Source organism: Hylobates moloch, unplaced genomic scaffold (genome assembly GCF_009828535.3).
Source record: "Hylobates moloch isolate HMO894 unplaced genomic scaffold, HMol_V3 SCAFFOLD_15, whole genome shotgun sequence".
Lineage (NCBI taxonomy): Eukaryota > Metazoa > Chordata > Mammalia > Primates > Hylobatidae > Hylobates > Hylobates moloch.
This window is the reverse complement of record NW_026652290.1, coordinates 48,612,200-48,751,162: the sequence shown is the minus strand read 5'-3', so window position 1 is coordinate 48,751,162 and position 138,963 is coordinate 48,612,200. Positions and strand designations below refer to the sequence as shown.

The 138,963-nt window shown below is 44.0% G+C and overlaps 2 protein-coding genes and 2 pseudogenes across 3 annotated transcripts; 3 read left to right on the top strand and 1 right to left on the bottom strand.

Annotated features, from left to right (window-relative positions):
* Nucleotides 1-2,025: 2,025 nt before the first annotated feature.
* Nucleotides 2,026-14,080, top strand: LOC116484240 (carbonic anhydrase 4-like; annotated as a pseudogene).
* Nucleotides 14,081-25,104: 11,024 nt separating this feature from the next.
* ULK2 (unc-51 like autophagy activating kinase 2) lies at nucleotides 25,105-128,442 on the bottom strand. Of its 2 annotated transcripts, XM_032176777.2 has the most exons (27): nucleotides 128,136-128,434; nucleotides 126,568-126,660; nucleotides 125,637-125,678; nucleotides 107,847-107,879; nucleotides 107,479-107,515; nucleotides 101,004-101,177; nucleotides 99,586-99,659; nucleotides 97,400-97,501; nucleotides 95,814-95,872; nucleotides 92,811-92,893; nucleotides 79,868-79,915; nucleotides 78,972-79,060; nucleotides 69,745-69,916; nucleotides 63,107-63,167; nucleotides 57,424-57,561; nucleotides 54,484-54,629; nucleotides 52,187-52,267; nucleotides 50,134-50,420; nucleotides 48,834-49,021; nucleotides 48,363-48,466; nucleotides 38,715-38,864; nucleotides 34,877-35,085; nucleotides 33,079-33,257; nucleotides 32,203-32,321; nucleotides 31,691-31,848; nucleotides 28,507-28,642; nucleotides 25,105-27,360 (listed from the first exon to the last, which is right to left on the bottom strand). In XM_032176777.2, exons 1-27 carry the CDS (start codon nucleotides 128,223-128,225, stop codon nucleotides 27,302-27,304), a joined length of 3,111 nt encoding a protein of 1,036 aa, XP_032032668.1. In that variant the 5' UTR covers nucleotides 128,226-128,434; the 3' UTR covers nucleotides 25,105-27,301. The 2 variants fall into 2 exon arrangements, 1 of the variants encoding a protein (XP_032032668.1); XR_009209971.1 differs by lacking the exons at nucleotides 25,105-27,360; nucleotides 33,079-33,257 and having other exon boundaries at nucleotides 28,516-28,642; nucleotides 128,136-128,442.
* LOC116483082 (NADH dehydrogenase [ubiquinone] 1 beta subcomplex subunit 4-like) lies at nucleotides 94,356-94,832 on the top strand. The gene has a single exon (XM_032753629.2). It carries the CDS (start codon nucleotides 94,439-94,441, stop codon nucleotides 94,826-94,828), a length of 390 nt encoding a protein of 129 aa, XP_032609520.1. The 5' UTR covers nucleotides 94,356-94,438; the 3' UTR covers nucleotides 94,829-94,832.
* LOC116484351 (U6 spliceosomal RNA) lies at nucleotides 102,344-102,399 on the top strand (annotated as a pseudogene).
* Nucleotides 128,443-138,963: the final 10,521 nt, after the last annotated feature.

Genomic DNA, 138,963 nt, shown 5'->3' with positions numbered 1-138,963 from the left:
CCCAGTAGATCTGCATTTTACATAAGATAAGGTGAACTTCTGAAGGAAAAAAAGGGAGTAAAGGAAGAATTAATTGTGCAGGCGTCTCCGGGTAGGTGGATGAATGATTAATCTCATCTTCGCTTTGTTCTGCACCTGGAAAGATAAGCTTGGAATCAACATTATCTGTGTAGAAAGGAACAACGTTGGTTTTAGGAGCTAGATTTAGATTGCAGACCTAAAGTTACAATCAACATGCCCTCATTTTATGGGCGGATATACATCTTGGAAGTTTTTGAGGCAGCAAAATATTTAAGTGTGACTGATTTGTGGAGCAAACATCTGGAGCTGCCTGAGGCCTTTTGCAACCTGTGGGGGTCTGGCTAATGCTTCATGCTTCCACAGAAGGTTGTGAAGTAGCAGCTTGGCACTTGGCAAAAGCATGGCAGTGTTGTGTGGCACAACCTCTATGCTTAACTTTCCCTTTGGCATAAGGAGTTTGGGGATCCTGAGATTCTTTTTATTTTCCCTTATAAGTTTTACTTTTTTAAAACCTAAGCTTAACATTACATATTTAAACAACTGTCAAAACTTACTAAGTTGCCAGCCAGCATTCATACATAACTAGAAAACATGCTTAATTTTTTTAAGCCAGAAATATATTACCATTCATATCTTTCAGTACTAAATACTGGGGAAAAAAGCAATTATTTCTGTAGAAGATTCATCCTGACAATGTTAACTCGTCAGCAGGCTGACATCACTTGCGTCACATCTCAAGCAAAATTGAAAATCAGATACATTGGTAGTGTACAATCTTGTACACTACCAAAGAATCATAGCTGTATGGGTGCAGTGGCTTCCACCTGTATTCCCAGCACTTTGGGAGGCTGAGGCGGGAGGCTTCCGTGACAGTTAAACTCTACCCGTTGAAAAAAATAAACCGGGGATGGTGGCAAAGTCACGCCTGTAATCCCAACACTGTGAGAGGCTGATTGAGTCCAGGAGTTTGAGACCAGCCTGGGCAACATGGAGAAACCCTGTCTCTACAGAAAATACAAAAATTAGCTAGGCCTGGTGGTGCATGCCTGTAGTCCCAGCTACTCGGGAGGCCTCGGTGGGTGGGAAGATTGCTTGAGCCTGGGAGGTTGAGGCTGCAGTGAGCCAAGATCGAGCCACAGCCTGGGTGACAAAGTGAGACCCTGTCTCAAATAAATAAATAAATAAATAAATAAATAAATAAGTCACAGCTTACTTTGGATTATGTTTAATTAAGAAAAGCAAAGTGCATACAGAGATTTATAACTTTAAAGACAAAAAAAGTCTTATTATGTGATCCAAAGAATAAACTCAAAAGTCCATGACAAATAGAAGTTCTAAACAATTGTTTACAAACACTTTAGGTATAATTACAGTAAAAGTCAAGTTCATCTTAAATCACCAAAAAAAAGTTTCTGGTTGGGCACAGTGGCTCACCACCTGTAATCCCAGCATTTAGGGATTTTCTTACAATAAAAGGCATACAGGTTGATTATTATCAAACTGTTCCTATTTTAAATGACATGATTGCCCCTATATAAAATTTTAAGGACTCTAAAAACAAAAAACAGCTTCCAAAACTAGTGAGTTTAGAAGCGCACAGGATGCAATATACATATATGAAAACCGATTGTATTTCTATATAGTAATAAAAAACAAGTAGACACAAATTAAAACTGCTATGTTGTTTATAATCACTCGAAAAATTAAATACTTAGCTATAAATCTCACAAAACATGGACAGAACTCATAAGCTGAAACCTACACAGTGCTGAGGAAAACAAGTTCCTGGCTCATCCTGCAGCCTGGAGGGGACGGCCTCGGAGGCCTGGCTGACTCTCACGCCCTGGGGCTTTCAGGGTGGAGCGTGAACAGGCCTCCGGGAAACATCTTCCATCAGCCAAACCCTCCTGCTGCCTCATTGAAGAAGTCCCTCTTCCAGCTTTTCTGCTCACATCTCTGAATCTCTCCTTGGTAAAGGCTCACGTGGGCTCCGGCACCGGCGTCATGCGGAGGACAATGAAGGGCAGCCGGGCGTCTGGGGGTGATTCCTGGAGCCCCGCCTGCACCCAGACCCGCTCTTCCTGCGCAGTGGCCCTGCCTGAGGCTACTTTCCACCAGCGGGAATCGAAACTGATCTGGATGAGAACACGTATGTGGAGGGAGGAGGCTTGGCTAGAAAGGAGAAAGAGCAAGAACACCTTTATGAGGCAGAGAAGGGACAGTGACGAGGATTAGGGTTCAGGGCTGCAGGCTGCCCCCCAGCCCAGGCCCCTCCCCACCCCTCCCTCTAGCCGAACTCTCATCAGCAGGACCAGGCAGCACAGGGCTTGGCCCAAAAAGGACAAATCGAAGTTATTCAGAGAGTTCAGGAAACCCCTCTTAGAGGCATCAACTGGCTTCCAGGAAAAGAGAGAGGTTAATAGCTGACCCCACCACTGCAGTGACTCTCTTTTGAGCCCTAAAGCAGATAGAAAAATCACTGGGGTAGGGAAGAAACATTTAGCATAGTGGTGCTCAGACTTTGGTAAGACAAGAATCTTCCAAGATTTGGGTGCTTGGGAGCAGGGCTAGAAATGTGCATTCTCTTTTTTTTTTTTTTTGAGACAGGATCTCGGTCTGTCGCCCAGGCTGGAGTGCAGTGGCGTGGTCTCTGCTCACTGCAAGCTCCGCCTCCCGGGTCCACGCCATTCTCCTGCCTCAGCCTCCCAAGTAGCTGGGACCACAGGCGCCCGCCACCACGCCTGGCTAATTTTTTCTATCTTTAGTAGAGACGGGCTTTCACCGTGTTCGCCAGGATGGTCTCGATCTCCTGACCTCGTGATCCACCCGCCTCGGCCTCCCAAAGTGCTGGGATTACAGGCGTGAGCCACCGTGCCTGGCCTATATTTTCTCTCTTAGCATAAACAAGTTTCAGTCTTACTGATGTGTGCTAAACTATTCCCCCATTTATACTTCAGCTGTTCGTGGTTTTTAATAATGTAGATACAAATGTAAGGAATATTTATATGTACATAACTTTTCACTTTTAAAACATTGTGATAGGCCAAGCGCGGTGGCTCATGCCTATAATCCTAGCACTTTGGGAGACTGAGGCGGGCTCATTGCCTGAGCTAAGGAGTTCAAGACCAGCCTGGGCAACAGTGAAACCCCGTCTCTACTAAAATACAAAAAAAATTAGCCAGGTGTGGCGGCGTCCACATGTAGTCCAGCTACTCAGGAGGCTGAGGCAAAAGAATTGCTTGAACCCGGGAGGCGGAGGTTGCAGTGAGCCAAGACCGCACCAACGCGCTTCGGCCTGGGAGACAGAGTGAGACTCTGTCTCTTAAAAAACAAAACAAAACAAACAAACAAACAAAAAACTGTGATAAGGTCGGGTGTGGTGCTCATGCCTGTAATCCCAGCACTTTGGGAGGCTGAGGCAGCCAGATCACCTGAGTTCAGAAGTTTCAAACCAGCCTGGCCAACACGGTGAAACGCTGTCTCCACTAAGAAAAATACAAAAATCAGGGGCTGGGCGCGGTGGCTCACGGCTGTAATCCCAGCACTTTGGGAGGCCGAGGTGGGTGGATCACGAGGTCAGGAGATCGAGACCATCCTGGCTAACACGGTGAAACCCTGTTCTACTAAAAATACAAAAACTTAGCCGGGGATGGTTGCGGGCGCCTGTAGTCCCAGCTACTCGGGAGGCTGAGGCAGGAGAATGGCGTGAACCGAGGCGGAGCTTGCAGTGAGCGGAGATCGTGCCACTGCACTCCAGCCTGGGCGACGAGCGAGACTCTTGTCTCAAAAAAAAAAAAAAAAAAACGAAAAAAGAAAAAGTAAAATACAAAAATTAGCCAGGCGTGATGACAAGTGCCTGTAGTACCAGCTACTCGGGAGGCTGACGCACCAGAATAGCTTGAATCTGGGAGGCGGAGCTTGTAGTGAGCCGAGATCGCACCACTGCACTCCAGCTTGAGGGAAAAAGTGAGACTCATTATCATCAAAAAAAAAAAAAAAGGAAAAAAAGATAGGAAGCAAGCTGGGTGTGTGCGTTTAGAGGTGCTGTACATTTTCAGCATTATAAATGAATAGAGATGAGTGGCAATAGTTACTTTGGTCCACAGATTTTTGGTATCTTAACTAGTTTTGGATCTCTTCCACTAAAGGGATTGTCTGTTGACCGTTGTTAGGAATGTAAGTACTGAAGGCAAACTGCCTGGGTTTGAAATTTCTTCTGTCCTTTGCACCCTGCCTGGGTTCAAATCCTAGCTCTGCTTATTAAGTTCTTTTAAGGGGATCATCTTTGAGCAAATGTCTTAGCTCCTGTTTTCCCAAGTAAATGGACACAATAGTTGCTACCTTGTGAAAGATTCACGTAATTGGCCAGCATTTACCAAGTAGCATCGGTGTTCAGTTTCAGTCATTGGTGATTCTGCAGCTGGACTGTGAGGGGGTGTTGGGGTGGGGGTGGTGTGTGTGTGTGGCATTTAATTGCATGCGGAAAGGAAAAGATACTTTTTATAATCGAGAGGCAGCTTTTCTCTGTTTTGTGTCAAAAGGGAAGAAGGGAGTTTGGAGAGGGAAATGAATTCTGTTCAATACTAAGCTCTCTTCCTCAGAATCAGAGGTACATAGAATGTGTAATAATTTACAGAATTTCTACACTTCAACAATCTGAATTTTTTAAAATGTATTTTTATTTTTTCAGGTTGAGACTGAGCTAAAGTTAATCTGTGGAGACGTGCTGGATGCACTGGACAAACACCTCATTCCAGCAGCTAACACCGGCAAGTCCAAGGTTTTCTATTATGAAATGTAGGTTCTATACTAGAAAGGAAAATGTAAGATTAAAAGTTGGCCTTTTTAGAATCATGACTTCCTTCTATGTAGGTTTCCAACTTTTATTTAAAAATAAGTGTTTAATATTAGAAGCATAGTCAATGTTTGAATAAAAAGATGGTCAGGCTATTATAAAAATGCATTAGCTTTTGCTTTACTTATTTATATTCTTTTGCTTTCATGGGACCTATCTCATTCCACTCCCCTAAACGGCCACACATTTCACAGTGCTGGCTGAATGTTTCATCTAGAAATTTTATTTTATGATTAATATACTTGTGCCATTTCTTGGAACCACTTGCTTGTTTAATTCTAGTCTTTCAAGTGATAATTTTGTTGCTATCTAGAGGCTCCTCAGTTAATTTCTGTAGGATTTTTGGTTATGTTTAATAAGGAAAATAATAGGAAATATCTAAGAAAAAAACAAAGCCAATTATTCCTGAGCATGTTTAAAATTATTGAAGTACATTTGTTAATTTTTAGTATAGAACCTACATTTCATAATAGAAAACCTTGGACTTGCCAGTGTTAGCTGCTGGAATGAGGTGTTTGTCCAGTGCATCCAGCACGTCGCTACAGATTAACTTTAGCTCAGTCTCAGCCTGAAAAAATAAAAATACATTTAAAAAAATCAGATTGTCTCAGTCTAGAAATTCTGTAAATTATTGCACATTCTATCTACCTCTGATTTTGAGGAAGAGAGCTTAGTATTAAAGAGAACTGGTTTCCCTCTCCAAACTCCCTTCTTCCTTTTTGACACAAAAGCAGAGAAAAGCTGCCTCTCGGTTATAAAAAGTATCTTTTCCTTTCTGCGTGCAATTAAATGCTACACACACACACCACCCGCACCCCAGCACCCCCTCACAGTCCAACTGCAGAATCACCAATGACGGAAACTGAACACCGATGCTACTTGGTAAATGCTGGTCAATTACGTGAATCTTTCACAAGGTAGCAACTACTGTGTCCATTTACTTGGGAAAACAGAAGCTAAGACATTTGCTCAAAGATGATCCCCTTAAAAGAACTTAATAAGCAGAGCTAGGATTTGAACCCAGGCAGGGTGCAAAGGACAGAAGAAAATTCAAACCCAGGCAGTTTGCCTTCAGTACTTACATTCCTAACAATGTTCAACAGGCACTTCCTTTAGTGGAAGAGATCCAAAACTGGTTAAGATACCAAAAATCTATGGACCAAAGTAACTATTGCCACTCATCTCTATTCATTTATAATGCTGAAAACGTACAACACCTCTGAAGGCACATACCAAGTTTACTTCCTTTTTTCTTTTTTCTTTTTTTTTTTTTTTTGAGAGGGGGTCTCGCTTTGTTGCCCAGGCTGGAGTGTAGTGGCGTGATCTCAGCTCACTGCAGTCTCCACCTCCTGGGTTCATGCCATTCTCCTGCCTCAGCCTCTCCGAGTAGCTGGGACTACAGGCGCCCACCACCACGGCCAGCTAATTTTTTGTATTTTTAGTAGAGATGGGGTTTCACTGTGTTAGCCAGGATGGTCTCGATCTCCTGACCTTGTGATCTGCCCGCCTCGGGCTCCCAAAGTGCTGGGATTACAGGCATGAGCCACCGCTCCTGGCCTATTTTTTGTTTTTTAGACAGTCTTGCCCTGTCACCCAGGCTGGAGTGCAGTGGCCCTGTCTCGGCTCACTGCAGCCTCTGCCTTCCAGGTTCAAGCAGTTCTCATGCCTCAGCCCCATGAGTAGCTGGGATTACAGGGGCATGCCACCGTATCTGGTTAATTTTTGTATTTTTAGTAGAGGTGGGGTTTCACCACATTGGCTATGCTGGTCTTGAATTCCTGGCCTCAAGAGATCCACCTACCTCGGCCTCCCAAACTGCTGGATTATGGGTGTGGGCCATGGCCCAACTCTACTATTTCAGTGAAGCTCCTGTACCCTAGGTCATCATTGACTTCCCCGTTGCTGAATCCAGTTGTCTTTACTGAATTTGTTCTTAATTTAACTTTCTTTTGCATTGAAGCTACTGACCACAGCATTTTGAAACTCTATTCCTTTCATTACTGTGATTCTACTTTCCTTATTTTTCATCTTAACTCTTAGTCTGTGGCTTCTCAGACTTCCTCACAATTGATTGCTTATTTTAAAAATTCAAAAATCTAAACCTCCTGAGCAGTTCAAAAATAATATACTTTTGAAATTTTTTAAAACTTTTCAAAGAGTTCCAAGAATAGTTCGGTGATCACTAGTTAATACCATTTTGCCATATTTTCTTTGTCTGCATGTCCCTCCGTTTCTACCTGCACCCACATATATGTATATCTATGAAAATATTCACGTTTTTTTCTTTTTTCTTTTTTTTTTTTTTTTTTTGTTGAGACGGAGTTTGGCTCTGTCACCCAGGCTGGAGTGCAGTGGCACAATCTCGGCTCACTGCAATTTCCACCTCCCAGTTTCAAGCGATTCTCCTGCTGCAGCCTCCCCAGTAGCTGGGATTACAGGTGTCTGCAACCACACCTGGCTAATTTTGTATTTTTAGTGGAGATGGGATTTCACCATGTTGGCCAGGCTGATCTTGAACTCCTGACCTCAGGTAATCCGCCTGCCTTGGCCTCCCAAAGTGCTGGAATTACAAGCGTGAGCCACCGTGCCCAGCCTCTAGTTTTTTTTGTAGGTGTCATCTATCAGGTCAAGTAAATAAATTCCCTTCTACTCCTAGTCTGCTAAGAATTTTTATCATAAGTGGATATTGAATTTTGACAAATCTTTTTCTGCCTTTATTAAAAAATCATACAATTTTTCTTATTTAGCCTGTTGATGTGGTGAAATTTTCTTTTGTCTTTTTTTTTGGAGACAGAGTCTCCCCCTGTTGGCCCAGGCTGGAGTGCAGTGTTGCGATCTTGGCTCACTGCAATCTCTGCCTCCCAGGTTCAAGTGATTCTCATGTCTCAGCCTCCTGAGTAGCTGGGATTACAGGCCCCTGCCACCATGCCTGGCTAATTTTTTGTATTTTTAGTACACACGGGGTTTCACCATGCTGTCCAGGCTGGTCTTGAACCCCTGACCTCAAGTGATCCACCAGCCTCGGTCTCCCAAACTGCTGGGATTACAGGCGTGAGCCACCGTGCCGCCCACTAATTTATTTTTTATAGAGATGGGGTCTTGCTTTGTTGCCCAGGCTGCTCTTGAACTCCTGGCCTCAAGCTGTCCCCTCATCTTGGCATCCCAAAATGTTAGGATTACAGGTGTGAGCCACCACATCCAGCTTATTTCTTAAAGGAGTGATTAAATGTATGTCTCTTTCACTATACTGAATGTCAACAGGGACAATTTTGATTTTGTTTATTTTATTTTGTTTTGTTGTGTTGTACTGTATTGCATTGCATTGCATTGCATTGTATTGTATGACGGTGTCTCACCTTGTCGCCTCGGCTGGAGTGCAGTGGCATGATCTTGGCTCACTGCAACCTCCGCCTCCTTGGTTCAACTGATTCTCCTGCTTCAGCCTCCCGAATAGCTGGGGTTACAGGTGTGTGCCATCATGCCCAGCTAATTTTTGTATTTTTATTAGAGATGAGGTTTCTCCACGTTGGCCAGGCTGGTCTCAAACTCCTGGCCTCAAGTGATCCACCCGCCTCGGCCTCCCAAAGTGCTGGGATTACAGGCATGAGCCACCGAGCCCAGCTTTACTTTTATTTTTATATTTTTGAGATGGAGTCTCACTTTGTCACCCAAGCTGGAGGGCAGTGGCGTGATTTTGGCTCACTGCAACCTCTGCCTCCTGGGTTCAAGCGATTCTCCTGTCTCAGCTTCCCAAGTAGCTGGGATTATGGGCATGTGCCACCACTCCTGGCTAAGTTTTGTATTTTTAGTAGAGACGGGCTTTTGCTATGTTGGTCAGGCTGGTCTCAACTCCTAATGTCAGGTGATCTGCCCACCTCAGTCTCCCAAAGTGCTAGGATTACAGGCATGAGCTGCTGTGCCCAGCCTGGCTTTGTTTATTACTGTACCTAATGCCTAATACAGTTTTTTTTGGCATATATTAAGTGGCCAATAAATACTTATGGAATAAACGAATGAATGGACACTTTTTAAACCTCATCCTGCTTGACATTTTTGCAGCATTCTACACTATAGGTTGTTCCCACCTCCTGGAATCTTTCTTCCCTAAACTTTCATATTCTACTGATTTCCCCACTTCTGTAGACTTTCTTTACAGGCAAGCTGCTACTTCTTTATGAATCTTACAGCTTCAGATACTGCTGTGAAAACGGGGACACCTACATAGTCACCCACATAGGCACAAGTACAGACTTAGAGAATAATAAATGCTCCGTCACCATTTCCTCATCTGAGAAGAGAGTGGATACTGTCATCCCTTAGTATCTCTGGGAATTGGTTCCAGGACCCCATGTGGACACCAAAATCCATGGATGCTCAGGTCCCTTATATACAATGATGCGGTATTTGCATATAATCTATGCACATGCATATGCTTTAAATCAGATTACTTAAAATACTTCATAAAATGCAATTCCTGCCCTGCATGCACTTTCCCCTCTTATTAGCATCTTGCATCCATGTGGGACATTTGAGGTGCAGCCTTTTTTTCAGAGATGCCGGGTTCTACTGCCCTAAGGCAGAGCTCTCAGCCTGGCCCCAAAGACCAGGACTGTGCGGTTGAGGGGCAGGGGAGAAAGCCTGGCTGCCTTCCCCGCAGCGGGTGCTGTGAGACACTAGCCAAGAAGGGATCTTAGTAACACAGGGCAAGGCATTCTGGGGAGGGGCCGCCTAATCTCCTCCCTCATCTGGGATCTGGGAAGGCTGTCCGGCTGAACCTGACTCTATTGTCCCAGGATCGGAGGCTGGGCCAAGTCCTCCTCTTCCCCTCTCACCAGAGTCTCCCTTCCAGGTTTGGGGTGTGGGAGGTAAGCGCGGAGGAGGCAGCTGGTGACCAAGGAATGGAGTATCCAGGCCAGCCCCAAGTTAGAGATGAGGGGCCTAAGAGGGGTTCCCTGGAGGGCCGGTGGCTGCTTGGCCTGGCCCTGCCTGGGGAACAGAGCCCTACGCCAGCTGACCTGTTGATCAGCCCCTGCTTAGTTTTCGATTGAGTCTCTTTCCCTGGGCCCTCAATCCTACTGCCAGGAACACTCCATCCCAGCCCAAGAGGGGTTCCAACCCCAGGGGTAAGCCCAGGCTCTGATCCTCCTGTGTGTGTGAGCAACAAGACACACGCACGCACACTTCACACCCTTCCTCTCTGCTCCAGAGTCACACTGGTGCTACAAGGTTCAAGCCGAGTCCTCCAACTACACCTGCTTAGGTGAGTACAGCCAGTCCAGGGGACTGCTCTTTCTGCATGGTGGGCACCACACAGGCCGAAATGGAGACCCCGGAAGGGTGGGAAGGCGAGGAGTGATGGTGGCCTCCCAGGCAGATATCAGTTCCCAGCATACACACACACACATATACACACACACACAGATATACAAACACCCACACACTCACACAACACACACAAGCACACACTCAAACACACTCACACACATGCACACATTCTCACACACACACAAACACACACTCACACTCTCCTGTCCTGGTGCTTAGGGACCAGGGAGTGTAGAGCGACCTGAGTCTTCACTGGCACCTGCTGTCACCGAGAGGGCATGTTCCCTGTGGAATGAATCGGCAGCAGCGTTAAAGGAAGAAAGGTGCCTTGCTGTTTCCCATAACAGAACGGGAAGTTGTTTCTATCCCAGTGACACCCCTTGCAGGGGGCCTGAGTGATGGTCCTTTATGCTTTTATTCGAATGCTGACAAATTTGAATGCAAACCCTGCAGTCTGCTGTGTTGTGGTGACTGAGCAGTGCTGCCCGCTCCTGACCCTGGCCCACCTGCTGTTGGGGTCACCAGGGTTCGGGGAACTAGCTCCTCCAGGGTTACTCCTCTCCCTCCCATTCCTCAGATGATGCTCAGCGTCCTTCATCAGCAGCTCCCCAGGGGGTCCCACTTCACTGCTTCCAAAGCCCTCTCCATCCGCCTCCTTTAAACTCTCTGACATCCCAGGGAAGCGGATTATCTCTGCAGTTCCCACTTTACATCTGGGAAACCCAGGACTTGGAGAGGCCGTGTGCCCCACCTCATGAAGTTGTCTCCACCCCGGAGCTCACAGTCAACAGGTGGCAACCCTGTTCCCACCCTGTCCCACACTGGGGCTAGACTCCCCAGCCTTGCATGTGTGTGTCTGTGGAGGAGGAGGAGGGTCCAGGGAGGGTGAGGGCGGAGTTCTGAGCTGAGCAGCCCTCCAACACAGCCTTCAGGCCACCCCAAAGCATTGCCGTGTGGGAACTGAGTGGGTGGGCCTGACTTCAGTGGGGCGGTGGGGGCTACCCCTTGGTGCCAGGCGCCCCTGACTCTCAGCCCACCCTCTGTCCCTGCTGAGTGCCAGTCAAGTGGGGTGGAAACTGCCAGAAGGACCACCAGTCACCACCATATCGTCACCACCAAGGCAAAGGTGGATAAAAAAACTGGGACGCTTCTTCTTCTCTGGCTACGATAAGAAGCAAACATGGGCCATCCAAAATAACAGGCACTCAGGTGGGCTGGAAGGAGGCCCCAGGCATGCCTGGGCACCTGAGCTCCCCGAGGACTGAGAGGATGGGGCTTCTCCCAGGAGGGTGTGCCAGGCCCAGGCCCATCTGTGCTGCGAGGGGGCTGAAAATCCCATGGGGGAGGACAGCTTCCAGGAGGAGGGAACACTCTAGTGTGTTTTCGGTACTTTCATCAGACCAGTCTGGGATGGGGGGAAGGAAACGTTGCAGGAAGAAGGACATGTGCAAAGGCGCGGAGGCATGGAACAGCTCGGCCCGTCCAGAGAACTGCCAGGAGCTCTGTGTGGATGAAGGACAGAGAGTGAAGCCAGGCGGAGCCCAAGCAAGGCCCAGGGGCAGATCACCCAGGCCAGAGGAGTTTGGACATTACCCCGAGGACACCAGGGCACCACAGAGGAGGTGGACGCAGAGGAGACACCAGGGCAGAGCTGCAGTTTGGGGCAGTGGAGGGTGCAGGAGAGGGGGAGGCAGGCAGGGAGGCCAAGGAGGAGACCAGGGAAAGGTCCAGGACTGTCCCGCCCTGCCCCACCCCTGCAGGCCAGGACCAGAGCCCATGAAGGGTGGGAGGCAGGAGACAATGTCTCATCTGGGTGAAGCTGGGCTGAGGGGCTGGAGGAGGCTGAGGGAGAGTGGTTCGAGAACTCTGCCCCTTCTGCCGCCAGCGATGATGTTGCTGGAGAACAAGCATTTCTGGAGGAGGACTGCCTGCCCGGTACCAGGCCACACAGTTGCACCTGCACTGGTCCAACTTGCTAGATAAGGGCTCGGAGCACAGCCTCGGTGGAGAACACTTTGTCATGGAGGTGAGGGCCCCTTCCCGACTGGGACCTCGTCTGGGCTCTCGGCATGCACCTGCCTTGGGCAAGCAGGGTAGTCCAGGCCCTTCATAGATCCCCTTTTCACCCCTCCACCCCCACCAGGTGCACATAGTACATGAGAAAGAGAAGGGGACATCGAGAACGTGAAAGAGGCCCAGGACCCTGAAGATGAAATCACGGTGCTGGCCTTTCTGGTGGAGGTGGGACTCCCATCCCCCACTTCCCAGGGAACCCGGGGCTGAGGGCTGCTTCTTAGGATCCAGAGACCTCGGACTCCAGCGAGGCAGGAGGGGGCAAGGAGACTCCAGCTTCCGCCTCTGTTTCTGGGGTTGCATGCCCCTGCGCCAGGTGGGGAGCCCAGAGCCTCAATCCCAGAAGCTGCCTGGCCTTCCGTCCCCAGATCGGGAGAATGAACTGGCCACCACCGCTAGCTCCCTGCAGACTTTCTCAAGACCCTTCCCTCCCTTTCCAGGCTGGACCCCAGGTGAAGGAGGGCTTCCAGCTGCTGCTGGTGGCACTGTCTAATATCCCCAAACCTGGTGAATCAGGATGGGGGAGAAGGGCGCGGGCTGAGGAGGGTGATTCCTCCCACAAAGGAAGGGGTGGGTGTGAGGGGAGCTGGGCTTTCAGAGTGCAGGGGAAGAGGGGCTCCTTCTCCCACCCTCACTGACAGTGTCCTCTGCCTCTACCTCAGAGATGAGCACTATGACGGCAGAGAGCAGCCTGCTGGACCTGCTCCCCAAGGAGGAGAAACTGAGGCACTGCTTCCGCTACCTGTGCTCACTCACCACACCGACCTGTGATGACACGGTTGTCTGGACTGTGTTCCAGAAGCCCATTCAGCTTCGCAGAGAACAGGTGCACAGGGCCCAGGGCAGGGCACGAGCTCCCATTGCCTGGCTCCCCAGAAATTATCCCTCTGTCTGCCCTCAGAGGTCCCTCGGGATGCGGGTGGGGAGCCCACGTACCTTAATTCCATTGTTAATCATGGACATTCACTGAAGACAGGCAAGAAAGGCCTGAGTCGTTCCATCCCCGGATTGGGGGCTGGATGGGAGGCAGGGGAAGGTGGAGTCATTCAGCAAATAGTGCTGGGGTTTCTACAATGAACGAGGCTCTGGGGAGACAGCAGTGAGCCCAAAGGACCCAAATCCCTGCCCTTGCACTACTTTCATTCCAAAACAGTGGTTCTCAAAGTGCGGCCCCTGGACCAGTGGGGTCAACATCATCACTGGGGGAATTTGCTAGAAATGCTAATCCTCAGAGCTACTGAATCAGGAACTCTGGGGGTGGAGCCCAGGCATCTGGGGCCCAACAACCCCACCCCCCAGCTGAAGCTAATGCATGCTCAAGTTTGAGAGCCACTGTCCTGTAGTAAGAGTGACAAGAGAAGCAGGCATTGCGGTCCCCCTGGGGTGTGAGTGAAAGGAAGCCAATGGGCGCTTAGTCCTCACCCATGCCATGCACCTCATTTACATCCCCTATTCTTATCATCTTCACAACCACCTTGAGAGCCAGGGGTTTGGAGCCCCTCTTTCCTAATGAGGGCTCCCAGGTCAGGACGAGGTGCCTGCCTGAGGTCAAACGGCAGGGAGTGCAGCTCCCCCTGTCCCCACCCGCTGAGCCCCGTCGCTTCTGCAGATCCTGGCATTCTCTCAGAAGCTGTACTATGACAAGAACCAGAAACTGAGCATGAGAAACAATGCTCAGGCCCCTGCAGCAGCTGGGACAGTGAACGGTGATCAAGTCTGGGGCCCCGGGGTCGGCCGCTGCCCTGGGCCCTGCCTGCCCTGCTGGGCCCCACGCTGGCCTGCCTGCTGGGCGGCTTCCTGCGATGATGGCTCACTTCTGCACGCAGCCTCTTTGGTGCCTCAGCTCTCCAAGTTCCCGGCTTCCAGTCCTTAGTCTTCCCAAATGGGACTTTAGGCATGATTAAAATACGGACATATTTTTGGAGAAACCTTTCTCAAGTGTGTTTTTAGCCTCCCACAACTATCCCACCCTGTCCCCCTCCACCCACCCCTGTTCCAGGGCGGGGGCTTTAAGGCCAGATTTGTCCCAAGCAGGTACCACCAGGTGTCCCCACTCCCGTTCTGTGTGAATGCTGTGTCTATACCCCACTCCCTTCTACCGGGACCTGGACCTTGGAGAGGTGCTGAAGGCATCTTGGAGCTTCATCACAGTGGAAGCTAGAGGAGTTCCAATCTAATCTCTTCATCATATAGAGGGGGAAACTGAGGCTGAGAAAGAAGAGGCTGGGGCTGGGCATGGTGATTCACCCCTGTAATCCCCGCACGTTTCGAGGCAGAGGCAGGTGAATCACTTGAGCCCTGCAGTTCAAGACCAGCCTAGGCAACATGGTGAAGCCGTCTCTATAAAAAATACAAAAATTAACCAGGTGTGGTGGTGCACACCTGTAGCCCCAGCTACTCAGGAGGCTGAGGCAGGAGGATTGCTTGAACCCAGGAGACCAAGGTTGCAGTGAGCTGAGATTGCACCACTGCATTCCAGCCTGGGCAACTGAGTGAGAGAGAAGAGGCTGCTTGGCTGGCTGGAGGCCACATACTGAGGCTAGGGCAGAGCTGACTGCATGACGGCAACCCCAGCCCTGTGCGTTCTCCCCTGTGCTGGGGTGAAAGGGTGTTCTGTGTGGGGACGGCCCAGGCAAGGTGGGCGACAGGAAGTTCATTTGTTTGCTCAAACATTTGTTGAGCATTTATGCTCCAGGCATTGGACATATGGCAGAGAATAAAAGACAAAAATGCCTGCCCTCCTGGAGTTCACAGGAGGAACTCCAGTGGAGAGACAGCCCATAAATGAAGCAGGCACATTGTCTAATAGATCGGGAGGCAGTGAGTGCATGGGAGAAAGAGAATTCAGAGCAGGGAGCCGGGCGCAGTGGCTCATGCCTGTAATTCCAGCACTTTGGGAAGCCGAGGCGGGCAGATCACCTGAGGTCAGGGGTTTGAGACCAGCCTGGCCAACATGGCAAAACCCTGTTTCTACTAAAAATACAAAAATTAGCAGGGCCTGGTGGCAGGTACCCATAATTCAGCTACTCAGAAGGCTGAGGCAGGAGAATTCAGGCAGAGGTTGCAGTAAGCCAAGATTGAACCACCACACTCCAACCTGGGTGACAGAGAGAGACTCCGTCTCAAAAAGAAAAAAAAAAGAAAAAAAGAGAATTCAGGGCAGGGAAGGTGGGAAGCCCTGGGGGAAGGGGCAGCTGGGAGAAGGCCAGGGACGGAGGTCTCTGGAGACTGCAAGTGTTGAGGTATGGAGGGGAGGGTGCCTTTTGGAGAAACAGCAGGGAGGAGTAGAGGGAGGGAGGGAGGAAGCAGGGGCAGGGGAGGCAGGAGAGTGAGGTGGGGGGCATTGGTTTGGAGTGGGGAGGGGAGCTGTAGAGGTGAGGGCAGAATGCAGGGACAGTTTGGAGGCTGCCGCAGTGCCCAGGAGCTGATCTGCTGATGGGTTTGCAGTGAGATATGAGGGAGGGCTCATGGGGGTGTCCAAGGGTATGGGGCCTGGTCCCTTGGGACTTGTCAGGAAAGTCCCCACTACCGCAGTGATTATATCTCTAATGGGTTGTTTTCCCTGCTGTGGCCCAAGGGAAGTGGAGGGAGAGAGACTGGGAGGAGGCTGGTGAGAGGGGGTCCAGGACACCAGAATGAGAAGGAAAGAAGGGGACCCATGCAGTCCCCAAGTCAGGTCAGGCCCCAGGTGCCAGGAACTGAGGGCCCGCAGCTCTTAGACATCATCGTTGGGAGTAGGACTGGATTTTGGAATTCGTGAGCCTTGGAGTGGGGTTGGCTGAGTGAACGGGGGACCCAGGTTTCCCTGGCTGGGTATGCGGAACCCTCTGGCAGGCTGAGAGTCCGGAGGTAGAGAGCTGCCTCACAGGAAGGCGTGCCCACCAGGAAGGCACTGAGGGATTCCATCACCTGGTTCTAGAATCCCTCGATGGCTGTGGGAGGGGAGCTGGTGGGAGGAGGTGGTTTCTAAGCCTTCTCCCACCCTGTGCCCTCCATGCCCCTGACCACCCCCAGTCAGCCCAGGGAGAAGAGAAATGGCTGCTCCCCTCTCTCATCCCTTTCCCTCCATCTTCCCTTTTGTGACCAAAAATAAGTCCCCCCGCCCTTCCCTGATGACCACGCAGCTGTGGGGGAGGGGTGGTATTGCTGTTGCCATGGCAACTGCAGGCCACCTGTCAGCGGGGGGTGTGTGGACTCAGAACCTGGAATCTGTTCTTTGGTTCCCACACAGACTGCAGGGCGTCTAAGCTGCCTCCCCAAGGCTCAGGACTCTGAGGTCAGAATGGCCCCTCCCTGCTTCCCAGTGGCACCCCATCCCCACCCCCATCACTGCCCTCCAGGCAACCTTAGTGAATAATGTGGCAGCAGGACCCGGAAGTCCTGGCCTTTCCAACCCAAGACAGAAGGTGTTCGACCCTCCGGTCCCCCTGGTCCCCACATCATAAGCCTGGCCAGCAGGAGCCAGAACGGGCACAGCTTGTCCAGGGCCTGGGGCTCTGGCCACCTCCCATGTCCTGCCTGCCCTCCCTGTGGCCCAGAGGCCAGAGCAGGTGCTGCCAGCACTCAACTCCCAGCCAAGTCACCAGGGCCAGCCACCGCAGAAGTGGGCAGCTCACCCCGGGCACTGGCCCCCACCTCCAGAGGCCTCCACTGATGGCATTCCTTCTTGTGAACATGCATGTGTTCATGAAGAGCTTCCTGTTTTTAGTAAATTCACTCCCTCTGTGTGGCCTCCGCCACCCCCAGCATACCCCCACCCTGGGGATGGTGGCTCTGAGTTCCCTGTGCCCAGTCTGGCCTGGCTTCCGAGACAGTTGCCTCTGAGGGCAAGGGAGGAGAACCCCCTTATTCACAAAGAGGGTCCAGCCTGGCCCCTGAGCCCTCCTTTCATTCATTTCTGATGCCCCGTGGGTGACCGCATGGGGTGTGTGCATGCACGTGCTCACACACACACACACACACACACACACTGGCCTTCAATCCTTCACTGTAGCTGGCCAGGCCTGGGGAAGGCTCACGGGCTGATGGTTTTGCCCACAACCTGACTTCTCTGAGGGTCACTGGCTGGCACCCAGCACAGCATGAAGCACATTTTTGGGTGCCTACCATGTGCCAGGTGGGGTCGTGCTGCAATCCCATCGGGGTGGCGTTATCCGTCCCACGGCACGGATAAGGAAGCCGAGGCACAGAGAGGGAAGGGGCACTTGTCAGAACATGGGGCCACTCCCCTGCAACTCCTTGGCTCCCCTGGCCAGCTCTCTCCTTCGGCTGAGCCATCTGTGTCCAGGGGCAGGGTGGGGGCCGCAGCACCCCGTCCCACCTGTCTCTGCCGGTTGCTCTCTATCCCCAATGGGCCATCTCTTTGGCCCCCTGTTTAGATTCAGCATCCGGGTGGGAGCCAGGGGCTAAAAATACTCCCGATGTGTTTAGATGGTTCTTGGAAAATAAACTTCCCCATCTTGGCTCTTGGTTTGCACACTTGCTGGCCCTGCTTCCTGTGACTCTGATCTGACAATGTGGGGGTGGAGGAGGAAGGTGGGGTGGAGGAGGGTCTACAGGGGGCCCAGAGTCATGGGGGCGGTGTGGATGTCTCCTCATGGTTCGTGCAGGCTGCCGTGTCTCAAAACTCCAGGGGGCGCCTATACCGACATGGCCTTGTGAACGGTGCCCCCCACGTGGTGCAACCCCGAGGCTCTGAGCTTGTGTGTGTGTTGGGGTGGGAAGAGGCAAGGAAGCTGGTGGCTCCATGGGCACGGAGGCATGCTCCCTGCTCTGGGCCTTGGTTCATCCATCTGCAGAAGGGGCTACCCTTTGTCCCCCCATCTAATTGGGCCTGGCTGTCCCAGGCTCCTGCTGTCCCCAGTGACCTCGGAAGGAAGGCCAGGCCTCTCTGAGGTTGGGGAACTGTTCCTGCACCTCGCACTACACATGTCCTAGCTGCTCTGTTTGTTTATCTGAGAAGGGACAAAGGCATTCTTTCCCCCAGGGACGAAGGACGATGCCAAGGCCCAGGGAGGGGCTTCCTTTGGAGAAGAGCTGCGGGACAGAAGTCAGTTCCTTCCGCAGATGGCTGGACACGTGGGAGGTTTTTCAGGTTGTTCCAAGTGTCAGCTGTCGCAAGGTCCGGAGGACAGGAAGAGGGCAGCGGAGCAGGACACAGGGAAGGGATGTGGGTGCATTCTGGAACAAGATTTAATCCTCCATCAAGATTTAGTCTTTTCAGCCAGGCGCAGTGGCTCACGCCTGCAATCCCAGCACTTTGGGAGGTCAAGGCGGGAGGATCACTTGAGCCTGGGAGTTTAAGGTCAGCCTGAGTAACTTAGGGAGATCCTGTCTCTATGAGGGGGGAAAAAAAAGCCAGATGTGGTGGCACACCTGTGGTCCCAGTTACCTGAGAGGTGGAGGTGGGAGGCTGGCTTAAGCCCAGGAGTTCAGGCACCATTGCACTCCTGCCTGGGCAACAGAGAGAGACCCTGTCTCAAAAAAGAAAAAGAAAAAATTAATCTTTCTTTTCTTCCTTCCTTCCTTCCCTCCCTCCTTTCTTCCTTCCTTCCTTCCTTTTCTTTCCTTCCTTCCTTCCTTCCTTCCTTCCTTCCTTGCTTCCTTCCTTCCTTCCTTTCTTCCTTCCTCCCTCCCTCCCTTCCTTTTTTCTGTATAGAGAAAAACAGCATACATACATGGTTTGGCAGTTTCCAAGGTTTCAGACATCCACTGGGGGGTCTTGGAGCATAACCTCATGAATAAGGTGGGACTCCTGCAGTTGTGACAGAGACCAGACGGTCTTCAAAACCTAAAATATTTGTATTTTTCTACAGGAAAAGCTTGCCAACCCCTGGTCTACACACCTGGTATCTTGGACCATCCTGCCCCAGACTTCCTCTGTAACAACCCATATAATGTTTCTATGACCATAGATGTAAAAGGAAACTGTGACCTTTACCAAAATAAGCAACTTATTTTTCATAAATTACTTATGTAATAAGCATCCTGTTTCCAAAACAGACCTCAGTTTTCATGTCTGTTTTGAACTGACATTTGTCACACTGCTGACTCCTTTGTTACTGAGAGAACGATATATTCTTGAGATCAACTTTTCTAAGAAATGTTATTTTAGCGCATGTTCCATGGAAAGGAGGGTTTATGTTTCCAAAATACAGATGTGACAAAGAGGAAGCACATCTGATGGCCAAAAAGGAGAAACAACAGAGTGGATCCTGAGGCCTCCTGTGTCCTTTCAGCCTCCCTCTGCTACTCCCGCTGCTGGCCACGCCAGCCTCAGGCAGGGACTGCCATGCACACTTTCCATGGCAGCTCATTTAACTCTTGCAGGAAACCCGAGAGGCATGGTATGTTTCTGTCTCTGCTTTACTGACAAGGACAGGGAAGCCCAGGGAGCGAGGCGTCTCACCCAGGTCAGTGTGGGCGCACACAGGAGGCAACCAGGGCATGTGGCAGGGCCCCACAGGACACCAGGGCTTCTCAAACCCGCTACCCTTTCAGGTCCTTCTGCTGCTCACCATTGGTGAGGTGGGGCTGTCAGGAGCAAAGAGAATTTCTGGATTTTCTCCTAACATTTTCCCCTACTTTAACCTCCCTTCATCTGTTGAATTTATTGCAAATCTTTCCTAGTCTTTTAGTTTTCCCATACTTAAAAAAACCTTGTTTTTAAAAATTACATAATTAGGCTGGGCACAGTGGCTCATGCCTATAATCCCAGCACTTTGGGAGGCCGAGGTGGGTGGATCACCTGAGGTCAGGAGTTCGAGACGAGCCTGGCCAACATGGTGAAACCCTGTCTCTACTAAAAATACAAAAATTAGCTGGGTGTGGTGGCACGCGCCTATAATTCCAGCTACTCAGGAGGCTGAGGCAGGAGAATCACTTGAACCCGGGAGGTGGAGGTTGCAGTGAGACCATTGCACTCTAGCCTAGGCGACAGAGTGAGACTCCATCTCAAAAAAATACAAAAAAAAAAAAAAAAAAAGTTAGCCAGCCGTGCTGGCACACACCTGTAATCCCAGTTAGTTGGGAGGCTTAGCTAGGAGAATAGCTTGAACCCAGTAAGCAGAGGTTGCAGTGAGCTGAGATCGTGCCACTGCACTCCAGCCTGGGTAACAGAGTGACACTCTGTCTCAAAAAAAAATTTTTTTTTAAATTATATAAACTCATGGCGAAAAATATCAGCATTATGGAATATAAAATTAAATGTCTCCTGTAATCCTAGCACTTTGGGAGGCCGAGGCGGTGGATCATCTAAGGCCAGAAGTTTGAGACCAGCCTGGCCAACATGCTGAAACCCCATCCCTACTAAAAACACAAAAAAAATTAGCCAGGCAGGCACCTGTAATCCCAGCTACTTGGGAGGCTGAGGCAGGAGAATCACTTGAACTTGGGAGGCGGAGGTCGCAGTGAACTGAGATCGCACCACTGCACTCCAGCCTGGGTGACTGAACAAGACTCAGCCTCAAACAAACAAACAAGTCTCACCCACCTTCTAAAATAATTCCCATTTTCCAGATCCATCAGACACTACAGATAGGGAAGGAAAACTTATTCCATTGGACACCCACAGATATATCTTTATCATCTTATAAACACTTAAAACGTATTCAAACCTTTTGTGCATACTTTCATCATATTGTAGGAAAGTTCTCCCCAAGAGACAGGCGTATGGGGGTGCTGTTTTCTTTCTCCGAATGTAAAAGGGATTTATGGAAACAAAACTGTTCGTGCTCAAAATATTCTGGGTTTCTACTAGAAACTAAATCCATTTTCCAACCACAAGGCATTCCATATCGAATCAGCAGCCTGCACTTTCTGCTCCTCATGAGAATTCCTAAATCAGCCATCTTTGGTTTAGCTCCAAAGTTTATCAGCTCATCTTCATCTTCACTGAAATTTTCCAGAGGAAGTGGAGCAATAACCTGTAGCCACCCAGGGCCCCTCAGAAGCCCTGGCTGTAGGTTTCCCATCACTGCTTCCTGAAGGGAATCCATGTGCTAGACAGGAAGTCACTTTATTGCCCGTGAGACTTGGGAGAGGCCTTCCAGAGATCTGGCCAGGCTCAGCCACTATCTTCTTCCCCAGCCTCTCCCTGTAGTAGCAGGTGGGGGTGCCAGTGTAAACAAGGGCCCTCATGTGGGCTGAGATGGGAACAATAGGACAGAAGGTAGGAGAAGGCAGCAACTGGGTGGACTTGGTGGCTAGAGACGGGGTTCTACATACCATCCTCCTCCTGCATAAGCCAAAGGGGACTGGCACTGAACGCTAGGCTGGGCAGGCCAAGGTGAGAACGGGAGCGCACACAGCCTCAGCAGCGCAGCCTCTAAAGAGCGTTCCTGGAGAAAGGGGCTATGTCTACTGCCATCAGTGAAGGAACTGGCCCCAGTAGGCAGCCGGGCCTGTGGCGGGGGAGGGTCCTCTGGGCACATCTAGACTTGAGGGTCCTCCCACTTCCCACTGAAGCAATTCCCTGCTCCTCAATCTCACTGCCATACGCAAAAACAAGCAAACAGGAACACTTAAAAGTGGGCTGATCAAATGCTTGAGTTTATTAACATGTCTCCGAAGTCTTTTTTACTGGGAGTTTCAGGGTGGTCTCTGAAATCCATTGCTGTTGAGCTCCAACTCCAGGCCCCATGGGGTTGCACCAAGCTGCTCAACCTCACCTGTTTCTTGAAATTTTGCTGCCTTCCACTAGGCAGAAGATGGGTCCAGCCAGAGACATTGAAGCACCAAATGGAAAAGCTCTTCCTTCTTTCCCCTCTTCCTGTACATCAGAAAGAATGCATTAGAAAGAAAAGGAGTGAGAATTTGGGCTTTCTAAGGGTGAGACAGTGTGGGGCTCCTGTGGGGAGGTGGGTACTCCTGCACCCAGTGTGGCCTCCTGCTCCCACCGCTTTCCAGCCGTGGGGCTTTTCCTCGTGGAAATTACTTTCCAAGTTTGATTTTTCCATCTGTAAAAGGAGGCAAGTAAGGGTTGGTATGAGGATCAAATGAATTAACAATTATCAGACTGACACAAACATTCCACTTAAACAGCCAAATTGACTTAAAAGGGCAACATAGATGTCTGAAGCCAGACTGCCTGGTGGGCAAGCTGGAGAAAGCAACTTCTATGCAAGAACTGTGTCCTTTCAGAAGCTCCAGCCAGAGCACATGTGGTTCGAGAGAGCCCTGAAGACAGGCCTTGCCCCATACAAACACAGAACAAATTGTTCTCCACCCCCTCCCAACACAAAACAAGAGCAGTGAAGAGCCACAGAGTGATGACCACTACAATGGATACAGTATTGCTGAGCCTTCCATGGGCCAGGGCTGGGCAAAGAATTTCATATTCATTAACTTATTTCTCACCTCAACTCTGTGAGACATGCACTCTTCCCCCACTGACAGATTCAGAGGAGGGGAGGAACTTGCCAAAGAACATGCAACTGCACATGGTGTAGCTGGAGGTTGAGACCAAGTGGACCACTAAGCTACCTGCCAAATTGAGTTGCAGAAACCCCAAAGGAGGCATAGAACATGGTTTCCAATAAACAAGAGCTCATGTGGGCACTTCCTAATGATAGAAGCTAACTGTCCGAGAGCACGACTGTCTTGGGACAGGAGGTCATGCAGCAGAGCCCAGGGAGGTCCGCCCTGCGCAGAGAGGGAGTGCAGACCTAAGGAGAGCCACACTGTGAAAAGAGGAAAAACCTACAGATTGATCCCACCTGTTCAGAGCAACAGGCACAGCTTCACTCGGGACCACATGTGCCCAGGGGCTCTGCAGGGCTGGGTCCTGGCTCTGGCCATCTCTGCACAGCCTCTGCTGGGCTACTCTGTGAGAGGTCACGCTGGCAGCAGGATCTCAGCCTCTGCTCCTTTCCCTAGTACAGTTTGATCTCTGAATTCACTTTGATCTTTTACCAGTTCAGCTTCACCTCTTGCACCAAGGCTGTGATTTCTCAGGGCAAGTTGTCAGTTTTCCTGCAGTGTTCTTCTAGGTGGATTGTTTCTGATGTGGTTTCCTCTGATGCAGGTGAGGGAAGTAACATCTTGACTCCTCCCCCAATAAAATTATTCTCACAGGGCTTTACTAAACATGAGACTTGGGAGGGACCCAAGAGCTTGCTTGGCTGCAGATTCAAGGGTCCAGGACTCAGAAGAAAGTGGTCTGAGGCCGTCTAGAAATAGGCACAGATACTTCCAGGATGCATGTAACAATACCAAGTTCTCTGAGCAGTAGCTACTCCCTGCCAAGTAATCCTCCTTGAGAAATATTGATCAACCTTGCTTTATTCCAGAAAGAATTTAAGACTGCTTATAGAAAATATGAGGGAGCATAGTTAAAAAAGTGTTAAGTCCTCCTCCAAAACATGTGCTAACCACTAATATCAACATTAAGGACAGCCCGTGGGAGGTGGCTCACGCCTGTAATCCCAGCACTTTGGGAGGCCGAGGAGGGTGGATCACGAGGTCAGGAGATCGAGACCATCCTGACTAACAGGGTGAAACCCCGCCTCTACTAAAAAATACAAAAAATCAGCCGGGCGTGGTGGCAGGTGCCTGTAGTCCCAGCTACTCGGGAGGCTGAGGCAGGAGAATGGCGTGAGCCCCAGACGCGGAGCTTGCAGTGAGCCAAGATTGTGCCACTGCATTCCAGCCTGGGTGACAGAGCGAGACTCCATCTCAAAACAACAACAACAAAAAAAACATTAAGGATTTCAGCCGGGCACGGTGGCTCACCCTTGTAATCCCAGCACTTTGGGAGGCCAAGGCTGGTGTTCAAGACCAGCCTGACCAACATGGTGAAACCCCATCTCTACTAAAAATACAAAAAATAGCTGAGCGTGGTGGCGCATGCCTGTAATCCGAGCTACCTGGGAGGCTGGGGCAGAAGAATCACTTGAACCTGCAAGGCAGAGGTTGCAGTGAGCCAAGATTGCGCCAATGCACTCCAGCCTGGGCAACAGGGTCAGACTCCGTCTCAAACAAAAAAATAATATGGATTCTTCAGGTATCTGAGTACAGGTCCTCATGTCCACTGTGTCCAACTCATTACTGTGCAGACTGAGGCAGTCCAGCCCTAAAAATCCCCTCAAGCTCCTAGACGGGACTCTAGTGAGGGCAGAACTGCTGGGCTGGTAATTCTTCTTAGTGGAGACAAAGGAACATGGGACTATGGGCACTAAGTTACTTACCAGTCTTCACTAGAGGGTGTTTCTCTCAACTAAAGTTATCAAAATTGGGTGTTATAATTTTTAACTTGATATTCCCAGACAAGTGCCAGGAGAGCTGTTGCAAATAGCTAGCTGAGTGGAGAGGAGAAAGCCTCAGCAGAGAGGCGAGCTGGAGGGAGGGACGGATGCTATCCTTCTCTGGACTGAAGCAGTCATAGGATGGCTGCACAGAGAACTCCTGGCATGCAGAAGGGGGCGTGGGGATTCACTCTAAGATGCGTGGGTTTGGGGTACCCATTCCAGGCCTCATGTCCACTGTATCCAACTCAATTTCCTCCTAATTACTGTGGAGACTGAGGCAGCCCGACCCTAACAGTCCCCTCCTCCCAGCTCCTATTCACCACTCCAGTGAGGGAGAACAACTTTTGCTTTGGTTACTTCTCTCAATGGAAGGAGGGGACAGGGACTGTGGGAAACCAACTATATAGAGCACAGGCTCTCTCTCTGTATATAGTCCAGTGGAGGGTATAATTAAAGCAAACCCTTAGAGTAGGAATAGCTGGTCAGCAATTTTCCAGGTTATGGCTTGAATACAGGTGTCAACCCATGAATGTATGAACTGGTACATTTCCACTCTATGAAACACGATATGAAATTTTAAAATACTCAGGGAAACATAAAGCATTTGTTTATTATTGCTATACTCCAGGCAAAATCTCTTAAAACAATTAGGCTTGATAATGGAAGTATAACCAGAACCATTATTCATGAATTTACATTTTGTTCTTTTCTGCTGTTGAGACTTCACTGTTTCACACACACCATCTACCCACGACCTTTAACATACAAGAACAAGAAGAATTAACTTGAAAGTCACAAAGCATGGCTTGACCACTTGCCTAGTTCCTGACTTTAGGCCAATCACTTCCCCTCTCTGAACCTGTTTCATCCTGTGTTAAAAAAGAAATGGGAGAGGAAGAGGAGAGGATAGAATAAGGCTACAACTGAGATAACACAGGTGATAACTGAAAGAATATGAATGAAATTTCACTGTGAATAAAAAATATTATATAAAATAAAGTATCACTAATAACAAATAGGGTTGTGGAGGTAAACAATCTATGTTCCTGGAAGCCTGAATGACAGTAGCCGAGATCTAAATCCTGGGGCAGGACAAAGGATATTCACAGCCAAGTCTCTAAACTCACTAAGGAAGTACCTGGCTCAACAAGCCACTTAATATGTACCCAGCTACACCCTAGAAACACTTTGTCAGTTTTATTTTACCTTAATATACATTTGTGCAGGCAATAATAAAAGGCTATTACACAACAATTCAGTGAGTTTTACCTAGTTTCAAGAATAATGCATGCAGTTACAAATGAGAGGTAGAAACACTGTATTAAAGACCTAAAAATACAAACGTCATATAAATAAACGTTCAAATTAACTACTGGAATTTCATACAGATAAATAAGGTAAAAATTACATTACTTTGTCAAAGTAAAGGAAAACCATGTTTATTTTTATCAGTACATTAAAATTAGATTAATGCCAAAGAGCTCTGTGCAATTTGTCAAAGAGTTCAGATTATTTTATTTAAAAGGATTAAAATAAAAGGATTAAAATTGGTGAATGGTTTATTCAAGTATTCAAGCAGGTAAGTAAAAGAAACCAAATAATACACAACGTAGGAGCCATTCCTGGAGGGATATTAACTGCCTGCATTCTCCATGACTAGCTATTTGGTGAACTGTCAGGATTAACATTGAAAAATAGACATTAGGCAGAAAACAGCTGCCCATTTTCCTAAGAGAAAACGAACTTCATTTTCCACTCACTGCATGTAGGAACTCCACATCACTAACAAGCCTTTAGGTCACCAACTTTGTTTTGGCCCTATTCAAATGATCAAGAGTATCTCTTGATCCATGATTTTGTTTCTAATGCTGCCCAAATAAATCTAGCCTTTAATAAACCTAAGGTCACAGGCATCAATGTACATTCTGCATGCACAATAAAAAATGGAACCAAAAGCTAACAAAAAACATTACTGAGAAAATCTGTAGGTGTAGATGAAGAAGTTAAAAAAAAAAAAATGTGCAAAGGTTCACATGAATACAAATTTTAACCACTTAAAAGTTCACTGGAGATTACATGTGAATTCTGGAAAGGGTATATGTATACAATCAAGTAAAATATTTTAAACAAGTCCATTGTGCCTTAGTTAAATTACAAAATCCAATACACAGTTGTTTTAATAAATTAGCGCAATATGAAAGATTTTGGAAGATTAACATGTGTCCATATTAGGATCAAACTGAAGATTTCAAAATTTCTTCCAAGATCCATGTTTCACTTCTTCTTAAGCTATTTCTTCCTGAGCTGTTTAAAGATGCATGCTCAGATTTAAACAAACTTACTCCAAATATCAAACTGCCTGGATGAGGGGTGAATACTTTTACCTTTTTATACCTCAGCAAACACATGGAATTTCACACACTGCTCTGATGAACCCAGTGACAAGCACTCACTTTGTTTCATTTTTAATTATCTTTAAGAATAACTGTACCGATTATCCTAGTTCTAAGGTACATTTATTCACTAAGTCCAAACTGGGAGCCAAACATTCTTGCTCCTGCTTCTACAGGAAAAAGGGAAACGGTGACTTTCTCCAGTAAGGCAGATTTCCTACAAATATTTAGTTTTTGGATTGTTTTTCCTTTTTCAAATCACTGCTTGTTCTTTGGTAGTCACCAGTTAAGAAGCTAGTTTCCTGGGGATGGGGTGACAAAACTCAAGCTGTAATCCCAAAGGCATCACCTCACGTTCCCACCATCGGTCCATGGGATGAGGCTGCTGCTCACACGGTTGCGGTGCTATGGCAGAGCGCTGACAGTCTTCTCTCAATACTACATTTATCTAGAAATAAAATAACAAAAATGAAGAACTAATGAAAAAAATCACTATACTGTCATCTCTATTCTATCTTTGCCCCAAATTTAACAGTTCTGAATATGTTTTCTTCTTTCTGCTTGGTAATAGTTATGACTTCTAGCTTAGTGCTGCAAAGTGGTAAAATTTAGGTAAGCACGTCGGCTAGCTTGCTCATAACTGCAAATAATCTTAGAACTGCCATCCTCTTGTGGCTACTCAAAATGTAGCAGGACCACATACACTCCAACCAGTCCACCATCTCTGCCTAAAAAACCAGATTATTGGGCTTGTATGTGATAATAACATCCTGGTATCCCATTAATCTCCACTCTGCTATCTATACCAAGTCTGTAGTACACAGAAGTTTAACAGGACTCTTCAGTCACTAAGCCCATGAGGCTTAAAACAGTTACATTTAATAATAAAAATAAAGTCCTCCTACATATACAAACACTTGCCAACAAAGTAACACAGTGTAGAAATCTAAAGATGAATTACGCAGTCACCAGTGCTTTTCATGTATCACCTGTAACCCTCACAACAACCCTGCAAGGCAGGCACTGCTGTATCTATCTAGCTATGCATCTATTTATCTATCTATGTATCTATCTATGTATCTATGTATGTATGTATGTATCTATCTATCTACCTACTTACCTACCTAACTACCTAGAATGGAGTCTTGCTTTGTCGCCCAGGCTGGAGTGCAGTGGCGCAATCTCAGCTCACTGCAACCTCCACCTCCTGGGTTCAAGCGATTCTCCTGCCTCATCCTCCCGAGAAGTGGAGCTTACAGGTATGCGCCATGATGCCCAGCTAATTTTTGTATTTTTAAGACAGGGTTTTGCCATGTTGGCAGGGCTGGTCTCGCACTCCTGAGCTCAGGTGATCCGCCCACGTTGGCCTCCCAAAATGCTGGGATTACAGGCATGAGCCACTGTGCCTGGCCCTACTCCTATTTTATGAAAAAGAAGCTGAGGCCACACAAAGGCTCAGTGATTTGCTCAAGGCTGGAAAGCCACGATTCAAACCAAGGCAGGATTCCAAACTCGAAGCTCTTTGTACAATGCCTGTGATAGACAACTAAAATGAAGTAAAAAAAAAAATACACTACTTTGTAAGTCAACTTACATTTATGTACATTTTCAATATCTCCAGGGTCCTGTAGAATCTTACTTAGGCCTTCCAAAAGAAGGGCTGCCTTATGATAGCGATAAACAATATCTTCGGTCTGCTGAAACATCTCATCCAGGGCTGCAGACTGAACCTGGAACCGGTCAGCAAAAACACAATTCTCTCAATTTTTCCAAGAAAATACAAATTCATCTGGGCAATGAAGCTTTAAATGGAATCCACCTAAAATTAACGCATTTTGGTAAAGTGATACAGTCTGCAAAACTACATAAAATTGAAAGATTCTTTGGGATGAGGAATATATAAGAGCAACTTCATAAAAAGTCACTCTGTTTTCAAACACAGCCTTCTGGTATTCAGAGGTATGCTTCATAAATTTCATACTAGAACCCTTCTAAACTGGCTCTTTTATGACTTCATTATAAATTGATTTTAAACACACACTTCCATACAAGGGTAACCTGAAATTTCATTAAAGTAGATTTTGTTTCAATAATATAATTAAATGATGCTAATAGTCACTTACTGGCTTTATTGGCTTCTTTTTCTAGCCAAATAATTTTTGGGTGTAGTCATTCATTCATTCAAAGATACTTATTGAGCACCTACAAAGTGCCAGGCACTGTGCCTACAATGAAGGAGAGCTTGCAGTCTGGAGGAAGATACAGTCCTGCAAAAAATGCAATTCTAATGCCAAGGGAGACACATGGTATTACAGGAGGAAGCACTGGATGGTGCGGAATACATAGGGGATGCCTCTAACCTATATTACGGAAGGCGAAGATGATTAAGGGAAGCTTCCAGGAGGTGCTGTTTGTGCTGAATCATAAAGCAACAACAGCAGAAGTGAATCAGGTGAGGAAAAATGTGGGAAGGGGCTCTCCAGAAAGAGGGGATGGTAGCATTATTCACAAGGGTTTCCCCATCGACATTCTGATTTTCTCTTTGATCATTAAGTACCAGAACTCTCAGTAATCCAGTATCCAAATTTACTTGTTAATATGCTATATCTTGTTTTTGTTTTTAATTTTTAAAATGTATTTATGTATTCTTATACAGATGGGGTCTTGCTCTGTTGCCTAGACTGATCTTGAACTCCTGAGCTCAAGCAATCCTCTCGCCTCAGCCTCCTGAGTAGCTGGGATTACAGGTGCATGCCACTGCACCTGGCTATTCTCTCTCCTTCAAAAAAATAATTTCAAGCAGCTAACAATAAAGCAAATAAAATGGATACAGAAGATCAAGCCAGGACAAGGAAAAAGAAAAAAATAACTAAGTGTTAATGCCTCTAAGCTCACTAAGCAGCCAGGATGAAAAGAGGAATTTATTAAGTTATAGGGCTCTTTATTCTGAGAAGGAAAAACAGCATTATAATTCTTTATGGAGGACATTTTTCTGGTGCAAAATTCTAAAAATAATTTATCATATGAAGTCTCAACTCAGCATACAGTGATGCAGTGCATATTATTCATCTCAATAGTTTATAGCAATACGATATATACTATTTTTGTCAAGAATTTATATTCCAAAGTTATTTTCCTATGGTTATTTTAATAAATTTCAAAATAAGGCCATGGATGTAACATAACAGCATAGTTCACAGTAGACAAATAGAAAATGGAAAGGGAGATCTATTATGTTAATGTGTTAGAAATACAATTGGTGTGCCGGGCACGGTGGCCCACACCTATAATCCCAGCACTTTGGGAGGCTGAGGCGGGTGGATCACCTGAGGTCAAGAGTTCAAGACCAGCCTGGCCAACATGGTAAAATCCTTTCTCTACTAAAAACACAAAAATTAGCTGGGCGTGGTGGCAGGTGCCTGTAATCCCAGCTACATGGGAGGCTAAGGCAGCAGAATCGCTTGAACCTGGGAAGGGGAGGTTGCAGTGAGCCAAGATCATGCTGCTGCATGTCAGCCTGGATGACAGAACAAAACTCCATCTCAAAAAAAAAAAAAAAAAAGAAAAAAATATGATTGGCTAACTAATGAATTTTCCCCCACTTAACTACTTTTTCAACAGCCTCTATTTTTATTTATACTTCAGAGCAATTTTTCCCCGAGAGAGGCAGAAAACAAATTATTTCCAATATTAAAATCAGAAAATAGGAAAAGGAGGTTTTACTTTGTGTCTATACTACAATATCAGTAAGTGTGACCTGAGCACATAAATTTGTATGGATTAATAAAGCAGTGTTTTTCCTAAGAGTTTTATCAAGCCTAACTTTCTTTTTTTTTTTTTTGAGACGGAGTCTTGCTCTGTCGCCCAGGCTGGAGTGCAGTGGCGCGATCTCGGCTCACTGCAAGCTCCGCCTCCCGGGTTCACGCCATTCTCCTGCCTCAGCCTCCCGAGTAGCTGGGACTACAGGCGCCCGCCAACACGCCCGGCTAATTTTTTGTATTTTTAGTAGAGACGGGGTTTCACCGTGTTAGCCAGGATGGTCTCAATCTCCTGACCTCGTGATCCGCCCGCCTCGGCCTCCCAAAGTGCTGGGATTACAGGCTTGAGCCACCGCGCCCGGCTGAAGCCTAACTTTCTTAAACAACAGAAAATGCAGAAACAGATCCTGCTAATGCTTTTAGATGCACACTATAAAAAGATTAGATCGGCTGGGCACAGTGGCTCACACCTGTAATCCCAGCACTTTGGGAGGCTGAGGAAGGTGGATCACCTGAGGCCAGGAGTTGGAGACCACCCTGGCTAACATGGCGAAACCCCATCTCTACTAAAAATACAAAAATTCGCTGGGCATGGTGGCAGGTGCCTGTAATCCCAGCTACTCAGGAAGCTGAGGCAGGAGAATCGCTTGAATCTGGGAAGCAGAAGTTGCAGTGAGCTGAGATCGTGCCACTGTACTCCAGCCTGGGCAACAGAGTGACTCCGTCTCAAAAAAAAAAAAAAAAAAGATTAGATCATGCCTAATGCCAGCAATGTTTAATAAGAGCTGTAATAAACTGCTAGCTAATGTGGTAAACGGATTTGTAATTACATAAAATACATTCAGTAAATTACATTAAGAGTTGCTTAAATCCAATTACTTCTTTAGTAGAAGGCAATCCATAATACTTGGGACTTGAGACATTATCTTTTAAAAGGATAGCTGTCATATAGATATTCAATTAAAAAGACACTTAAAAGGTAAGTAGTACTATATAATATTAAACCTTAGAAAGGGTTACCATTTCTACAGCACAATTATAGATGAGTTTCTCTGCAGTCACACTGTTGATTTCATCAATAAACCTCTGTTTGTCAGAGAAGAATCGATTCAGCTTTTCTGTAAGTTTCTTGCACATGGTGATGCAGAATTTGTATCGTCCATTCAGATTCTTGACAACTGAAAAAAAATTGAGATGGGAACTAATTTTAATTTTCCTCCAGAAATAAAGACACAGTTATATGTATCTTTCCTGCTGATATATAGGGGAGGTGTCACTATGTGATCATTCAAAAAAAGAACCAGAAATAGGATTCTTTCATATGTTATCTCTTTCAATATGAAAAGATTGAGAATAATGCACTTCTGACTTCTATCGATTGAACTGCAAAAAGCTAATAACACAGCATCTTTTCCCTTTAAGAATATTGAAAAATAAAAACAACAATGGGTACTCATCAGACGCTCTCTCACAGTGTGATGGGAAACAGCAACTTAAGAACTCCTGGAGTCACACACTGCCTTCTCCCATACCTTGTTTCACAGCTGTGGATGGGCTCAGTTTCCCGGACTTGATCTGGGCTTTGGCAAGATGCAGAGAAGCCGCAAGCAGCTGTGCTGCTTTCATGTACAATACCAGCTGCTCCACCTGCCTGCACCCAAAAGACAGTAGCAGAGGGTTATCTTGTGAACTAATATAAGATGTGGCACTCTACACAACAGGTCACCATTAAAATTGGCTTTCTATAAAGGAATAGCATCCTTTTTGATTTCTTTTTTTTCTGACAGAGTCTTGCTCTGTCCCCCAGGCCGAAGTGTAGGGGTTTGATCTTGGCTTACTGCAACCTCTACTTCCTGGGCTCAAGGGATCCTCCCACCTCAGCCTCCCGAATATTAATAGTTGGGACCACAGGGACGCACCATCATGCCCGGCTAATTTTTTAATTTTTTGTAGAGACAGGGATTCATCATATTGTCCAGGCTGGTCTTGAACCCATGGGCTCAAGCAATCCTTCTGCCTCACCCTCCCAAAGTGCTGGAATTACATATAGGCGTGAGCCATTGCGACCAGCCCTCCTTAATTTCTTAATGCACAAGTAAACTCTCGAGGGACAAGGCACAGTTAAAGATGTGTGTACTGTGAAAACAACGGATACACTCAGATAAAAATCAATACAATCTATTTACATAAAAGATCTTCAACAGTATAATTTACAAGGAAAGGCAACACTGAGGTTGCATAATCTCCAGGTCTTGGCTCATATAGTGAAATGTAGTACAAAGAAATAATTGAGACTCCTAGCTTTTAATAATGAGATATGATCTTCAGTGGATGACAATACCTACAACTTCGACACAAGTTTAGACAAAGCATGAAAAGTCTGGAAATGAATGACGGGGGGCACCCACCCCCAGTCTTTGCTCAGCTGACTGATCTGGTCCACCACCACACTCTCCTGGATCTGGTACAAGGACACAGCAGATGTGTACAGCTCAGGGTTTCCTCCCCTCATGGCTGTCAGGTCCAGCACACACTCAGTGAACATCAGCATCACATTCAGATGGTGTAAGGTGTCTGTGTGTTCCCGCTGCAGCAAAGTCAATTTGTCTTAGAAAATTTCAGGTTAAAAATAGGTACATACTCATTTCTGTACATAAACCATGGCCACTGATCATGTTTTCTATACTTATGAGTATCAGAATGACAAAAGGAGATTGAAATTTTTAAATTCCAGAAAGCTGGTAAGAAAATGAACACAAATGAAACCAAATGTAGGTATATGCGTATGTTTGTGTATATGTATCAGAGTACCCACATAAGTAAACTCAGGATGGGTCGCTGTGCTTTTACCAGAAAAAGAAAAGAAAGCTGAACGATTAAATCAATATACATGAGACAAAAACGTGACAAGTTAGACACCAAGATTATAAGGATACTATAGGTGCTAAATCACACTTCTTGATACTGTATTGAATTCTGCTGACTTCTTATAATTTCAGAGTTGCTTTATTTAATTTCTGGTCGTTTTTCAGTTAACAGTGATTACTAATACCAAAGCTCTAACTTTCTGTGATCTTTTCAGTTAGTTAAAGAGGGGAGTGTGGGTAGACATAACAGCATTCAGAGGGCTGTCATTTAAAAATGGGCATTCTAGGCCGGGCATGGTGGCTCCCACCTGTAATCCAAGCACGTTGGGAGGCCGAGGCGGGTGGATCACCTGAGGTCAGGAGTTTGAGACCAGCCTGGCCAACATGGCGAAATCCCGTCTCTACTAAAAATACAAAAATCAGCCGGGCATGGTGGCATGTGCCTGTAGTCCCAGCTCCTCAGGAAGCTGAGGCAGGAGAGTGGCTTGAACCCAGGAGGTGGAGGTTAGAGTGAGCTGAGATCGTGCCACTGCATTCCAACCTGGGTGACAGAACGAGACTCCGTCTCAAATAAATAAACAAATAAATAAATAAATAAATGGGTATTCTAGATTGTTGTTTTGAGATTTGTTTTTAGTTATAAATGCATTCTGAAATCTCAAATAAGCCTAAAAGTTTCCCACTCTTTTATGGTTAAAGAAAGATGAGAATCATTTTCCTAGTGACAGGAAAATAAGCCAATTGACTTCTAAAAGTGTCTCTGCTCTGTGACAGCATATTGCACTATATGTTTCAATACACTGGAACATGTAATAGAATGTACTAGAATGCTCATGCCTGTAATCCTAGCACTTTGGGAGGCAGAGGTGGGCGGATCACGAGGTCAGGAGTTCGAGACCAGCCTGGCCAACAAGTTGAAACCCCGTCTCTACTAAAAACACAAAAATTAGCCAGGCATGGTGGCGTGTGCCTATAATCCCAGCTACTTGGGGGACTGAGGTAGGAGAATTGCCTGAACTCAGGAGGCGGAGGTTGCAGTGAGCCGAGATTGCGCCACTGCACTCCAGCCTGGGTGACAGAGCAAGACTCTGTCTCAAAAAAAAAAAAGAAAGAAAAACACAGAATCTATGTGTTTCTTCCTATAAACCAAAGCTTATTATGGATGAGTGTCACTGTCAACATTAATCTAAAAAGACATCAGCAATACTTTTCAAACAGAAAAAGAACGTTAAAGAGAACATAACTTCCTAACTATTTAACTTATTTTGTTCTTGTCATCACTAGAATGTTCTCATATCAAATCAACACTACATTCACACCACTATAGTCTCTTCTCTACCTCCATCAGCGTCTCCTCCGGCAGTTCGGGGGCTTCAAAGGTGATGAGCCCCTCTAGGCTGGGGGGTGAAGCACCATAAGGCACATATCTCAGGCTGGGAGCTGCCTCTGCTCCTGGAGGGGAAGCGCCGAAGCCTGGGCCAGGCGGGGACCCCACGCACACGCGGCCACTCATGGCACACAGAGAGCCCCCGGAGTTGCTGAGCCCCACTACAAGGAAACAGAGGATACATGGCAGTGTCCAGAGTTAGGGCTTTCCCACTCACTCCTACTCTTATTTGCTGAACGAACCTGCTGAAGTGATAAAGGAAACATTAAAAGAAACTCACTGACCCCCATGTACTATTTGAGGATATTAATAGTTTTTACTTATCCATGTTGATTGTTATTCCTTATCTATATATTTTATATTAAACATCATCAGAGCTAGTTTTTTTATACTCTTTTTTTATTTTTTATTTTCTTTTTTTATTATTTTTTTTGCACACAAAACAATAAACATTTTCTAAAAATACATACAAACAAAAAGATGCATATCAAACATATTAGGAAGGTTGCACATGGGAAGACGGGGAATAGAAATGGGGGGTGGGAATTAAAGAAAATAAATGAGAGAGGGACTTTGTATGGATCAATGATAATAACTCAATCCTCTATTTGACAAAGAAGGAGGAGAAGGAAGAGGAAGAAAAAGAAAGTGGGATAAAGGATCAGAAAGGGAGGAAAATAGAAAAAATTAGAGTATGACTCCAGGGTAGACCTGTTTTGTTGTCGCTTGGTTGGTTGGTTGGTTTGTCAGTTGTATTTTTCATATGTTTCGCCATATTGGCCAGGCTGGTCTCGAACTCCTAGCCTCAAGTGATCAACTCGCCTCGGCCTCCCAGAGTACTGGGACTACAGGCGTGAGCCACCACGTCCAGCCCCCACATTGCTTCTGGCCTCTGTGGTAGACCTCCCAGACGGGGCGGCCAGGCAGAGGCGCTCCCCACATCCCAGATGGGGCGGCCAGGCAGAGGTGCTCCTCACTTCCCAGACGGGGTGGCCGGGCAGAGACGCTCCTCACTTCCTAGACGGGGTGGCGGCCGGGCAGAGGGGCTCCTCACTTCCCGGACGGGGCGGCTGGGCAGAGGCGCTCCTCACATCCCAGACAATGGGTGGCCGGGCAGAGGCGCTCCTCACTTCCCAGACGGGGCAACCAGGCAGAGGCGCTCCTCACTTCCCAGACGGGGCGGCCGGGCAGAGGCGCTCCTCACTTCTTCCCAGACGGGGTGGCGGGCGGGCAGAGGCCCTCCTCACATCCCAGACGATGGGCGGCTGGGCAGAGGCGCTCCTCACATCCCAGATAATGGGCGGCCAGGCAGAGACGCTCCTCACTTCCTAGACGGGGTGGCGGCTGGGCAGAGGCGCTCCTCACCTCCCAGACGGGGCGGCCGGGCAGAGGAGCTCCTCATAACCCAGACGATGGGCGGCCAGGCAGAGACGCTCCCCACCTCCCAGACGGGGCGGCGGCCGGGCAGAGGCTGCAATCCCAGCACCCTGAGAGGCCAAGGCAGGCAGCTGGGAGGCGGAGGCTGCAGCGAGCCAAGACCACGCCACCGCACTGCAGCCGGGGCAACACCGAGCCCCGAGTAAGCGAGCCTCCGTCTGCAGTCCCAGCACCTCTAGAGGCCGAGGCGGGCAGACCACTCGAGGTCAGGAGCTGGAGACCAGCCTGGCCGACACGGCGAAACCGCGCCTCCAGCCAAAGGAGAAAAACCAGGGAGGGGTGGTGGCGCGCGCCGGCAATCCCAGGCAGCCCGCAGGCCAGGGCAGGAGAATCACGGGAGCCAAACGCAGGGAGTCTGCAGCGAGCCAAGTGTACTCCAGCCTGGGCCACAGAGGGAAGAAAAGAAAAAGAAGAAAAGAAAGAAAGAAAGAAAAGAAAGAAAAGAAAAGAAAGAAAGAAGGAAGGAAGGAAGGAAGGAAGGAAGGAAGGAAGGAAGGAAGGAAGGAAGGAAGGAAGGAAGGAAGGAAGGAAGGAAGGAAGGAAGGAAGGAAGGAAGGAAGGAAGACTCTGTTTTAAGCAAATTTAGATCATATTCATTTCTCCTTGTTGCTCCACAGGGCCTCATAATTATAAAACTCAATGGATGCATAGTGATTCATTAAGTTTATATATATTATATAATGTTTATCTGGAGTCATTTATACTATTTCTGATTTTATTCATATTACAAATAGCACTGTAATGAAATGCAGACAGTTGTTCCTTCTTTTGAGTAATTTCTTTGTGATAAATGCTCTGAAGTGGTATAAGAAGGAATGGAATTAGCATAGATCAATACATATGTTTACAGCTCTTCCTAAGAACTGTTATAGTACTCTCTAACGCAGCCCTGAGTAAGCACATAGATCCTACTAAACCTCCTCAGTAACACTGGACATGATACTTTTTTTTTTTTTTTTTTTGAGTCAGGGTCTTGCTGTTGCCCAGGCTGAATTGCAATGGTGTGATCACGGCTCACTGCAGCCTTGATTTTCTGGGCTCAGGTAATTCTTTCACCTCAGCCTCACAAGTAGCTGGGACTATAGGCGTATGCCACCATGTCTGGCTAATTTCTATATTTTTTTGGTAGAGATGGGGTTTCACCATGTTGCCCAGGCTGGTCTCGAACTCCTGACCTCAAGTGATCCTCCCACCTCGGCCTCCCAAAGTGCTGGGATTACAGGCGTGAACCACCATGCCCAGTCTTGGGCACTGTACTTTTTAAGATATAGGTATAGTTAACAGATATAAAATGTTACTTTCTTAAAATGGTATTTTCTTCTTATTCAAGGTTTTTAATTGTCTTAAAAACATAATTTTAGATCTATTTTCTCTTATTATCTATTTCTATCCTTTGCTTATTAATCTGGTGTCTTGATTAGCAACTTATTTAGAATAAGATAACTTGACTCATGATACAACAGGTAAGACATCAAATTATTGATTTCAAGTCCAATCTAAATACTTTAATTTTTGGTATTAACCTATTTACAGATTATAAATGATAAAACAAATCTATTAGCCTTCTAACCATATATAGGATTAAGTGCAAAGATTGAGACCCAAAGTACAAAAAATTAAAAAATAAAATAAAACAAGTTTCTTTCTTTTTGAGACAGAGTTTCACTTGTTACCCAGGCTGGAGTGCAGTGGCGCGATCTTGGCTCACTGCAACCTCCACTTCCCAGGTTCAAGTGATTCTCCTGCCTCAGCCTCCTGAGTAGCTGGGATTACAGGTACCTGCCACGACACCTGGCTAAATTTTTGTATTTTTAGTAGAGACGGGGTTTCACCATGTTGGCCAGGCTGGTTTCGAGTTCCTGGCTTCAAGTGATCTGCCTGCCTCAGCCTCCCAAAGTAAGTGCTGGGATTACAGGCATGAGCCACCTCACCTGGCCAAATCAAGTTTCTTTAAAAAAGAAAAGAAAAAAAAAAACCTATACTTTTCAAATAATTTATTGGATCTACTAAAGTAACCCTTTAATATATAACCTGAGAAGAACCATATATGACTTGCTTCTTCATGAAGAAGTCATATTTATACTATATGTCATTTTGTAAAATATTATATACAACATATATTTATAATATTTTAATATATAATATAGCACTTTACAAAGTTTTTTCCCCTCAAATGATGCCTCATTTACTTCTTATAACCCATTAAGATAAAGAAAATAGTAATCTCCATTTCACTGGTAAAGAAATTGAAGCCCAGAGAAGTGACTTGTCCAAGTTACAACACTGAGTCATTTGTCAAAACGCTACATTCCAAATACTAGCCAAAGACTGTAATATAACAAATGCTCCTTACCTGAGGTTGTTCTTGTTTGAAGGAACATGTGGGTACAAGTGGGAGCCGCTGCACTGTGTGGAGGAGACCCTACAGTGAAGAGGACAGCCCTGGAACTTGCTGCTGTACCTGCAGGAGGTGCCAGAACACCACCACAGGCTGCTGCCGGAGCTACAACAAAAAGTTTATAGAAGGTCATATTACTTTGGTAGTGTTTATATCCGGCAGATGGGATTGCAGGGGGATACTGACTTTTATATCAGGAGTCTAGTGGCTTTTTTTTTTCCTCTTCTTACAAAAAGTACTTATTGCTCTTAAAATCAGAAAATGTAATACAATATTTTCATTAAAATAATTCATAGTAATCTCAAGTGTGAATCTTCTTCACACCGAAATCTAGCATTCAGAGTTACGTTTGTATACTTCTAAAATACATGAACCGTAAGTTATACATGCTGAAGACAGTCCTAAAAAGTGAACGCCAAGAACTGGGAATAAAAACAGGTTAAACTAGGGTGGGTGTGGTGGCTCATGCCTGTAATCCCAGCACTTTGGGAGGCCAAGGCGGGTGGATCACCTGAGGTCAGGAGTTCGACACCAGCCTGGCCAACATGGTAAAACCCTGTTTCTACTAAAAATACAAAAATTTGCTGGGCATGGTGATGCGTGCCTGTAATCCCAGCTACTCAAGAGCCTGAGTCAGGAGAATCTCTTGAACCCAGGAGGCAGAGGTTGCAGTGAGCCGAGATCCTGCCATTGCACTCCAGCCTGAGCGAGGCTCCATCTCAAAAAAAAAAAAAAGAGAAAGAAAAGAAATCAAAATAAAGACATTCCCAAATAAACAATAGCTGAGAGAATTTACTGCCAGCAGACCTGTCTTACAAGAAATACAAAGGATAGTTCTTCAGACCAAAAGTAATTAACTCCAAATAGTAATCCCAATCTGTAAAGATAATTATAAAACACAAACTGTGTATTTCTTCTGTTAACCGATTTTAAAAAGCAACTGTATAAAACATGTATACAGTTGCATTGTCAGGTCTATAGCATATAGAAATGTAATGTTCATTTATTTACTTTTTTTCTTTTTTGGAGACGGAATCTCACTGTCACCAGGCTGGAGTGCATTGGCACGATCTCGGCTCACTGCAACCTCCGCCTCCTGATTCTCCTGCCTCAGCCTCCCGAGTAGCTGGGATTACAGGCACGTGCCACCACACCCAGCTAATTTTTGTATTTTTAGTAGAGACAGGGTTTCACCATGTTGGCCAGGATGATCTCGATCTCTTGACCTTGTGATCTGCCCGCCTTGGCCTCTCAAACTGCTGGGATTACAGGCGTGAGCCACTGCGCCCAGCCTTACTTTTTATTTTTTTAGAGACAGGGTCTCCACCTGTCACCCAGGCTGAAGGGCAGTGGTGTGACCATAGCTCACTGCAGCCTACAACTCCTGAGCTCAAGTGATCCTCCTGCCTCGGCCTTCCACAGTGTTGGGATTACAGGCGTGAGCCACTGCCCCCAGCCAGAAATATATTTGATAATAAGAACATAAAGGAGTCAGATGGGAGTAAAACTGTATTAGAGTAAGGATGTGACACCAGATGGTAACTCAAATCCACAAAAACACACCAAGATAACCAGAAATGATAAATAAGAAAGTTAATATAACAAACTATAAATACATACTTGCTTTCTTATCTCAGCTTCTTTTCAAAGACATAAAATTACAAACCAGAGTAAGATGGCAAAATAGAAGGCTCCATCAATTGTACAACCCACCTCCCAAAAATTTGCACACAATAAAGCACCTTTATAAGAACCAAAAATCAGGTGAGTAATCACAGTACCTGGTTTTAACTTCGTATCACTGAAAGAGGCACTGAAGAGGGTAGAAAAGGCAGTCTTGAATCACCAGCACCACCCTCCGCCCCTCCCCTGGCAGCAGCTGTGTGTGGCAAGGAAATAATCTGTGTACTTCGGGGAGGGAGAGTGCAGCAATTTGGGGATTGCACATTGAACTCAGTGCTGCCCTGTCACAGTGCAAAGGAAAACCATGCTGAACTCAGCTGGTGTCCACCCACGGAGGGAGCATTTGGACCAGCTGTAGCCAGAGGGAAAGTGCCCGTCTGAGTGGCCAGAATGTGAGTTTCCACAAGCCTCACCACCACAAGCTAAAGCGCACTGGGTCCAAAGTGAACTTGAAAGGCAGTCTAGGACACAAGGACTGCAATTCCTAGCCAAATCCTGGTGCCGTGCTGGGCTTAAAGCCAGTGGATTGGGGCATGACCTAGAGAGACATCAGACAGGGCTTCTAAAGGAGTGTTTGTGCCACTCCTCCTCCCAAACCCAGGCAGCGTAGCTCACAGCAACAAAATGACTCCTTCCTTCTGCTTGAGGACAAGAGAGAAAGGTAAAAAGGGCTTTCTCTTATGTCTTGAATACTAGGCTCAGCCACAGTAGGACGAGCCCCGGGCAGAGTCGTGAGACCCCCATCCCAGGCCCTAGTTCCTGCTGACATTTCTAAACATACCCTGAGCCAGAAGTGAACTTACTGGCTTAAAAAAAAAGACCCAGTCTTGGCAGGATTCATCACCTGTTGACTGAAGAGTCCTCGGGCCCTGAATAACCAATAACACTACCCAGGGAGCATGCTTGGGCCTTGGGTGAGACTCTGAGACATGCTGGCTTCAGGTAGCAGCTTGATCCCAGTGGGATAGAGCACCAAGCAGGCTCTTGGGGTTCCTAAGTCTAGGCCTAGGCTCTTGGACATTTCTGGACCTGTCCTGAAGGGTGGGTCCTAGGCCTAGCAGCACTCAGCACATGCTGACTGAAGAGCCCTTGGGCCTTAAGTTAACATCAGTGGTGGCCTGGCAGAACTCCTTGTGGGCCAGTGGTGGTTATGGCCACAGGGATAGGTTCCTCTGCCTGTGGAAGGGGCAGGAAAGACCGGGAAGGACTTTGTCTTGCGGTTTGAGTGGCAGCTTAGCTGCAGTAGGATACAATACCAGGTAGATTTCTAAGGTTTTTTATTCCAACCCCTGACTCCTAGATAGCAACTCTGGACATGCCTGGTGCCTAGGGAACTTGTTGCCCTGAAAGGAAGGACACAAACCTGGCTGGTTTCGCCATCTGCTGATTGTTAAGTCCTGGGGCTTGAGCGAACATAGGTAGTAGCCAGGCAATGGTTAAAGAGGGCCTTGGGCAAGACCCAGGGCTGTGCTGGCTTCAGGTCTAACCCAGGCAGTTCCAGTGGTGGTGGCCACAGGGGTGTTTGCATCACCCCACCCCCACCTCCAAGCAGCTCAGCATAGAAAGAGAGACACGCCATTAGTTGTTCACCTTTTGATAAAAAGTTAGGGAAGAGAACAAAAGTCTCTAGCTGGTAATCCATAGAATTCTTCTGGATCTTATCCAAGTCTACGAGTCTGCAAGAACTACAGCATTACTGGGCTTGGAGCCCAAGTCTTGTCAAATACCTGGAAAGTCTCCCCAAGAAGGACAGGTACAGATTGCAAAGCCCAGATTGTGAAGACAACAATAAATACCTAACATGTCAGTGCTCAGACACGGACAAAAATCTACATCAAGACCAGCCAGGAAAACATGAACTTACCAAGTGAACTAAATAAGCCACCAGGGACCAATCATGGAGAAACAGAAATATATAACCTTTCAGACACAGAATTCAAAATAGCTGTTTTGAGGAAACTCAAGGAAATTTAAGATAACATAGAGAAGAAATTCAGAATTCTATCAGATAAATCTAACACAGACTGAAATAATTAAAAGAATCAAGTAAAAATTCCAGAGGTGAAAAATGCAACTGACACACTGAAGAATGCACTGGAGTCTCTTAATAGCAGAATTGATCAAGCAGAAGAAAGAATTAGTGAGCTTTGAAAATAGGCTATTTGAAAATACAGAGGAAACAGAAGAAAAAATGAAAAAGAAAGAAGCAAGCCTACAAGATCTAAAAAATAGCTGCAAAAAAAAAATTCTAAGGGTTATTGGCTTTAAGTAGAAAGACTAAACGACGACCCAATCAAAAGTAATAACTACAACTTTTCAAGACGTAGACAGTACAATAACATATAAAGAGAAACAACAAAAAGTTAAGAAGCAAGGAGATAAAGTTAGAGTATTTTTAGTTTTCTTATTACTTATTTATGCCACAGTGTTGTCATCACTTTAAAATAATGGATAGGGCCGGAGTGGTGGCTCATGCCTGTAATCCTAGCAATTTGGGAGGCCAAGACAGGTGAATCACCTGTGGTCAGGAGTTCGAGACTATCCTGGCCAACATGGTGAAACTCCGTCTCTACTAAAAATACAAAAATTTGCCGGGTGTGGTGGCAGGCACCTGTAATCCCAGCTACTTGGGAGGCTGAGGCAGGATAATCGCTTGAACTCAGGAGGCAGAGGTTGCAATGAGCCAAGATCGTGCCATTGCACTCCAGCCTGGGTGACAAAAGCGAAACTCCGTCTCAAAAATAAAAAAAATTAAATTAAATTGAATTAATGGATAGTATTTACAAGCCTCATGGTAACCTCAAATAAAAAAACATATACTGGATACACAAAAAATAGAAAGCAAGAAAATCAGTGGTACCACCAGAGAAAATCACCTTCACTAAAAGCAAGAAAGAGGGAGGGAAGAAGGAAGGAAGGAAAAAGATGACGAGAAAACAAATAACAAAATGGCAGATTAAGTCCTTACTTGCCAATACAAACATTGAATATAAATGAACTAAACTCTTCAGTCATGAGTTAAAAGACCTTGAGTGGCTGAATGGATTAAAAAAATAAGCCCCACCTATCTGGTACCTATAAGAAACATACTTCACCTATAGAGACACACATAGACTGATAATAAAGGGATGGAAAAAGATATTCCACGCAACGGAAACTAAAAAAGAGCAGGAGTAGCTATACTTACAACAGACAAGATATATTTCAAGACAAAAACCATACAAAGAGACAAAGGTCATTATATAATGACAAAGGGGTCAATTCAGCAAGAGGATGTGACAACTGTAGATACATACGCACCCAACACTGGAGCATACAGATATATAAAGCAAATATTGTTAGAGCTAAAGACAGAGATAGACCCTAATACAATAGCTGGAAACTTCAACACCCCACTTTCACCCTTGGATAGATCATCCAGACAGAAAATCAACAAAGAAACATCAGACTTAATCTGCACTGTAGGACCTAACTGATATTTACAGAACGTTTCATCCAATGGCTGCACAATATACATTGCTCTCAGCATATGGATCATTCTCACATGTTAGGTCACAAAACAAGTCATAAAACATTAAACAACAACAACGGCCAGGTGTAGTGGCTCATACCTGTAGCTGCAGCACTTTGGGAGGCCAAGGCGGGCAGATTACTTGAGGCCAGGAGTTCGAGACCAGCCTAGCCAACATGACAAAACCCTGTCTCTACTAAAATTACAAAAATTAGGTGGGTGCAGTGGCCCACGCCTATAATCCCAGGACTCTGGGAGGCCAAGACGGGCAAATCACATGAGGCCAGGAGTTCCAGACCAGCCTGGCCAACATGGCGAAACCCTGTCTCTACTAAAAATACAAAAATTAGCTGGGTATGGTGGCACACACCTGTGGTTCCAGCTACTCAAGAGGCTGAGGCAGGAGAATCACTTGAACCCAGGAGGAGGTGGTTACAGTGAGCCAAGATTGCACTAATGTACTCCAGCCTGGGAAACAGAGTAAAACTCTGTCTAAAAAGAAAAAAAAAAATTATAAAAATTAGCCAGGCAAGGTGGTACACACCTGTAATCCCAGCAACGAGGGCGGCTGAAGCACAAGAATTGCTTGAACCTGGGAGGTGGAGATTGCAGTGCACCAAGATCGTGCCACTGCACTCCAGCAACACCCTGTTTACAAAAAAAAAAAAAAAAAATTTTGAAATAATATCAAGGATCTTCTCTGACTACCATGAAATAAAACTAGAAATTAATAAGAGGTATTTTGGAAACTATATAAATACATGGAAATTAAACAATATGCTCCAGAATGACCAGTGGGTCAATGAAGAAAGGAAATTGAAAAATTTCTTGAAACAAATAATAATGGAAACACAACATACTAAACCTATATATATAGGATTACAGTGAAAGCAGTACTAAGAGGGAAATTTATAGCTAAAAGTGCCTACACATCAAAAAAGAAGAAATCTTCAAATAACCTAACAATGCATCTTAAAGAACTACAAAGGAAGAGCAAACCAAACCTAACATTACTAGAAGAAAAAAAATAATAAAAATGAGGGCACAAATAAACGAAATTGAAACTAAGAAAACAATATACAAAATCAAAGAAATGAAAGCTAGTTTATTGAAAAGATAAATGCAATTGACAAACCTTTGACCAGACTAAGAAAAGAGGAAACAAGACCCAAAAGCCCTTATGAATGGATTAATGCCATTATAAAAGGGCTTGAGGTCAAAGGACAAGCCCTCTTCTGCCCTTCTGCCTTCCACTATGTGATGATGCAGCAAGACCCTCACCAGATCAAGTGCCTTGATCTTGGACTTTCAGCCTCCAGAATGGTAAGAAAGTAAATTTCTGCTCATTATAAATTATGCAGTCTCAGATGTTCTGTTATAGCAGCACAAAATGGACTAAGACAGATTTCGATATTCACTAAAGTGATCTAATAATGCAATCTCCACCAAAAACCCGGCCAGTCTCTCGGAGCTTGCAGTGAGCCAAGATGGCACCACTGCACTCCAGCCTGGGCAACAGAGCGAGACTCCATCTCAAAAAACAAAAAAAAAACAAAAAAACCCAGCCAGTCTCTCTACAGAAACTGACAAGATGATGCAAAAATTCATATGGAAACTCAAGGCACCCCTAATAACCAAAACAATCTTGAAAAAGAACAAAAAAGAAAAACTCCTATTTCCTGATTTCAAAACTTAAGACAAAGCTAAAGTAATCAAGGCAGTATAGTACCAGCATAAATTGGCATATAGATCAATGAAATAGTTAAGAGTCCAGAAATAAACATATTTATAGTTGTATTAGTTCGTTTTCATACTGTTATAAATAACTGCCCGAGACTGGGAAATTTATAAAGGAAAGAGGTTTAATTGACTCACAGTTAAGCATGGCTGGGGAGGCTTCAGGAAACTTACGATTACGGTGGAAGGCAAAGGGGAAGCAAGGCACTTTCTTGACAAGGCAGCAGGAAGGAGAAATGCTGAGCAAAGGGGGGAAGAGCCCCTTATAAAACCATCATATCTGGTGAGAACTCACTATCACGAGAACATCATGGGGGAAACTGCCCCCATGATTCAATTACCTCCACCTGGTCTCTCCCCTGACACATGGAACTTATGGGAAATACAATTCAAGATGAGATTTGGGTAGGGACACAAAACCTAACCCTATCAATGGTCAACAGATTTTTGACAAGGCTAGCAAAACAACACAACAGGGAAAGAATAGTCTTCAATGGTGCCACGACCACCGAATAGCCCATCCAAAAGAGTAAAGCTGGATCCCTTCACCACATCATCCATATAAATTAAGTCAAACTGGACCACAGACGTAAGTGTAAGAGCTACATCTTACACTTTTAAAATTAGAATTATAAAACTCTCGGAAAAAAATACAGAGTTAGGCAAGGTCCAGATGCAATTTAAGAAGGAGTGTATAGGGAAACCTAAAGACAATAGGAGAGACAAAAACAAGGATACCAGAGAAAATTTTAGCCTCTGATACCTACAGCTACAGCAAACACTAAATAAAGCTTAACTCCTGGCCAGATAAACAAAAAACCTCACACTAAAGGCCTATTTAACTCAGTTTTTAAACAAAGTACATCATACCCAGCCTCAATTAAAAGGCATGCTAAAAGGCAAAAGAACAGTTTGAAAAGAGAGCAAATCAAACATCAGAACCAGACTCACATATGGCAGAGATACTGGAATTGTTTAATACCACACTGGGAATTTAAAGTAATGATAATTAATATACTAAGGGCTCTAATGGAAAAAGTGGACAACATGCAAGAATAGATAGGTAATACAGACAGAGGGATGGAAACTAAGAGTCAAAAAGAAATGCTAAAAATCAAAATCACAGTAACAGAAACAAAGAATGCCTTTGATGGGCTCATCAGTAGACTGGACTTTGCCAAGGAAAGAATCAGTGAGATTGAAGATATGTCAATATCTTCCTGAACTAAAAAGCAAAGAGAAAGAAGAATGAAAAGAAGAAAAAAAAAAGAACAGACTAAGAACAGTGGAGCCAGTGCCCAGCTAGCTCAGTCAGTAGAGCATGAGACTTTTAAGAACAATGGGCCAACTATAAGAGTGGAACATATACTTAATGGGAATACCAGAACAATGAGAGAGAGAAGCAGAAGAAACATTCAAAGTAGTAATGGCTGAAAAACTTCCAAAATTAATGACAGAACCAAACCACGGACCTAGGAAACAGAAAACACCAAGCAGAATGAATATGAAAAAATCTGCATCTAAGCATATCATATTCAAACTTCAGAGAATCAAAGACAAAGAGAAAATTTTGAAAGAAGCCAAAGACAAAAACACACCTCACCTATAGAGAACAAGGGTAAGAATTACGTCAGATTTCTCTTTAGAAACTGTGGGGAAGAAGATAGTACAGTGAAATATTAAATCCTACAGTATTCTCTTTGGATTAGAAAGAAACCATGCTGGCTCAGATATTCTCTCCTTTGCATGCTCATGGGGAAAAGTAAAAAATCATAGAGAAAAAAAACCAAGGAGATTACAATAGTGATTCTCAAATCTGGGTGTCCACAATAATCACCTCAGAGTGTATGACACATACTGATTCCTGAAAACCCCCAGAACACTTTGGGAGGCCGAGATGGGCGGATCATGAGGTCAGGAGATCAAGACCATCCTGGCTAACACGGTGAAACCCCGTCTCTACTAAAAATACAAAAAAATTAGCCAGGTGTAGTGGCGGGCGCCTATAGTCCCAACTACTTGGGAGGCTGAGGCAGGAGAATGGTGTGAACCCAGGAGGCGGAGCTTGCAGTGAGCCAAGATTGCACCACTGCCCTCCAACCTGGGCAACTGAGTGAGACTTCACCTCCCAAAGAAAAAAAAAAAACCCAGAAAATTTAAGCAAGCAAGTCTGGAATATGGAATTAGAGTCTAGAATCTGCATTTTGTTTTTGTTTTTTTGACACGCAGGCCAAGTAATCTAGATATATATGGGTGGTCACGAACATACAGTCTCTGGAGCAACTCCGAAAGGTTCAGGGGTCTCAGTGACATATGGGTCTTTATAAAATCCAGTTGCTGTAAAGTAAATGCTCAGGAGTACATGTAGGTTTAAGCCAACTTCGACCAGTATTATCCTACTGATGAAAAAAAAAAGAAAAAAAATCTTGGTCAGAACTCCTTCCATTAATAATTCACAGGCTGCTGCTCATCAAGATACTGAATAAGCTCCTATTCTAAATGGGATACTGAGAAGGAAGATGAGAGAATAGGGATGGCATCCAGAACTATAAAATAATACATTTGTGTTGTTTTATGCCACCAAGCATGAGATGATTTGTTACAACAGCAGTAAGAAACTAATGCATATGCTAGCAAATTACCTGCCTAAAAAGAAACTACACTTTTCTTACCTATATCCATTGGTCGTTCTGTACTTAAACTGTCTGTGCTGCCCTGATGTCGACATATAGGAGTCTTTCCTTGTTGATCTGATAACTTCCCAGTACTGACAGATCTAAAAAGAATGGTGATGTTTTTAATAAAGGAAAAGTACACTTTTTAAAACTAGAAGGGTTAATAGGAAGTTAGAGAATGAGGAAACAAGAAATAGATACCAAACAATTCAGGGTCGAGATAAACTTCAATAATACAAATAAAGGACAGAAATAGAATATTCAAAAAGTTCAGGAAGAACTATGTACCTACACAGTTACAAGAAGCATCTGTGGTTTTCAGAGATTCTAAATGTATGCAGTACATATCAATAACCACATGGCATAAATCACCCACTACACTAATGTAGTCTTGCTGCTTTTATAACAGAAATCTGTTTTACTATTACAGTTTTCATGTTTAATGCTAGAATGGAAACAGTCTTTTACCTGCCAAACACTGCCTTGCTCTGCTGCTCGGCCCGCTGCCTCTCACTTCCTTGCACTAAGAGGCAATGGGCACATTCCCGTGGCTCATTCCCATCTTTGGACTGTTCTTCAGCAGGCCCATGACGAGTAACCAAGGCTAACAGGTTGGAAGATGCTTGCGTTTTAGGGATTTTGAAAGGAGCTGTGGTCTAAAGAGACATATATATGTAAACTAGTTAATACGATGCATGAACTATTCAGTACTGGCAGGCTTGTGTGACCCAATAGTCAGGAGTATGTAGGAGATAGGTCGGGGTGGTGGGAAAAATTGTAGAAAGATGCAAACCTTCCTGGAAGGCCGGGAGGTTTTACAAAAATTAGGATTTGGCTGAAGGCAGCCAGATTCTCTTATCTGGTGCCTGAAAGCTTAGGTTAGATAACAAGCGGATGTTAAAAAACTGATCTAGATAATTTAGTTTACTTAGGCCTTGGAACCTGGCCTTTAATCATCCATGTACAATTATGTACAAGTATGTTGACTCAAGGCCTTTGTCATTAACTCTGTACTAAATAAATGCCTGCAGCACCAGCAGGTCAGGGCTGTGGCTGCTACAACTCTTTCTGTGAATGGCCCAGTCCCCTAGCCCATTCCTTCACTGGATATCTGTTTCGGAGTGCATTTTTTCATCCATTGCTTGGTCAGGGTCTGCGGGTCAGACCTGGCAGGAGTATAGACTCTGGAGTCAGTTGAACCCAGATTCAAACACTGGCAGCTCTATTTACAGCTTGTGTGACCTTGCACAATTCATTTAAACTCTCTAAGCCTCAATTTCCTTTTTTCAGGATTAAATGGGATCATACACAAAAAGCATTCTGCAAGTAAAGTACTTACGCTGCGTCTGGTACATAGAAAGTGCTCATTATATTATAGCTATTATTGTCCAGGAGCAGTGGCTCATACCTGTAATTCCAGTATTTTGGGAGAATGAGGCAGGCGGATCACTTGAGGTTAGGAGTTAAAGACCAGCCTGGCCAACATGGTGAAATCCTGTCCCTACTAAAAATACAAAAAAAATTAGCTGGGCATGGTGGCACATGCCTGTAATCCCAGCTACTCAGGAGGCTGAGATACCAGAATTGTTTGAACCTGGGAGGTGGAGGTTGTGGTGAGCTGAGGTTGCGCCACTGCACTCCAGCCTGGGCGACAAAGCAAGACTATCTCAAAAAATAAAATAAATAAATTATAGCTATTCTCATAATGAATCCTTTCCATAAAGTACTATACCAGTTCCTGACCTACAAAAGGGTTTAATAAACAAACCTTAGTAGGAGAGCCAATGATTGTTGGCAAAGGAGTTTTAAAGAACCAGTCAGAACTCCGTGGAGAGGACCCCAAGTGCTTGGTGGGAGAAGTTCCAAGGCTGCCAGGCCGACTGGGCTGAGGCGAGTAGCTGTACCCAGCCCCAGTATGGGATGGGCACACGGGGTCAGAGTGCTGTTTTCTGAGCTTCTGCTTGTTCTGATAGATGTCAGTGAGGGTGGGGGCGCTCTGCAGTCTAGCACCCAATAAGAGAGACTGTGGTGACTGAGCTTGTGGCACTGGAGAACCTAACAAGAAAACAAATCTAACATTAACCTGAAGTGAAGAAGTGCAGTGCAAAAATGTAAAAATTAAGAAGACAATTTTTAAAATCAGAATTCTGATATTTTTCATAAGACATTCTAAAAGTGATTTACTTGGCAAGAGACTATTTTTCTGTCATCCTTTGCAAAACAAGTCCATTGTTCATATTCTCAGGAGACAGAATTTAATGATTATGGGTTATTAGCTGTTTTTAATCAGTAGGTAGCAAATACCTCAGATTAATGCAAGGTCTGATTAGCACCAAAGAGAACAATATTGTTAATGATTAAAGTTAATGAATACAACAAAAGCCTACATTGAACAGGATGATTTTTACTCTGGATAAATATATGTAATTATTCTCTTTTCTCACACAGCAACTAAAAGAAAACTTAAACTAACCCAAAATAACTCCTTATTCAAAAAAAACAAAATAAACAAATATATATAACGTGTAGGAAAGAAGATAACAGACCTTTCTGAGATTTTACTTTGTGTAAAAATAACAAGCATGTGGATTTTCTGTACTTTGTCCATTAAATTACACACTTAAAACCAAAAGCATCCATATTCTCACAAAGAAAATACTTGCCTGCAGATATCCTTGCCTCTTCAGGGGACACCAAATCAAGAGCCTAGGAGGTCCCCTTTCCCTTGCTACAAACCTTGTTGTTTCCAACCCAAGGTCCACTAATCCTTGACTCCAGTTACACAATCTTTGGAGTTTCTTAGAAGCCAAACTATCAAGAATAACATAAAGGGCATGCAAATATTCTTAGTGACCTAACCATCATTCTTCTAAAAACAGAAACCAACAGAAGCTTTGCTATTGACCACTCCTGGCTTCATCTCTTTCCAAACCTGATATTTAACTTTACTGCCCTTTATAAAAATAAATTTGTGTTAAAATCTTATGGTCTGAATAAAGTTATTTAAGCTTTGTTAAAGAGTGCTTTTCTAAGTAACACAGGAGTCCTTTAACTGGCCAACTCCTTAAATATCCATACAATAGAATTTAACTTATAAAGCCACGATTCATACATATCTTTTCAGGCAAATATATATTATATAATTTTAAAAATCTGTATTATTTTATCTGATGCTGACTCATGGCTCTTACCAAAAATGGTATTAATCAGCTGGGCATGGTGGCTCACACCTGTAATCCCAGCACTTTGGGAGGCCGAGGCAGGTGGATCACAAGGTCAGGAGTTCGAGACTAGCCTGGCCAATATGGTGAAACCCCATCTCTACTAAAAATACAAAAATTAGCCGGGCATGGTAGTGCTCACCTGTAGTCCCAGCTACTTGGGAGGCTGAGGCAGAAGAATTGCTTGAGCCCAGGAGGCGGAGGTTGCAGTGAGCCAAGATCGTGCCACTACACTCCAGCCTGGGCGACAGAGCGAGACTCCATTTCAAAAAAAAAAAAAAAAGTATTATTAATCAATAGTATTAAAGTAATAAAATTTCACTCCATAAATAATTTTCATTATCTATGTGAAAATAACCAAAACTTAGCCAAGTTATTTAATTCCTAAGACTTACTTTCATTAAGGAATCTCATATCCAAAAGGAGGTATTAGATTAGCTTTATGACATATTAAACCACATTAGACCAAGATTCTAAAAATCAGGATGGCAGAGGAGATATTTCATATCAATTCTGTTCTTTGATAAGACTAGAAAAACATAACTCAAATCCATTTATAATACAATTCAAATTATTAATAAACCAAATACATTCTCCTACCTGAGGAGTTTCTACTCCTGGAGTCATGGCCCTGAGGATGCCCACAGCAGCACTGACTGAATTGCTCAGGAATGGTACCAACTACAACAACAAAAAAAAAAGATGGGGAAAGGAAGAAAAATATCAAAAACCAATAAAAGATGGCAACAGGCAACACATGCACAAATTGCACAGTAAATTACTGGTTAGAAAATTTTAAGTAACAAACGTTTAGTTCAACTAACATTTACCGGACAACGAATCTGCTGGGTGCTGCACACTAAGATAAAAAGTATCATATAATCTGCCTTGAAATAAGAACATTACGGGAAGAAAAACCACATAAACAAATAAATGCTCCTAACAGGTATGTCCATAAGACAGGTAAGTACAAAGAGTTTGTACAAAGTGTCCGGGCTTGTGGAGCTGCAGAGCACAGCTAACAGACAGCCCCAGCTGCAGTCCCTCTGGATCTACTACACTGGTGCCAAGGCTAGGCTTCCCCCAGGGCTGTTCCCAGCCAATGACTGCATATGGTGGGGCACTAATTCAGGCTTGTTGAAGCGGGTCAGGGAATTCCTCTAACAAGACAATCCAGTGCTTGGGGCTACTCCTTCAGTCTGGCTGAAACCTTCTTAGACCTATACCACAGTCTGAGACTCTTCCTGACCAGCTCTTCCTCCTTCCTGCCCTCCTTTTCCAGGTGTTGGACCTATGTCTTGGTCTGAGGGCCCTCCCTGCTTCCTCCTGCTCCTCCCCTTTATTCTTCACAGAAGTTTCCCCAAGTCACTCTCTTGTATATCTAATATGTTCTATGCATCCATTTCTCTGAGAATTAAAACTAGCACAGAGAGAGAGAGTTAGGGAAGGCTTCAGGGAGTTTAAGCAGATGAGAAACATATGTCTATATCAAGAGGGCTCATTCCAAGGGATCAGGCAGCGGGCAGAGATCAGATCCTTAGGGAAGGGCTTTATCCTTGTGTGCAAGGATGAGATTTGGACCTTGTCTTTGGAGACCTTGAAGTACCTCAGGGGCTGCTACAGGGGTGAGAAAGAGCCAAAATTTTATTTAAAGATTTTTCATCTAAAAACAGCTTTGAAACCATTGCAACAGGTAATGTGGCAATTTAAACTTTTTTCTTTTTCTTAACACTATCATTGTGTGTTTTGTCTTGTTTTAAATAGGGCTCCTGAGGAAAGCCCTTCTCTTTTTGTCTCTGGAGACTTCTTCTCGTTCCATCTTAGTGTTACTTCAGCAGTTCTGACTGAAGGTGGGGCCCTCTCCTGGGGCCCCTTTTTTGCAGTTTTGAGATTTGCCACCCCCAGGCCCTATCTGCACCACCTGTTCTTCCCACCACCTCAATGCTGCCTCTCATACAGCTGCTGTAGTCTCAATGGCTTTGGCTCTCTCACACATATTTCTGGAGTTTGAGCTTTTATTTCTGTCTCCTGGTTTCAACGAAGATATGGTACATGGTTTGTTTTTCCTTTTGGTAGGGTTTTTCTTGTTTCTGGTGTTTTGTTTGTATTGGTATTCTCCTTATTACAGTACCAGGAGAAGTGGGAAGATCTATAACGAAGCTGCCACCACATGCCTACCAAAACTGGAAGGTTTCTGGTAATTGTGACCCAGAGCTGCTATACAGTAATCCTTATGAGTGATAAGTAGAAAAGGCATTTTATGCACTTCAACCTAGGGTTTCTGACTTTGCATTTAGAGCCCAATCCCAAAGGAGATGTTTTTTATACATAAGTTACATTTATATTATTGTATTTCCAGTAGAGATCCTAACAAATTTATACAGAGATTCTCAAAAAGAAGTTGGGGCTGGGCGCAGTGGATCACACATATAATCCCAGCACTTTGGAAGCCCAAGGCGAGTGGATGCTTGAGCCCAGGAGCTCGAGACCAGCCTGGGTAACATAGTGAAACTTTGTCTCTATAAAAATAAAAAAATTAAAAAAATTAGCTGGGTGTGGTGGCATGCGCCTGTAGTTCCAGCTACTTGGGAGACTGAGGTGAAAAGATCCTTTAAACCCGGGAAGCAGAGGCTGCAGTGAGCCGAGATCATGCCCCTGCACTCCAGCCTGGGCGACAGAGTGAGACCTTGTCTCAAATAAAGAAAGAAAAAGAAAAAGAAAAAAAGAAAAGAAAAGAGGGAGTTGGGATTGGGGTAAAGATGGAGGGACGGGATATGGCCTCCAATCAGCAAAGAATCACTGCCATCATGAGCCAAATGTCCTAAAGAAAATGTGTCATGTCAGATTTATTACAGTGAAAAAAAGGTTGAAAACAACTGTTTTTAAACTCTACTTACCCAAAGGGGAAGGTGAGTAAGGCCTAGAAGACCCAGTGGAGAGCCTTCGTCCAACTGTCTGTGCTGTGTCTGCTGGCACCGGGGAACATGATCCCAGCCGGAGGAAGCCCATGGGGCTGGTGTTGGACCTTCGTACCACTGCAGATCTGAAAAGTAAATTATTCCTTCTATAAAAGGTTCTAGAACTCTCTTTTTATTCCTGCATTTTCTGAAACTTCCTAACAATATGCCACGGAGTAGTTTTCAAAAATATGTAATACAGTCACATGGAACAATTATAAGATGCATAGAAAGAGTGAGGTCTACCTCTCATTTTTCTATTCTATCTGCCTAATTCCCAACACTTCCCCAATTCTGTTCAAAAGGTTACCATGATTCTTAGTTTCCAGTGCATCCTTCCAGAGTTCTTTAATGCATATACAAAACAAACTAAATATATACTCCTTTTCACCACGTTTTAACACCAAAGGTGATATATTACATACCAACCATTTTGAATCCTTTTGGTCTTAGGTCCTCTTTATACTCTTAAAAATTACTAAAGACCCCAGAGAGTTCTGTTTATGTAACTTATATCTATTGATATTTACTGTATTCAAAATTAAGCTGAGAATTTTTAAGAATTAACTCATTAATAAGCTTATTCCATGTAATATAAGATTATGAAAAATAAGCATATTTTCCAAAACAAAATAAATTAGTAAGAAGCATGGCATTATTTTATATTTTTATAAATTTCTAATGGCTCACAGAAGACATTTGGATTCTCATAATTGCTTCTGCATTCAATCTGTTGTAAGATACGTTATTTTGAGTGAAGAATATGAAGAGGATCCAGCCTTCCACAGATGTGCAACTGTGAAAGGAAGGAATATTTTGGTAGCCTTTTCAGGTTAACTGTGACATGTTTCTTTGACACTACACCAAAACTCATCAAGTGGTCGTTGCTAAAAGGTTGGCTGCAATGTGGATCTGAAACCAGATTAATGAACTCATACTCCATTATGTGAGACTCCATTCTTTTGCAAAGAATCTTGCACTTTGAATGAAACTTTAACCTGTGCATTTTTTTTAACCATTCAGTAATTTGGAAAACGTTGGTTCACTGAGTTACGCAGATATTCCAATACTGATACATTAAACAATATCAAAAAGTCATATTCATAACAAAATATCACCCTCAATTTTAAAAGAAACACGTGTCAAAATATAACAGAAGCTGTCAAACTTGTATTCACCACTGAATTTTTCCAACATTCTAATTTTTGCTTAAAAGCTCAAGTTTTATCATTGACATTTATCATCACTTGTTTTCTTCAAAGTGGAAAGACTTACCATTTTTGACAGAATGGCTGCTTGATACCTATAACCATGGTTTATCAGCCATTTTTTAAGGTAAAAAGGGTACTCTATGACAAAGCAGCTAGTTCAACTTGGAACTGGAACAATCATACAATGCTTTTCCTAAGATAACTACTCTAATATGCAGCAAAAGTGCTTTATGTGTACATCTCACTCAAAGATTGAGATTTTCAAAGAAAAATATTAATTTTTACTGCCTCATTACGGACATTCCTTTGTACTGCAAGTGTGTAGTGGAGAAGAATACAAAGACTAATAGTACTGTTTGGGTACCACCACCCTGATTCAGGCAAAGGTACCAATAGCTTTATCCATCTTTGCTTTTTGTACTATCAGTGCATGTATCAATATAATGAAAAAAACAAATAACGTCTAATTTTTATTACGAAAATAGTTTTGACCTCATGGACCCTCTGAAGGGATCCACAGACTAAACTTTGAGAACTACTGCACGATATACTGTTAATCACTTTACTTTTTTCATTTTATAGTATAACTTGGAAATCTTTCTATCTTGGCACAGAGGGAACTCCTTCACTCTTTGTGGAATGGAAGGTGTGTAATATTCCATTATCAGAGATGGATCATAATAAATTAGTTCATTACTGGTGGCCACTTGGCTTATTTTTCATCCTTTGGTATCGTAACAGTTAACAACTTTGTGTAAATGCAATTTCATACACAGGAGAGGCCTGTATATGTAGAGTATATCCATGACATACATATATGTAGACTTAGTTACCAGAAGTCAAAGTGCTATTTCCTCCCTCCACTCTATCGAGTTCTCTGAGATTTAGGTCTCTTTGAGGGTACTGTGGGGCACAGTGATTCTCCTTATGTCAGAATCCCTGATTATATGCATACTTACATCTGCCATGCTAAATCAAGTACCATTCTTCTATCCCCTTCTGTTTTCCAGAAATTTACTGAACTCTCTCTCTCACTGAATAGAATAAGAATAATCTATGCTTGGCCAGGCGTGGTGGCTCATGCCTGTAATCCCAGCACTTTGGGAGGCTGAGACGGGAGAATCACTTGAGGCCAGGAGTTCAAGACCAGCCTGGTCAATGTAGTGAGACCCCGTCTCTAAAGCGCAAAAAAAAAAGGAAAAGAAAAAGAAAAAAAAAAAGAATAATCTATTCTTATTTCAGTTGTTTTTGTGGACTTGTACCTTTGTTATTCCTTTAATATGATCTTAGTAAGGTCTCAGGATGGGGGAAAAGTAAACAATATGTAAATAATCTGCTACAACTGGTGGGATTTCATTTTTTAATAAGTTCTTCCTCAATTCTTAAAAGTATACTTTTTAAGTATATGTATCTATACACATGTATACTTAACATATATAAATAAATACACAAATATATACATATCATACTATATTATCAAGCTAAGCTTAAATATCATTTAAATTGATCAATTATAAAACTTTATTATTCAATTTTGTGCATTTCCATTATACACACATGTAAGAGACTAATAACTATGCCACAGAAAGTAACATATCTTCCAATAGCAATAAAATTTTTTTTAAAGGAGAAGAAAAAGAATTAAGCAAGAAAAAAGCTACTAACTTACCTTGGAGAACCATGTACATTTGTGCCTGAGCTGGCAGTAGATGTAAGATTCTGCTCTATGCGCTGATAATTCCTTATTTGAGTAGGAACTGGAATTGGTGCTGTTTCGCTGTGAGGTGACACAGTAGGCTGACACTGCCTGCAATCATAATTTATTGAAAAAGGAAAGAAACAGTGGTAGGACTGTTTTTCTTTCATTTGACCCATTAGTTATATTTAGAGAAAATTCCAGAAAGAGCCAAATGGTCACTCCACTACCTTAATAAGAAATGATCTTGTTAAAAAAATACATAAAGCCAAAAAAATCACATTTATTATCTAAAAAACTCCTGGCATTCATATGCCTATTGAGCACTAAGAATTATAATAACCTGGAAAAAAGTTCCTTTATAACAACAGGAAAAGTCCACAGGTCAGCAAAACTGTTTCATCCACTCACATTCTGCTATTCATTACTATGTGAGAGAAAAAATATCCAGGAAAATATGCTGGATAAAAGAACAGGAAGTTCAACAACAAAGATGACTGGAATGTTTGCAAAAGTCATGAATGCTGTAAGCATTCCCAAAGAGCTCTGAGTTTATGAAGGAGAACACCTTGCACAAACTCTCAAAGCATGCAACTCATCTGACGTCCACATTTTGTAGTGTCAGTATTTGGTTTCTTTAATAGCCTCTTTCCTCACTTTTCATAAATTCAGAATGTCCTTATATCACTTTCAATTCACTTTACAACATATCCTAAAACATATCAGAGATAACACTGAGCCCGAAGAGAGATGACTTATTTCAAAGTAAAAAGAAATATAAAACACTTTTGTAGTGGAGATGTTAGCTGCTTTCCCAATATCCATTCAGCCTTTATGTCTTACTAAAAAATAACTTAAATTTTATTAGTGGCAATAATATGCCCAATTAATTGCAGCATATCCCAGACTCCCTTGCAGCCAAGGATAACCATATGTCTTTCTTGGTCAGTGAGATATAAGCAGAAGTATTCTACTCATTCTTCCTGCTCAAAATGTGAGCATACTTGCTGGAGCTTCAGCAGATACCTTTGAACCACAAAAAAAAGGCCAAAAGCCCTGAAGACACGTAACCTCCTTGAGCCACAGAAACCAAGGAAACAACTGTTTATCGTGACTTTTCTTCATGTGAGAAAACCTTTAAGTGTTCAACCACGCTATAGTTAGGACCCTGTGGTCCTAATGATACACCATTTAGTGTGCTTCTATGAGTTCTCTATATACATTTTTATTTAGGTATTTCCATTTAGTATCTTTAAATACAATAATGAATGTTTTTAATATCTACACATCGGATTCTTCAGTTTATCTACATCCTAAAAACAAACAAACAAAATCCCAAAAACACAAACCCTCTACTATCACTTAAAACAGCTTAACAGTACTTCACTAATCAGCTCTGGTGTCTGCAAGCCAGTGCACTCACAGGTCTGACAACTCAAGTTCCTTAACAACAGAATAACCAACACAGTCATCAATTAGCAGAATGTGAATGAATAAATGCCATTTTTTTATTGTTTCAATTTAGTAAGTAAACAGAGTTTTTGAAGCATTCATTCCCTGCTAAAGTACATCAGGGAATTTTTTTTTAAATACACATTATCAAGCTCTAAAATTTTTCCTGTACTGGTTAATCTCTGAAGGGAAGAAGCTAAATAAAGGTACCCAAAGAAGTAAACTTAGCAACCTCATAATTCTAAGCGCCTCTCTCAGGTAATCTCAGCTGCCTTCTCTAACACCTCTGGTTCCTCCCCCTACCAGCATGAGGACATGAACAGCCATGGACGGTGTTCTGCAAACGTTATCTCAGATAGTCTCTGGACAGGACCTGCAAGCAGACTTGCTCAGAGTCTAGAAAGTCTTCCCTGGACAAATTCCAGATCTCCAGCTAGCTAAGACAACTGCAGCCATTTTCCTGTACAACTTAATATTAACACCAATATTTAACCATCACTCAACTCCCTGAGTCCAAGGTAAGGAGAGGGAAAGTCTGTGTATGTCCTGAGTCTCCAGCATATCTTCCTCACCTCCACTAGGGCCTACAATTCACAACATTCTCTGTGTGGACCGTCATCTTGGACCCATATGAAATACTTGAAAGATGAGGCAGCCTGGCCACACAGTAGCACAATCACATGTTACTCTACTTGTGCTGACAGGAAAGCACAAATGCAAATGGATAAATAAAGACTAGGTGACAGTATGACAACTTCTTCAAATTCACAATCTTCACACCAGGAGATCCCCAGTTGCCTCTTTGTTTTAGAAGACTCCATGAGTAAATCCTAAAAGGCTGACAAGTAATCAGGAAAGCAAGGGTTCAGCTGGAAGTAATGCCAAGGGACAGAGGGAAAGAAGAAGGAAGGATCTGTGCATAAGAGCTCCTGTGAAACGCAATCTAGTAGACTAATGCTAAGCCACAGTTGTGAGCTCATGCTCATGAGGCTGGGTAAGCGATGGGGAGCCAAATGGAGATAACCTGCTCATCACCCAGGGACCCAAGCAGCATCAGAGAAGGGCCTAGTCTGGCACACAGGCACACAGCTTGCAAGGTTCTAGTGAGAAAGGGGTTACTGCATGTAAAGGCAAGCAATCAGAAAGGTAGAAATCCACTCAGATGGTGCACTCTAATGCACCATGGGCTGTGTATGCAGCTGACCTCCATCAATGCCTGGCAACAACCAGTCTTAGAATTCTGATATCCTAACTCCCATGCCTGTGCCTATTTTTTGTCTGGATGCACAAGGAATAGATATTATATTCCCTACATGTACTGAAAACTGCCATGTAGCTAATGAAGGCACTATTACTAAGAAGTGCTGCTTTAGAGAAAAATGCATATTCACTGGTAAAGGAAAGTTCAAGAATTAGACCATAGGAAGAGAAGCCAAAAAGGAGCCAAAGACGACTCAAGAAGAAAAAAAGGCAGCACATCAAAAGAAGTGAAAATTTGGCAATATACAATTCCCATATTTGAATTCCCATATCCTCAAAGAAAGGAAAGAAACAAGATTGTACAAGATTTGCTTATCCCCATGGTTCCCAAACTGTGCACTGAGGGCCCCTAAGGTACCAGTGCTACTCAAGGGGTGCCTTAGAGTACATCAAATTGTTTAAGGTTTGGGAGGCCGAAGCAGGTGGATCACGAGGTCAGGAGTTCGAGACCAGCCTGACCAACATGGCGAAAACCGTCTCTACTAAAAATACAAAAAATTAGCCAGGTGTGGTGGTGAGTACCTGTAATCCCAGCTATCCTGGAGGCTGAGGCAGGAGAATTGCTTGAACCTGGGAGGTGGAGGCTGCAGTGGGCCAAAATTGCACCATTGCACTCCAGCCTGGGCAACAAGAGCGAAACTCCATCTCAAAAAAAAAAAAAAAAAAAAAAAAGATACTCTTGCATATACAGTGAAATGATCTTAGACAAGAATGCTAAGACCACACAACGGGACAGGGACAGTCTCTTCAGCAAATGGTGCTGGGAAAACCAGATATCCACATGCAAAAGAGTAAAGTTGGAATCTTATCATACACTATACACAAAAATCAACTCAAAGGGGATTAAAGGCCTGAACATTACACCCAAAACTATAAAACTCCTAGACGAAAACATAGAGGGAAAACTTAATGACATAGGAGTAGGCAATGATTTCTTGAATATGATGCCAAAAGCACAGGCAACAAAACAAAAAATAGACAAATATGACCTCCTCCAACTTAAAAAATTTTCATGTATCAAAGGACACAAAGAGTCAAAAAACAACCAACAGAATGGGAAGAAATATTTGCAAACCATACCTGACAAGAGGCTAATATCGAAAATATATAGAGAACTCTTACAACCCAACAACAAAAACCCAAATAACTCAATTTAAAAATGGGCAAAGATCTTGACTGGAGATTTCTCCAAAGATGATATACAAATGGCTAAGTATAAGAAAAGATGCTCAACATCACTAATCATTAGAGAAGTGCAAATCAAAATCACAATGAGGTATCACCTCACGCTCATTAATTAGGATGACTACTATCAAAAAAATAGAAAATAACAAATGCTGGTGAGAATGTGAAGAAACTGGAACCCCTGTGAACTGTTGGTGGGACTGTAAAACAGCACAACTGCTATGGAAAATTTAGCCAATTCCTGAAAAAATTAAACACAAAATTACCATATGATCCAGCAGTCTCACTTCTCGGTACATATCCAAAGGTACTGAAAGCAAGATCTTAAGGAGATATTTACACACTCATGTTCATAACAGCATGCACAATAGCCAAGAGGTTGAAGCAACCCCAAATATTCACCAATGGATGAATGGATAAACAAAATGTAGCATATACATACCATGGAATATAATTCATCTGTTAAAAGGGAAGAAGCCTGTCACACGCCACAACATGGATGAACCTTACAGTCATTACGCTAAGTGAAATAAGCCAAGTCACAAAAAAGACAAATGCTATATGATTTCACTTACATGAGGTATCTAAAGTAGTCAAATTCATGGAAACAGACAGCAGAATGTGGTTATTATCAGGGCCTTGAGGGGAAGGGGAAACGGGGAGGTAATGTTTAACGAGTATAGAGTTTCAGATTTGCAAAATGAGAAAGTCCTAGAAATTGGTTGCATAACAATGTGAACATATTTAACACTAATGAACTATAAACATTAAAATGGCTGAAATAGTAGATTTTACTTGTTTTTTAATCACAATTAAAATTTCAGGCCGGGCGCAGCGGCCCACACCTGTAATCCCAGCACTTTGGGAGGCCAAGGCAGGCGGATCACCTGAGGTCAGGAGTTTGAGACCAGCCTGGCCAACATGGTGAAACACCATCTCTACTAAAGATACAAAAAATTAGCCGGGCACGGTGGTGCGTACCTGTAATCCCATCTACTCAGGAGGCTGAGGCAGGAGAATCACTTGAACCCGCGAGGCAAAGGCTGCAGTGAGCCGACATCACACCACTGCACTCCAGCCTGGGTGACAGGACGAGACTCCGTCTCAAAAAAAAAAAAAAATTAGCCGGGTATGGTGGCACATGCCTGTAATCCCAGCTACTTGGGAGGCTGAGACAGGAGAATGGCTTGAACCCAGGAGGCAGAGGTTGCAGTGAGCCAACACCCCACCAATGCACTCCAGCCTGGGCCACAGAGCAAGACTCCATCTCAAAGAAAAAAATAACTAAATAAAATTTCAAGAAAAGAAATACTGAGGCCGGGCACGGTGGCTCATGCCTATAATCCCAGCACTCTGGGAGGCCAAGGTGGGCAGATCATGAGGTCAGGAGATAGAGACCATCCAAGCTAACACAGTGAAACCTTGTCTCTATTAAAAATACAAAAAATTAGCCAGGCGTGATGGCAGGTGCCTATAGTCACAGCTACTCGGGAGGCTGAGGCAGGAGAATGGTGTGAACCCGGAGGTGGAGCCTGCAGTGAGCCGAGATCGCACCACTGCATTCCAGTCTGGGTGACAGAGCCAGACTCCATCTCAAAAACAAAACAAACAAACAAAAAAAAACAAAAACAAAAAAAAAAACAGAAATAATGGACTGTAAAGCAAAATAGATCTTAAATCAAGAACACTAAGTTCTATAACCTTACTCGCAAAAATATAATATAAAAAAATTTTAGTAAGATAATGTAAATATACATACCCTCCACACACCAAGAACTCATTTGAAGCACGTCTGCCAGCAGTCCCCATTGGCATATCATCTAAAGGAGAGAAAAGTACAATCAGTTCCTGTTATACCATCTGCTTAAAAAAACACAAATTTGTTCCAACATGATTATTAGGATTTCATGCACAATGCAAAATTACCATTGGCTTATGTTATGATTTCATCTATAAGAAATAATAGATGACGTCAGAAAACTACGCCTAGCTGAAGACATAGGCTGCAACTCTTTGGATGCCCACTTCTATAAGCAAATTTGAGGTCTTCTTCAAAATAAAATGCCATATTTATTGCAGTGTTTACATATTTCTTCCCCATTAAATATGCAAAAACTGTGCTGTTTTTATCGGGTTCCTTTTTCTGTGTCAATGACAAAAGTTCTGAGAGTTGTGCCCTTTTTAATACCACTTGCACATAACTTTATTGCAAAATTTTGCAAAGAACATGTATATAACATAATAGAAGAAATGACCATATAACAAAGTCTAGTTCCATAAAATGTCAGATTACCCCATCCTCCTGCATAACACTCTCTCAGGTCTTGCATGGGTTGTTGAACAAGATGTCATGGAAGAAGGCCAGGTGTGGTAGCTCATGCCTGGAATCCCATCACTTAGGGAGGCAGAGGCGGGAGAATAGCTTGAGCCCAGGAGTTTGAGAACTGCCTGGGCAACACAGCAAGATCCCATTCTCAAAACAAAAAACATAGTAATGTCAGGTAGCAATAAGCATTATAAAGGAAAATAAATCAGGGTAAGGGAACAAACAGTAGCAGGGCAAAGGGGAGTCCATTTTTATTTAAAGACAATGAATACATGTCTATAGGAGAATTGAGAAAACAGGGAGAAGAGGCAGGGATAAAAGCTAGATTTCACTAAGTGTACTTTCTTTCGTAGCTTTGAGTTTGAAACCATACATAATTTTCAAACGAAATTAAATCAAAAGAAAGTAAAATCCCTAAAAATCAAAAGTAAAGGAACCTAATCATGTATCAACCTGATACTTAATCATGAGAGGGAAATTATTTCAAGTAACTTTTTTTTTTTTTTTTTTTGAGACAGAGTCTCACTCTGTCACCAGGCTGGAGTGCAGTGGCGTGCGCTCGGCTCACTGCAACCTCTGCCTCCCGGGTTCAAGCAATTCTCCTGCCTCAGCCTCCCGAGTAGCTGGGACTACAGGCACGCACCACCACGCCCAGCTAATTTTTGTACTTTTAGTAGAGACGGGGTTTCACCATGTTGGCCAGAATGGTCTCGATCTCTTGAGCTCGTGATCCACCTGCCTCGGCCTCCCAAAGTGCTGGGATTACAGGCGTGAGCCACCGCGCCCGGCAAGTAACTTTTTTTTTTAATTTATGTATTTTTGAGACAGAGTCTCACTCTGTCGCCCAGGCTAAAGTGCAGCAGCATGATCTCGGCTCATTGCAACCTCTGCCTCCAAGGTTCAAGCAATTCTCCTGCCTCAGCCTCCTAAGTAGCTGGGATTACAGGTGTGTGCCACCACACCCACCTAATTTTCGTATTTTTAGTAGAGACGGGGTTTCCCCATGTTGGCCAGGCTGGTCTCGAACTCCTGAGCTCAAGTGATCTGCCCACCTCGGCCTCCTAAAGTGCTGAGATTACAGACATGAGCCACTGAACCCAGCCTCAAGTAACTTTGAAACTCAGTAATTTGACTGCATATATGCAACGGGATTATCCTAAGGACAAAAAAGATTCAGAAAAGATCTTAAATGGCTTTCAATGACCACATTTAAAAAAATTTTAAGTCAGATAGGACCAATAAATAATCATATTTTAAGTAATAGTCATAGAGTTCTTTTGATACCATATTGTAATTTTGAAACTATAGAGGCAACGGGACAGAAAAGAGAAGAGCCTAAACTCACAAGGACAAAAAGAACAGAAAAGTTCACAGCCACCAAAATTTGGAAGGCATAAAGTTGATGGATAAGTAGTATTTGACTTAGTTGACCCAAGAAGATAGAACCTTAGCCAGCTGAAAAGCCCAGAAGTAAACCAATTTACATCACAGAACTCCAAAATGCTGAGTAATCAGCAGTACCAGATACCTTTCAGAGTAGCACTGAAGGTAGGACTAAAAGCAGGATTGATTGAAAGTCTATTTAGAAGCAGTTAGAATATAGTTCATCATAGTGTATCATATTCAGGATTTTTGGTAAGTGAATAGATTACAGCTGCTCATGGAAGGAGGGGTGAGTAACTATGTGAGTTGATGAATACATTGATTTATTTCACTGTAGTAACCATTTTACTATATACAGATGCCCCTCAACCTAAGATGGTGTCACTTCTGAATAAACCCATTGTAGTCTGAATTTGTCCTGGGTCAAAACGCATTTAATACACCTAACCTACCGAACATCATGGCTAAGCCCAGCTACCTTAAACATACTCAGAATACTTACACTGGCCTACAATTGGGCACACAAAGCCTATTTTATAAAGTGTTGAGTATCTCCAGCATCAGCTGTTTACTCTGGTGACCGCAGGCTGACTAGGAGCTGCAGCTCGCTGCTGCCACCCAGCATCACAAGACAGTTCTGTACCACATATTGCTAACACAGAAAAAGATCAAAATTCAAAATTTGAGGGATGGTTTCTACTGAATGCATATCATTTTCCCACCATCATAAAGTCAAAAAATTGTAAGCCAGTGACCATTTGTATATCTCATCATGTTGCATACCTTAAATATACATAATACAACATATTTTTATATAGAATTCTTTTTAAAAGTAGCAGTTAGAATTTTATATCCTTTCCCCAACCTTATGCAGGTAGGCAATGCCCATCTCCCACTATAGCAAAAAACTGTACATTCATACTTGGGAGAGAGTAAAACAGAGGGTCTCTGAATTGCAGAACAGCAGGAAAAATTAAAAGCAAGGGTACTTACTACACTGATAAAAGAGATTAGTAGAAAAGAGTTATTAAATGAAATTTTACACTGACTATTGAGAACTCCATACTTCTTCCCCCATTTTGCTACTCCAGATAGTATCGGGTTTATAGTCTTTAGGCAAAAGATTGGATGAGTCTTTTGGGGGATCTGAGTAGCCCTCCAAAAGGGAAATAGTCCCAAGAATTGCCCCCGCCATATCATTCATCAAAGAGGCTTGCTTGCTTTGTCAATGAGACGCTCCCACGTAAAGAGCTCTCAAACAACTTTCAAATTCTCCATCCTCAAAGAGCATACAATAATATACTGCACGTTGAAATAAGAACAATACTCAGAGAAAAAGAACTTCTGAAAATTTAAAACATGAGAGCATAAAAGAAAAACTCACTAAAAGGGTAAAAAGAAACATTAATGAAATTAAATTAGAGCAATAAGACAAAAAGATGGAAAATCAGACCAAAAAAAGATAAAAATCAGCAGGGTACTCAGGTACTTGTTATGTATTACTTTTAAACTGTATAGCTGTTTTAAACATCCTGTATGTATGATACATTTCACAATAGCACATTTTTAATCGTTAAAAAGAAGGGCATGATCAACTGTAACAAATGTGGATATATCAGGACAATGAGGACTGAGAACCCACACCTAGGATTTGACAGCAGGAAGATCTTGACAGGAGCAGTTTTGAAACATTTACACCAGCACACACAAGAAAAAAGATAACTAGAATAAAACAAAAGATGTGAATGCTCTTTATATACAAAAGTATAAAAATGTATCAAAACACATTAAAGAAACCTAAATAAGTGGAGAAATACACATTCATAATTAGGTAACTTAATATTGTCAAGAACCTGCCTGTCCTTGAATAGGTCATACTATATAGTCAATGCAATTCCCATCAAAATCCCAAAATGGTTTTCATAAACTTATTGAGCTGAAATTAAACTGTATGTGGGGGGAAAGGGCCAAGAATAGCCAGAGTGATTCTGAAGAATACTGAAATGCTCTCTGCCCCTCCTTCCCTCCCTGACCACACACACATACTGACACACACAAATTTAAAAATTATAATATAGACAAAAAAAGAAACCCCATCCTGTATTTCAAGCTGACATGACAAACGTGACACTGCATATCAGTGGAGAAAAGACAAATATTTAATAAATAGGACAAATGACCGATCTCTACCTTGCTCCATCTACAAAAATGAATTACAGGTAAAATTATATGTGGAAAACAAAATCTTTAGAAGAAAATATAGAACACCATTATAACACTAGGGCAGCATGACAGAGAATATTAGTACAAGTTGTTTGTACCAATATATTGTAAAGTTGTAGATATCTAAGTTTTTAGTTAGAAGAAATTCTGGGACATGTACACAAGAATGTCTGTTATTATATACATATATATATATTTCTTTTCTTTTTTTTGAGACAGGGTCTGTTGCCTGCTCTGTTGCCCAGGCTGGAGTGCAGCGGCACAGTCATGGCTCACTGCAGCCTCAAACTCCCAAGCTGAGACTACAGGCATGAACCACCACACCCAGCTAATTTTTCTATTTTTGGTAAAGGTGGGGTCTCGCCATGATGCCCTGGGTGGTCTTGAACTTAGGGGTTCATGCGATCCTCCCACTTCAGCCCCCAGAGAAGCTCTGACTACAGGTGTGTACCACCATGTCTGGCTAACTTTTTAGTTTCTGTAGAGAAAGAATCTCACTATGTTGCCCAAACTGGTTTCAAATTTCTGGGTACAAGCAATCCTTCCTCCTCAGCCTCCCAAACTACTGAGATTACAGGTTGTGAACCACAATGCCTGGTTCATTACATTTTGGATAGTGAAAAGGTAGAAGTAACCCAACTATAAATCAGTAGGGAAATGGATAAACTGTGTTTTAGTTATATTATACAACTCAGGTATTAGAATGAATTTCGAATTTTAGAACATTCACATTATACTGAGCATTCCAAATGCAAAAATCTAAAATCTGAAATGCTTCAATGAGCATTTCCATTGAGCATCATGCTGGCACTCTAAAATTAGTTTCAGATTTGGGGGCATTTCAGATTTTCTAATTTGGCAGGCTCAACCTGTAACTATAAAAACACAAAAACCCTATGTTAAGTATGGATACAATTATATGCAGAAATATGAAATCTACAGGAAGAATATACCTCTAGCAAGAACAGAAAGAGAAAAGGCACTTTAGCTTTACTTACAGCATTTTTTGTTTGTTTGTTTTTTGAGACGGAGTCACTCTCTGTCGCCCAGGCTGGAGTACAATGGCACAATCTCAGCTCACTGCAACCTCCCCCTCCCAGGGACCCCAGTGCTCCTGGAGGGGGTTCAAGCGATTCTCCAGCCTCAGCCTCCTGAGTAGCTGGGGTTACAGGTGTGCGCCACCATACCTGGCTAATTTTTGTATTTTTAGTAGAGACGGGGTTTCACCATGTTGGTCAGGCTGGTCTCAAACTCCTGATCTCATGATCCGCCCACCTTGGCCTCCCAAAGTGGTGGGATTACAGGCGTGAGCCACTGCGCCCGGCAACTTAGAGCATTTTATATATTTTTAAAAGACATCTAAGACAAATATGGCAAAATATTGACCTATATAAAAGTAACACAGCCTAGTGGGTACCTTGAGTATCTGCTCTATTATTTTGTTTAAAATGTTTCATGATTTTAAAAGTTTGACTTACTTTTGGTAAGGAAATAAAACCACTTGACGAGTTAATGGGTGCGGCACACCAACACAGCACATGTATACATATGTAACAAACCTGCACGTTGTGCACATGTACCCTAAAACTTAAAGCATAATAATAAAATTAAAAAAAAGAAATAAAACCACTGTACTAGATGACTTTTAAAGGTAACTCTCAGTTCTCATAATGCTGGTTATAAACTGCCATGGCACTGCTGCTGTGGTCCATGTTTTCCCTTCCGCACCCAGCTAATACTTAATTACATTCAGTCTAGGGATTATGGTCTTCACAACAACTAGCACAGTGCCTAGAATGAGCATCTACTAAATAAGTACTAGACGAACAACTAGACCTGATACAAACTGCTGCACGCAATTAGCACTTGATACTATTCAATTATTACAGTAATCAAATCTCTAGCTTTTCTGATACTATTCCTTCATGATCAAACCATGGTTCCTTCTTTTTAATAGTTTTACCTAATCTTTTTTGTAGGTTTTCTGGTACCCTTCACTATTCCAAAGTACACTGGCTCTATTTAGTCACTTGGATTCTAGTTCCTTTATGAAAATTCTTCCGAAATATTTATGAAGCTCATTCCTTAACTTATATAAGTATTTTCTGAAGGACGTTCAGATTGTTTATAACACTCTCTTGACTCAGGTTTTTTCCCCAAATGAGTTGTTCCCTTCTTTCCTTAGTTTCACTCACTCTGCTGGTTTCTCTATTTCTTTCTGTTTGGATACAAACAGAATTTGAGATCATTTCCTATAAAGTTTTCATGTACCTTCAGAATCCAAAATTATTGTTTAATAGAAGATGATTGAGTAAATTTTAAAAAGGTAGGAATATAATTCTGAGAATTCAAACAATTAATAAAATGCTCATTTGAAAAGGTGCCCTACACAAGAAAGTGTAATATACGGGTGCTAGTTTAGTAGATTAAGAAATACAATGTGTACAAGTAGAAAAGATTCTCACATGAGTGGTCTGACGAGATGTTGTGTGGCACCAAAACAAAGTCATCCGTGTCACAAGAAGAGTTCTTGCTACTAGTACTGGCAGAATCTTTGGAAACTTGTAGATAGTTGGGAGGACCCAATGGTGGGGAAGATAAGTTTTCTTCCTGAATATGCTGCATATCTGGAAGGGACTAAAATTAACAACATAAAATTAAAACTGGCCTAATAATCAAATGCAAGTCAGAATAGTGACTAGACTAAGGAATTTTTTTTTTCCCACAAAAGTGGGCATAAAGTCCAATTCCATCTAAGGTTTCAAAAAATCTCTTTAGAAAAGCTTTCCTTTAGAAAACCTTTCTTTTAAAAGTGTTTGCATAAAGACTTCTAAAATGTTTTCCAAAAATGATACTTAAAAATATATCATATCACTTATCCACATGTACTTGCCGCCCTCTCCTGAAGTTTTTGAGAAAGTGAATTGGCCGCACGCGGTGGCTCACGCCTGTAATCCCAGCACTTTGGGAGGCTGAGGCGGGTGGATCATGAGGTCAGGAGATCGAGACCATCCTTGCTAACATGGTGAAACCCCGCCTCTACTAAAAATACAAAAAATTAGCCGGGCATGGTGGCGAGCGCCTGTAGTCCCAGCAACTCGGGAGCCTGAGGCAGGAGAATGGCGTGAACCCAGGAGGCGGAGCTTGCAGTGAGCTGAGATCGCACCACTGCACTCCAGCCTGGGTGACAGAGCAAGACTCTGTCTCAAAAAAAAAAAAGGGTGAATTTTTATCATCACAACATCCCCCAGTTCTAGCTCATGGCCTAACAAAGCAGATACTTAATAACTCTCCACTTAATGACTAAACACAAAATGTCCAGAGACTTTAAATTAATGACATCTTACACACACACGTTTTAAATATATAATGAAGAAAAATTACAAGCAGGAAACCAAGAGACCACATTATGTAAAAAAAAAAATAGACAAATCAGGAAGGGTGCCTGCACCTAAGACCAGAAATGTATTTATAGACTTGGAAAACCTTACAGGTATCCTTGTGTTCCTCTTGTTTTTGTTTTATCAGGGGTAGTAGTTGATTTGTTAGTAGGAGATAGGATAGGAAGGGAAGAAAAGCATGTAAATATATTTAAACAAATACTTAAGAGCTAACTAGCTACGTATCTTTTGTCGTTTATCTAGTTCAAGGACCCTAGTTGACAACTCATTGAATATCTTGATTATTACAATGGTTTCCTACAACAATGAACTTCATAGCTTATTGTGTTAAGCCCCTATTAACCTGTTTCATCTTTGCCTTTATTTAAGGAAAGGAAAAATACTGTATTATGCTCTTTAAACCCAAGCCTTAAACACCTGGTTCACTGCTGCTGCTCCTTTGAATGTCACTGTGCCATGGTATCGGTCACTGATACCACTTATTTTCACGTGTGTGACATGCACTTGACACAATCTCTCCTTATCACTTTTTGAAGAGACTTTGTATCACAAGGCAATGGAGGGAAGGGAAGATGGAAGAACTAGCACTACTAAGCCTCAACCATGCACTAGGCACTGTTAAGAGCTTTCCAGCGGGGCACAGATTACGGCTCACACCTATAATTCCAGCACTTTGGGCCTGTAATTCCAGCACTTTGGGAGGCCGAGGCGGGCAGATCACAAGGTCAGGAGATCGAGACCATCCTGGCTAACACAGTGAAACCCCGTCTCTACTAAAAATACAAAAAATTAGCCGGGGGCGATGGCGGGCACCTGTAGTCCCAGCTACTCTGGAGGTTGAGGCAGGAGAATGGCATGAACCTGGGAGGCGGAGCTTGCAGTGAGCTGAGATTGCACCACTGCACTCCAGCCTGGGTGACAGAGCAAGACTCTGTCTCAAAAAAAAAAAAAAAAAGAGCTTTCCATGTTATCTAACTTTAGCCCATTCACATATAAATAAACAAAGTTCAGACAGGTAATTTGCCCTAGATCACACAAATAAAAAGTAGTCCAGCTGAGATGTGATTCTAATTATCTAACTCCACAATATCTTTCCAGTGGTTTAAGCAGGAACTTTCCCAGTTTCTTCTCCTGCTATTTACAAAATTACCTGCATCCACAATCACCCTGGTTATTCTCTCTCGTAACAGTGGAAGAGATGCTTCTCTTCCACGGGAGCTCCTCTCTCCACCTGTGCTCTGCATTCCATGCTCCTCTATGTCCCCAGTGGCCTAGAACAACTCCCCTCAGCTCCTGACATTCTCATCCTCTCCCTTTATTATGGCATTTTTTCCCTCTGTAGATAACCATGTTTAACTTTCTCACATCTCAAATCCCTACAACCCTCTCGAATTATCATCTCTTCTTCACTTCTTTTCTTCTTTTTTTTTTTTCTTTTTTTTTTTTGAGATGGAGTCTCACTGTGTCACCCATGCTGGAGTACAGTGGCATGATCTTGGCTCACTGCAACCTCTGCTACCCAGGTTCAAGCGATTCTCCTGCCTCAGACTCTTGAGTAGCTGGGATTACAGGCGTCTGCCACCATGCCTAGCTAATTTTTGTAGTTTTAGTAGAGACGGGGTTTCACCATCTTGGCCAGGCTGGCCTTGAACTCCTGACCTCATGATCCACCCGCCTCAGCCTCTCAAAGTGCTGGGATTACAGGCGTGAGCCTATAAACAACATATCTTGAAATTATCATCTTCACTGACTCAAATTTGTCACATCCTATATATCCCTTAATTCAACATAACCCACTCTGTCTTCAACCCTTGAATAAAAATGCCTTTACTAAGATTATCAACAATTTCTATTGTCAAGTCCAACAAGTATTTCCCATACTCCTCAACGTACTTGAACTTTCTGCTCCATCTGTACTGTGGACCATTCTTCTCAACACTCTGCCCCTTCATTCAGTGACCCTGCAATCTCTTGTTTTTCCTCCTACTTCTTGGGGACTCCTTCTGAGTCTCTTTTGTGAGTACATACTTCTCATTTGCCCCTCAAAAATGAGGAGGAGAAGAGTATTGAGTTCCCCATGAGCCACTCTGGGCTCTTCACGCTTCACTTGTTGTACTTACCCGAGTGACCATGCTCACCGTCCCTCCTACCTTTAACTACCACTCACAGAATGATGGTTCCCACTTTTTGATTTTCAGCCAAGATTCTCTCTGACGAGCTCTAGATCCCTTTGTTCACTTGCCTATACAACACATCCATGCCTGTACGTTAACTCATCACCGTTACATTCCAAAGCACTGCTCTCCAAGTTCCCTCAGAGTGACCTTGCCAGCCGGCCATTGTCATCAGCAAGGTCTCACTCTTCTTCAGGTCCTAAGTTCAAGCAATCTTCAAGATCTGTGTGCTCTTTGCCTTTCTCTTACCTGGCTCTTCTCCTTTCCTACTGCTGCCTTAGTTCAGGCTTCATTCTCAAAACAGTAATGATGACAATGACAATAATGATGATAAAATAAAAGGTGCAAGGGTCTCAACGTGTCCTCTCTCTTCTAGTGGAGACCTCTGTATTTCCTCTCTCACTCCAACCTAGTTCTCCACCCTGCTTTTGGGAGAATCTAGCTAAAAAACACAGTGGATCATATCACTCACTCTAAAATCATTCCAATGGCTCACTGCAAGTTTTTTTTTTTTTTGAGATGGAGTCTCACTCTATCACTGATCTCAGCTCACCGCAACCTCCGCCTCCCAGGTTCAAGCGATTCTCCTGCTGCAGCCTCCCGAGTAGCTGGAACTACAGGCGTGCACCACCACGCCCAGCTAATTTTTGTATTTTTAGTAGAAATGGGGTTTCACCATGTTGGCCAGGATGGTCTCAGTCTCTTGACCTCGTGATCCACCCGCCTAGGCTCCCAAAGTGCTGGGATTACAGGCGTGAGCCACTGTGCCCAGCCTGGCTCACTACAACTTTTAAGAATGCAGCTGAAATTCCTTTGCTTGACCTCCAAATACTGTCAGGCCTCTGTCTACCTCTCTAGCTTTCTTTTCCCTTCACCCATCACCAATGCTCTCTACATCCACAAAACTGAACTACTGAGTGCAGCCTTGTTCTTTCTGCAATGATGGAAAAGGCCTATATTTGAGCTATCCACCATAGGAGCTACCAGCTAGCTAAGGCTGCTAAGCACTTGAAATGTGGCTGGTGTGAGTAAGAAAGTGAATTTTAAAATTCACTTAATTTTAACAAATTTAAATGTAAATGGCCATGGAGAGCTAGAGAGTTCCTTCAGTGGCTCACGCTTCTGTGACTTCATGTATGGAAATTCTTCTGCTTACAATATCATTCTTTCACTTATTCTTGCAATCTTTCTTCAAAACTCAGCTCAAACAATCCCCTCTTTTTAGTAGCCTTCCTAAATCCTTAGTCTAATTTTGATGTTCCCCAATCACATTCCCATAGGCAATGAAGATACATATACAGATGCTTCTGGCAATGACTGAGTTACCTACCTCTTCTCCATACAATTAAATTAAAACTTCCTTAATGTCAGGGACCTGGTCATCTCATTCATTAGTATAAACCAGAACATCACACAAAGTAGGTATGCAATAAATGTTATAAAATGAATAAATAGGCCAGGCGAGGAGGCTCACACCTATAATCCTGGCATTTTGGGAGGCCAAAGCAGGCAGATAACCTGAGGTCAGGAGTTCGAGACCAGCCTCACCAACATGGCGAAACCCCATCTCTACTAAAAATACAAAAATTACCCGGAAGCGGTGGCACACGCCTGTAATCCCAGCTACTTGGGAGGCGGAGGCAGGAGAATCACTTGAACCCAGGAGGCAGAGGTTGCAGTGAGCCGAGATCGCACCACTGCACTCCAGCCTGGGTGACAGAGTGAGACTCTGTATCAAAAAAATAACTAACTAGGCCGGGCGCGGTGGCTCACGCTTGTAATCCCAGCACTTTGGGAGGCCGAGGCGGGCGGATCACAAGGTCAGGAGATCGAGACCACAGTGAAACCCCGTCTCTACTAAAAATACAAAAAAATTGGCCGGGCGTGGTGGCGGGCGCCTGTAGTCCCAGCTACTCGGAGAGGCTGAGGCAGGAGAAAGGCGTGAACCTGGGAGGCGGAGCTTGCAATGAGCCGAGATTGTGCCACTGCACTCCAGCCTGGGCAACAGAGCGAGACTCCGTCTCAAAAAAAATATTCAAGATTTACCATCTAAATAGCATTTAATCTCTAGTCAGTATCATAATTAAAAGAGTGATTTGGAGTTTTTTTATTGTTTGTAATTTTTTGTTTGGGGGGGGCCTAGAATTTTTCTGGAATAAAATAGCAGCTAGATATTTACACGAGAATGTAAAAACGACAACGTTATATCACATGCCTGTGCATTTCAAGCCTCTGTTATGAGTCTACACCAGTCCCAGAAAGAAGGAAAGGGAAGCATGTATGAAATCATCTTATTTTTGGCAGATGATGTTAAATGTAAGGTCTATCAAACCATCCCATTTTCTAATCCCACTAACTGGAAACTATATACAAATGTTTGTACTTTCCTTTTTTCCCCTGCTTTCCACTTTATTTCCATTTTTTTTAAAGGCTTCCTAAAATGGTGTTTATTGGTTAGTTGGTTGGTTGGTTTTTGAGACAGGGTCTCTCTGTATCCAGGGTGAAGTGCAGCGGAGCAATCATAGCTCACTATAACCTCGAAGTCAGGGGCTCAAGCACCCAGCTCATTTTTAATTTTTTTGTAGAGACGGGATTTCACCATGTTGCCCAAGCTGGTCTCAAAGTCCTGGGCTCAAGCAATCCTCCCACCTTGGCCTTCCAAAGTGCTGGGATTACAGGCGTGAGCAAGCACACCCAGCTGACCTTATCTTTTTCTTTCTTTTTTTTTTTTTTGAGACAAAGTCACAAAGTCTTGCTCTGTGGTGGCACAATCTCAGCTCACCGCCATCTCTACCTCCTAGGTTCAAGCGATTCCCCCACCTCAGCCTCCCAAGTAGCTGAGATTACAGGCACATGCCACCACACCCGGCTAATTTTTGTATTTTTAGTAGAGACGAGTTTTCGCCATGTTGGCCAGGCAGGTCTCAAACTCCTGATCTCAAGCGATCCACCCACCTTGGCCTCCCAAGGTGCTGGATTAAAGGCGTGAGCCACTGAGCCCGGCCCAACCTTACTTTTTAAAGAACTCTAATGAATAAGACATAAAAAGGATATGTTTACGCCAGTGACTTATTTTATTGTTTTTTTTTGTTGTTTTTTTTTTGAGATGGAGTCTCGCTCTGTTACCCAGGCTGGAGTGCAGTGGCGTGATCTTGGCTCACTGCAGCCTCTGCCTCCTGGGTTCAAGTGATTCTACCGCCTCAGCCTCCTGAGTATCTGGGATTACAGGTGCACGCCGCCATGCCTGGCTGATTTTTGTTATTTGAAAAAACACCAAGACAGGGTTTTGGCATGTTGGCCAGGGTTGTCTCAAACTCCTGACCTCAAGTGGTCCACCCGCCTCAGACTTCCAAAGTGCTGGGATTACAGGCGTGAACCACCATCGGCCATTTTACTGTTTTTTGTTTGCTTTGTGTTTTTTTTATTGAGATGGAGTCACGCTCTGTCGCCCAGGCTGGAGTGCAGTTACGTGATCTCGGCTCACTGCAACCTCTGCCTCCAAGGTTCAAGCGATTCTCCTGCCTCAGCCTCCCGAGTAGGTGGGAGTACAGGCACGTGCCACCATGCCTGGCTAATTTTTTCTATTTTCAGTAGAGATGGGGTTTCACCGTGTTAGACAGGACGGTCTTGATCTCCTGGTCTCGTGATCTGGCCACCTCAGCCTCCCAAAGTGTTGGGATTACAGGCATGAGTCACCACGCCCAGCCAGGTTTTTTTTTTTAATAGAAGCGGGTTCTTACTATGTTGCCCAGTCTGGCCTTGAACTCCTGGGATCAAGCAATCCTCTCATTTCAGCCTCCCTTACAGCTGAGTCTACAGTCCTGCCCAGGCACACCTGGCTATTTGTTTTTTTGTTTTTTTTTTTTGATAGAGATGGGTGGTCTTGATATGTTGCCCACGCTGGTCTTAAACTCCTGGGATCAAACAATATTCCTGCCTCAGAAAAAACAGGTTTGTCCACCAGAGTTTTCAACATCTAAAAAAGCCTTTCTCTTTCTCCTGCCTCTCTTCACTCCTCCAGTTACTTCTACATTCAGCTACTCCTTGGCAGCCCTCGCCTGGCTCCTATTTGTTCCCCTCTTTCAACCAACAAAAACCCCAAAATGCTCTCTCCAGTCAAAGAAAATTTCCAGTTCAACGTCCTCCCTGCTGGCCTCTCATCCCTCAGTCACACTATCATCCCACAGGCTCCTTTATGTTTGCTCTCCCAAAATTAGATTCTTCCCTGTGTTCTTTTCTCTAGCACAAGCTTTGCTTTTCATATTACATTGTGTCAAATATATGGTTCATAATAATAGCCACAATTTATTGAGACTTTGCCATGGCTAGGCACTTCCCACATCTTACTACCAGGACCCTGCAAGCAAAGGTTAATCAAGCCTATGGTCCAGATGAGGACACCATGGCCCACCTCTCTAACTGACCAGCCGAAAGTCACTGAGTGGGCTAGCAGCAGGGCTAGGACTGGTGCCAGTGTGTCTGGCTCTTAATTTTTTTAGTTCACGAGAACATAAGTTTTATTAACATAATCTGCTTTATCTATTTGATATGAATTTGCAGGGCTCTGTAAGAAAGGTCTGCTGCCAGTTTTGAGACTTGTCTGTTTGCAACAGGCTACATCTGCATCTGCTTTACCTAATAGTTGCCACCTCCTGCGTTATATACTATGTGTCAGATCCTGCATGCAATAAGTGCTTACACTCACTTATCCCTGAAGAACCCTACGAGGTAGGTAAATTACACTCACTTGACATACAAAAAAAAGGTGTCCTAGTTAATATGACAGGTAAGGTACATGGAGGCTGCAAGCCCCATCCACTTAAACCTCTGAGTTGCCTCACTTTTATGGCTCCCTTACCTTTCTGCCAGTGGCATTCAAGAAATTGATGTCTGGGGCTGGGTGCCGTGGCTCACACTTTGGGAGGCCAAGGCGGGCAGATCACTTGAGTTCAGGAGTTTGAGACCAGCCTGGCCAACATAGTGAAACCCCGTCTCTACAAAAGATACAAAAAATTAGCTGGGTGTGGTGGTGTGCACCTATAGTCCCAGCTACTTGGGAGGCTGAGGCTGGAGAATCGCTTAAACCCAGGTGGCGGAGGTTGTAGTGAGCCAAGATGGCGCCACTACACTCCAGCCTGGGCGACTGAGCAAGATTCCATCTCAAAAAAAACAAACAAAAAACAAAAAACAAAGGCCTAAGAGGAGAGTGGAGTGGGAAGAAGTGACTAGAGTGACCAGAAGGCCACAGGATTAGGAAGAAGTACTGAGATGGGAGGGAACACAGCCATGAAGAAAATGGCTTGGGAGCTTCAGGGAAAGGAAGAGGTTTAGTAGAAGCCACCTTAAAGCGCCAGAAATCATGATTAAAAGAATCTAAGTCAGTGAAATCTGGCTCAGAGGTGACTCCTCCCTCAGTAGAAATTCCACATACAAAAAAAATCCAAGCGGCCGGGCGCGGTGGCTCACGCTTGTAATCCCAGCACTTTGGGAGGCCGAGGCGGGCGGATCACGAGGTCAGGAGATCGAGACCACAGTGAAACCCCATCTCTACTAAAAATACAAAAAAATTAGCCCGGCGTGGTGGCGGGCGCCTGTAGTCCCAGCTACTCGGAGAGGCTGAGGCAGGAGAATGGCATGAACCCGGGAGGCGGAGCTTGCAGTGAGCCGAGATAGGGCCACTGCACTCCAGCCTGGGTGACAGAGCAAGACTCCGTCTCAAAAAAAAAAAAAAAAAAAAAAATCCAAGCTCATGTCTACAGCATTCAGATAAAATAAATACTTACTGCCTATCCACCTGTAATGGGTACTCTTTGCTTGCAAGTATCATCACCAAAACACCATAGGGTATATAAAAAGGTGATAGTACTATACTCACTGTTCAGAGGAAAATGGCCCAAAGAGGTGACATTTCTTTCTAGAGCTTACACAGTAACATATGGACAGAGGTCCGAATGCAGGTCCATTTGACCCAACTATCATGTTCTTTCTCCCAAACCTCAGCTGCATTAGTAAACATTACACATAAAAAGAATATCCACAGTGTATGTGCATGCTCCATTTGAGAACAGATGTAATAGCACTAACTCTGAAATTATTTTTAATAAAACTATAACTTACTGGTGGAGAAGCAAAACGACAAGATGGAGAGCTGCCACAGGAGCTTCCAGAGACAGAACCAGAATACACGGGCACTGGAACTGGGCAAGCTAGGGGAAGAAACACAAATGAACTACATCATTTTGTAGTGCAGTCACATGACCTGTATAACAGAAACACTTGCCAAAACTACTACATACACCTTTGTGTTTCCCCAAAATCTGCACTTACCTATTTTATTAGCACATCTGCTGATGAAACTAAAAGTGCAGCAATTACTAAAACTATTCCAACTTCGTTTCAGAAGGAAAAATAGAACAGTTATTAAATAAACACAATCGTAGGTATCTAAGAAAATCAGGCCAGGTGCAGAGGCTCACTCCTATAATCCCAACACTTTGGGAGGCTGAGGCGGGAGGATCACTTGAGGTCAGGAATTTGAGACCAGCCTGACCAACATGGTGAAACCTCGTCTCTACTAAAAATACAAAAATTAGCCAGGTGTGGTGGTGCCCACCTGTAATCCCAGCTACTTGAGAGGCTGAGGCAGGAGAATCACTTGAAACCAGGAAGCAGTGGTCGCACCACTGCACTCCAGCCTGAGTGACAGAGCAAGACTCCGTTTGCATGGTGGCACATGCCTGTAATCCCAGCTACTCCAGAGGCTGAGGCAGGAGAATGGCTTGAACCTGGGAGGCAGAGGTTGTTGTGAGCCGAGATTGCGTCACTGCACTCCAGCCTGGGCAACAAAAGTGAAACTCCATCTCAATAAATAAATAAATAAATTAATTAATTAATTAATTAATTCAATGAAATTTTAAGTCACAATAAAAGATTAATTTTGTAGTAAAAATCATTAATTTTTCCTAAAGCTTGCATTCATTCTTTAAGTGAAAATACAAAAAATGGATACTCACATTTTTTTACTGGAACTTGTTCAAGAAAAGGATGGCTAAAAAATGCTTCTGTAACAAGAAATGAGAATGCAACCTTTAAAGAGACATTGACTAAAATATCAACCAGGTTATTTTTTCTCAATGTATTCAACATAATGTCTTTGAGATCAGAATTTAACTTCTTTATATAGGCTCCATTTCCTTTAAATGTAAAAGCATATTTTTTATAAATCCTCTATAACTATTTTTATAATCATATAAAATAATGAATCAATAACAAATTTTAAATAATTATGAATTCTCAAAACATCTATCACCAGCACAACATACTCTGATGCTACTTACACAGATATGTTCTCTAACGTATGCCACTCTCTAGTGGACAGCCCCACAGGAGAACTGTGATCACCAGGCCCTTGTTAAGCACCCATGTGAACTACAGTTGTTAAATTGTCCTAAGAGGAAACTGAGGCAGCTGATTTATACAACAAACTATCCTTCGCCCCTAGAAGTATTCCTGATGCTGATTTCACATTAAAAAGAGAAAAAACTGGCCGGGTGTGGTGGCTCACGCCTGTAGCCCAGCACTTTGGGAGGCTGAGGCAGGCAGATCACCTAAGGTCAGGAGATTGAGACCATCTTGGCTAACACAGTGAAACCCAGTCTCTACTAAAAATACAAAAAATTAGCTGGGCATGGTGGTGGCCGCCTGTAGTCCCAGCTACTCGGGAGGCTGAGGCAGGAGAATGGTGTGAACCCAGGAAGCAGAGCTTGCAGTGAGCCGAGATCGTGCCACTGCACTCCAGCCTGGGCGACAGAGCGAGACTCCATCTCAAAAAAACAAAAAAACAAAAAAAAGAAACTACAAAAACAATACATTCAATAATTTTAAAACCATTATCCTTAATAGTTGTTTCACTATTGACCATAATTCTCGTGGTTCAGAGCAACTCTCAGCTTAACTTCTCCCTAATAGGTATAAATATTTCCAACTACATGAACTTAATTTTAGTCCAACTTTACAAAACGTTAAGAAAATAGGTATTCAAACCATTTCATCTTTTCCCCGACATGGAAACAATTATAGCTATCCTCTACTGAGTATTCAACATTCACTAAGACAATGAACTGGGTGCTTCAAAAACCTTATCTGAGGACATATGTCATCCTATCATGGGTAAGAAAATTAAAAGCACAGGAAGGCCATGTTTCTTGTCCAATATCAAAGAGTTACTAAGGTGAAGGACTAGAATTCAAATTCCAGTCCATCTTATTTAAATACCAATGTGGATTTCCATATTATACTATACATTAGCAAACCAAAATCCTGGAGTATATTTCCACAAATTTCTGTTAGTATTACAACTATTACTACAGGAAAAGTCAAACACTTTTTTCCCTAAAAACTACAAGATCAGGGTTAATTTGCTAAGTATTGGGGTGGGGGGAGGGACCAATGAGGAGTTAATGGGTGCAGCACACCAACATGGCACATGGATACATATGTAACAAACCTGTACATTGTGCACATGTACCCTAAAACTTAAAGTATAATAATAATAATTTAAAAACAAAAAGGAAAAAAAAATTTGCTAAGTATTTTCATTAAACATGTCTTAATGATTTCTCTGGTCTGACATTTTCAAGTATTGCTGTGTTTACCTAAGATAAGAATTAGGTTGGACCGGGCGTGGTGGCTCACACCTATAATCCCAGCACTTTGGGAGGCAGAGGTGGGCGGATCACCTGAGGTCGGGAGTTTCAGACCAGCCTGACCAACATGGAGAAACCCCGTCTCTACTAAAAATACAAAATGAACAGGCATAGTGGCACATGCCTGTAATCCCAGCTACTCAGGAGGCTGAGGCAGGGGAATCGCTTGAACCCGGGAGGTGGAGGTTGCGGTGAGCCGAGAACCTGCCATTGAGCTCCAGCCTCGGCAACAAGGGCAAAACTCTGTCTCAAAAAAAAAAAAGGCAACTTCCAAAAACTCTAAGATAAACTGATGAGACCCACACAGAGTTACAGAATCAAACTTTCAAAAGACAGAGAGAATCTTGGAAGCAGCAAGAGAGAAGCAACTTGTAATATACAGGGATCCTTAATAAGAATATCAGCCAATTTCCCATCAGAAATCTTGAGGCCAGAAGGCAGTGGGATATTATCTAAAGTGCTGAAAGAAAAAAAAAGTTAACTGAGAATTCTATATTCCACAAAACTGTCCTTCGAAACTCAGGAAGAAATTAAGATATCCCCAGAAAAACAAAAGCTGAGGGAATTCATTACCACAAGACCTCCCCTATAAGAAATGCTAAAGAGAGTACTTCAGGTTGAAATGAAAAGAGCTAGACAGTAAAAAGCCACATGAAGACATAAAGATCTCCGGAAAAGATAAATGCACTGGCAATTTAAAATCCAATAGTACTGTAATTTTGGTTTGTAACTTCACTTTTTCACTTGCTACAGAGTTTAAAAGACAAATGCATTAAAATTACTATAAAGATATAATTTGTGATATCAACATAAAGGAGGGATAGAGCAATAAAGAAGTAGAGTTTTTGTATGCAACTAAAGTTAATATGAATTCAGTAACTTTAGATGTTCTATGTAATCCCCAGGTAACCACAAGGAAAAATATACACAAAAGGAAATGAGAAAGGAATCAAAACACATTACTATAAAAATCAAACAACACAAAAGAGAGCAGTAATGGGAGAAACGTGGGACAAAAAAGCTGTAAGACATAAAAATAGTGAAATGGTGAAAATCTTTCCTCATCAGTAATTACTTTAAATGTAAATAGATCTCCTTAGGCAGAGACTGGCAAAGTAGATTAAAAGGAAATAATCCAGCTGTAATCTGTAAACAGAACAGAGACTCCCGTTAGGCCATGTGAGGTGGCTCAGGCCTCTAATCCCAGGCGGATCTCTTAAGCTCAGGAATTCAAGACCAGCCTGGGCAACACGGTGAAACCAAAAATACAAAAAAATTAGCTAGGCATGGTGCTGCACATCTGTGGTCCCAGCTGAAGTGAGAGGATCGCCTGAACTCGGGACACGGAAGTTGCAGTGAGCTGAGATTGTGCCACTGCACTCCAGCCTGGGTGAAAGTGTAAGACTACATCTCAAAAAAAAAAAAAAAAAGAAAAAGAAAAAGAGACTTACTTTAAATCTAGACACAAATATATTGAAAGCAAAATGACGGAAAAAGCTATTCCAGACAAATACTAAGCAAAAGAGAAGGGCAAAGTTGACTATCAGACAAAATAGAATTTGAATTGAAAACTGTTATAAAAGACAGAAAGTACATTAAATAAGGCCAAGTACAGTGGCTTAAGCCTGTAATCCTAGCACTTTGGGAGGCCCGAGGTGGGTGGATCGTTTGAGCTCAAGAGTTCTAGATCAGCCTGGAAAAAATGGTGAAACCCTGTCTCCACAAAAAATACAAAAATTAGCTAGGTGTGGTAGCTTTGTACCTGTAGTCCCAGCTACTTGGGGGGCAGAGTGAGAGGATCACTTGAGCCCAGAAGGCAGAGGTTGCAGTGAGCCGAGACTGCACCACCACGCTCCAGACTAGGTGACAGAATGAGACCCTGTCTCAAGGAAAAAAAAAAAAAAAAAGGGGGGGGGGGGGGGGGGCTGGGCGCGGTAGCTCACGCCTGTAATCCCAGCACTTTAGGAGGCTGAGGAGGCCGGATTGCAAGGTTAGGAGTTCAAGACCAGCCTGACCAACATGGTGAAACCCCGCCTCTACTAAAAATACAAAAATTAGCTGGGCGAGGTGGCAGGCACCTGTAGTCCCAGCTACTTGGGAGGCTGAGGCAGGAGAATCGCTTGAACCTGGGAGGCAGAGGTTGTTGCGGTAAGTTGAGATTGCGCCACTGCACTCCAGCCTGGGCGACAGAGCGAGACTCCATCTCAAAAAAAAAAAAAAAAGACATTAAATAATGATAGAAGGGTTAATTAACCAAGAAAATTTAAGATTTATAAACATCAGAGCCCCAAAATACATGAAGCAAACATTGACAACTGAAGTGAGAAAGAGATTTGTACAATAATAGTTGGAGACTTCAATATCCCACCTTCAGTAATGGATAGGATAACCAGATACAGCATCAATAAGGAAACGGAGGCACTGAACAGTGCTATAAACTAACTGGACCTAACAGACACACACAGAGTACTCTAGTCTCCGAGAGCAGAGGATATATTTTTCTCAAGTACACATGGGACATTCTCCAAAACAGACCACACCTTAGGCCACAAAACAAGTCTTAATAATTTTTTTTTTTTTTAATCAGAGACAATGTCGTGCTCTGTTTTTCAGGCTGGAATGCAGTGGTGCAATTAGCTCATTGCAGCATCAAACTCCTGGGCTGAAGTAATCCCTCTTACCTCAGCCTTCCAAGAAGCTGGAACTAAAGGTGCACACCACCACACCCAGCTAATTTTTAATATTTTTTGTAGAGACAGGTTCTCACTATGTTGCCCTGGCTAATCTCAAACTCCTGGCCTCATGCAGTCTTCCTTCCTCAGCCTCTCAAAGCACTAAGGTTACAGATATGAGCCACCATGCCTGGCCCATAAATTTTAAAAGACTGTAATCATGGTGATTGATTATCTTTTCCAATCATAATGGAATAAAAGTGGAAATCAAGGGCCGGGCACAGTGGTTCATGCCTGTCCTTTTGAGATTCTGTTTAAAAAACAAACAAACAAAAACTAGAAATCAATTAACAGAGGAAATAACGGGAAAATCCACAATATGTGGAAATTAAACAAAACACTCTTGTATTACTCTGTTTTCACACGCTATGAAGAACAACTTGAGGCCGGGCACAGTGGCTCATGCCTGTAATCCCAGCACTTTGGGAGCCAGAGGCAGGCTGATCGCTTGAGAACAGAAGTTCAAGACCAGCTGGCCAACATGGTGAAACCCCGTCTCTACCAAAAATACAAAAATTAGCCAGGCGTGGTGGCATGCAGCTGTAATTCCAGCTACTCAGGAGCCTGAGACAGGAGAATCGCTTGAACCCCGGAAGTGGAGGTTGCAGTGAGCCAAGATTGCTCCACTGCACTCCAGCCTGGGTGACACAGCAAGACTCCGTCCCTAAAAAACAAAATAAAACAAAACAAAACAAAAAACTACCTGAGACTGGCCATTTTATGAAGAAAAGAGGTTTAATTTAGTTCTCCATGGCTGGGGAGGTTTCAAAAAACTTATAATCATGGCAGAAGGCGAAGGGGAAGCAAGCATGTCTTACCATTGCAGAGCAGGAAGGGGATGTACCACACTTTCAGACCATCAGATCTTGTGAGAACTCACTGTCATGAGAACAGCATGGAGGAAATCCGCCCCCATGATTCACTCACCTCCCACCAAGCCCCTCCCCATTCACTCACCTCCCACCAAGCCCTTCCCCAGACACATCGAGATTACAATTCAAGATGAGATCTGGGTGGGACACACAGCCAAAGGATACCAACTCTTAAGCAACCATTGAGTCTAAGTCATAAAGGAAAAATTAGAAAATATCTTGAGACAAATGAAAATGAAAACACAACATACTAAAACTTATGGGATGTGGCAAAAGCAGTAGTAAGAGGGAAAAATATACCTGTAAACACCTCCTTTAAAAAAGAAGAAATACTGGCCGGGCGCGGTGGCTCACGCTTGTAATCCCAGCACTTTGGGAGGCCGAGGCGGGCGGATCACGAGGTCAGGAGATCGAGACCACGATGAAACCCCGTCTCTACTAAAAATACAAAAAATTAACCAGGCGTGGTGGCGGGCGCCTGTAGTCCCAGCTACTCGGAGAGGCTGAGGCAGGAGAATGGCGTGAACCCGGGAGGCGGAGCTTGCAGTGAGCCGAGATTGCGCCACTGCACTCCAGCCTGGGCGACAGAGTGAGACTCCGTCTCAAAAAAAAAAAAGAAGAAGAAATAAGGCCAGGTGCCGTGCCCCACGCCTATAATCCCAACACTTTGGGAGGCCAAGGCAGGCAGATTACTTGAGGTTGGGGGTTCAAGACCAGCCTGGCCAACATGGTGAAGCCCCGTCTCTACTAAAAATACAAAAAAAATTAGCTGGGCGTGGTGGCGGGCACCTGTCATCCCAGCTGCTCGGGAGGCTGAGGCAGAAGAATCACTTTAGCCCAGGAGGCGGGGGTTGTAGTGAGCCAAGATCGTGCCACTGCACTCCAGCCTGGGCAACAGAGCAAGACTCTGTCTCAAAAAAAAGAAGAAATAGGCCAAGCATGGTGGCTCACACTTGTAATCCCAGTATTTTGGGAGGCCGAGGCAAATGGATCACCTGAGATCAGGAGTTTGAGCCCAGCCTGGCCAACATGATGAAACCCTGTCTCTACTAAAAATACAAAATAGCCAGGCGTGGTGACTTGAGCCTGTGGTCCCAGCTACTCTGGAGGCTGACGCAGGAGTATCACCTGAACCCAGGAGCTGGATGGAGGTCGCAGTGAGCCAAGACGGCGCCACTGCACTCCAGCCTTGGTGACAGAGCAAAACTGTCTCAAAAAAAAAAAGAAAAAGAAACATCTAATCAATAAGCTAACTTCATGCTTATGGAACTTTTTAGAAAAACAGAAAACTAAGCCCAAAACTAGTAGAAGGAAAGAAATAATAAAGATTGGAGTCAAGATAAATGAAACATTTTCTTTTTTTTTCTTTTTAGACAGGGTCTCACTCTGTCACCCAGGCTGGGTGCACTGGCATGATCACAGCTCACTGTAGCCTTGACTTCCAGGGCTCAAGCAATCCTCCCAGCTCAGCCTCCTGGGTAGCTGGGACTACAGGCCCACACCACAACACTAGCTAATTTTTGTATTTTTAGTAGAAGGGTTTCACCATGTTGCCCAGGCTGGTCTCAAACGCCTGAGTTCAACTGATCTGCCCACCTCAGCCTCCCAAAGCACTGGGATTACACATGTGAGCCACCATGCCCAGCTGTGCTTGAACTTTTAGTGCATTCCCCAAGCCACACACAGATCTATGGACAAAGGATGGTAACTTACCGTCTCAAAGCACCACCTTTGACCAATAACTGGCTGACCACTAAAAAATTGTAGACACGGGGTGACCCCTAGGAAACTGGGCTTTACAATTTTTTTAACTGAAAGAAATACAAAAACAATTTTGGAGATAAATCAATGTTCAAAAACTGCAAGGAAAACAATATTCCACAGATTTCATCCAGGTAAGTTACTAAATAGAACAATCCGACCAGGCATCGTGGCTCATGCCTGTAATCCTAGCACTTTGGGAGGCCGAGGCAGGTGGATCACTTAAGGTCAGGAGTTCGTGACTAGCCTGGCCAACATGGTGAAACCCCGTCTCTACTAAAAATACAAAAATTCGCCAGGCATACTGGTGTGCACCTGTAATCCCAGCTACTCGGGAGGCTGAGGCAGGAGAATTGTTTGAACTCGGGAGGCGGAGCTTGCAGTGAGCTGAGATCATGCCATTGCACTCCAGCCTGGGCGACATAGTAAGACTTTGTCTCAAAGGAAAAAAAAAAAAAAAAAAAAAACAGAACAACCCCCAATTGGGAGAGGGAGAGGGTTCAAATCTAAAGTTGCTATCTGTATTGAACAAAATGTTTGATTTTCGACAAAAAACCACAAGGCATGCAAAATAACAAAGAAGTATGGCCCATACACAGGGGAACGAAGCAGTCAATAGAAACTGTCATGAGGGGGCCAAATGTTGGACTTAGCAAAGACTTTAAAGCAGTTATTATAAACAAATTTTTTTTTTTTTTTTTTGAGACAGAGTCTCGCTCTGTCACCCATTTTTAAAAGTAGAGAAAGCCAGCCGGGCACAGTGGCTCATGCTTGTAATCCCAGCACTTTAGGAGGCCGAGGCGGGTGGATCACGTGAGCCCAGGAGTTCGAGACCAGCCTGGCCCACATGGTGAAACCCCGACTCTATTAAAAATACAAAAAATTAGCTGGGCATGGTGGTGAGTGCCTGTAGTCCCAGCTATGCAGGAGGCTGAGGCAGGAGACAGTGACTCATCAAATAGAGAATATCAAGAAAAAGACAGAAATTATAAAAAAGAACCAAACAGAAAATCTGGAGTTAAAATCACAATAACTGAATAAAACAATCAGCAAGCTTGAGAACAGATTAATAGATATTTCCAATCTGAAAAACTCAAAGGAAAAAACAATATGGAAAAATGAACAGACTCAGCTGTGGAACATCATCAAGCATAGACCATTTTTTTTTTTTTTTTTGAGATGGAGTCTGGCTCTGTTGCCCAGGCTGGAGTGCAGTGGCCTGATCTCAGCTCACTGCAACCTCCGCCTCCCAGGTTCATGCCATTGTCCCGCCTCAGCCTCCCGAGTAGCTGGGACTACAGGCACCTGCCACCACGCCTGGCTAATTTTTTATATTTTTTAGTAGAGACAGGTTTTCACTGTGTTAGCCAGCATGGTCTCGATCTCCCAACCTCATGATCCGCCTGCCTCAGCCTCCCAAAGTGCTAGGATTATAGGCGTGAGCCACTGCGCCTGGCGCAAGCATAGACCATTAAGTGCAAACAATGGGAGTCTCAGAGAAGATAAAGAGAAAGGGACAGAATGAATATTTTAAGAAATGATGGTTGACAACTCCCCAAATTTGGTGAAAAATATTTATTTATATATCCAAAAAGATCAATAAACTCCAAGCAGGATAAATACAGAGATACACATCTAGACACATCACAGTTAAAACTGTTGAAAATCAAAGACAGAGAAAAATCTCAAAAGCACTAAAAGAAAAATGACTCATCACCTACTAGGGAAACCTAGTAAGATTAACAGGTGACTTCTCATCAGAAACAATGGAGGCCAGAAAGCAGTAAGATGACATAGTCAAAGTACTGGCTGGAGAAAATCCTAACAACCAAGAATTCAGTATCTACCAAAAAAACACTTTTCCAAAGTGAAGGGAAATAAAGGGAAATAATGACATTCTCAGATAAATGAAGATTCTGAGAATTTGTATAAAGAGCACTGGTAATTATGTAGATAATTATGGAAGACAGTACATTATGTATTTTTCTCTTAGCCAATTTAAAGGACAACTGTATAAAATAATTATAAAATTGTACTATTGGGCTTTGTAACATACAAAGATTAATATATATGATAACACAAAAGAGAAGGAAAGGAATGGAATTCTATTAGAGCTAAAAAAATGACATCAAACAAAAAAGAGATAAAAAAATACAAAAAGAAAAAAAAATGACACCAAACAGTAACTTGAGTCCGTAAGAATAAATGAAGAGTGCCAGAAATGATAACTGTATGGGCTAAAATAGTACTCTAAGGCTGGGCATGATGGCGCACACCTGTAATCCCAGCACTCTGGGAGGCCGAGGCAGGATGTTCGCTTGAACTCAGGAGTTGGCGACCAGCCTGGGCAACATGGCAAAAACCTCTCTACAAAAAATTTAAAAATTAGCTGGGCATGGTGGTGTGCACTTGTCATCCCAGCTATATAGAAGTTTCAGGCAGGAGGATCACTTGAGCCCAGCAGGTCAAGGCTGCAGTGAGGCTTGTTTGTACCACTGTACTTAGGCCTGGGTGCAGAGTGAGACTCTGTCTCAGAAAAAAAAAAAAAAAGAGAAACACACAAAAAGACGCTATACATGTTTTTCACCTTTCTTCTCCTCACTTCTTAAAAAGAGATAAGACTGCATAAAGCAATCGTTAACACTGCACTGTTGAGATTACAACATAGACATAATATGAGACAATAACAGCACAAAGGGAAGAGCGAATGGAGCCATATTAAGGGAACAAAGCTTCTATATTTTAATGGAATTCAACTAGTTTTTTTTTTTTTTTTTTTGGAGATAGAGTCTTGCTCTGTCGCCCAGGCTGGAGGACTGCAGTGGCGCGATCTTGGCTCACTGCAAGCTCTGCCTCCCGGGCTCACGCCATTCTCCTGCCTCAGTCTCTCGAGTAGCTGGGACTACAGGCGCCCGCCAACATGCCCAGCTAGTTTTTTTGGTATTTTTAGTAGAGACAGGATTTCACTGTGTTACCCAGGATGGTCTTGGTCTCCTGACCTCGTGATCTGCCCACCTCAGCCTCCCAAAGTGCTGGGATTACAGGTCTGAGCCACCACACCTGGCCTCAACTAGTATTTATATAAAGTAGACTGTGATAAATTAAGATGCATACTGTAATCCCTAGAGCAATCATCAAAAAAAAAAAATAAATAGTACAAAAAAGCCAGAACACTCAATCAAAGAATTTAAATGGCACACTAGAAAATAATCTATTGACTAGGAACAATGGCTCATACCTGTAATCCCAGCACTTTGGGAGGCTAAGGCAAGAAGATTTCTTGAAGCCAGGAGTTCGAGAACAGCCCTGGCAATTTTTTGAGACCCTATCCCTACAAAAGGGTAAAAAAATTAGCCGATTGGGCCGTGCCCGGTGGCTCATGCCTGTAATCTCAGCACTTTGGGAGGCCAAGGCAGGTGGATCACCTGAGGCCAGGAGTTCGAGATAAGCCTGACCAACATGGCAAAAACCCATCTCTACTAAAAAAAAAAAAAAAAAAAAAAAAAATACAAAAATTAGGCTGAGCGTGGTGGCTCACGCCTGTAATCTCACCACTTTGGGAGACCAAGGCAGGTGGATCATGAGGTCAGGAGTTCAAGATCAGCCTGACCAACATGGTGAAACCCCATCTCTACTAAAAATACAAAAATTAGCCGGGCATAGTGGCATGTGCCTGTAATCCCAGCTACTCAGAAGGCTAAGGCAGGAGAATTGCTTGAACCCAGGAGACGGAGGTTGTAGTGAGCCGACATTGCGCCACTGCACTCCAGCCTGGGTGACAGAGCAAGACTCCGTCTCAAAAATACAAACAAGCAAAAAAAATCAGCCAGGCACGGTGACGGGCACTTGTAATCCCAGCTACTTGGGAGGCTGAGGCAGGAGAATAGCTTGAACCTGGGAGATGGAAGTTGCAGTGAGCCGAGATCACGCCACTGCACTCCAGCCTGGGCAACAAGAGCAAAACTTTATCTCGAAAAAAACAAAACAAAACAGGCCGGGCATGGTGGCTCATGTCTGTAATCCCAGCACTTTGGGAGACTGAGGTGGGTGGATCACAAGGTCAGGAGTTCAAGACCAGCCTGGACAAGATGGTGAAACCCTGTCTCTACTAAAAATATAAAAAATTAGCTGGGCGTGGTGGCGGGCTCCTGTAATCCCAGCTACTCAGGAGGCTGAGGCAGGAGAATTGCCTGAACCCAGGAGGCGGATGTTGCAGTGAGCCAAGATTGCGCCACTGCACTCCAGCCTGGGCGACAGAGCGAGACTCCGTCTCAAAAACAAAACAAAATAAAACAAAACAAAAAATTAGCCAACTGTGGTGGTGCAGGCTTGTAGTCCCAGCTACTAAGGAAGCTGAGGCGGGAGAATCACTTGCACTGAGGAGTTCAAGGATGCAGTGAGCTACGATCACACCACTGCATTCCGGTCCAGCCTGGGTAACAGAGTGAGGCCTTTTCTCAAATAAAGGAAAAAAAGAAAGAAAATAATCTATTTAATAAATATTGCTGGGCACTGTGGCTCACATTTGTAATCTCAGCATTTTGGCAGGCCAAGGTCGGTAGATCACTTGAGCCCAGGAGTTTGAGACCAGCCTGGGCAACATGACGAAACCCTGTCTCTACAAAAGAATACAAAAATTAGCCAGAGGTGGTGGTGTACATCTGTAGTCCCAGGTACTGGGGAGGCTGAGGTGGGAGGATCACCTGAGCCTGGGGAAGTCAAGGCTGCAGTGAGCCATTATTGTACCATTACACTCCAGCCTGGGTAACAGAGTAAAACCCTGCCTCAAAAAATAAATAAATAAATAAATACATAAATAAATAATAAATAAATCCAGGCTGACAACTCCCCAATCTGTCCCCAGTCTAGACTTTTCTGAAATTCAAGTGCACTTCTGACATCGACACTTAGATATCCAATGGTTATCTTAAATTTAACATGTCCAACAGAAACTCCTCATCTTGTCCCCATAGCCCGCTCTATCCATATCGTCTTTCCCTTCACTGTAACCGACAACATCCTTTCAGCTGCTCAGGCCAAAAACCTTGGAGTCATCCTTGAGTCTTCTCTCTCACACCCTCATATTCAATCCATCAGTGAATGCTGTTGCCTCTACCACCAGAAAGACTTCTTACCACCTCCACTACTATTACCCTAGTCAAAGCTACACTCATCTCTCACCTGGGTAACGACAAGAGTCTCCTGATTAGTCTCCCGGCTTCTGCTCTTCCCCTTATATCCACAGTCTATTCTCAAGCAGCAGCCAGCTTGATCCTTTTTAAAAACATTAGTCACATCACTTTTCTTCCACTCAAAACCCTCTAAATGACTCCCATCACATTTTGTGGAAAAGCCCAAGTCTTCAACTGGCCTATCTAGTTGTTCCTCAGGCTTACAGGCATGCTCCCAGCCCTGAGCATTTATATTGGCTGTTCACTCTGCTTAAAAAGCTCTTCCCACAGATATCCACATGGCTCATTCTCATTTCAGGTCAAGTCTTTTTTCAAATGTCACTTTCTCAGTAAGGTCTTCACTGACTACCTTATTTAAAATTTCAATCCCCACCCCCACCCCTACCCCCACTTCTTTATTCCCATAATACTTAGCAACTTCTAATATAATATGTAATTATGGTTTTTAATTTGTTTATTGTCTCTCTCTACCACTAGAATATATGTTACATGAGCAGAGTGATTTTATTACTCTATCTCCCGTACCTAGAACATAGTAATAAGCACTCAATAAATATTTACGAAACTAGTGAAGGAAATAAACCAAAAGAAAAGTGAAACTGACTTTAATTTTCTGAAATCTCTATTTTTTAAATCTTTCAGCATATATAACAATAAAATTAGAAAACATGCAAAAGTTAAAACTATTTCTTACCAAAGTCCATTCTATCTTTTTGGTTTCTCTGAAGCAAACCCAAAAGGAGACTGGCCAAATAAGGTGATGTTTCTCTGGGAATACTGGGGGAAAGGAAAAACACAACCACCTGAGTGATAAGTTTATATATATAAACATTAACTTTTGCCTTCCATATAGTAAACTAAAACGTATATGCGGTTTCACAAATACTGATACATTTATACCAAGAAGACCATGTAAGAGTCATCTAAAGAAGGAAAAAAAGCCAGGTGCTGTGGCTCACACCTGTAATCCCAGCACTTTGGGAGGCCAAGACAGGCAGATCATGAGGTCAGGAGATCGAGACCATCCTGACTAACACGATGAAACCCCGTCTCTACTAAAAATAGAAAAAAAAAAAAATTAGCTGGGCGTGGTGGTGGGCGCCTGTAGTCCCAGCTACTTGGGAGGCTGAGGCAGGAGAATGGCATGGGCCCGGGAGGTGGAGCTTGCAGTGAGCCGAGATCATGTCATGGTACTCCAGGCTGGGCGACAGAGTGAGACTCCATCTCAAAAAAAAAAAAAAGAAGGAAAAAAAAGCACTAAATTGCCTTTGAGAAACGGCATCAAATTGAGAAGATTCCTGTATTGTGCTTGCTGTTGTTTTGAGTACCTGCAGGAGTAAGGCACCTCAAAAGCCCAATGTTGAGTTTTAGCATAGCTTCAATCTTGCACTAATAGTTGCTATAATGTTCTCTATTACAAAATAGCCACCTCCATTTCTGTCTGGAAAAGGGCAGCACTTAAATACAAGTGAGAACTAATACAACTTCCTAATATCCAATATGAAAACAACAAGAAATAGGAAAATGAGTTAAGTAATAGCAGTACACAATTCAAAGAATAAGAATTACAAAAAGATATTAAACAGGCTGGGCATGGTGTCTCACGCGTGTAATCTCAGCACTTTGGGAGGCCAAGGCGGGTGGATCACTTGAGGTCAGGAGTTCAAGACCAGCCTGAACAACATGGTGAAATCCTGCCTCCACTAAAAATACAAAAATTGGCCGGGTGTGGTAGCCTGCCTGTAGTCCTAACTATCTGGGAGGCTGAGGCAGGAGAATGGCTTGAAACTGGGAGGTGGACGTTGCAGTGAGCCAAGATCATGCCATTGCACTCCAGCCTGGCAACAGAACAAGACTCCGTCTCAAAAAAAAAAAAAAAAGAAAAAGATATTAAATAAATACAAAGGAGCCAAACTCACTAATAAAGAGAATAATGCAAATTAAATTAATAGCTAACTGGTCCTCATGCATTTGTGCGGCATCAAATCCGCTAACATTCCGTGTTGGTAAAAATGAGGGAAAAGGAGCAGTCTTCTATCTTGCTGTATTCACTGGGACAGCCTATTTGGAAAGTGTATCTTTTGGTCTGACAATTCCATTTCTAGGAGTCCACCCTAACAAAATGCACACATACACAAAGGTGTACACACACATACATACACACACACACACACACACACACACACTTCACTAGAGCCTGTTTGCAGTAACCAAAAAATGAAAACAGGGATCTGATTAAATAAAATAATGTACATCTATGGGACTCTCTGTGGCATTTAAAAGCATACAGTGGCAGGTGCAGTTGAGCCCTGGGTCACCAAGATGTCATTCCCAAAGTATACTCCATCGCGCCTGGCCACTTTGCCCCCGACCCTCAACCCGGCCGAATACGACATATCTCTGGAAACCCAACGGGCACAAGTCGAGCAGCTGGCCATAAGAGCCCAGCTGAAACGAGAGTACCTGCTTCAGTACAACAACCCCAACAGCAGAGGGCTCATCGAAGATCCTGCCTTGATTCGTTGGACCTATGCAAGATCAGCAAATGTCTATCCTAATTTCAGACCCACTCCTAAAAACTCACTCTTGGGCGCTCTGTGTGGATTTGGGCCCCTCTTCTTCTGGCATTATGTTTTCAAAACTGACATGGATAGAAAAGAACAACTTATCCGTGAAGGAAAATTGGATCAAACATTTAACCTCTCATATTAAGTCTGTCAATGATGACTGTATGTACTCCTGCCTAAATAGTCTATTAATCATTAAAAAAAAAACAACAAAAAAAAGCATACAGTTGGCCAGGTATGGTGGCTCATGCCTGTAATCCCAGCACTTTGGGAGGATGAGGCGGGAGGATCACTTGAGGTCAGGAGTTCAAGACCAGCCTGACCAACATGGTGAAACTCTGTGTCCACTAAAAAAAAAAAAAAAAAAAATACAAAAATTAGCCAGGCGTGGTGGTGGGTGCCTACAGTCCCCGCTACTAGGAAGGCTGAAGCAGCAGAATCGCTTGAACTCGGGAGGGGGAGGCTGCAGTGAGCCGAGATCATGCCACTGCACTCCAGCCTGGGCGACAGAGCAAGACTCTGTCTCAAAAAAAAAAAAAAAAAAAAAAGCATACAGTGGCCCTCCACATCCTGCTGCGGAGCATCATCTGTGATGTGCTACAAAGTAAAAAACAAAACGACGCTGCAAACAACTTACAAAATATGATGTAATTTGTCTTAAACTATGCATGTGTATAAATACATACATAAACAAGCACTCATCTCAAGATACAAGTTCAAGAGAAAAAAAAAAAAGGAAAACAAGCACTCAAACACGTATAAAGAATGCCCAAAAAACTATGAAGAAAGAGACACAGCAACCTCTTGTTACCCCTAAAGAGAGCAAAGCTGGGGGGAATTCACTTCCTACTTTGCACGTATCTATTCTGTCCACATTACCCTCCCCACAAGGAACACTGTAACTTCCGTATCTTTTTCTTTTAAATTTGGATTTTAAAAAAGAAAGAAAAGAGTACAGCACTACACAGACACCTATGATGTGCCAGCAATTTTCTAATTTGTTGTAACAAATGCTTTCACATTATCAACTGAAAAAGAATTAAAAAATGAGAATACATAAAACACGAACAGTTCAAATAAACAACACTGTATTCACAAATAGTAAAACCCAGTGTAATCTAAACACATACCTAGGCATTAAGCTCCTGTTTTTTTCATAAAACATCCTTAAGTCTTGAGGACTATTGGCCTATTAAAAAAAAAAAAAAGGTTTAATTTCCTAAACAACGGGGGCAAAACTTTCAAATCGTATGATTGACACTCATATGCTTTTTTTTAAGGGATTGAGGGAGTGGGAGTTTCAAGGAAGGGACTGAGAGGAAAGGAGGGAAAGTACGAGGGAGGAGGAAAGGAAAGAGAGATGATGCTCATATTCTTGCTACAGAACATAGATTCTCAACTTGAAAGCCACGGATTGCTGAAGGACCCATAACTGGTCATTAGGAACTCATAAAACCTATGACACTGTGTGAAAATTCTGTACATCTGAGTATAATGTACCTTTTCTGAGGTCAGACTCTGAGAGAAGCCTGAAACTTAGAATAGATTAAGGACCACTATTCTGAAGGTTACATGGCCTGCCCAATAGGTACATTATTGTTGGGTAAAATTCAGGTGTACTTTACCTTAGAACCCTAAAGGAATTCAAAGAAAAGAACTATGTATACTGCTACTATCCGGTCTCTCCACAGCAACAAATAGCTGATAACAACAGCTGATGAATTAGTGAAGCCTCCTCTACATGCAAACTAGACTAAGAAATGAAAAGTGTTTAACCTGGCTGTGTCACTAATTTTCTTTTTTCTTTTTTTTTGAGAGGGAGTTTCGCTCTTGTTGCCCAGGCTGGAGTGCAATGGCATGATCTCGGCTCACCGCAACCTCCGCCTCCCAGGTTCAAGCAATTCTCCTGCCTCAGCCTCCCTAGTAGCTGGGATTACAGGCATGTGCCACCACGCCTGGCTAATTTTGTATTTTTAGTAGAGACAGGGTTTCTCCATGTTCGTCAGGCTGGTCTCGAAGTCCTGATCTCAGGTGATCTGCCTGCCTCGGCCTCCCAAAGTGCTGCGATTACAGGTGTGAGCCACCGCGCCCAGCCGTCACTAATTTTCTTAATACTATCTTGGGCAAATATTTTCACTTTGTTCCAGTTTTCAAATTCAAAGATCTTCTTTGTAACATAAGAAATTATAACATGGCAATATGAACTCAAGAGAAATCATCTTGATTATACTCTACAGGGTCACTTTTTGGCAGGATGTTGGGGGAGAGGAGAAGACAGACCCATAATAATTTCCATAAAGTGTATATAATTACCTCCCCCTCACCTAGCAGTGTCCGGAATAGAGAGCTAGAGATGGTTTCCAGAGATCTCCCCAGACCAGCCCCAGCCCTCATGTGGATTCCAGGATCCCAAAACCAGGCTAACCAGGAAGCTCTGGTGTCACCATTCACACCCATTTCCCACCAGGCTGTTAGCTCCGAACCCAACATACAACAGACTTCATGCCCAGTCCAACTACAAAGGGCAGGCAGATAAAAGGGGAAAACCAAAAGATGTTCTGTCTCACTAAAGCAGTTTTTGCCTATAACAGAATCAAAGTAAGTCACAGAGGAGCCAAAAACACTGCTTTCAAAGTATTCTTCATTTTACAAATCAAACGCAACTATAAAATGACAAGATCCCAAAACTGAGGACATAAGAAAAAAGTCAGCGTACCTGAAAAGGTGGTTTTCCAACTAGGCATTGGTATATCACTGTTCCTATGCTCCACAAGTCAGCCTTAGCATCATAATGTTGAGACATAATAACCTCAGGAGCCTGGAAACAGAGAAATTTAAGGGGCATGCAGTACGTTATTTACATAATTAATATGCACATATTAACTAACTGGTAAAGGTGACACTCCTAACAAACTACCAGAATAAAACAACACCCTATGATAGTTCTCTAATCAAATAATAAGGCAATGAACTTACAACATATTATATATTGAGATTTACTATTAAATCTCAAAATCAATGTTGCATGAAAAGAGGCAAGTTATAGAAACAAATGTTTCAACTGATTATAATGGACACATGAAGTACAGTGAGAGGGCCGAAATAATAAAGAAAAATACACACCATAGGACATGGTATATAAAATACATACCACAGGACAGAGGTTCCCTCAGGTGTGTGAGAGGAGCAGAGGAGGAAATGGAATCAGGGAGAGGTACAAAAGGAACTTGAGCTGTCTCCAAAATATTTTTCTTTTCTTTTTTCTTTTTTTTTTTTTTTTTTGAGAATGAGTCTCACTGTGTCACCCAGGCTGGAGTGCAGTGGCGTGATCTCGGCTCACTACAACCTCCACCTCCTGGGTTCAAGCGACTCTCCTGTCTCAGCCTCCCGAGTAGCTAGGATTACATGCGCCTGCAACCATGCCCAGTTAATTTTTTATATTTTTAGTAGAGACGGGGTTTCAACATGTTGGCCAGGCTGGTCTCGAACTCCTGATCTCGTGATCCTCCCACCTTGGCCTCCCAAAGTGCTGGGATTACAGGCATGAGCCACCATACCCAGCCTATTTTATTTCTTTCAAAAACAAGATCAAGACAAACATGGCAAAATGTTAACTTTGTGAAATATGGATGGTGGGTACATAGGTGTTTGCTATATTATTCCCTATGTTTTTTGTAATCTGAATACTTTTATAGTAATAGAAAAACTATGATGCAAAACCCCACACAATACTAAAAATTGTCCTAAGAGCAAAACCATTTCTCTGCTGTTTTGTTACAGGTATTTTCCCACCTCTCATCAAATTTTGCGTTTTAAATAAACCATTAATCAGGACAAATATTAAACAGAAATGGAAAATATACTTAAAGATAGTTTTATTTCTCAGAGGTAACATTTCCTTTTAACTTTAATTCTTTGTGGAAATGGGGTCTTGCTGTGCTCACAGGCTGGCCATGAACTCCTGGGCTTCAGAAGTCCTCCTGCCTCAGCCTCCCAAGTAGCTGGGACTAAAGGCACGCATCACTACACCCAGCTCAGGCATAACATTTTTATTTATTTTCCCTAGTAAATTTCTTATTAAGTCAATATCCTTTAATAATCAGCCAAAGCACTCTAATCTCAAGGCTAAACTAATTTTCTACTCAAGAAGTACAAAGTAATTTTAAAATTCATATAAAATTATAAAATTTATTATATATAAGCAGTATAAATCTAATAAAAATTTTTTTGAAATTTGATTACTAGTTCAAAGTTGATTTTAGTTTAGAGAAATTTTGAATTTAATATAAATCCATTTTAAATTTAGAACTGAAACAGGTACAATTATTTCACATAATTCTGAAGCTCTAGAATTAAGGTATTTCCAGACTTAATACTGCACATTACTTTAGAAGTTTCATAGCCTAACCCTATAATACATGATGACATCTATTTGAGAGGATAAAGGGGAAAGCTGAGATAGTTCAGCTGTGTGAGGCTAATGGAAAAAACATCTATAACATAGGGATCCTGTCAAGAGAGTTAACATGCAAAAGATGAGCACATCCTACAGCTGAAGAAGTGCTCCCAGAAGGTGTTTTTTAAAGCACTCCTAATATTATACATTATGTACGGCATGACTACCCTTGATTAATTTTTATTTTCAACTTAACAGATTTGTCTCATAACTAATCTTTTTTAAAAAATAAAAACAAATGGGCAAAAATGACTTACTTTTACAGTCCACTATGCTAAGGCAACAGATGTCTGTATTATAGCATTATTAGTAATATAATTAACATTAGTAATAACAACTTGGACTATATGTAAAATCACATCTTATTTGGAAGCAAGCATTATATTTAAATTCCAATGCTTATGGAGCCATGCTTTAAACACACAAGGATGCAAAGACTCACTCACCATGTACATCGGGGATCCACACAGTGTTGCAGCCATCATGTTACTATGTAGGTAACGAGCAAAACCAAAATCCGCTATTTCACAAAACAGAAAGTAGAAAAGCAAATTATATCTTCGCTCATACCTAACATATATCATATGATTCTTCAAGACACAAGAAGGCACAAAGGACGGTGAAAAATAAACAGCTTATTGAATAAGACTATCCACCAAAGAAAAAAGTACCTACTTGATTTCAACAAGCTGAAAATAGTAGTAATCGTCAACCGTACAAGTCACTGCTCTGCCAGATTTGTAACCAAGGTGCACGAAACTTTGCAAGTGAAAATGCTAATTCTAATAAGTAGCTCATTAATACAGTTTTCACTAAATATCAATACCAGATGGAGAGTGTGAACAATTATGTTTTTATTGTTTCAAATAATTCTGAGGTACTACTAAAAAAAACTGCCAAGGGCTAAACTAGATGGTCTCTGAGATCCCTATGTCAAAAGCCTAGGAACTGTAAAGAATCAGGGTTATGGCCAGGCGTGGTGGCTCACACCTGTAATCCCAGCACTTTGGGAGGCTGAGGTGGGCGGATCACCTGAGGTCAGGAGTTCAAGACTAGCCTGGCCAACATGGTGAAACCCTGTCTCTACTAAAAAAAAATACAAAAAAAATTAGCTGGGTGTGGTGGCACATGCCAGCTACTTGCGCATCCCAGCTACTTGGGAGGCTGAGACAGGAGAATCTCTTGAACCTGGGAGGCAGAGGTTGTAGTGAGCCTAGATCGTGCCACAGCACTTCAGCCTGTGTGACAGAGCGAGACTCCATCTCAAAAAAAAAGAATCAGGGTTATTAATTTGCTGCCAGTAACCACACCACATCAATTTTCCTCTCGAGAGATGCAGGTATTCATATTTCGAGCTCCTGATGTGGGCCTGTCAGCACTGCCTGAGACTTAGCAGAAACTGTCAGTAATGTAAAGGATTCACCTATCTAACAGAACTCCACGATCTCAATAAAAATATCAAATTGCATCAATAAAATCCATCATTTGGCCAGGTGTGGAGGCTCACACCTGTAATCCCAGTACTTTCAGAGGTTGAAGTGGGCAGATCACTTGAGGTCAGGAGTTCAAGACCAGCCTGGCCAACATGGTGAAACCCTGTCTCTACTAAGAATATAAAATTTAGCTGGGCATAGTGGTGCATGCCTGTAATCCCAGCTACTCAGGAGGCTGAAGCAGGAGAATCGCTTGAACCCCGGAGGCGTAGGTTGCAGTGAGCCAAGACTGTGCCACTACACTCCAGCCTGAGCAACAGAGCGAGACTCCATCTCAAAAAAAAAAAAAAATCCATCATTCGACAAAGCTAAAGTTGTCTAAAAATAGTTTCAAAAATGCCCTTTCCATGACATAATACATGGTCATTTACCTATTTTGATGCGAATACCACTGATGCTTGATTTTCTGCGACTGGCATAGGACAGCAAGATGTTCTGTGGTTTGAGATCTCTGTGGATGATTCCTTTGCTGTGCAGAATTCGCATGGCAGCAGCAATCTGATGCAGAAACACTCTGATAGTATCTTCACTGAGAGTTCCTTTCACTGGTACAAAAGAAGTCACGTAAATATTTAAGCACACAAAATCAAATATCATCTGCATATTCCATCAACAGGACTAGGTCGTGAAGGAGAGCATGAAGGGAATGAGGAATTTGGATTCACATTTATTCATTTTTTTAACTTTAATAATTGAAATCTATGAAGAGATACCAGATTTCTCAAACCTGTAGTCCATCTGTTGTAAACAGAACTGACTGGCACTTTCATCTTTTGTTTCACCTGTGTTTTTTGCTTTTCCCTTCCTGTTCTTACCACTGAAGGTGCCCACGTGACTGAACACCATATGTACTCAATAAATATGAATGTCCTTTACAAGCCAAAAGCTAAGTTCCCCTTCATATTAGTCAAATATCTGGAATAAGTGTCCATATTTAATTCCAACCATTATGTGAGCACAAATTAAAAACAAGCAAAATCTTTGACCAGAGGGACCAGATACTACTGCTACCTGTACCTGTGAGGCATCTGTGTTCCTGCATCTACTCTGTCCTTTTATCTCCCACACCCCCGTTCCACTATCTTTCATAACTAAAAATACCTTAAGAATAAATGTTTTAACCTATTTCACCACTATAAAGAGGTGATATGAACATTATTAGAAAGTAGTGAGTCATTATTCTATAAATTTTTTTTTTTTTTTTGAGACAGAGTTTCACTCTGTCCCCCAGGCTGGAGTGCAGTGGCACAATCTCAGCTTACTACAACCTCTGCCTCCTGGGTTCAAGAGATTCTCCTGCTTCAGCCTCCCGAGTAGCTGGGACTACAGGCATTTATCACCATGCCCAGCTAATTTTTCTATTTTTGTAGAGACAGGGTTTCACCATGATGGCCAGGCTGGTCTTGAACTCCTGACCTAGTGATCCACTTGCCTCAGCCGCCCACAGTGCTAGGATTATACTGAGAGACATCGTGACCAGCCTATTCAGTAAATTCTACAGTATTTCTGTGTATGCCAGAGCATGTTGTGGTTAACAGCTTGATTTGAAGTCTAGCTGCCTTCGTTCAACTCCCAGTTCTTCCACTTAATGTGTGACCCTTTTTAAAAGACAATCCCTCTGTGCCCACCTTCCTCATGTATAAAAGTTGATGAGAATAACTACATGAGTTGACATGATGATTAAATAAAACCCATTTAATAATGAAAACTTGTGCTCATTTCAGCAGCACATATACTAAAATTGGAACAATACAGAGAAGATTAGCAAAAAATATATTAAAAAAATTATGAAAACTTTAGAAAAAGGCTTTGCACATATTTCAATGTAGTAAGTATGCAAATAAGCTTATTACAGTGAGTCTAAAAGTCACAAGTGTAATTCCTTACCTACACTGAGGATTTAGTATCCACGTACCTATTTAAATTATTTGTGATGCATATCTGTCTGTATAATTCTTAGAGTATGTTCTATATAACCTTTCCATTTGTAAATAAGAGAGAAATAACATTAATACTTGGAACAAGTGAAATATTGTGGTTTTAAAATAATTTTAATAACCTGTCAAGTTTTACATGTCCTTAACATCTTCAAATAAAGTAAATCTTTATGGTTTAAAAATTATCAAATGTGGCTCGGTGTGTGGCTCATGCCTGTAATCCCAGCACTTTGGGAGGTCATGGTGGATGGATTGCTTGAGCCCAGGAGTTTGAGATCAGCCTAGACAACATGATAAGACTTTGTCGCTACAAAAAAATAAAAAATTAAGGCCAGCTATGGTGGCTCACACCTGTAATCCCAGCCCTTTGGGAGGCCAAGGTGGGCGCATCACCTGAGCTCAGGAGTCTGAGACCACCCTGGGTAACATGATGAAACCCCATCTCCACTAAAATACAAAAAATTAGCCAGGCATGGTGGCACACGTCTATAGTCCAGCTACTTGGGAGGCTGAGGCATGAGAATCACTTGTGCCAGGGAGGCAAAGGTTGCAGTGAGCCGAGATCATGCCATTGCACTCCAGCTTAGACTACAGAGATGCCATCTCAAATAAATAAATACAATTAAAAATTAAAACTAAAAGAAATTTTTGGGGACTGGGCACGGTGGCTCACACCTGTAATCCCAGCACTTTGAGAGGCCAAGGCGGGTGGATCATGAGGTCAGGAGTTTGAAACCAGCCTGGCCAGCATGGTGAAATGCTATCTCTACTAAAAATACAAAAATTAGCCCAGCATAGTGGCGCACGCCTGTAGTCCCAGCTACTCGGGAGGCTGAGGCAGGAGAATAGTCTGAACCCAGGAGGTGGAGGTTGCAGTGAGCTGAGATCTTGCCACTGCACTCCAGCCTGGGCAACAGAGCAAGACTCCATCTCAAAAAAAAAAAAAAAAATCATCCTTCGGAGATGAACACTGTTAAAAATTTGATGTGCATTTTTCCAGCTCTACTTTCTGGCTGATGCTAATATATATATTATCGCATATTAGTGGGGAGGTCAAATCAACAACTAGAACTTTATTTTTGTAATGTTTTACTTAAATTACATTGTGGCAATTGAAATGGATGGTATATTTAAAATTTATTTTGGCCGGGCGCGGTGGCTCACACCTGTAATCCCAACACTTTGGGAGGCCAAGGAGGGTGGATCACCTGAGGTCAGGAGTTCAAAACCAACCTGGCCAACATGGCGAAACCCCATCTCTACTAAAAATATGAAATTAGCCAGGCACAGTGGCAGGTGCCTGTCACATACTCGGGAGGCTGAGGCAGGAGAATGGCTTGAAACCGGGTGGCAGAGGTTGCAGTGAGCCAAGATCGCATCACTGCACTCCAGCCTGGGCGACAGAGTGAGACTCCATCTCAAAAAGAAAAAAAAAAAAAAGAAAGACAATGTAAAAGGTGTTTGTTTCAAAGGGCAAATTAAAGGACTAAATGACCCTATTGTGACACAATGACATTCAACCTTCTAGACATTCCAGACCTTCTAGACATTCCAGACCTTCTAGACCCGTGCTCTCTAACAGGAATATAAGGTGGCCACACATCAAACTTTCCGTTTTCTAGTGGCCAGATTTTAAAAAGTGAAAAGAAAGAGATATAATTAATATATTTAACCCAATATATCCAAAATATTACCATTTCAACTTCTAATAAATATTTTTATTTTTATTTTTTTTTGAGACGGAGTCTCGCTCTGTCGCCCAGGCTGGAGTGCAGTGGCACAATCTCGGCTCACTGCAAGCTCCGCCTCCCGGGTTCACGCCATTCTCCTGCCTCAGCCTCTCCGAGTAGCTGGGACTACAGGCTCCCGCCACCACGCCCGGCTAATTTTTTGTATTTTTTAGTAGAGACGGGGTTTCACCGTGGTCTCGATCTCCTGACCTCGTGATCCGCCCGCCTCAGCCTCCCAAAGTGCTGGGATTACAAGCGTGAGCCACCGCGCCCGGCAATAAATATTTTTAAATTAATGAGATTTAATCATTCTTTCCTTCTGATGAAGTATTCAAAATCTGTTGTGCATTTTACACTTACAGCACATCTTGATTCTGACTAGCCACACTTCAACAGCGCAATGTGGTCAGTGGCTACTATACTGGGCAGTGCAGCTCTCAATAATTCCTCTAAGGACCAGAATTTCTTTCATATGTCTTTAAAGTGCTTTCACACTACAAAGGATTCCCTTAAGGACTGCGGCAGAGAAAGATCAGGGAGAAGTTAAAAAACCAAAATCCTACAGCAGTATAAGTAAACACTAATGCTAGAACCATGCTTGCCTGGCTGACTCCAACATTCAAGCTATTAAGCTCTTCACTATTCAGTCTCCTAACAATATTGCTTTAGAATATCAAACACAAGAGTTCAACAAAACTGTTCTAATAGTGCTTCTGTGGGTGAATAATAGTTCTGTTAATGAGACTGATATTCTTTCTCTTTTTTTTTTTTAACAACATGTTCTCTAGAAAAGAAAAAACTGATATTCTAAGGAGGGTGGTGTCAACTGATACTCTAATGAGGGCTGTAAGCTGGTGTCACTCAGTCTGACGCCAGGTAGAAAAGTGCTTCATCAGGAACGCTAAGGATGTCAAGAAAGGCAGAGCAGGGTGCTTTCCAGCTTCAACTCCTTTCCAACAGCAGTGAATGAAAGTGTCTGTCTCACTGCATTCTATCTATGATCAACATTTTGAAATCTGTTTACTAAATTGACAGTTGTTTTTTTTTTAACTACCAAATTCAGGACAATGGCTGCCTCTAGGGAAAGGACAGGAATGGGGCTGCAGAAAGGCTTACAGGGAGCTTCAACTGTATTTATAATTCTTTATTATTTTTTTTTTGAGACAGAGTCTTGCTTTCTAGCCCAGGCTGGAGTAAAATGGTGTGACCTCCGCTACCTGGGTCCAAGAGATTCTCCTGCCCCAGCCTCCCAAGCAGCTAGGACTACAGGAGTGCATCACCATGCCCAGCTACATTTTGTATTTTTAGTACAGACAGAGTTTCACCATGTTGGACAGGATGGTCTCGAACTCCTGGCCTCAAGTGATCCACCCACCTCAGCCTCCCAAAGTGCTGGGATTACAGGCTAGAGCCACCACGCCCAGCCTATAATTCCCTTGTAATGGTGGTGGGGGGTACACGTACTGGTATTCTTTTTTTTTTTTTTTTTTTTTTCTTTTTTTTTTGAGACGGAGTCTTGCTCTGTCGCCCAGGCTGGAGTGCAGTGGCGCACTCTCGGCTCACTGCAAGCTCCGCCTCCCGGGTTCACGCCATTCTCCTGCCTCAGCCTCCGAGTAGCTGGGACTACAGGCGCCCGCCACCACGCCCGGCTAATTTTTTGTATTTTTAGTAGAGACGGGGTTTCACTGTGGTCTTGATCTCCTGACCTCGTGATCCGCCCGCCTCGGCCTCCCAAAGTGCTGGGATTACAAGCGTGAGCCACAGCGCCCGGCCACGTACTGGTATTCTTTACACTTTTCTCCACACAGCTTCTGAATGTTAGCAATATTCTATATTATTCTATATATCTATATTATCTTTTGTAAACTGTCCACAGTGCTTTTACCATCAACTTCCATAATCTATTTTTTTTTTTTTTTTTTTCTGAGATGGGAGTTTCTATCTTGTTGCCCAGGCTGGAGTGCAATGGCATGATCTCAGCTCACTGCAACCTCCGCCTCCTGGGTTCAAGTGATTCTCCTGCCTCAGCCTCCCAAGTAGCTGGGATTACAGGCATGTGCCACCCAGCTAATTTTGTATTCTTAGTAGAGATGAGGTTTCTCCATGTTGATCAGGCTGGTCTCGAACTCCCCACCTCAGGTGATCCGCCCACCTCAGCCTCACAAAGTGCTAGGATTACAGGCGTGAGCCACTGCACCCGGCCGCCGTAACCTATTTATAGGTTGAATATGTTAACCTTTTACTGTCTTTTTGCATATTCCCCTTGCACCTTTTAAGGGGTGAACGAGTACGTACTGGCTTCACTGGCCAGGTGCGGTGGCTCAGGCCTGTAATCTCAGCACTTTGGGAGGCGGAGGCGGGCAGATCACGAGGTCAGGAGTTCAAGACCAACCTGATCAACACGGTGAAACCCTGTCTCTACTAAAAATACAAAAATTAGCTGGGCGTGGAGGCATGCACCTGTAATCCCAATTACTCAGGAGGCTGAGGCAGGAGAATCACTTGAACCCAGGAGGTGGAGGTTGCAGTGAGCCGAGAATGCACCACTGCACTGCAGCCTGGGCGACAGAGTGAGACTTCATCTCCCCCCTCCAAAAAAAAAAGGAAAAAGAAAATACTCTGGAGGCACACAATTTGATCTGAATGCTTCATATCCTACATGTATGCATTTTGGGTTCAGAATTTCAAGCACCATCTAATACTAAAATCTTACTTCTGTACCACAAAATAATTTAAATGTTACCTTTAATGCCTTATAATTTTTGTTGCCTTTTTTTAATTGCAAGAAATATTCACATAAATACATTCTTGGATATATTTTTCCACTATAATTTTTTAATTTTGAAAGAAACCAAACAGACTAAAACTCAGTCAAGCCTTTTGAAGGAGAGGAATTCTATCGGGTTTCTCCTCTCCTGGGGATAGGACCATCTCTCAAACACTGTCAGAGAGAGACACACAAAAAGGTAAATACTTATATACAAGTAAAGTTTAGGAACAAAACCACAAACAACAACAACTGGTCTGCAAAGTGACCACAAGTCAGACAAATACACAAATATTTATTGAATGTTTCTACATAAGAGCAGAAAATGGGTAGTGTATTTCAAAAGTACCTCTTAGGATTAAACAGGCTGCAGCACTATCTTTACTGAACACTGACACACACACACAGTTACCTTGCAAATAATCTGCGAGGTCTCCACCATTGCAATACTGACATAGAAAAGAGAAAGTAATGAAAATAAGGACAGTGATTCAAGATTAATTCAATCCATTCGCAACTGTGATTAAAAAATCATTTGTATATAATGTCATGTAAATATAGCCTAAAAACATTATTATAGATTCAAAATTTTTAAAATTTTATATTCCTCGAGTAGAATCTGGATCACTGAATCAACTTTATTAATACAAAAATTCAAATAATCTACTACCAATTTTAAAGTTCATATTAATCAAAAAGGATTTGAAATATGCAGATTTATGCTAGAATCTAAAAAAAAAAAAAAATTTGAAATTAAACAGAAGTTTGTATACTACCTACCTCCATCACCAAAAAGACAGAGTTGGGTAATTCCTGAAAAGTAAACATATTAAATATCATTTAGAGAAAAATTAAACACAAAATTTAAAGATAATGATAGTTAAAAATACCATACTTGTTCATTATTAAAACTGGTAAAACGAAATCACAAAATCTTTTAGAAAGTGAAATTAGGGCCGGGCACGGTGGCTCACGCTTGTAATCCCAGCACTTTGGGAGGCCGAAGCGGGCGGATCACGAGGTCAGGAGATTGAGACCACGGTGAAACCCCGTCTCTACTAAAAATACAAAAAAAATTAGCCGGGCGTGGTGGCGGGCGCCTGTAGTCCCAGCTACTCGGAGAGGCTGAGGCAAGAGAATGGCGTGAACCTGGGAGGCAGAGCTTGCAGTGAGCCGAGATTGAGCCACTGCACTCCAGCCTGGGTGACAGAGCGAGACTCCGTCTCCAGAAAAAAAAAAAAAAGAAAGTGAAATTAAAATTCCCAACACAATGATGTAATTATCTCTTCTACAAAGCCAAATCAAGTTTTGGTAACACTAACGTAGTCATCAAGAAGTAAAATTTTGTTTACAGAAATAACTAGAGAAAGATTCATCTTTTGGTTACGATTGACCTAAAACAACAGATCTAGGACAAAAAGCATGGTAAATTTACAAGGGGGAAAAAGGAAGGATTCTTTGGTCCTTGGGGAAAGTTTCACTTTGAAAAGTTTATGATTTGGAGCAGCAAAACAGCATAATCCTCCCTAGCAACACTATATGCACAATCTGATTTCTGGAATATATGACGCAGGATGCCTGGTTTTTTGTTTTTCTGATTTTTATGTTTATTTGGGGCAAGCGCATTATCAGCAATCGGTGGCAAAGGGAAATGTTTTATCACATTATCAACACGTTCCAAAATGTTGAGGAAATGAATTGAGGGCTCTTAAAAAGTCTCTCAAATCCTATAGCTCCAGGTCTGCTGTTGATTAAGTAACTCAAAGACTGATTAGCTGGCTCTTAACGGCAATTTTTATAACGATAACTAAATTTTAGATTGAACTTCCCTGTGGCTTAACTTGAGCCAGTGTGCAAATGTGATTCAAAATATAGCTTTTGGCCAGGTGCGGTGGCTCACATCTGTAATCCCAGCACTTTGGGAGGCTGAGGCGGGCAGATCACAAGGTCAGGAGATCGAAACCATCCTGGCTAATACAGTGAAACCCTATCTCTACTAAAAATCCAAAAATCAGCCGGGCGTGGTGGCAGGCACCTGTAGTCCCAGCTACTTGGGAGGCTGAGGCAGGAGAATGGCATGAACCTGGGAGGCGGAGCTTGCAGTGAGCCGAGATCATGCCACTGCAATCCAGCCTGGGCAAGAGAGCCAGATTCTGTCTCAAAAGATATATACAGATAGGTGGGCCAGGCGCGGTGGCTGACACCTGTAATCCCAGCACTTTGGGAGGCCAAGGTGGGTGGATCACGAGGTCAGGAGATCAAGACCATCCTGGCTAAAACGGTGAAACGCCGTCTCTACCAAAAATACAAAAAATTAGCCAGGCGTGGTGGCAGGCGCCCGTAGTCCCAGCTACTCAGGAGGCTGAGGCAGGAGAATGGCATGAACCCGGGAGGCGGAGCTTGCAGTGAGCCAAGATTGCGCCACTGCACTCCAGCCTGGGCGACAGAGCGAGACTCCGTCTCAAAAAAAAAAAAAAGATATATACAGATAGGTCTAGATAGATCTAGATCTATCTATATCTAGATATATAGCTTTTGGGCTGGGCCCAGTGGCTAACACCTGTAATCCCAACACTTTGGAAGGCCAAGGTGGGAGGATCACTTGAGCCCAAGAGTTCAAGACTAGCCTAGGTAACACACGGAGAACTCATCTCTACTAACAATTAAAAAATGGCCGGGTACAGTGGCTCATGCCTGTAATCCCAGCACTTTGGGAGGCTGAGGCAGTTGGATCACCTGAGCTAATGAGTTCGAGACCAGCTTGGCCAACATGGTGAAACCCCGTCTCTAATAAAAATACCAAAAAAAAAAAAAAAAATTAGCCAGGCGTGGTGGCGGGTGCCTATAATCCCAGCTACTTGGGAGGCTGAGGTAGGAGAATCACTTGAACCCAGGAGACAGAGGTTGCAGTGAGCCGAGATCGTACCACTGCACTCCAGCCTGGGCAACAGAGTGAGAATTCATCTCAAAAAAAAAAAAAAAAATTAGGCCAGGCACAGGGGCTCACACCTGTAATCCCAGCACTTTGGGAGGCCAAGGTGGGCATATCACCCGAGGTCAGGAGTTCAAGACCAGCCTGGCCAACATGGTGAAACCCCATCTCTACTAAAAATACAAAAAAATTAGCCGGGCTTGGTGGTGCACGCCTGCAATCCCAGCTACTCCAGAGGCTGAGGCATGAGAATCGCTTGAGCCTGGGAGGTGGAGGTTGCAGTGAGCTGCAATTGTGCCACTGCACTCCAGCCTAGGCAACAGAATGAGACGCCATCACAAAATAAATAAATAATAAAAATAAAAAAGTCTTGAAGGACACAAAACAGTTTTTTCTTCTGGAAAAAGGAAATAAAGAGGTATAAGAAGAGGGCATCTCGGCCGGGTGCAGTGGTTCACAACTGTAATCCCAGCACTTTGGGAGGCTGAGGCGGGTGGATTACGACGTCAGGAGTTCGAGACCTTGACGTCAGGAGTTCGAGACTAGCCTGGCCAATACAGTGAAACCCCATCTCCACTACAAAATATAAAAATTAGCTGGGCATGGTGGCACGTGCCTGTAGTCCCAACTACTCAGGAGGAGGGAGAGGCAGGAGAATCACTTGAACCCGGGAGACAGAGGTTGCAGTAAGCCAAGATCGCGCCACTGCATTCCAGCCCGGCAACAGAACGAGAGTCCATCTCAAAAAAAAAAAAAAAGACAAAAATTAGCTGGGCAGCGTGGTACACACCTGTAGTCTCAGCTGCTTGGGAGGCTGAGGCAGGAGAATCGCTTGAACCCAGGAGGCAGAGGTTGCAGTGAGCTGAGATCACGCCACTGCACTCCAGCTTGAGCGACAGAGCAAGACTCCATCTCAAACAAACAAACAAAAAAGCACCAGGTGCAGTGGCTCATGCCTGTAATCCCAGCACTTTGGGAGGCCGAGGCAGGCAGATCACAAGGTCAGGAGATCAAGACCATCCTGGCTAACACTGTGAAACCCCATCTCTACTAAAAATACAAAAAGTTAGCTGGGCATGGTGGTGGGTGCCTACAGCCCCAGCTACTCGGGAGACTGAGGCAGGAGAATAGCGTGAACCCGGGAGGCGGAGCTTGCAGTGAGCCGAGATGGCCACTGCACTCCAGCCTGGGTGACAGAGAGAGACTCCATCTCAAAAAAAAAAAAAAAAAAAAAGAAGAGGGCATCTCTTTTTTACTTCATATACTGCTAGACTATTTGAAGTGTTTTTATACTGAAGGTCATTTACTTTTGTAATTTAAAAAAACAATAAAGTAAATTTTTTTTTTTTTTGAGACAGTCTCGCTCTGTGGCCCAGGTTGGAGTACAGTGGCGTGATCTGAGCTCACTGCTCCACCTCCCGGGTCCACGCCATTCTCCTGCCTCAGTCTCCCAAGTAGCTAGGACTACAGGCGCCCGCCACCACACCTGGCTTTTTTTTTTTTTTTTTGGTATTTTTAGTAGAGACGGGGTTTCACTATGTTAGCCAGGATGGTCTCGATCTCCTGACCTCGTGATCCACCCACCTCAGCCTCCCAAAGTGCTGGGATTACAGGCGTGAGCCACCGTGCCCGCCCAATTTTTAGAAGTCAAAATAACATGAGTAGGTGGTTCTCTCCAGTAAATTCAGATGCCTAGAAGCAGAAGTAGAGAAAACGGCAGCATGATACAAAGCAACAGAAAAGTAAATGACAAGCCAGACATTTCAAAGAAAAATTCCTGGTTTCTTTTTTATTTTAAAGTGACACTTTTTAAAATTTTTTTAATTTTTTTTATTTTTTTTTTTTTGAGACAAGGTCCCGCTCTATTACCCAGGCTGAAATTCAATGGTGTGATGTTGGCTCACTGTAACCTCCACCTCCAAGGTTCAAGCAAGTCTCCTGCCTCAACGCCCCCGACTAGCTAGGACCACAGGTGTGCACCACCACACCCAGCTAATTTTTATGTATTTTTTCTAGAGATGGGTTTTTTTTTTTTTTTTTTTTTTTTGAGACGGAGTCTCGCTCTGTCGCCCAGGCTGGAGTGCAGTGGCGCAATCTCGGCTCACTGCAAGCTCTGTCTCCTGGGTTCACGCCATTCTCCTGCCTCAGCCTCTCCGAGTAGCTGGGACTACAGGCGCCCGCCACCACGCCCGGCTAATTTTTTTGTATTTTTAGTAGAGACGGGGTTTCACCATGGTCTCGATCTCCTGACCTCGTGATCCACCCGCCTCGGCCTCCCAAAGTGCTGGGATTACAAGCGTGAGCCACCGCGCCCGGCCTGAGATGGGGTTTTGCCACGTTGTCCAGGCTGGTCCCAAACTCTTGGACTCAAGCGATCTGCCCAGCTTGCCCTTCGAAAGTGCTGGGATTACAAGCATGAGCCACCGCACTTGGCCTAATTCCTGGTTTCTAAAACCCAAATCCTCACATCTCTCTGCTATATTCTTAATTCATTCTCCACCCCTCAGCCAACTTCTATGGTTTATCTCACAGGAAAAGAGGAAAGAAACATTCCTACAATTCTTGGGCTTATTTCCCTTAGGGTTACCTGGTACTGGACTGCCTCAGGGCATGACTAAGTAGGGTTGGAATATCATTCACACTTTGGTGAGAGGGTGGTGTTAACATGGAAAAAGTGGTTTGCTCAAGATCCTAAGTTGAGTTTGCTAATAACAGTACTCTAAGCCCAAGTTTCCTTATTGACATCTATGGCTCTTCCTCTTAGATCATTTCTTAGTCCATTTAGGCTGCTAAATTTTCATAACAAACTACCGTAGACAGGGAGGGGGGATTGAAAATAGAAATGTATTTCTCACTATTCTGGAGGCTGGGAAGTCCATCAAGGCACAGGCAAATTTGGTGTCTGGCCCACTTGTGGTTCAGACAGCCATCTTCTCACAATAAGCTTACACAGCTGAAGGAACAACGGAGTTCCCTCTGGAGTCTCTTATAAAGGCACTAATATCTCATTCATGAAGGCTCCACCCTCATGATCTAATGAGGCCCCACCTTCTTTTTTTTTTTTTTTTTTTGAGAGAGTCTCACTCTATTGCCCAGGCAGGAGTGCAGTGGCACAATCTCAGCTCACTGCAACCTCCACCTCCCGGGTTCACGCCATTCTCCTGCCTCAGCCTCCCGAGTAGCTGGGACTACAGGCGCCCACCACCATGCCTTGTTAGCCAGGATGGTCTCGATCTCCTGACCTCATGATCCGCCCGCCTCAGCCTCCCGAAGTGCTGGTATTACAGGCATAAGCCACCGCACCCAGCCGAGGCCCCACTTTCTAATACCATCACCTTGAGGGACAGGATTTCAACATATGAATTTTGGAGGGACATGAACATTGATTGACACCATAGCAAATCAAGTTCTACAAAACTTAGAGATGCAAAATACAATATATCAAAGCCAATTCTGGCCAGGCACGATGGCTCACACCTGGAATCCCATCACTTTGGGAGGCCGAGGCGGGCGAATCACCTGAGGTCAGGAGTTTGAGACTAGCCCGGCCAACACGGTGAAATCCATCTCTACTAAAAATACAAAAATTAGCTGGGTGTGGTGGTGCATGCCTGTAACCCCAGCTACTCAGAAGGCTGAAGGAGAACTGCTTGAACCTAGAAGACGAAGGTTGCAGTGAGCCAAGATCATGCCACTGCACTCCAGCCTGGGCAACAGAGTGAGACTCCATCTCAAAAAAAAAAAAAAAAAAAAGGGCACACAAAAAGAAAGCCATTTCTAGCTTCCTGATCTAACACAAACCCAACATAGGTTTGTGGAAAAACTCTCCTTCAATGTGTATCTCATTAATACTAATTACACCAAAGGTTGCAAAAATATTCAGAATATATAATACTGATTTATAAATTTATAAATTGATTCTCACCTAATCTGACCCTGATTTGCTATAATTCTTCAAATTCCCTAAGTCCAAACTCTTTTTAACAGTCTTACAGAAGACTACTTCTGTAGATATCCTCAAAAATAGGTAAGAGTCTGGGATAGCCAGTTGGGCTTTCTGGAAAATAAGTTAAGTCCCTACATTATCCCTTTGTACATAACTAAGTTCCAGAGATCAAAAATATAAATATGGGCCGGGCGCGGTGGCTCAAGCCTGTAATCCCAGCACTTTGGGAGGCCGAGGCCGGCGGATCACGAGGTCAGGAGATCGAGACCATCCTGGCTAACACGGTGAAACCCCGTCTCTACTAAAAATACAAAAAATTAGCCAGGCGTGTTGGCGGGCGCCTGTAGTCCCAGCTACTCGGAAGGCTGAGGCAGGAGAATGGCGTGAACCCGGGAGGCGGAGCTTGCAGTGAGCCGAGATTGCGCCACTGCACTCCAGCCTGGGCGACAGAGAAAGACTCCGTCTCAAAAACAAAACAAAACAAAACAAAAATATAAATATGAAAAAATGAAACCCTAAGTACTAGATGAAAACATGGGGAATCATTTTCATAAGCTCAGGGTAAAGAAATATTCTGTAATATGAAACCTAGGAGTCATTAAATAACAAGTTGGATAAATTCTACCATGTAGGAACTTCTATATATTAAAAAGAGGCAGGCGGGGGCGTGGTGGCTTACGCCTGTAATCCCAGCACTTTGGGAGGCAGAGGCGAGTCGATCAGGAGGTCAGGAGTTCAAGACCAGCCTGGCCAAGATGGTGAAACCCCGTCTCTACTAAAAATACAAAAAATAAGCTGGGCTTGGTGGCAGGTGCCTGTAATCCCAGCTACTCAGGAGGCTGAGGCAGGAGAATCGCTTGAACCCAGGAAGCAGAGGTTGCAGTGAGCTGAGATCGCGCCACTGTACTCCAGACTTGGCAACAGAACAAGACTCCATCTCAAAAAAAAAAAGAGGCTAGGCCAGGTGCGGTGGCTCATGCCTGTAATCCCAGCACTTTGGGAGGCTGAGGCGGGCAGATCACCTGAGGTCGGGAGTTCAAGACCAGCCTGGCTAGCATGGTGAAACCCTGTCTCTACTAAAAATACATTAGCCGGGTGTGGTAGCAGGTGCCTGTAATCCCAGCTACTGGGGAAGCTAAGGCAGGAGAATCACTTGAACCCAAGAGGTGGAGGTTGTAGTGAGCCGAGACTGCACCATTGCACTCCAGCCTGGGCAACAGAGCAAGACTCCATCTCACAAAAAAAAAAAAAAGGAAAAAAAGGAAAAAAAGTCTAAAATAAGACCCCCCCAAAAATACCAAACAAAATGGAAAAAATATCTCAAAACATGACAAAGAGCTATAAACTCTGATTCCCTCTTGTTAACCTCCTACAGTCCAAGTGCCCAAGTCCTACCAATTCTGTCTCCTAAACATCTCACTAATCTGTCCAGGCCTCTGTCTCCATTGATGATATCAGTCTTTCTTACCCAGATATAAATAGCTCTTTCTTTTTAATAACGGTGTACACTGAGTATGGTGGCACAGGCCTGTAATCCCAGCTACTCAGGAGGCAAAGGCAGGAAGATCGCTTGAGCCCAGGAGTTAGAGGCTGCAGTGAGATATGATGGCACCACAGAAGAAATGCACTCCAGCCTGAGTAACAGAGTAAGACCCCATTTCTAAATAACTATTTAAAAATAAAAATAAATGTACAGTTCAATGTGTTGTGACAAATGTTTACACCTACATATCTACCCTGCCAATCAAAATACATAACAATTCCATCACCCCAAAAAGTTATCTCATGCCTCTTTCCCATCAGTCCCTGGGACCAAGAGGCAACCTCTGTTCTGATTTCTATCACCCTAGCTTACTTCTGACTCTTCCCAAAATTCACAGAAACAGAATTATACTGTAGCAGTATATGGCATGCTTCTTTTTCTCAAAATAATGTTTGAGGCCAGGCGCGGTGGCTCTCGCCTGTAATTCCAGCACTTTGGGAGGCCAAGGCAGGCAGATCACGAGGTCAGGAGATCGAGACCATCCTGGCTAACACGGTGAAACCCCGTCTCTACTAAAAATACAAAAAATTAGCCGGGCGTGGTGGCAGGTGCCTGTAGTCCCACTCGGGAGGCTAAGGCAGGAGAATGGCAGGAACCCGGGAGGCGGAGCTTGCAGTGAGCTAAGATCGCGCCACTGTACTCCAGCCTGGGGGACAGAGCGAGACTCTGTCACAAAAAAAAAAAAAAAAATGTTTGAGATTCACATGTTATGACATGTATCGTTTGTTCCTTTTTATATATGTCAATTTGTTCATTGTATTATTTGCTATAAAACGAGTTTTACGGACGGGTGCGGTGGCTCACGCCTGTAATCCCAGCACTTTGGGTGGCCGAGGCGGGCAGATCACAAGGTCAGGAGATCGAGACCATCCTGGCTAACACGGTGAAACCCCGTCTCTACTAAAAAATACAAAAACAAAATTAGCCGGGCATGGTGGTAGGCACCTGTAGTCCCAGCCACTCGGGAGGCTGAGGTGGGAGAATAGCATGAACCCAGGAGGTGGAGCTTGCAGTGAGCCGAGATTGCACCACTGCACTCCAGCCTGGGTGACAAAGTGAGACTCCGTCTCAAAAAAAAAAAAAAAGAGCTTTTAAAATTTTTTATAGCCAATCCCAGCACTTTGGGAGGCTGAGGCAGGCGGATCACGAGGTCAGGAGATCGAGACCACGGTGAAACCCCGTCTCTATTAAAAATACAAAAAATTAGCCGGGCGTGGTGGCGGGCCCAAGTAGTCCCAGCTACTCGGAGAGGCTGAGGCAGAAGAATGGCGTGAACCCGGCAGGCGGAGCTTGCAGTGAGCCGAGATTGCGCCACTGCACTCCAGCCTGGGCGACAGAGCGAGACTCCGTCTCAAAAAAAAAAAAAAATTTTTTTATAGCCAGGCACTGTGGCTCACACCTATAATCCCGACACTTTGGGAGGCCAAGACGGGCAGATCACCTGAGGTCAGGAGTTCGAGACTAGGCTGGCAAATATGGCAAAACCTCGTCTCTACTAAATATATAGAAATTAGCCAGGCTTGGCGGCGGGGTGCCTGTAATCCCAGCTACTCAGGAGGCTGAGGCAGGGAGAATCACTTGAACCTGGGAGGTGGAGGTTGCAATGGGCCAAGATCACAGCATTGCACTCCAGCCTGGGTGACAGAGCGAGACTCTGTCTCAAAAAAAAAAAAAAAAAAAAAAATGTTTTATATGTCCTTACTACAGCTTCTGATACTACAGCTTCTGAGTTTCCTATCTTGATTTAAAATGTCTTTCCATCCCTTAGATTATATAGTCATTTAAATATTATTCTGAGACTGTTATTGTTTACTTTATATATTTAAGCCTTTAATTCATTTGGAAATGATTTTGGAAAATGATGAGAATGGTGTTCCAATTCTATTTTTTGTCAGATGTCTCAGTTTTATGAGCACCACCTATTAATCATTTTTTTCTTGTGATACTAAAAATTACTAAGAGGTAGATATTTAACCAGGCCACTGACAATCACAGTTATGTATTCCTAAGTGAAAGTACTTATCTCATGCTCAGAGTGCTCTAGGAGATTTATCTTTTGAAAAACAAAAACGGTTATCACTCTCCTGCTTTTAAAATTCTTCAATAGCTTTGTACTGTCCTTAAGATAAAGATCAGATCTGGCTCCTGCTAACCTCTCCAGTATCATCTAACACTATGCTCTCGCTCTCATTACTGTACTCCAGACACACTAGCCTTCTTCCAGTTCCTTAAACTCAGTGATCTCTCCTGTCAGCGGTCTTTACAGAAGGCTTCATCTCCTTGGGAAACTTACTTTATTTTCTCCCATTAACCCCCACCTAGCCTTCTCCCACCCATCCCTCAGTCTCTACATACATCATTTCCCCAGGAAGCCTTCCCTTGTCCCATTTTCCTAGCCCCCATATTGTCCAAACCTCGCCAACAGCTCTCCCTTACAGCACTTGGCACACTTGGAAATAGTAACTACTAGCCCGGGTATGGTGGCTCACGCTTATAATCCCAGCACTTTGGGAAGCCAAGGTGGGCAAGTCACTTAAGCTCAGAAGTTTGAGACCAGGCTGAGCAACATGGTGAAACCCCATCTCTACAAAAAATAGAAAAATTAGCCAGGCATGGTGGTGTCTGCCTGTAGTCCCAGATACTTCGAAGGCTGAGGTGGGAGGATGGCTTAAGCCCTGAAGGTGGAGGCTGCAGTGAGGTGTGATCATGCCACTGCACTCCAGCCTGGGCAAGAGAGCCAGACCCTGTCTCGAAAAAGAAAAAAAAAAAAAGAAATAGTAACTACTTGCTTAATGTCATCTTCCCTAATATCCTGTAAGAGTTCCACAATGACAAGGACCATTTCTACTTTGTTCACCACTATACTCCTGTACAACTCATTAACTAGCTCAAGAAATACTAGTCACAAATAAATCAGTAAGAAAAATGAACACAACCTATGCATCACAGGACAGCAATGGGAACGTCACAGAAGAAATGTAAAAACACAAATACAGCAAAAAGATGACTGATACCCTAATGATTTAAGAAAAAAAAAATACCAGCTGGGCGCAGTGGCTCACATCTGTAATCCCAGAACTTTGGGAGGCTGAGGCAGGTGGATCACTTGAGGTCACGAGTTCGAGGCCAGCCTAGCCAACATGGTGAAACCCCATTTCTACTAAAAATACAAAAATTAGCCAGGTGTGGTGGTGGGCGCCTGTAATCCCAGCTACTTGGGAGGCTGAGGCAGGAGAACTGTTTGAGCCCAGGAGGCGGAGGTTGCAGCGAGCCAAGATCGTGCCACTGCACTCCAACCTGGGCAACAGAGTGAAACTCCATCTCAAAAAAATAAAAAAAGGCGGGGCACGGTGGCTCACGCCTGTAATCCCAGCACTTTGGGAGGCTGAGGCAGGCGGATCACAAGGTCAAGAGATCGAGACCATCCTGGCTAACACAGTGAAACCCCGTCTCTACTAAAAATACAAAAACTTAGCCAGGCGTGATAGCGGGTGCCTGTAGTCCCAGCTACTCGGGAGGCTGAGGCAGGAGAATGGCGTGAACCCGGGAGGCGGAGCTTGCAGTGAGCCAAGATCGTGCCACTGCGCTCCAGCCTGGGCAACAGAGAGAGACCCCATCTCAAAAAAAAATTTAAAAAAAAAAGAAAGAAAAGTAATAAATGAATAAATAAATTAGACTGGGCATGGTGGCTCATGCCTATAATCCCAGCACTTTAGGAAGCCAAGGCAGGAGGATCACTTTAGTCCAGGAGTTCGAGACCAGCCTGGGCAACATAGTGACCTCATCTCTACTAATTGAGTAAATATCATTTAAAAATTTTTTAAAAGATATTTTCCTAGTGTGAGATTGTAAAAATTTTTTTTAAAAAAGGTCGCTACTGGTTAAAAAGAACTAGTATAGCCGGGCACGGTGGCTCACGCCTGTAATCCCAGCACTTTGGGAGGCCGAGGCGGGCGGATCACGAGGTCAGGAGATGGAGACCATCCTGGCTAACACGGTGAAACCCCGTCTCTACTAAAAATACATAAAAATTAGCCGGGCGTGGTGGCGGGTGCCTGTAGTCCCAGCTCCTCGGGAGGCTGAGGCAGGAGAATGGCATGAACCCAGGAGGCGGAGCTTGCAGTGAGCCGAGATAGCACCACTGCACTCCAGCCTGGGCAACAGAGCAAGACTCTGTCTCAAAAAAAAAAAAAAACTAGTATAGGCTGGGTGCAGTGGCTCAGGCCTGTAATCCCAGCACTTTGGGAGGCTGAGGCAGGTGGATCACCTGAGGTCAGAAGTTCAAGACCAGCCTGGGCAACAAGGTGAAGCTCCATCTCTACTAAAAATACAAAAACAAAATTATCCAGGCGTGGTGGCAGGCATCTGTAATCCCAGCTGCTTGGGAGGCTGAGGCAAGAGAATCGCTTGAACTCAGGAGGCAGAGGTTGCAGTGAGCCGAGATTGTGTTGCTGCACTCCAGCCTGGGTAACAGAAAGAATTGGTATAATCTTTTTTTTTTGAGACGCAGTCTCGCTGTCGCCCAGGCTGGAGTGCAGTGGCGCGATCTCGGCTCACTGCAGGCTCCGCCCCCTGGGGTTCATGCCATTCTCCTGCCTCAGCCTCCCGAGTAGCTGGGACTACGGGCGCCCGCCACCTCACCCAGCTAATTTTTTGTATTTTTAGTAGAGACGGGGTTTCACTGTGTTAGCCAGGATGGTCTCGATCTCCTGACCTCATGATCCGCCCACCTCGGCCTCCCAAAGTGCCGGGATCACAGGCGTGAGCCACCGCGTCCGGCCTGGTATAATCTTTCAAAAGATAGCTAATATCTTTGACTAAGCAATTCCACTTTAAGGAATTTATTCTACAGGAACACTATAAAAACACACGAAGATATATGCACACATCTTTCTCTGCAGTACTGTTTCCAATAGGGAAAAAATAGGAAACACTCCAAATAGCCATAGTTCGGTGGTTTTTTAAGCTACAGGACTCTCTGTCACCCAAGCTGGAGTACAGTGGCCAGTGGTGCAATCACAGCTCACTGTAACTTCAAGTTCCTGGGCTCAAGCCTTCCTTCCACTTTAGCCTCCCAAGTAGCTGGGATTACAGGTATGCACCACCACATCTGACTAACTTTATTTTTTGTAGAAACAGGGTCTCACTATGTTGCACAGGTTGGTCTTGAACTTCTGGCTTCAGGCAATCCTCCGGCTTCAGCTTCCCAAAGCACTGAGTTTATGGTGTGAGCCACCATGCCTGGCTCATAATTGGGTTTTAAGTAAATTATCATTTAGCCCTACAATACTATACTGATTATGAAAAGGTATCTAAGATACATTAAGCTTAATGAAACAAGTTGCATTTCTGTACAAACACTAATTCTCTCAAAATGAAAAGCTTTAAAAACTAAGTATAAATGGTTATAGATTGATGTATGTATTTAGAAAATTCTAAAACAAATATACCAAACAGTGGTTATCCCTGGGAATTGATATATCTTTTCTAATTTACCATTTGCACAGTATTTGATTATTTTAACTGTGGGCATATATTACTTTTAGAATTAGAGGGAAAATGCATTTCTTTTTAAGTGTCATCTAAACTGAAAGCTGATTTTTACAATGTCAAAAGTTCTCAATTTATAAACTTCAGACAGATAACCGAAACTAATGGTCCGTACAAATGACATTCACTTCAAGTTGATAGTTACTGTATTAGTTCCTAAACATAGTGTACCCCCGATGAACAATTTGAATCAATAAAACAAATATAAAGTATTAGGTCAAAACTCTGTTTATTTAACAGCCAAGTGCTTAAGACGTTTGATTAATACTTCTTTTTTTTTTTTTTGAGACGGAGTTTCCCTCTTGTTGCCCAGGCTGGAGTGCAATGGCGATCTCGGCTCACTGCAACCTCCACCTCTTCGGTTCAAGAGATTCTCCTATCTCAGCCTCCCAAGTAGCTGGGATTACAGGCATGTGCCACAACGCCCGGCTAATTTTGTATTTTTAGTGGAGACAGGGTTTCTCCCTGTTGGTCAGGCTGGTCTCAAACTCCTGACCTCAGGTGATCCACCTGCCTCAGCCTCCCAAAGTGCTGGTATTACAGGCATGAGCCACCACGCTCAGTCTGACACTTCTTAAATTTGTTTTTATAAATTCGTTTCAAAGCATTGGTGGTTCGGTGGTAGAATTCTTGCCTCCTACACAGGAGACCCAGGTTCGATTCCTGGCCAATCCAGCTCCCACCTTAATCCCAGCTATTCAGGAGGCTGAGGCAGGAGAATCCCTTGAACTCAGGAGGCAGAGGTGCAATGAGCTGAGATTGCGCCATTGCACTCCACCCTGGGCGACAAGAGTGAGACTTCTCAAAAAAAAAAAAAAAAAAAAAGAAAAAGAAAAAAATTAGTTCTAATAGTATACCATGTACAAAATAATACAACATTTTAATGCAGTTACCCTGAAATTCCTGATTGTTTAACAATTCACATTTTTTAGTATGTTCTCCCTAATGATACCTCATTCTATAATCAAAGCTGGTACTAAAAAATACTTTTTATTCTGACAGAAAATAATCTAAGCAGGGCCGGGCACGGTGGTTCCCGCCTGTTATCCCAGCACTTTGGGAGGCCGAGGTGGGCGGATCACGAGGTCAGGAGATCGAGACCATCCTGGTTAACAAGGTGAAACCCTGTCTCTACTAAAAATACAAAAATTAGCCGGGTATGATGGCGGGCGCCTGTAGTCCCAGCTACTCTGGAGGCTGAGGCAGGAGAACGGTGTGAACCCAGGAGGCGAAGCTTGCAGTGAGCCAAGATCGCGCCACTGCACTCCAGCCTGGCCGACAGAATGAGACTCCGTCTCAAAAAAAAAAAAAAAAAAAAAAAAGAAAAGAAAATCATCTACGTATACTTTCAAAACAAAACCTACTCTGCAATTGCCAGGGTTTTCTGTATCTCTCCAAGACTGGGAAACTAAAGAGTTAACATTTATTTAACAGTCTTTGTACTAGGCACTGAGTTGTACCACTTGGTGCCCTCTATCTACAGAGACTAAGAGAAACTATACAAACAGCAGGGAGGAGAACCAACATTTCAACTAGGGACTGACAGATGAGTTTAGTTTTGACTTACAAGGTTTCTCCCCTTTTCATGCTGCTTCGAATTTCTCAAATGAACGAATGAATTACAGCTATCTGAACAGGTAATAAAATATACCCACTGCATTCACATATTCCATGGATGGAGGTTTAAATTGTAAATTTTTTGGAAAGCAATCATACTCTACAATCAAAAACTTTAACACTACAATCAAAGACCAACAAATGCTATTTGACTTGGTCTTTCCAATTCTAGAAATTGAAGTTAAATAATCGAAAATATGTTCAGAAGGTATACATAATTCTTACAGCATTTTTCTGTTAGGAAAAACTTAAACATCCTTTTTCTTTTTTTTTTTTCCCCCCGAGATGGAGTCTGGCTCTGTCACCCAGGCTGGAGTGCAGTGGCGCGATCTCAGCTCACTGCAACCTCCACCTCCTGGGTTCAAGTGATTCTCCTGCCTCAGCCTCCTGAGTAACTGGGATTACAGGCGCCCGCCACCATGTCCAGCTGATTTTTGTATTTTTAGCAGAGACAGAGTTTTGCCATGTTGGCCAGGCTGGTCTTGAACTCCTGACCTCAGGTGATCCCCTTGCCTCAGCCTCCCAAAGTGTGGATTACAAGCGTGAGCCATCGCAACCGGGCAAAAAAAGCTAAACATCTTACAACATGAGTTTAGTTACTTTGTGTTATACGACTATACGAAAAATGACAATTTTTTTTTTTTTTTTGAGAGGGAGTTTCACTCTTGTTACCCAGGCTGGAGTGCAATGGTGCAATCTCAGCTCAATGCAACCTCCGCCTCCTGGGCTCAAGCAATTCTCCTGCCTCAGGCTCCTGAGTAGCTGGGATTACAGGCACCCACCACCACGCCTGGCTAATTTTTGTATTTTTAGTAGAAATGGGTTTCTCCATGTTGGTTAGGCTGGTCTCAAACTCCCAACCTCAGGTGACCCGCCTGCCTTGGCCTTCCAAAGTCCTGGGATTACAGGTATGAGCCACCATGCCCAGCCGAAAAATGACAATATTTTTAAAAAAGTAAATATACAACAGTCCATTTGTCTCACCCCACTAAAACTAAACATATTGAAAGCAAAGACTTTTGTTTTATTCACTGTCTGATGCCTAGCACTTAGAACAATGCCTGGCACATAGCAGTCACTCAAAAACTTGCAAAATAGGCTGGGAGTGGTAGCTTACATCTGTAATCCCAGCACTTTGGGAGGCAGAGGCAGAAGGATCACCTGAGGTCAGGAGTTTGAGACCAGCATGGCCAACATAGTGAAACCCTGTCTCTACTAAAAATACAAAAATTAGCTGGACATGGTGGCAGGCGCCTATAATCCCAGCTACTTGGGAGACTGAGGCACAAGAATCGCTTTAACCCAGGGGGGCAAAGGTTGCAGTGAGCCAAGCTCACACCACTTCACTCCAGCCTGGGCGACAGAGTGAGACTGTCTCCAAAAAAAAAAAAAAAGGTTGTCGAATGAATGAATTTGAGTAATGCAAGTGAATACAGAAGAGGTTTTAGCTAGAAATATATATGTAATAGGATCACATAACATATACATTTACCTTACCCGAACTCAACTGTTCAGACTAAGCAAAAGAAAGAAATTATGTAAATCATGCATGCTGACCTGCCCTGGAGTGACAGTGGAGAGAAAACCAGAATCTGCTGTTCCCTCTGGGAGTCTCAGGTCCCCACAGCTCTCACATGGTATCACACTAGCTACATGTGATTCTAGTTTTTGTTTTTTGGTTTTTTTTTAAGAGACGATCTTGCTCTGTTGTCCACACAGGACTGCAGTGGCAGGATTCACAGCTCACTGCAGCCTTGAACTCCTGTGCTCAAGTGATCTTCCTGCCTCAGCCTCCTGAGTAGCAAGAATTACAGGCTCAAGCCACCACACCCAGCCTGATTCTAGCATTTAAAGGATTTTTTAACATAATATGGCCCTAAATATAAGCCAGCTACTTCATCTGGTGCTACACCCAGAAAACAGCAATTTTTCTCCAATGCTGAGATCTGAAAAGGATTTCCAAGAGTAATTTTGACTATACGGAAATTTTGCCTTAGTAGATGACTTTAGAACCTACTTCCCGTTCCAAATAAAATGCAACTCTACTGCATGCCATAGCATACACAAATATATCTATAACCTATAATCATAGATATAACTGGGTGATGAATATGCATAGTGTCCTTGTTTTTATTTTATTTTCTAATATTTCTTCAATTTACAAATATTGCTTTCATAAGAAGAAAAAGCTCTATTTAGGCCATGTGTGGTGGCTCACATCTGTAATCCCAGCACTTTGAGAGGCTGAGGCAGAAGGATCCCTTGAGCACAGGAGTTCAAGACTAGCCTGAGCAACATAGAGAGACCTTATCTCTACAAAATAAAAAAAAGTTTTTTAAAAAAAAAACTTCTATTTAGGCGGGGCGCAGTGGCTTATGCCTGTAATCCCAGCACTTTGGGAGACCAAGGTGGGAGGATGACTTGAGGTCAGGAGTTCGAGACAAGCCTGGCCAACATGGTGAAACTCCATCTCTACTAAAAATACAGAAAAAAAAAAAAATTAGCCAGGCATGGTGGTGCACACCTGTAGTCCTAGCTACTCAGGAGGCTGGGGCAGGGGAATCGCTTAAACCCGGGAGGTAGCGGTTGCAGTGAGCCGAGATCAAGCCACTGCACTGCAGCCCAAGAGACAGAGTGAGACTCCGTCAGAAAAAAAAACCAAAAAGCTCTATTTTTAATAGTCCTTTCAAAATTCATCAGAGAATGCTAGATCTGGTATCAATATTCCTCTACTTCACCTAAAACAATGCTACGCCTATAGTATATGATCGATTGTTAATAAACTCACTCATGCAGCATATTCTTTCAGCCTATTACTCTGTTCTGTTTTAAACAATTTCTTAATTCAGAAACATATAACTCAAGCTATGTATCTTTTCAACAAGAATTAAGGTCATTTTTATTTCTATTAAGAGCCACTTAAATCTGTATGAAATAAAAAAAATTTTAGTTTAATTTTTAAAAATTTTCAAAATAAGGTACCTGAACATCATAGAGTGCTACAATATTTTCATGCTGAAGTTCCTATTAAGAAAATTGAGAATGAAAAATATGTGAGTATTCTAATAATTTTACCATATTTTAATATGTAAATAAAATTAAAGTATACACATACACTTCTAGTATTATACTTCTATTAATAGACTAAAAGTTCAATTAAAGAATAAGAAATGTGCCTGATCAAACAAAAAGCACATTATCTCACTGAAAGAAAATATGATTTTTAGCTCAAAGAGCTACAATTCTTAAAAAAGAGCTCTCCACAGGAAGCAGTTTTGAGGAAATCAGGTGTTAAATGAGGGTTCCACGCTTGTATTAGTTTGGAAAACACTAGGTGAAGTACTTTGAAACGGGTTTCTTTATTGTAGAATTTTTCAGACTTTCTTTAATGAGCCACAGGCTTTGTGACTCTCCAAGAAGTATTTAGCAAATGGGGTTTTCCAAATTTACTTAACCATCTTCTCAAACCATCCCACTTAGATAACACTGGTTGTGAGTGATCTAAAAAGGCCACCTCCAAGGAATATAACTTTCTTCAATTTAAAGAAAGACCCCAAGCGCCCCTACTCTCCCCAAAAACTTAGTAGTAACATGAAAGGGGACAACAGGAGAGGTAAAAACAATGTACAAGACGGGTCTGCCTGGCCCTTTTCTCAAACAACAACACAGTCACTAGGAAAAAGAGAAATGATGAGAAGCTAAACTCTGTCTTCACAGAATCCTCTGAGCTTTGGTTCTTAAAAATAGCTTCCGGGTACTCAATGCTTTAAAAAAGTGAGCACGCAAAAAGGAGAGCAACAGTTGAAAATTCTCAAACTTGGACCCAACTACCAAAATTGAAAAGGATGGCAGCATGTATTCATTTAGATTAAGTTTTAACCTTATATGAATACTACTACATAAAGTAACATACCTTTAAGATTTTAATTTCCTTTCCAAGCAGTATCTGTGATTTTGACAAGTTCTTTTTATTAATACTTTTAATAGCTACCTCCCAATCAGTTTTCTGAAAAGGAAAAACAGCGTTACTCCTAGATACCATTCCACAGAAATAACAGAAAAAAATTTACAAGCGCGAAGATGTTTTTGGCAAATAAATGTACGGCATTGGGGAAAAATGGAAAAGAACCTGTATTTTCAATAATGGGAAAGTGATTTCATAAATTATAGTGTAATATGCCAAGGTCCTACAATACAACTACTAAAAATAACAAATATGAAGTCCACATAGTAACTAACATTAAATGAAAAAAGAACAGTTCACAACCACTTCAAAGTTATGGACAAATGTAGAAATAAACTTGGAAGGTGATGCAGTTAATTGAAAAGTTATTTGTTAGCTTGGAAGGATCACACCGTGCTTGAGTTCTAAATTATTTTCCTAATAAATGAAAAGTAGGCCGGGCACCGTGGCTCACACCTGCAATCCCAGCACTTTGGGAGGCTGAGGCGGGCGGATCGGATCACCTGAGGTCAGGAGTTCAAGACCACACTGGCCAACGTGGTGAAACCCCGTCTCTATTAAAAATACAAAAAAAAATTAGGCGGGCGTGGTGGCGGGCGCCTGTAATCCCAGCTACTCAGGAGGCTGAGGCAGGAGAATCGCTTGAGCCCAGGAGGCAGCGATTGCAATGAGCAGAGATCTCACCACGGCACTCCAGCCTGGGCGACAAAGCGAGAATCTGTCTCAAAAATAAATAAATAAATAAGAAAAGTAGCATTACTTTATCCAATAAGCAACAAAGTCAGCCCACTTTTAACACGCCCCTTGGCAACAACCAGAACTGCCACACCCTTTATTTCCACTCCCGATATGCCTTTCCAAATTCTTTAGATTCTAAAACCTCGTGTAACTGTACTTGCGAAACAGCAAAGGCTTAAACATGATTTCATGTTCAAGGTGACTGAAAATGAATTGTCCAACCACCTTTCTCACCCGGAGCTCGTCTATCTGACTCCGGGGGGGGGGGGAACGGTGCGGGGGCTCTTGGGGGTGTAGGGGACCAGTGCTGGGAAAGGTGACACCTCCCAGGCTGAGAAAGCCTGAGGCTAACGGGACATCCGCCCATTTTCCGCTGGGTCTGTAATAATCAACCTCAAAAGTGACCAGCCCTGGGCACGGGGGAAAAAAACCAAATGTCCATTCACGCCCAAGCCTCCAGCCCGCACGGTGCAGTACCGTCTATTTTGGGTCCAGGGTAACCTAGGTGCAAAGGCTCCTGCGGGCGGCCCGCGGGGTGGGTCCCGGGCACACAGGAGGGTCAGCGGCAGCCGGTCGGTAGGCGGAGCGCTGCCAGAGGCTTGGGCCTCACAGCAACCCTCACAGGATCAACACAAACCGCGAGACGGGCTGCGTACACAATAGCATCCCCGGGCGGCTAGCTGAGTCGGGGGTCTCGGCTCGCGACTGCGCCAAGTTTCAGAACCACCTAGCCCCGTGCCTGCCGCCCCGGGCCCGGCCTCGTCCCGGCCGGCGCTCACCTGGCGGTGCCGCCCCCGGAAGACCACGGCGAAGGCCCCGTGTCCCACGAGATCCCTCTTGCTGTACTCGAAGTCGCCCACCACCTCCATGGCCGCGTCCCCGGGGCACACAGCGGGCTGGCGGGCGGTGCAGTGCGGCGCAGGTATCAGCACCGCGGGTCCGCGGGCCCGGAGCGCGCCAGCGGGCGGCCGGTCTGGGGCAGCCGCAGCCCCGGGCCCGGGCGGACTCTCATGCCGAGAGACCGGAGCGGAAACGGGGGAAGCCGCCGCGCGGAGCCAGGGTCAGCGAGGCCCGGCCCGGCCTGCCGCCGGCCGCGGGCTGTCTGGCGAAGCGGCCTCGGCGCTGCCGGGCCAGGGGCGCCGTCACCGTCACTGTGCGCGCCGAGAGCCGCACACGCGCTCTGAGGCAGTGAGGGGCCCGGTACTCCCCATCCCCAGCTGGTCCGGCCTCCTCGGCCCTCCCCGGTCGGGCGCTGCTGCGGCGGCGGCTGCCGCCGCCCTAGAACCCTCACCGCCGCGGCCCCGCGCTTCCCCGCCTCGCGGCGGCGCCCAACGCCCTCACGCGCGCTACCCGCTCCCGCGCGACTGGCTGCCCTCCGCGACGTCCGCGCGCCTTGAAGGCCGCAGCGCCAGCCGGCTCCCTCCGCCGGGGAAAGGAGTGCGGCCCGGGCTTGGCGCCCGCGGCTGGGCACATCCTCCGCCGCTCCTGAGGCCGGGAGGAAGGGCGCGACCCGCTGCGGCCACAGCGGGTTACGGGCTGCGGGCTCCGTTCTGGGCCTGGGGAGCAGATTCGAGCCGACCACGCCCCGGGCTCCACGCCGCTGGGAGGCGGACTTCAGAGAAGCGGATCTTGAACCCCAGCTGCAGGCAGGACGGGATTATCTGTGCAGGGTAGACCCCCAGATTCCTGCCAGAGCAAAGGAGCAACTGCTACTCCAGGCTTTGCCCGCGCCTGGAAAACCAGAGTTCACGCTGCCAAACTACCGGCCTTCGGACGCCTCTCGGGGTTTACTCGCTCAGGATCCCTAGAGGGGCGGTGACAAGCGGGATTCTGCACCTTTTGGGGGTCCCTTGACTGCGAGAAGCTGGTGACAGCTCAGGGCCCTCTTCGCAGAGAATCGCTTCTGCACACCGCCTCAGGATCGCACACGTTTTCAAGGCTCTCCTGGGGGCTCCCAGTGTCAGGCTAGTTTGACCTCGAGCTTACTTCAAATGGACGAAGGGAGCTTTCTTTTCTACCTGATTGTTAAAGCTGTCCAAGTGACAAGGAACAGATTGTCAGGTTTCCCGCAAGGAAGTGTCTTACGAAGCCATTTAATAAACAATATGCTCGAAACTATCATGGAAAACGCAGGCCCCACACTTGAGTGTGTGTTCTGTTGTATAGGGTATGTGCTTTTGGGGTCTCTCACCACCTCGACTGCCACTGCATGTCCCTGCAAGCTGATCTCTGAATCGTGACAGAGTCAGCTCCAGGATTCTGAGAGAACCCTCCTTCCTCACACGCTCAAAATGTAGGGCCTTGAATTTCTGCTTCTGCTACTGTGCATGCTTACGTCATCCTGTCCTTATTTACATCTGGCCCAGGTGGTTGTGTTAGACACTGAAAATCTGGAGCTTTCAAAAGTTGACAGCAACTTAAGCAAGTTTGCACATACACCCAAAAAAGGATGGAGATGATTCCTTACCTCACTGAAAGATTCTCTACAGTCTATTTTTTTCTTTACTTTTTTTTTTTTTTTTTGAGACAGAATCTTACTCTGTCACCCAGGCTGGAGTGCAGTAGCACAATCTTGGCTCACTGCAACCTCTGCCTCCCAAGTGCAAGTGATTCTCCTGCCTGAGCCTCCCAAGCAGCTAGAATTACAGGCACGCATCACCATGCCCGGCTAATTTTTGTATCTTAGTAGAGATGGGGTTTCACCATGTTGGCCAGGCTGGTCTCAAACTCCCGACTTCAAGCGATCAGCCTGTCTCGGCCTCTCAAAGTGCTGAGATTACAGGCCTAAGCCACCACGCCCGGCCTGTTTTTTGTTTTTTGTTTTGAGACAGAGTCTTGCTGTGTTGCCCAGGCTGGAGTGCAGTGGCATGATCTCGGCCCACTGCAACCTCCGCCTGCTCGGTTCGAGTGATTCTCCTGCCTCAGCGTCCCAAGTAGCTGGGATTACAGACCTGCACCACCATGCCCGACTAATTTTTTTTTTTTTTTTTTTTGAGACGGAGTCTTGCTCTATCGCCCAGGCTGGAGTGCAGTGGCACGATCTCGGCTCACTGCAAGCTTCGCCTCCCGGGTTCACGCCATTCTCCTGCCTCAGCCTCTCTGAGTAGCTGGGACTACAGGCGCCCGCCACCACGCCCGGCTAATTTTTTGTATTTTTAGTAGAGATGGGGTTTCACTGTGGTCTCGATCTCCTGACCTCGTGATCCGCCCGCCTCGGCCTCCCAAAGTGCTGGGATTACAAGCGTGAGCCACCGCGCCCAGCCCCCGACTAATTTTTTAATTTTTAGTAGAGATGGGGTTTCACCATGTTAGCTAGGCTGGTCTCAAAACTCCCAACTTCAAGCGATCTGCCCACTTTGGCCTCCCAAAGTGCTGGGATTACAGGTGTGAACCACTGCACCTGGCCACATGAAGGTTTTTTGTTTTTTGTTTGTTTGTTTGTTTGTTTTTTGAGACGGAGTCTTGCTCTATTGCCCAGACTGGAGTGCAGTGGCGTGATCTCAGCTCACTGCAAGCTCTACCTCCGGGGTTCACGCCATTCTCCTGCTTCAGCCTCTGGAGTAGCTGGGACTACAGGCACTCGCCACCACACCAGGCTAATTTTTTGTATTTTTAGTAGAGATGGGGTTTCACCGTGTTAGCCAGGATAGTCTCCATCTCCTGACCTCGTGATCCGCCCACCTCGGCCTATCAAAGTGCTGGGATTACAGGTGTGAGCCACTGTTCCCAGCCACATGAAGGTTTTTTGTTTTTTTTTTTTTTTTTAGAGAAGGAGTCTTGCTCTTTCACCCAGGCTGGTGTGCAGTGGCACGATCTCAGCGGCTCACTGCGGGCTCTGCCCCCGGGGGTTCACGCCATTCTCCTGCCTCAGCCTCCCACATAGCTGGGACTACAGGCGCCCGCCACCTCGCCCGGCTAATTTTTTGTATTTTTAGTAGAGACGGGGTTTCACCGTGTTAGCCAGGATGGTCTCGATCTCCTGACCTCGTGATCCGCCCGCCTCGGCCTCCCAAAGTGCTGGGATTACAGGCGTGAGCCACCGTGCCTGGCCATGAAGGTATTTTTAAGAAACCTCCAATAGGCTCTTCATTTGGACATGCGTGTCCTGTATTCACAGGCCAAAAATGGGCCCCATGGACATATCCATTTGAAAAGAAAAATGTGCAGGATTTCTGACCTCAAGGGTCAGAAAAGAAGTGGGGGCAGGAGGCAGGGGATGCTTTGCTAAAAAATGTTTAGATAGGACTATGTTGGTAGCAAATAGCAAACGTCAAATGTGATAAAGTGAAAAATAAAGAATGTAGATAAAGATATAGGTGTGCTTCTCAGAGTTCGAAGTTGGGCTTCAAAAGCAAACTACCCGCAGAACCAGGATCTCAAAGAGAACCGCCTTCCATCTGTGCCCCTGCTTTGTTCTCTTGCCTGAGATCTCCTACATGGTGGCAATGGCAGCCCCAGTCTCCAAACCAAATTTTTTTTTTTGGGGGGGGGGACTAAGTCTTGCTCTGTCACCCAGGGTGGTGTACAGTGGTACGATCTCGGCTCACCGCAACCTCTGCCTTCCGGGTTCAAGTGATTCTCCTGCCTCAGCCTCCCAAGTAGCTGGGATTACAGTCGCGTGCCACCGCACCTGGCTAAAATTTTTTTTGCATTTTTAGTAGAGGCGGGGTTTCACCATGTTGGCCAGGCTGACCTTGAAACCCTGACCTTAGGCAACCCGCCTGCCTCGGCCTCCCAAAGTGCTAGGATTACAGGTGTGAGCCACCGCGCCCAGCCACCAAATTCTTAAGGAGGGGATTCTGATCAACCTAACTTCAGCCAGGCACAGTGGCTCACGCTTGTAATCCCAGCACTTTGGGAGGCCGAGGCGGGCGGATCACGAGGTCAGGAGATCGAGACCACAGTGAAACCCCGTCTCTACCAAAAATACAAAAAATTAGCCGGGCGTGGTGGCGGGCGCCTGTAGTCCCAGCTACTCGGAGAGGCTGAGGCAGGAGAATGGCGTGAACCCGGGAAGCGGAGCTTGCAGTGAGCCGAGATTGAGCCACTGCACTCCAGCCTGGGTGACAGAGCAAGACTCCGTCTCAAAAAAAAAAAAAAAAAAAAAAAAAAAAAAAAAACCTAACTTCAGCTGGGTGCTGGGCCCTGAACAATCATGGGAAGCCAGGAGTGGGACTGAGGAAGGCAGGATCACGTAACTATGGCTCCCCCCAACACAAGCCTGTGGGAGTTCTGAGTCCCCAGAAGCAGGGGCCACATAGGCACCCCAGGAAGTGTTCACCCTAGGTCAAATTTAGGCTTCATTGGAGAATGGAGGCCAGGGCAGATTTCTAGTTTACCTCTAAAATCACTGGAAATTGCCAATTTGATTCATGTTCATTGTTCTTAATTTGTCCTGTGTGTGCATGTGCATGTGTGTCTAAACATGCTAAACTGTTGAAATGTTTCAATACCAGTTAGTAAATAGAATAACAGTAACTGCAATGAGAGGTAAAATTAATTACTAATATAGGCCAGGCGCAGGGGCTCATGCCTGTAATCCCAGCACTTTGGGAGACTGAGTTGGGTGGATCATCTGAGGTCAGGAGTTCCAGACCAGCCTGGCCAACATGGCGAAACCCCATCTCTACTAAAAATACAAAAATTAGCCAGGCGTGGTGGTGTGTGCCTGTAATCCCAGCTACTTGGGAGGCTAAGGCAGGAGAATCACTTGAACCTAGGAGGCGGAGGTTGCCGTGAACCAAGATTGCACCATTGCACTCCAGCTTGGATGAGAAGAGCAAAAATCCATCTCTCACACACACACACACACACACACACACACACACACACACACACAAATTAGCCAGGTGTGGTGGCGTTCGCCTGTAATCCTAGCTACTCGGGAGGCTGAGGCAGGAAAGTTGCTTGAACCCAGGAGGTGGAGGTTGTGGTGAACCGGGATCGCACCACTGCACTCCAGCCTGGGTGACGAATGAGACACTGTCTAAAAAAAAAAAAATTAATTAATTAATTACTAATATAAATTCTAATATAAACTGTTTAGTTTATCATCCAGTGCTATAGAAATGTTCTGATGATAAAAGGTATCCTGTGAAAATAAATGTGAGAAATATTCTGCTGGGCAGGGAGGCATTCCAAGATGCAGGAGAATAGTCAGTTTATTATTATTTTCAAATTACATCATTGCTATTCCTTCTATTTTGTTCTATTGTTTCTACTTTGATGACATTGCTGATGCTTTGAAATTCTTGTGAATAGTTAGGGTGCAGTGCTTTGATATTTATAAATGCAAGAATTTACAATAAAATATGAAAAATAAGCACATAAAAGGAAGCAATAACAAATTTTGAGTATGTTTTTTAAAGTTTTAAAAAATACCATAATAACAAATCTTCTGAATAATAAATATAAGTTTTCTGAAACGATGTCAGTAATAAAGTTCAGCCTAGGAATATTTTGATCCAATGTGAAAACAAACAAACAAACAAAAATAAAAACCAGCAGGGAGCGTCTTTTTATATTGTGCAAAAATCAGTATAAAATTTGGCCAGGCGCGGTGGCTCACGCCTGTAATCCCAGCACTTTGAGAGGCTGAGGTGGACGGATCACGAGGTCAGGAGCTCGAGACCATCCTGGCTAGCATGGTGAAACCCTGTCTCTACTAAAAATACAAAAAATTAGCTGGGCGTGGTGGCGGGCGCCTGCAGTCCCAGCTGCTAGGGAGGCTGAGGCAGGAGAATGGCGTGAACCCAGGAGGCGGAGCTTGCAGTGAGCCAAGATCGTGCCACTGTACTCCAGCCTGAGCAACAGAGCGAGACTCCATCTCAAAAAAAAAAAAAACAAAAAAAAACATTTGCATTTCAGGCCAGGCACAGTGGCCCATGCCTGTAACTCCAGCACTTTGGGAGAATGAGGCAGACAGATTGCTTGAGCTCAGGAGTTCAAGACCAGTCTGGGCAACATAGGAAAACCTCATCTCTACAAAAAATAAAACAATTGATCAGGCCGGGCACGGTGGCTCACACCTGTAATCCCAGCATTTTGGGATTACAGGCATTTTGGGATCATGGCTGAAAATGCTCTGTTCTTTCTAAACCATACAGTAGATTCTGTTGACATTTTGAAGTGCTTCCAGATAGCTGAACAGGTGGAGGTTCCTGGAGGGTGCTATGCCTGGAGAGGACATAGAAGCTCCATGCCCCTTCCCACATGCCTTGACCTGTGCATCTGTTCATCTAAGACACATGCTATCTGGAAGCACTTCAAAATGTCAACAGAATCTACTGTATGGCTTAGAAAGAATAGAGCATTTTCAGCCATGATGGATTTACTAGAACTTCAAAAACGAATAAGACTGGCCAGTCACAGTGGCTCATGCCTATAATCCCAGCACTTTGGGAGGCCGAGGTGGGTGGATCACTTGAGGTCGGGAGTTTGAGACCAGCCTGGCCAACATGATGAAACCCTGTCTCTACTGAAAATACAAAAATTAGCCAGGTGTGGTGGCGCACACCTGTAATCTCAGCTACTCAGGAGGCAGAGAGGGGGAGAATCACTTGAACTCAGGAGGCAGAGGTTGCAGTGAGCCAAGATGGCACCATTGCACTCCAGCCTGGGCAACAGAGCGAAACTTGGTCTCAGAAAAAAAAAAGGAATGAGACCAATGTAGATGTACCATTGCAATCTAGATTTGAGCTCCCTCTTATGAAGCAAAGACCCACTGAAATGACAAAACAACTGTCCTTGGTTGCGTTCTCTGCAAACAGATGTTGACCTGGGCTTGAGGTACAGATGGTTATTAGGGATTAACACCAGGGGGAAAAAAATGGGGGCTAGAAGCAGAACTGGACAGAAGAGGAAGAACTGTGATGCAGGCTCGACCATGCCTAACCTCCTCAGCAGAAAGCTCTGGAGCAGAATATCAGAGTTGTCCCGCATTGAGCCAAAACATCACGCCTCACTCAGCCACCTGGTGGGGCCACCCAGGCCCCCTGACAGGGCGGTGAGGCTGCTCTGCTGCTGAGGCCAGGAGGAGTTGACTGCTGGACGTTTACTGTGCTACCACAGCCTCGCAGCATGTCCGTCCTCCAGGGAAGGTCTGGGCAGCATGTCCCCAAGGCTACTGCAACAACTTTCTGGAACACTTGGGAGTCAAGCTGTAATTTTTTACCATTATCAATGCCACATCTATTATTTCACATTAAAATATTTTAATAATGTACTTAAATGCAAATTTTAAGACTTTAAAGATTGTTTAGTGCGTCTTGTGAATTATGTGGAACTAGCAGAAAAAATATCTGAAACCATCTATTAAATTTTTTTTTTCCTGTGACTCGGCCCAGCATGTAATCACAGCACTTGGGAAGCCGAGGTGGGTGGATCACCTGAGACCAGGAGTTCAAGACCAGCCTGACCAACATAGTGAAACCCTGTCTTTACTAAAAATACAAAAATTAGCTGGGTGTGGTAGTGAATGCTTGTAATCCCATCTACTCGGGAGGCTGAGGTGGGAGAATCACTTGAACCCGGGAGGCGGAGGTTACAGTCAGCTGAAATCACCCCACTGCGCTTCGGCCTGGGAGAAAGAGCAAGACTCAGTCTCAAAAAAAAAAAAAAAGCAATCCATCCTGATTTAGAAAGTTTAATAAAAACTGTAACATGGGAGTGGCTAAATAATACATAAATGAAACTTTTTAAGGGTCTGGTTTTAATAAATGATTTATAATAGAAAATTCAAGCCGGGCGCGGTGGCTCAAGCCTGTAATCCCAGCACTTTGGGAGGCCAAGGCGGGCGATCACGAGGTCAGGAGATCGAGACCATCCTGGCTAACACGGTGAAACCCCGTCTCTACTAAAAATACAAAAAATTAGCCGGGTGTGTTGGCGGGCGCCTGTAGTCCCAGCGCAGTGAGGCGAGTCGTCTGGATCCAGGAGCAAGATCCGTCTCAAAAAAAAAAAAAAAAAAAAAAAAAAAGAAAATTCAATTTTTTCTCTCTTTTTTTGGAGGGGGGAGGCTGAAGCATGAGAATCGTTTGAACCCAGGAGACAGAGGGCCACCAGGCCCAGCTAATTTTTTTTTGTCTTTCTAGTAGAGACGTGAGTTTCACCATGTTGGCCAGGCTGGTCTCAAACTTCTGACCTCAGGTGATCCACCCACCTTGGCCTCCCACAGTATTGGGATTACAGGCATGAGCCACTGTGCCCGGCAAAAATTTCTCTCTCTCTTTTTTAAACCAGGTTCTCACTCTGTTACCCAGGCTGGAGGGCAGTGAGTGGTAAAATCACAGCTCACTGCAGTCTTGACCTCCTGAGCTCAAGCAATCCTCTCACCTTGGGTAGCTGGAAGCACAGACGTGAGCCACTGTGCTGGGCTAATTTAAAAATTTTTTTTAGAGATGGGGTCTCACTTGTTGCCCAGGCTGGTCTCAAACTTCTGGGCTCAAGGGATACTCCTGCCTCAGCCTCCCAAATTGCTGAGCTTACAGGTGTAAGCCACCACACCTGGCCAATTTCTGTTTTTAATTTCTGATACGTTATGCGTATGTCAATAGGTCTAGCCTACATAAACCAAAGCTCTTTGGGATTCTCAAAACATTTTCAGGGTGTGAAGGGTTTCTCAGATGAAAGGTTTGAGAACTGCTCCACTAGTCCAAGCTCAAGCTAGTGCTGGAAGAGGACAGGCTTCATCTACACTGTGCTGTTTGCAGTAAAGTAGGTTCAGTTCCAAATTGTGCCACATCCTGGCTGTAGGCACCTTAGGCTTTCCTTCACCTCTCTGGGCCTCTGTGCTATCTGTAGAAATGGAGATGATGATGTTTAGTGACTGCTGGTGGCAGATAGAGATAGAGACAAGTTCACTGACTTGTGAAACATTGGTGGGACAGTCAGGAGGTCCTGACGATGTATTATGAAGATGAGAGTAAAGAGTTGGTGGTCAGCAGCAGTGGGTCACACCTGTAATCCCAGCACTTTGGGAGGCCAAGGTGGATGCATCACCTGAGGTCAGGAGTTCAAGATCAGCCTGGCCAACATGGTGAAATCCCGTCTCTACTAAAAATACAAAAATTACCTGGGCGTGGTGGCACGCACCTGTAATCCCAGCTACTTGGGAGACTGAGGCAGGAGAATCGCTTGAACCCGGGAGGCAGAGGTTGCAGGAGCCGAGACCGTGCCATTGCTCTCCAGTCTCAGCAACAAAGGGGTAACTCTGTCTCAAAAATAAATAAATAAATAGATTAAAATAAAGCATTGATTTTTCTGATTTATTACCAAGACAGACCTATCTCATGATATTATTCCCAAGGCTATTCTTTCCGTGCAGCCCCTGCAGCCCTCAGTTCCTCCTTAGAGGAGTCTGTAATCAGGAGGACTGATTTCTGGCTGTTGTGTAATTGCTAACACTGGGAAACTAATATTTCCCTTTTTCTCCCCACTGTGGTGAGAATTGCTGAGCTGATATCTTCCCCCAACTCAAGAGGAAGTGAACGCCCTACCCTGCGCAGGGGGCCCGAAGCCATTTCTTCTGCCTCCCGCGGATGTGGTCGGGATCTTGCCCGAGGTCAACCACACGGCACACACATGCCCACATGCCACGCCTCTTGGGGACGAAGCTCTTGGAGGCTGCCCATCTTCTTCAAAGGAAGGAAGAAGCAAAACCCACCGGCAAGAAGAACTAAAACTGTGTGTGTGATCTCATTGCAGACATAGCAGAGACATCAGTAGAACCCTGAGACACACTGTGAGGCCAGCCCACAGCTCTGCGCCTTGACAGCGAGGGGGTCATCCTGAGAAGCTGCAGCCCATGTCCTCCCTAAGGCTTCACAACGGGACACCTGCTCTAGAGAAAGCACCTCAGTTGGGATGCAGAACTTGGCCTGGCAGGTTCATGGACCTGATTTCATGAGCACCCAGAGATCAGGGTGAGAGTCTCTCTCAAGAGGAGTTCACATGAATCACAATCCTAGAGGCTGTGACATATATCCCAGAAGTCGAATGTATTGATTTGTGAGGGAAAGATTCAGCTGTTAAAAACTAAACCAGAAAAAGCATTTGACAAAATCCAACATTCATTTCTGATTTAAAAACAAAACAAAATGAAAAACTCCTAGCAAACTAGGAATAGAAGTGAACTTCTCCCAACTTTGACATCTGTCCAAACCCATAGTACATCTGTCACCAAGAGTAAACACTAATGTAAAAACCCTCCTGTAAACAGTGGACTTCAGGTGATTAGAGTGTGCTAGTGTAGCCTGATGGATTGTGACCAGTGCAGCACTCTGATGGGGGATGTTGACGGTGGGGAAGGCTGTGCATGCAGTGGGGGCAGGGGGTGTGTGAGAACTTGTACTTTCTGCTCAATTTTGCTGTGAACCTAAAACTGCTTTAAAAAGTAAAGTCCTAAAAAATTCTCAGCACCACTAATCATCAGCAAAATGCACATTAAAACCACAATGAGATATCATCTCACACCAGTCAGAATGGCTATTATTAAACGGACAAAAAATCACAGATGTTGGTGAGGCTGCAGAGAAAAGGGAACTCTTATATGCTGTTGGTAGGAATGTAAATTAGTACAGCCTCTGTGGAAAACAATGTGAAGATCTC

Coding starts and splice junctions, on each gene's coding strand:
- LOC116483082 (XM_032753629.2), top strand. CDS start 94,439: ATGTCATTCCCAAAGTATACTCCATCGCGCCTGGCCACTTTGCCCCCG.
- ULK2 (XM_032176777.2), bottom strand. CDS start 128,225: ATGGAGGTGGTGGGCGACTTCGAGTACAGCAAGAGGGATCTCGTGGGA. Junction 92,894..95,813: donor AACAGGAGCTTAATGCCTAG/GTATGTGTTTAG, acceptor CCTTTCCCCCAG/TATTCCCAGAGAAACATCAC. Junction 50,421..52,186: donor CAGGAGTAGAAACTCCTCAG/GTAGGAGAATGT, acceptor TTTTCTTGTTAG/GTTCTCCAGTGCCACAAGCT.